The sequence below is a fragment of the Molothrus aeneus genome, chromosome Z (genome assembly GCF_037042795.1).
Source record: "Molothrus aeneus isolate 106 chromosome Z, BPBGC_Maene_1.0, whole genome shotgun sequence".
Lineage (NCBI taxonomy): Eukaryota > Metazoa > Chordata > Aves > Passeriformes > Icteridae > Molothrus > Molothrus aeneus.
Window position 1 is genome coordinate 73,541,364 of NC_089680.1, and position 144,179 is coordinate 73,685,542.

The 144,179-nt window shown below is 46.8% G+C and overlaps 1 pseudogene; it reads right to left on the minus strand.

The window, feature by feature from the left end:
- Positions 1 to 23,437: 23,437 nt before the first annotated feature.
- LOC136569417 (serine/threonine-protein kinase PAK 3-like) lies at positions 23,438 to 91,062 on the minus strand (annotated as a pseudogene).
- Between the last annotated feature and the right edge of the window lie 53,117 nt (positions 91,063 to 144,179).

Here is a 144,179-nt window from a genome sequence, read left to right on the forward strand (position 1 = left end):
TTTTTCACCTCTTGCTTTCCCCCCGGTGCCCCCTGTGTCCCCCGTCCCTGTGCTGGGTCCCAGCTGGCGGCCGGGCCGGGCGGAGCAGCACTTCCAGCCCCGGCTGTCCCTGGAGTGGTGGGAGCTGCTGCTGGCCCCGGGCACTGTCCCCTGAGGAGCTGCGGAAGGACGGTGAGACAGAGGGGGCTGAGGGGGCTGAGGGGACGGTGACCCTGAGCTGCTGCTGGGGCTGAGGGCTGTGGGGCAGCCGAGCGCCATGGTGGCACTGAGGTGACAGGGAAGGGCACAGGCTGAGGGGCTGGTGGGTCTAAGGGGACGGGATGGCTCAGAAGGGACTGAGGGAGGTGAGAGGACTGTGAGGGGCTGAAGAAACTGAAGGGGGCTGGGGCTTCACCGAGACCATGGCGGGGCTGACGAGATGGAGGGGGCCAGCAGGGATCACAGCAGGGATTGCAGCTGTGCCAGGCCTTGCAAGCAATTCCAGAGCCTCCGTTTTTGCCACAGCTGCAAGGAAGATCTTGAGGAGAGCTGGAGACTGACGGGAGCCAGCAGGGAGGAGCTGAAGGCCGGCAGCAAGAGCAGTGAACGGGGACCTGCTGCTGCCAGCCTGGAGAGAGCCCGGCTGAGGCCACAGGCCCGGGGAGGCAGGCTGGGGCTGAGGCTGGCGTGGGCTGTGGCCGTGGGCACTGCCCGGCGGGGCAGGAGCGGGCCCTGCCCGTGCTGGGGCTGCTCAGCGCAGCTGCCCCGGCTGGCACAGGGGCTGTCCTTGGGCAAGGCAGCTGTGCCGGCAGGGCCTGGCAGCTGTGCCGGCTCTGCCGGGCTGCCGGGGCTGCGGGACAGTCCCGCCGCGGCTGCGCTCACCACAGCCTGGCCCGCTCGGCTGCTTTCTCTTTCCGACCGTCCTGGGGAGGCTCTGACATTTCCTCTTCCCTGATGGAAGTGCAGCTGCTGCCAAGGGAAACGTGCCCATACTCACTCTGTGTTCCCTTTGCTTGCCAGATGTCCCATCTGCTGTCGCTGTCCAGGAGAGCTGCTCTGCACGGGAGGAGGAGACCGAGGGAGAGGCTTTGAAGATGCGGCAGCTGGGATCCCTCTGCTTGGAGCTCTGTTTAAAGATACACGGACTTGCGTGTGACAGGGATTGTTACATGGATATATACATATGTAGCCTGCTATTTGTACAGGCATATTTCGATATATATGGCGTTATATTTATGAATGTACTATGTATATATGTCTGTACAGGTACCTGCATACATACGGGTTTGCACTTACATATTTGTATGTATATGTGACATTGCGTCCAGGTCGTGGGAGGCGTACGGCAAGCTCACCAGGAGAGGTCACATCCTGCCTTAGCCACCGGCAGGAAGGGTCGCGGTACGGCCACTGGCTGGGATCCTAAACCATCGGGCAACTGCTAAGCTTGTACCCAACGCAGAAGGAACAAGGTAGAGGAAAAAGGAAGGACTCTGTGCTGGAAGGACTTCTTCAAGCTGCTTTCTTTCTTTCCCACGCAGAAGCAGTGCCGGGGCAGTGCCGCTTGGAACCAGCAGCGTGGCACAGGAGTTATTCCTTCCTGCGGCGGGCACAGTGCTGAAGCGAGGCAGCTCTCTCTCTCTCTCTCTCGCTCTCTCTCTCTCGCTCTCTCTCTCTCTCTCTCGCTCTCTCTCTCTCTCGCTCTCTCTCTCTCTCTCAGCACCGGGGAGGGAGCGTGGGAGCGGTGGCGGCTTTCCCGTCGCTGGGACGGGGCAGCTGATGCCGCGTGGGCGATCTTCTCTCTCAGCAGAGAGCGGTGCTGGCTGCAGAGGGCTGCGCTGCGGCGGGTGCCGGTAGGCTGCGGGAGCAATGCAGCTCGAAGGGGGCAGCAGCAGAGAGTGGGGAAAAGAGGAAAACAGCGGCTTTTATGCAGGAGGGGGAGGAAATCCGAGAGGGAGCTGTCTGGCTAGCTGTAAACATAACCTGAAGAAGGAAGGACATAGACCGATGGCAAAAAGGAAAAATCCTAACTGACAGGGAACTCTCCAGACAAAGGGACAGGATCTTTTAGGATAGACAGGGAAGAATCTTGAATTATTAACTGCCACAGCAAGACTGGGGGAAAACAACTTCAGACAGAGACCAAACATCTTCAAACCACCAATGCCACAGGCAGGGAGAGACCGAACATCCCCAAACCAACACTGCCGCTGAGGCAGAGTGGAAATTTTGCGGAGTAGAAATCCATTTTGATTTAGGTGAAATGTACATCTTTAAGTCTGTAGCTTGCTGTTTAGTCTGACTGCCTGTTCTCACAAAGGGCCTGTGCTTGGAGGGACTGCTTCAGCCAAAGGACAAGAGACAAGGGGGGAGTGGGGGGGCAGACAGAGCAGGGCAACCTGACCCAGGAATTCTTCCTGATAAAGAAGAATTAGCGGCAAGCGTCATGCCACAAAATCAGTGGAATGAATTGGTATGAACCTATTGTGAAATAGCATGCATATGAATTTGAGAAGGAAATAAAAGGGGATCTGGAGTTCCCAGAGGTACGCATGTCATTTTAGGGGAATGATTCCCCCATGCATCCAGGGCTGTAATAAACATACCGGCTCTACAACTTCCACAAAAGTTCTGGAGTTTGTTTGCTTCTGCAAATCACCACAGGCAGGGCTTCAAACCCTCACTGCCACATATATGTATCTAGTTCTTTATGTATGATGTAAAATCTATGTTTAGATTTCCATATATTGTATATAGTTGTGTAGGTATCTATTTGTATTGATGTAGTTTTCTGCATATGTCTTTTTAAATAGCTATACTGGTATTTGTATCGGTATATATGTCTGGTTTTATATTTTTAGCTGTATCTTGATCTATTTCTAGAGATGTTCTATTTACATATATATCCACATGTAGAGCGGTATATTTGTATCAATGCAGTTGTACAGATATTTAGATTGGTAGTGCTTTTTGTCTCTTTATAGATAGGTTTGTTTTATGTATCTGTTTCTGGACTGTAATACATAACCTTTAATCTATATTCACATCTGTATATTGTGGTGGTTATATATGTATTCAGTTCTATGTAAATGTGTATGGAGTTGTATAGTGATGGAATTCTATTTGTTGAGTTCTTGGTATTGCAGAGATGAACTGATATTTTTTGAATTTCTATATGGGCTCTATGCTTGTCGAAATATGCAATAAATTAAGTTCTGAACTTTCCATTGATCTTTGTGTATAGTGAGTGTTTGTAGAGGTTCGCAATAATTTAGTTTTTGTGAACAGAAGTTGATGTTTGTATGTTTTTGAATAGTGTGGTGTAACAATGAAATAATTTTTTTTTTTAACTTTAACTGAGATCTGTAGAGTTCTATGTTGTCAGCACTGGTGTAGCAATTTGTAAGAAATGCCATTTGTCAACTGAGATGGGTGTCTTGCAATTTGTGCTATCCAAAGCCATGAGCAGATGTAAATGCTGGAGGATTTTGGCCATGAAAATCTCCAGCCATGCCCAGCACATGCCCCACCTGCACTCAGGCTGGGCAAGGGAAGCACAGATTTGGGCTGGCAGCAGAGCCACACACTGGCTCAGAACTCACTGCAAGGGCCTGCTGGCTTTGAAAAAGATCAAGGATACATTTTATATATTTTATTTATTACAGTATTATATAGTGCTGTAGTATCATCTATTCTATTTATTACACATATAAAAATTTGTATTATGTAGCATATTGTGGGAATCCTTAAAATCAGAGGGTTTTCAGAAAGCTTCTCCTCAGTTCTCAGAATCTCTGCTGGTCAGAATGACCCTGAGATGTGTTAGAAAGTCTCTTTTCCCAGCCCAGCAGTCGAAGAAGGAGTCAGGATTTTTTCTGTCCTCATTCTCGAGGTTGTTTATTGTTTCTTATCTATGAAATCCTTTCTCTGACCCACCGAGGTCTGTCTGGCAGGTTGGGTTGAGGCACACTGCCCACCTCAGAGGCGGTGTTATCTTTTTATACTAAAATCTACGTGTGTGCATTATTTACCCTCGCTTCCCAATACCTATCACCTATGTTAGACAGTGAGTTTCTACTCTAAACCAAACTAAAAGTGCCAGCACCACAGCAGAAAATGGAGGCCAAGAAGAAGAACAAGAAAGGCTGGACATGCCCAGATTCCCCAATCTTTCCTCCTGAAACCCCATTCTAAAAACCCCAAAAAATCTATTTTTCACCCTGTGATAAATTTATATCATTCTACTTAAAATTCCATGGCTTGTAAATCCTAAGATAAGGTTGGTAATTGTTTTTCCCATGGGTCAAGATCAAAGACACAGGGCTCTTGGGCTCTGTGCCAAGGTCTCCGAGCCCCCTGACAGGGTTTTGAGTCCTCCAGGGCAGTCAGAGGAATTTCTTGGGTTCCGACACTCAGTGGGGAGGATTTCCAGCCTAGAGGAATATAAAAATAAAAAAGACAACTATGGACAGTGCCATTGCCGGAGGTCCAGGCTGTTAAAACGAGGAATGGATCGTCCCCTTCATCGTCTGTAGCCGATACCCTTGTAAGTAATAAGTAGCTACTCCAGGGGCTCCTGGGCAACAAGATGGGAAACAGATTTGTAGAGAGTTCTCAGGGCGTGACAGGAGGCCCACAAAGAATGCATCTGTATGCAGACTTTGTGACAAGAAATGCTGACTTAGATATGCCATGGAATAGGACAGATATTGTTGAGAGAGAAATGGAGCTAGAAAAAAGTTTCAAAGGATGGCCTTGCAAACGAGACTAGATACTTTAGAAAAATAGAACTTTGAAAGATGCATTGTAGTGGGATCCACGAGGGAAGTTTTTGGTGATTGGCTTTAAGGCATGGTGTGGCAAAAAGCTGATAGGCCAAGAAATGCTTCTAATGTATTGGAATTAGGAAATGGTTGGCTTCTGATTGTGATGGCATCAATTTTAACATCTGTATTGTCTCACCTTTTTCATGAGACTAAAAATGGAATAGAAGTTTTTAAAACGCCTCTCAGTTGCCCCATCTCTGCGTCAGGAATAGGGTATTGTCCCACAGGGCTGGAGACAAATCTCTTGCCACAAATTATTGACAAATAGTGGGCAAGTTTTTCATTCCTTGCGTTAAAAAGACCCAGTGATACCTTTGCAGTGGTTCTACTCTATTGATGGCTGGAACCGAAAAGGCAAACGAAGGAATATCCTCTGGATGAAGTGGAATGTTGAAAAACCAATCTTTTTAAGTCAATGACAAGAAGAGTCCAGTCTCTTGAAATCACTGAAAGAGAGGGAAGTCCAGGTTGCAGAGGCCCCTTGTCCCCTATGATCTCATTGACCTTTCTCAGCTCATGGAGCAATCTCCAAGAATCGGAAGTCTTCTTATGAATGACAAAAACTGGGCAATTCCAGGACTGTTTGTAGGTTTGATGTGGCCTTTTTGTAGTATATATTTACTAATTTTTTGAGAATATTCAATTTTTTCTGCTCAAGAGACCATTGATCAATCCAAATTGGCTGATTGGTTTTCCATGGTAATTTCAGAGTGGCAGGCGTTGCTGTGGTTTTTGTCAAAAATCCACTTCTATCTTTGCTCCCCACTGGGACAACACGTCTCTCCCCCGTACTGTGATGGGCTTCTGCACCACGAAGGGACGGATGGTTGCCGTCCTTGCCTTGGGACCTGTAACAGTAATCATGAGTTCACTCTGCAGACACAAGATAGCTCCTCCAATTCCTGTGAGAGCACCCATGGCTGTCACCAAATTCCAATTGCGCATCCAAGATGCACGAGAAATCGCAGTGATGTCCGCCCCTGTGTCCAGCATACCTGCAATATGAACGGTTTGACCAAGGTGTGTTAGACTGCACGTCAGCTCTGGTCCTTCATCGCTGACATGTTTTATCCAAAGGACATTAGGCACCGGGCCAGAACTCTCAAAAGGCATTTCTCAGCATACAACTTGCTTATTTCTGTTCATTGGTAATGCAATAGCTATTGTCATTTTTGGTTCAATTACCATTGGAGCATTGTAAGCAAGAGTTGAAATCATCAGCTCTTCATTACACTTTGCTGAGATGATAACTGGAAAAACTGAAAGTCCAAGAATTTTATTACTGTCCTTGCCTATAATGAAAAAGTCTTGTCTTTGTTGTGAAGTAACAATAACTCCTGTGGGAATGCATTAATGGCAAAAGTTTTTAAAAAATACATTATTTTGGAATTTGCTAGGTCACATTGTGCCCCTGGAGGTAATAAGTTGGGGTCGCTTGGGAGATTGCTGGTGACTTCACAGATTGCATCTGGCCCAGGTTTTCCCCAGGTACCTTCAAGTTGTTTGAATGTACTTGTGATTGAGCTGCCATCATTTGTTTCTTCATGCGACGGCACTGCGCGCTCTTTTTTGGGTTTCCCATCTCTCTCAAATCTGGAGTGGCAAACATTGGCAAAACGCCTTCCTTTCCTGCACCGAGGGCAAACATTAGGTGTTTTTCTATTTTTTGTAGCCTCAGGACAGTCCTTTTTCAAATGTCCAAGCATATGACAGTGAAAACATGGGCCTTGAACTGAATCAATTTGCAAAGCAGTGAGGTTTTTCTCAGTAGCTTTTGTTTGCCTTTCAAGGGCTTTTGCAAGCTGTTACCCCAGCATATTAGCTTGCATCCTAGCTACATGTCAAGTTGTGCCAGCTTACTACAAGCAGACAGCATTTGGGGAACTGTGGGGAGTTGTTCTGGTAGAGCTAAAATTGTTAGCGTTCAGAAACACATAATCATGGAGTGATTATATGCAGCTGCTTTTATTGAAGAGCTCTGAGTGTCAGGGGTACAGACCCAAATCTGACTCTGACATGGGTTCAGGATGAACACGTTTTTATACCCTTATTTTTATATAACTACCTATTATTTGTTGTTGTTCTAGTATTTCTCTAGAGTCCCATGTTGTTATTAGATTTCTAAAGTCCATACCTCTTTGGCATGTTCTCATGGCTGCAGATCTTCACTGACTCCTTCTGCTGCATGCTGTTCTCTCGCAGGCCAGGGCTCCTCCAAGGCTCTCCCTGACTGGCTAACCCACCCCCTTTTGTCCCGGTCATCTTCATTGGTTACAGCTGAAGCCCAATTAAGGACATCACAGCTGCAGCCCATCAAGGGCAACCGGGACCTCTGGGGAAAAGCCTCTGTACAGATATTCTAATACATTTCCTCTACTATAATTATTATTGAACTTATATTGTGCTATTGTATACATTGATTTCATCCAAGCATGGATTTTGGAATTGCCATCAAACCAACCCCCAAACATCGTTTCTCATGATTCTTGTTATGATTCAACAATAATTATTCCAATTACCAAACAATCATCACATTAATCAATCATATCATTTATCATAGTCATTAAATGATTATACAGGTGCAGTTTCACATGATCCAGTAAAGCCTAACATTTTCCCAGGGCCTACTGTAACCAGGGCCTACCAGGCCCAACCTTTCTTTCCAAGCCCCCTGAATATCCCATGATTTTAGAAACATTTTATCCCTATACTATCAAAGCGACTTTTTTACAATCATCGTTTGCGTTTGCAAAAGCAAGGCTTTTAATTAAAACTGGATGGGCTGCCTCATCCAGACATTGCCTCTGAACAGCCTGGATTAAACAATCCAGAAAAGAGCCACAGGATTCAGTTTCTCCTTGCCAAATCAGAGAATAGGCATTCTCATCAGTTCCCACAGGCTGTACAGTTAAAAGGGCCCTCCAGGCTGCTTTCTTAATATCTCCGAGAACAGCCCAAGACAAAGCCTCAGCCTGGTCTTTGGCTCTGTCATTTGGAGCATCACCAGCTAATACACCAACTGTGAGCTGAGCATTAGGACCACCAGCGTAACTCTCCACCAATTTGTTAAGATGCTTTCACCATTCTAAATCCCATAAAATATACTACGAGTTTGTCAAAATCAACAGAGAAAATATCATTACAATCTGACGGTGTTAGGTCATAAGAGTCAAATCTACTTTTCACCACATAGTTAAAATACAGGGAACTCAAGCCACTATCTTTGATTTCTTTCCTTAACTCTTTGATATCATAATGTGAGACGGGCTCCTATCTGGGGTTAGCATTATTCCTTCCATACCTCACTGCATTACAAGCAAGTCTCCGTTAGGTGAATTGACATCTTATCTCAGCCCAATCAGCCAGTCTCTTTGAATTCTTTCCCAAATCAAAATCAGGTAGACCAAGCTCCCTTTCTGGTTTTGCAGGACCAGCAGCTAAAAGGTTAACGTCTTCTTCTGAAGACTCACTGGAATCACTAGAGTTACTGTTCTCCTTCTCCCCCATGACCTCATAAATCACAGACTGTCTCTGAGGAATTTCAAGGCGACCAGAGCTTTGTAATGTTACCAGAGAAATCATCCTCCCTTTTGCTAGCAGAGACACCGGTACTGAGAAATTTTCCCCTCTTTCTCTCCTCCTCCTTTTTCTCACAAGTGGCAAAGAGTTCTCGTTCTGGGGGGGCAAAGGGGGGACCCTGACACGGCTCGGAAAATGGTGAAAGTTGGGGGCACATTGCCGTGGTAGGGGTGGAGGCGTCACAGCCCCAGGCTGAATGTCAGGGTCTTGAGTTACAGCTGAAGCAGCGGGGGGCCTGGGGACTCAGCCTGAGTGTCAGGGGTAGGCGCAGACGCAGCTGAGGAAGTGGAGGGTTTAGTAGAATGTTTAAACATATCAGTCATGGTAGGATACACCAGATGCAACTTAGCAGCTGTTTGATCTCTGTTTATGGTAAAAGCATTGTATAGTTTCAGTCCTAATAGTTCTCAAAGAGGGAGTGAAAACACAGAAGCTTCATCCCAGCTGGAAACTGCTTCTGAATGCATAATAGTAAGTCATTTAACTCAGTTTTTGAAACGCTACAAGAATTAGATTTGACCAGATCTTTAAGGTTTTTATAAACATCTACATCTCTAGGCAAATTGGACATCTTGTGTTCTATCATGTTCCCTGAGGCTTATCTGATCTTGAACAACAGGCAAGTATTGTCAGATCTCTGTCCTGATCAAGCCAGCAATGAGAGTAGAAATCCAACTTCTCTCTTCTTGCAGGAATTATAATCTCAGGATTCGTGCTTCTTTCAGCAGCACTTTACAAAAAATACCTCAGGTCTTTCCTACAAGTCAGACACATTTGCCAATTTATCTGCCTCAGCTGGGGCACCAATTTCTTGGACAATACCCAACAAATTATGTGACTTTTTGAGAATGTTTAGTTTCCCCTGAATGATAAAGAGACCATCTTTCTGGTATTTAATCTGGTAAGCTTCCTCTATATGGCCTTCAGCTTCTCTAGAATAAGAGCTGAGATGTCCAGAGGAGCTGATGAGACCCATGACCCAGAAGGAGATGCAGGCATGGAAAATCCTGAGTGGTGTGGAGAATGAAAAAATATAGGCCCAACCCTGAAAGAATTTTCTGATCCTGTAGACTGAGATTTTCCATGTGAACAAATCCAGAACCCAGCTGAGGTGGGGAAATACCTGAAAGAGAAGTGCCGTGATGACTCTAAGGAGAAAAGGCTCATTGCAATAAGCTGAGCCCTGGCCTATGCTTATCGCACTCTGTTAGATACTGTAGGGCAGCAGACAAAGGCAGGAAGGCAGGGAGGTAAAGCAGCAGCTACCACAGTCACTCAGGTTGCAGCCAACAGCCCAGGCTCAAAGCCAGCAGCCAAACCAGATAGTGAGCCTAAGGCACTGGCAATTGCTGCAGGAAAGAAGCACACGAGCAAAACCAATCGGCCAGTGACCGACGATGCTGATCCAGAGGAAAGACCCTCAAAACCAATTACTGATACAAAAGTCAAAGTTAACACAATTGACACAGCATCAGAAGCCACTATCGAGTCCTATTCCCTGGAAGACCTTGGTGGCTAAGAAAGGATTACACTCGAAGACCTGATGAATCCATAATTAGTTGATTAGTCCATCTCTAAGATGCTGCAAGTGAAGCTACAGTTTTAGATGGTAGTGAAGTGAGGCATTTAAGATCCCTGTCACATGATCCTGTCGTTGACCAAAGAATGATGAGAGGGGCTAACCCTCACAGCCTCTGGGCACGGGTCCTGGGAAGTGTAGCACAAAGATACCTGTGTGCAGACCATCTCTATTTGCAGCAAACCCAGTAGAAAACCACAGAACAAGAGATTCAATGCTTGAAAGAAATGGCAGTGGCAGAGATTGTCTTCTCGGATGACGTAAACACTGTAAATCCAGACTTAGTACCATGCACCTCTGTGATATACGACTTAGGCCACAAGAATACGCTTCTGCTTTAGCAATAATGAAGCAAGATGACAGTTAGGAGACTGTGCTTGATATGGCAAAGAAACTCTGAGCATATGCAGATGCTGTACGTGGCCCAGAATCACAGCGGTGGAAACATGTCTGCACAAATTAGAAGACAACATGGAGAATCACAAGAAACTGAGGGAAGAGATTAAAGAGAGCTTTCTCCAAATCTTGGCAGTACAGATCAGAAGTTCTAGTACCCAATGCAGATGTTCCCAGCATGGAGAGAGAAGGTACACCCCATGAGCTGAGCTGTGCATCTTCCTGTGTGATTGTGGAGAAAACATGGGGAGATGGGATGGAAAACCTACTGCTGCTCTGGCACAACGAGTGCATCAACTGAAGACTCAGAGAAGTTCCAAAAGACAAACAGCTCCAGTAACCAGTAACTGAACTGTCATATATGATGATAATGACAATATTTTCCATTGTCTTGAAAGAACCTCCACGACATATGCCCAAGGAAAGAAGCATAACCAGGCTTAGAGGGGCCCTGCCTCTAGCCAGGTAGAGGCTAAGGAAAACCATGTTTTTTGGACTGTGTAGATTCGTTAGCCTGGCACATCTGAACCACAAGAATACAAAGCTTTGGTCGACACTAGTGCGCAGTGCACATTAATCCCATCGAGACATGTAGAGACAGAGTCTGTTTTTATTGCTGGTGTGACAGGGAGATCACAAGATTTTACTTTAGTAGAAGCTGAGATGAGCCTGACTAAAAATGAGTAGAAGAAACACCCTATTGTGACTGGCCCAGAGGCCCCATGCATTTTAGGCATAAACTTCCTCTGAAGTAAGTATTTCAAAGACCCAAAGAGACTCAGATGGGCATTTAGAATAGCTACTGTAGAAACAAAAGGCGTCAAGCAGTTGAACAGCTTGCCGGGACTGTCAGAAAATCCATCTGCAGTAAGACTCCTGAAAGCAGAAGAGCAACGAGTGCCAACTGCCACCTTGACAGTGCACCGCCGGGAGTACCGAACGAATCGAGATGCCGTGATCCCCATCCACAGAATGACCCGTAAGCTAGAGAGCCAAGGGGTGATCAGCAAAACCCACTCACCCTTCAACAGCCCCATTTGGCCTGTGTGTAAATCTGAAGGAGAATAGAGATTGGCAGTAGACTACCGAGCATTGAATGAAGTGACTCCACCACTGAGCACTGCCATGCTGGACATGCTGGAACTGCAGTATGAGCTGGAGTCCAAGGCAGCAAAGTAGTATGCCACTATTGACATTGCTAATGCATTTTTCTCCATTCCTCTGGCAGCAGAATGCAAGCCTCAGTTTGCTTTCACCTGGAGAAGTGTGCAGTACACCTGGAACCGACTGCCCCAAGAATGGAAGCACAGTCCTAACCATCTGCCATGGACTGATCCAGAGTGCACTAGAAAAGGATGAGGCTCCAGAACATCTGCAATATATTGATGACATCATTGTGTGAGAGAAGATGGCAGCAGAAGCGTTTGAGAAAGGAGAGAAAATCCTCCAGATTCTCCTGAAAGCCAGGTTCGCCATCAAGAAGAGCAAAGTCAAGAGACCTGCTCAAGAGATCCAGTTTCTGAGAGTGAAGTGGCAAGATGGATGGCGTCAGATTCCCACCGATGTCATCAACAAGATCACAGCAATGTCTCCACCATCCAGCAAGAAGGAAACACAAGCTTTCCTAAGCGGCATAAGTTTTTGGAAGATGCATATTCCTGAGTACAGTCAGATTGTGAGCCCTCTCTACCTAGTCACCTGTAAGAAGAACACTTTCCACTAGGGCCCTGAGCAGCAACAAGCCTTCACCCAGATCAAGCAAGAGATCACTCATGCAGTAGCCCTTGGCCCAGTCCAGATGAGACCAGAAGTGAAGAATGTGCTCCACTCTGCAGCCGAGAACCATGGTTTGTCCTGGAGCCTTTGACAGAAAGTGCCTGAGGAGTCACGGAGTCGACCACTAAGATTTTAGAGTTGAAGCTACAGAAAGTCTGAAGCCAACTATATTCCTACAGAGAAAGAAATTTTAGCAGCCTATGAAAGAGTCCAAGCTGCCTCAGAGGTAATAGGCACTGAAGCACAACTCCTCCTGGCACCCCGACTACCAGTACTGGAGTATGTTGCAGTGTGATGCGATTTCCTGTTTCAGCTAACCCAGTAGTTTCCCAGGTGTGGCAATGCCTTCTCCCTTCCCCTCCCCCTCGCCTCCTTGCTAAGTGCTGTCAGTCAATCTTATCATTCCAGCAGGGGCGTCCTGTGATTGGCAAAAGTTCAAAAGATGCCCCTCAGCCCTGGGGTCATTGGCTTGTCCAAGTGTCATTGTCCCCTGAGCCTTCCCCCCCTCCCACCTGGTTGGTGGCTCACCTGTCCCTTCCCTCCCCCTGCCCCCAAGCTTAAAAGACATGGAGACCATGCGGTCAGGTTTCTGTGGAGCTGTTACAAGATTCAGACATATGTGACTTTGGAATAAACTCTGGATTAAACCCCCTGCAGAATCTGTCTCCTTTTCCTCTTCACGTAGCCTGGAGCCTTTCCACCAGAGGTAAACTGAGTTTCTACCATGCCTGGACTTGTTCTGAGTGCCTAACTGCAACTTCCAGCCAGCCAAAGGTGTCTCTGAGGTGAAATACCACAGCTGCTGCCTTTGGCCCAGCAGCAAGGGTCAGACGAGCCCAGGCACGTTCCACCTGGTAATATTGGGATAATATTCCAATAGAGTAGGTGTTCAAAGCAAAGATTCCCTCTACACACCATGCCAACAGTGCTACATAGAGCAAATAGATTGCTCTTATCACACAGCGTGCCCGTATTGGAAAACTGAATCACCCTGAAATTCTGGAAATAATTACAAACTGTCCAGAAGGTGAAAACTTTGGTCTCGCTGATGAAGAGGAACAAGAAGTGACATGTGCTGAAGAAGCTCCACCATACAACCAACTGCCAGAGGAAGAAACACGATACGCTCTTTTTACTGATGGTTCTTGCCGCATTGTGGGAATGAAACAAAAATAGAAAGCAGCCGTATAGAGCCCCACACGACAAGTTGCAGAGGCCACTGAAAGAGAAGGTGAATCAAGTCAACTTGCTGAATTCAAAGCTGTTCAACTGGCCCTGGACATAGCTCAGAGAGAGAAGTAGCCAAAGCTCTACCTCTACACTGATTCATAGATAGTAGCCAATGCTCTGTAGAAATAGCTGGAGAAGTAGAAAGAGACTAACTAGCAGCATAGAAGAAAACCAGTTTAGGCTGCTGATGAGTGGAAAGCCATTGCTACCAGAGTAAAGAAGCTACCTGTGAAAGTCCGCCATGTAGATGCCCATATCCCCAAGAGTAGAGCCAATGAAGAGCACCAAAACACAATGAGCAGGTAGACCAGGCTGCAAAGATAGAAGTGTTCAAGATAGACCTAGACTGAGAAGACTAGAGAGAGTTATTCCTAGCTCGATGGGCCCATGATGCCTCAGGCCATCAGAGTAGAGATGCCACCTATAAGTGAGCACGAGACCGAGGGGTGGATTTAACCATGACAGTATTTCTCAAGTTATCCATGACTGTGAGATGTGTGCTGCCATCAAGCAGGCCAAGCACGTAAAGCCCCTATAGTATGGTGGGCAGTGGTCCAAGTACAAGTATGAAGAGGCCTAGCAGATTGACTACATCCCACTGCCCCAGACACACCAAAACAAGTGCTATATGCTGACCATAGTAGAAACCACCACAAAATAGTTAAAAACCTACCCTGTGCCTCATGCTACGGCCTGTAACACCATCCTGGGCCTTGAAAAGCAAGTCCTGTAGAGACATAGTACCCCTGAGAAGATTGAGTCAGACAACGGGACTCATTTCAAGAACAGCCTTATCAACACCTGGGCTAAGGAACATAGCATTCAGTGAGTGTACCATATCCCCTACCATGCACCAGCTGCAGGCAAAGTAGAGAGGTACAACAGACTGTTAAAAACAACCTTGAAAGCATTAAGTAGGAGATCTTTCAAAACTGGGAGCAGCATCTAGCAAAAGCCACCTAGTTAGTTAACACCCGAAGCTCTACTAACTGAGTAGACCCTGCCCAATCTGAGCCTTTACATAAAGTAGATAGAGACAAAGTCCCAGTAGTACACGTCAGAAGTTTGTTAGAGAAGACTGCGTAGATCAATTCTGCCTTGAGTACAGACAAACCCATTCGTGAAGTTGGTTTTGCTCAGAGACCAGGTTGCACATAGTAGATAATGCAAAGAGATAGAAGAACACGATGTGTACCTCAGAGAGATCTGATTGTTAGTCGAGACCTATGTGTAAATATCACTGTTTGCTGAATGTTACTACCATTGTCCGCGTATAGCTGTATATTAGAAGTATCATGTATGTGTTTGTAAAGTTAGAATATATATATACTAGTTTTAGTAGTAAGCTGACGATATAAGGATAAGGGGTGGAATGTCCTGGCTTGACTACATGATGCTTTTATCCCCAATCATCTGTTCTGTTTATGCTGAATAATAGGCTTTGCACCTTTAAAACTTGTTCCAGAGAATGAAGAGAGGAGAGAAAAAGCGCACAGTTTATTTTCAGACACGGCACTCATTCCTGCACGTTCCTGCTCCTAGACTGTGTTGTCTGTAGATAGACAGACAGCGAGACAGAGCTCTCCTTTGCTTTTAGTTTAGCTAGCTGAGGCAAAGAAGTTCCCTGAACTGTAGATGTTTTTTCCTTTTTCCCTTTCCTTTAGACCTGTTCAAACCTGCTCTGGACTGAACACCAGAAGAGCTCTGGTAGCTCGCACCTGTGGCCCACCGGGCCGGGCCTGGGCCACGGCATTTCCAGCACCGGAAAAACTGATAAGAGACTGAGTGAGCTGAGCTGCAGCCTAGGGAGGGGGCTTTCTGAGTTTGTCATCTCTTTTGGAGCAGCAAGGAGTTTTATTAATTAATATTGTTTAGGTTTTATTGCTTAATAAACAGGTTTTTCCACTTTTCTCCAAAGAGGTATTTTCTCCCAGACCAGTTGGGGAGAGAAGCCAATTGAATCTGCTTTCCTAGAAGAGCCCTTTTAGAAGTTCTTTTCCAAATTGCCCTGAGCCAAGACATCCCCCTATACTAAAAGATATGCTTCTAGTTTGTAACAGGAAAGTGCCTCTGACGAGTGTTGCTGAAGACACCAGACCAAAGCTGCTGCCAAGACCACCACAGAGAGTCGCCGTTGGCAGCCCTGCGCCCATTCCCTCAGCACAGCGGCACACTGGGCAGCAGCAAAGACCAGCAATGCTTGACCCCACAAGCCATGCCTGCTTTGCAACAACCTTGGGCACTGGAGTAACCAGTGCCCCCTGAAAACGCAGTTTGATGAATTTAGAAATAGCAAGGGAGGAGAACTACAAGCGCTCTCTGGGGGTCAACAACAACAAAAATCTGAATGTGGAGTGCCAGGCAGGCAGACACAAAAAGAGCAGCCCAAGGGAATAAGGGAAGCAAAAAAGACCAAATGTGCGGTAACATCCCTATGTCTCTGAGTGAAGCAGATTCTTCAAGGACCAAGTCTGCTGGTCCACTGCTGAAAGTGAAACCAAATAACCTTGGCTATGACTTAGGTGAACCTATGTTAACCACAACTTCTGTTACTGAGCCTTTCAGGTTGCAGCTGACAGAACCACTCCACCTGAAAGACACTGACTGGCATTTTGTCTCCATCAGCCCACAACAGCAGGGTACTTGGCACAGAATTTGCTCTAAGTACATCATAATCGGGGACACCAAATACACACCACAAGAGATCAAAATTGCTCCAGGAATGACAACATCAGATCCTGAGCAATTTGTTCTCGGCCTGCACTGTTTCCACCCACCCCTATTTCTTCCCAAAGGACAAATCCTTGCACAAGCTATCCCAGTGCCAAGTTTACCTGAGGGCACCGAAAAACAAGGGCCCACAGTCACCCTGGTCCAAGCTGTTGGGAAGGACAAACCCAAAATCTGGTGTAATGTCAGTGGGGGTGGAGAGTCAAAACGCTTTGAGATGCTCGTAGACATGGGTGCTGAGTGATCCCCTGCACAGTGATCCCACCACAGGACTGGCAGGCACACTGGCATTTGCAAAACATGGCTGGTCACATTTGAGGTGTAGGGGGCATGCAATTGGCGAGACAATCCAAAAGTGTCATCCAAATTGAGGGGCCAAATGGACAATTGGCAAATATACGTCTGTTTGTGTTAGATTATCCGGAACCCTTGTTAGGGAGAGGTTTAATGGCTCCGTGGAAAGTCACAATTGATATTCCAGACTCTCCACAGGATTTTTGGGCAGCGGTCACAGAAAAGCACCTTGCCCAAAAACTGAATTGGAAGACAGACACACCAGTTTGGGTAGAACAGTGGCCACTCAGTAAACAAAAACTGAAGGCGCTCAAGGAGCTAGTGGAAGAGCAACTAAAAAAGGGTCACATTGTGGAGACCACGTCTCCGTGGAACTCTCCAGTGTTTGTCATCCAGAAAGCTGACAAAAAGAGGTGGCAGCTCCTCCATGACCTCCAACAAATTAATAATGTCATTGAAGATATGGGCTCTCTCCATCTCTCCAACCTGCTATGACATCCCCAGCAACAAGATTGGAAATTGGCTGTTATTGATATAAAAGATTGTTTTTTCCAAATTCCCCTACACCCTGGCGATGCACTACATTTTGCATTCTTGGTCCCCACTATCAACAGGCAAGCCCCGATGAAAAGGTACCATTGGACAGTTCTTCCTCAGGACTCAAAGCCTCACCATCGATCTGCCAGTGGTATGTCTCTTCCTTGCTGTCCCCAGTGCATGCAGCCACAGAAAAGGCCACCATCTATCATTATATGGATGATATCCTTGTGTGTGCCCCCAGTGATGATTTACTCACCCATGTGCTTGACCTAACGATCGATGCATTGATTGTTGCAGGGTTTGAGTTCCAGGAAAGGAAAATTCAAAAGATGCCACCTTGGAAGTATTTGGGAATATTCCAGTTCCTTAGAAATTGGAAATAGGACCATTGTTCCTCAAAAATTAGAAATCAAAACGAAGATCGAGATCCTTGCAGATGTCCACAAGTTGTGTGGGTCTTTAAATTGGGTAAGGCCCTGGCTATGTCTGACCAACGAAGACCTTGCCCCTCTTTTCAATTTATTGAAAGGGGGAGAGGACCCGAGTTCTCCTATGGCTATTACCCCAGAGGCACAGAAAGATCTAGAAAAAGTTCAGACAGCAATGTCCACAAGACAGGCCAACCAATGTCGGCCTGACCTGCCATTCAAATTTATCATCTCAGATAAGCTGCCACACCTCCATGGAATCATTTTCCAGTGGGAGAAAAAACAAACCCCTAAGGCAATGGAAACACCTAAAAAGGGCCAGGACCAGAGGGACCCTCTCTTGATCATAGAGTGGGTTTTCCTCAGTCACCAAAGGTCCAAGAGAATGACAAAGCCCTAAGAGCTGGTAGCAGAACTAATCCGGAAAGCTAGGACCCGAGCTTTTCCACCAACATGCACCTGGCCTGGGTCGTCAGTCTCACATCACTCAAAAACAGGCCAAAGCAATTGTGGCCACATGCACCAATTGCCAACAACATGCACTCCCTACAATGAGTGCAGGAGCAAACCCAAGGGGGTTGAACAGTTGTGAACTGTGGCAAACAGATGTTACACACATACAGTCATTTGGACAACAGAAATACGTTCATGTTAGTGTAGATACCTTTTCTGGAGCGGTCTATGCCTCTGCCCACACAAGAGAATCATCTTCCGATGCCATAAAGCACCTCTTACAGGCTACTTACAAATCCAAGGAATTCAGGAGTTTCCTGCAGCAATGGGGAGCAGAGCACAAAACAGGCATCCCCTACTCCCCTACAGGTGAAGCCGTAGTAGAAAGGACTCACCATGATATCAAAAGAGTCCTGGACCAGCAACATCGGGTCCTGAAAGTAGAACCTCCCCACATCCGGTTGCCCAGGGCACTGTTCACAATCAATTTCTGAACTGTTCTTTTGACAGCCTGAATCCGCCCATCATACGCCACTTTGAGGGGAGCAGTCAGATGTCAGTGAAAGAAAAGCCTTCAGTCTTAGTAAAGGACCCTGAGACTTGGAAGACAGTGGGACCTTATAAATTAGTTACATGGGGACGTAGATACACCTGCGTGTCCACCCCCTCTGGTTCAAAGTGGGTCCCTTCCAAATGAGTAAGGCCCTATGTCCCCAAGGCCTCAGGGAAGTCTACAGAAGCGCCCCAGGTTGCTAATGCTGCCTGGAGAAGGAAACACCACGGGTGTTCCCTGGAAGAAATTTTATTTAAGCCTCCTATCTGGAATAGTTTGCAATATATGTTTGTCTTAAGTTCCTTGTACCAGTTTAGATCCCACTGTTTGTGTGCAGTCTCGAGACACCATGAGACCGAGTCTGCTCTTCTCGATCATTGCACCAGCGATCTCCTGGATAGTCCATCAGCCCAAAGCAAACGTATGGACCACCCTGAAATTATGACATCAAGAGAGAAACAGACAACTGGCTGATAGGACTGTTCAAGGGCTGGGGACTCTCAGGCTGGGTGGGATCTATTCTGAAAACTGTATTTTTAGTATTGTTTATTCTAGTTATTGTTATTGTAGTCGTTACCATTGTTTTCAGACTAATCAAGCGCATGGTTCACAAGTTAATTTCAAGCTCATGTTCCCCTCCTGAAGTCCACCATTTGGAAGCCCTTAGTGCTCCAGTAAATGACATGGAAGCCGCAGAAGAAAACACTGACCCTCCTGAAGAGGAGGAACCAATTTACCAACCATGGTTTGGCAAGAATTTTGCCCCCCAAACCCAGTCCTCTTCATTTTAAACAAAACAAGGGGGAGATATTGCGGCGTGATGTCATGGGTTGCCTCAGATACCTCAGGTTTCTCCCTGTAGATTTCTTCCCCAGGTGTGTCAATCACCTCTCCTTTCCCCCACCCTGACCCCTGCTGAGTGCCGTCTGTCAGTCCTGGCATTCCAGAAGGCCATTGAGTGATTGGTAGAGTTCAAAAGATGCCTTACACCCCTGGAGGACATTGGGCCATCCTGGTGTCATTTGACCCCTGAGACTTCTCCCCCTGCACCTGGTTGGTGGGAACCCTACCCCTTTCCTCCCCCTCTCCCCGAGGATAACAGGAACAGCAACCACGTGGTTTGAGAGGTTCTGTTAGAGCTGTTACTGCATTCAGAGGCCTGTGGGCCAGGAATAAAGCTCTGGATTGAAAACCTCTAGCAGAACCCGACTCCTTTCCTTCATCCTCGCCTTAGAGCTTCTCTGCCAAGCAAAACCTGAGCTCCTGCATGTCTGAACTTGTCTCTAGCGCCCAGCTGCAGCATCCAGCTTAGCCAAAGGTGTCAGTGAGGTGAAAACACCACAGTTGCCGCCTTTTAGTCAAGCAGAGAGAGTCGGACAAGCCCAGGCACGTCCCTTCTGGCTATATTGGTAATTCCAATACCCACAGATTGACCAATACACTGTTTCTCTTTCAAAGGTTAAGTTCCTACTCATTGAACAATACACTTTCATCATTTCTCATTGACCTGCTCAAACATGGATCAAATATGACAGGGCCCAACTCCAGTCCCTGCCACAGTTGTTTGCAAAATATCCCACTCCTCAAATTCTCCTTTGCTGGTCAAGAGCCTCCTAAAAGCACTTTCTTTCCCTTAAATGCATTCCAGCTACCTTCTTAGAAAGAACACTCTCTCCAATCTCGATGTTAAGATAGCCACTTGCACACATTAAGTACTGCAATGGGGGAATACAGGACTAAGCACTGCCTGCTAAAGCTCAAGGAATTCACAAGACTAAGTCCCATTTCTTACACTTAAATATTTTCCCAGCGCCTCTCCTTCCTATTCTGGGAATCAAACACAAACATTTTGTCATAAAGTCCTGCAAGTGCTACTGATGAGTGAAGACACATTACAACTTTCTTTCTGAAATTAATGAATAAAACATAGATTGCCTACTGAAATTATTCTGCTCCCTTCCAAATCACTACTCAAGCAAAATCCTCAGGCACATCCCTGATTCCCTCTCTCCCAGCAGCTCAGAGCTGCATTGCACAGCACTTGCTGTGTGCCAGACAGCAAAAAGCAGGCTGGCCTGGTGGCCCTGAATATTCCTGCAAAATCCCTACATCTCACACCTTTACTCTGGCTCAGTGCAGAACTGCAGGATTGCAGGCGCTTTCTCCCAGAGCTGTGTGAGGCGCTGGCTCCTGCAGATGTGCCCTGCCAAGCTGTCCCTGCCTCACGCTGGCCTCAGTTCAATGGTGGATCAAAACGCTGTGCATCTCATCCTTCTCACCCCTCCACCCCAGAACCAGGCCCTATATCTCCTGCTCAGGAGTGGAATTTTCCCAGTTACAGCATCAGCCCACACATGGTCAGCGTGTGAGATGAGGCCATGATGGCTCAGGATACCAACTCCCTGCCAGCAAGGGCTCCATTGCGCACTGTTCCCCTTTCAAAGCTTGACTGCCCACCGATTGACCAATACATTGTTTCTCTTTCAAGGGTGTCCTGGCTTGGCTATATCATGCTTGTATCTCCAGTCATCTGCTCTGGTTTTGATGAATAATAAGTTTTGCAGCTTTAAGACAAGTTCCAAGAGTGAAGGGAGGGAGAGAAGAAGCACGGAATTTCTTTGCAGAAACTGCACTCACTCCTCCACATTCCTGCTCCTGGACTGTGATGTCTGCGGATAGACAGAAGGCAAGACAGAGCTCTCCTTTGCTTTTAGTTAGTTTTAGCTAGCTGAGACAAAGAAGTTCCCTAGACTGTGGGGAGGTTTTTCCTCTTTTCTTTGGACCTGTTTAGACCTTCTCCAGACTGAATAACAGAAGAGCACTGGCAGCTCACACCTGTGACCCACCCGGCTGGGCCTGGGTAGCAGCATTTCCAGCACCACAGGACTGATAAGAGACTGAGTGAGCTGAGCCACAGCCCACGGAGGAGACTTTGTGAGTTTGTCTCTCTTTTGGAGCGGCAAGAGGTTTCATTGTTTAATATTGTTTAGGTTTTATTGCTTAATAAACAGGTTTTTCCACTTTTCTCCAAGGAGGTATTTTCTCCCAAACTGGTTGTGAGAGGGACCGATTGAATGTGCTTTCTAGAGGAGCTCATGTGGAGGGTGTCTCACAAATTTGCCCTAAACCAGGACAAAGGGTCAAGTTCCCATTCATTAAACAAGATATTTTTCTTCATTGCCTTGTCAACCTGGTCAAAAATGGATCAAATATAGCAGGGTCTTGGACACAGTTGCTTTAGAAATACTCCATTCCTCAAATTCTCCTTCACTAGTCAAGAGCATCCTAAAAACACTTTCTTCCCCTGAATGCAGGGAATTGAATTCCAGCTACCTTCTTAGAAGGACCATTCTCTTTATTCTCAAGGTTAAGATAGCCACTTGCACACATTAAGCACTGCAATGGGGGAATACAGGGTTCAGTACTGCCTGCTAAAGCTCAAGGAATCCACAAGATTAAGCCTCATTTGTTACGCCTTAGCATTTTCCCAGCGCCTCTCCTTCCTACTCTGGGATTCATACACAAGCATTTTGCCAAGGAGTCCTGCAAGCGCTTTTGATGAGTGAGGACACATTGCATCCGTCATTCAGAAATTAATGAAGAAAACACAAATTGCCTACTGCAACCCTTCTGCTCCCTTCCTAATCAGTTCACTACTCAAGAAAAACCCTCAGGCACATCCCCGACTCCCTCTCTCCCAGCAGCTCAGAGCTGCATTGCACAGCGCTTGCTTTGTGCCAGAGAACACAAAGCAGGCTGGCCTGGTGGGCCTGAATATTTCTGCCAAACACTCTGCATCTCACACCTTTGCTCTGGCTCAGTGCAGAACTGCAGGATTGCAGGCGCTTCCTCCCAGAGCTGTGTGAGGCGCTGGCTCCTGCAGACGTGCCCTGCCAAGCTGTCCCTGCCTCACGCTGGCCTCGCTTCCCCTGGCAGAAGTGCCGGGCCTGAAGGAGGCTGCCCTGTGCTCCAGCCTGCCGAGCAGCCCGGCTCCCTGCCCCGGTGCCCAGAGTGCTGCACACACTGCTGACCTTGGCCAGGAGTTGCAGGGCAGCCGGCAGAAGAGGAGGAATCCTCCTCAGCCAGCCCAGCGGCCCTTGGCTGCCCTTGGCCTTTCTCTGCTCCTGGGCACACTCCAGATGGCCAATGCCTCCACGCCGGGCTCTGCCCAGCACGGCTGCGCTTCCCCTCGGCAGCAGCCAGCTGCCACCTGGGCTCTGAGAGTGCAGGATTCGCCCACTCCCAGGAACAGGCACGCAGGGCCCGGCTGCTGCCTCTTGCAGCTCCAAGGGCCTCCTTCCAGCCTGCCTCTGCCGGGGCTCAGCCTGCTCCCGCCTCTGCTGGGGCTCTGCTGGGGCTCCAGCCCGGCCAAGGCCGGGCCCGCTCTCACCTCACAGGCGCTGACAGCTCTGCACCACAGGAGACCTTGCCGAGCACCCTCTCTGATCTTTCTGCTTTCTCACTTGAGCAAGGCAATCTCTTTGGCTCTTCTGCCAAGGAGATTGCACTTAGGGATACAAATCCAAGTGGCAGGAACTCAAATGCTCTTGAGTCATGACTGAAGGCCTGAATCCACACAGTGTGTCTTGGCTGCCTCTCCCCTCCTTTGGTTTTTCCTGCAAATGCCATTACCTTTTCTGCCTCAACTAGAAATATCACAGCTGTGCCAAAACCAGCCAGTGGGTCATATTCCAAAGGCAGTGTGGTCTGGAGAGGATGAATGAAGAAGAACCTTCTCCACTTACAAACCATACCAAAGAAGCCATAAGTGTGAGTTAGCACCAGTAAAAAACAACTGGTAATTCAGAAGAAAATGCCGAGCTCTCTGAAGGGGGTCCGAAGGAGGGGAATCTTCCAAATGAGTTGATGTTTGAGAAACTTTATTTAATAATAATCCTACTCTATAAACCTATACTATACTATACTATACTATATATATAGCTACTATACTATATATATAACCTATACTATACTATAAACCTACTCTATAGAGCAAAACTACTCAACAATCCTACTCTAGAGTCCTACTCTACAATCCTACTCTAAGTTGGTTATGGCGAAAACATCTTCATTATTACATTCTTCTTCTCCACTCCTCCTTCTTCTTCTTCATCTTGATTGAGTTGATGAGTGGGGCCAGGCTGGACGCTGGCTTGGCTGAAGTTACAAATGGATGCTGTCCACCGGAAAAAAAAAAAAAAAAAACAACAAAGAACATTGAACCATGACTTTCCAAGCTTAGTGCTTCAGAGAGTCAATCAGGATTCCTCTGGGTCCTAAAAAGACCCAGAAAGAGGAGCAATGGGACAATCTGCTCCCCAATCATCATATCATGACCTTGCCATCGCAGGCAAACCTGGCTCAGAATCCCACCCATCCATTTATTGTGATGTCTTCATCCTGCTGGGATTTTTGCCCTGCCAGTGCTCTGAAATGGTGCTTTCTGTCCCTGGCCTTTCTTCCTTGCAGGAAACTCCAATGGCTCACATAGGTCCCTGCCTTTGTAAGACAGGCACTGTGCAAATTTCCACAGGGACAGAAAGCAGTGTCTGCCTTTCCATGCCCTGCCCCTTGTGTGCTGGATGGCACCTTCCTTCCCAGCAGGGCCAGCCCAGTGGCACTGGGCCCTGCAGCTCCCTCTCTGCCACACAACCTGGCAGTAACCCTGGCACAGTTCCCGTCTGCTTGGGCGTGCCAGGCAGCAGATGGGGCTGGGACAAGTCCCTCCCAGCTGTCCCTGTTTGTGTGGCAGAAACCTCTAAGGGTGGGCTGGGGGGCACAAAGCAGGGCCCCTCAGAGGCTCACAGTGAGCCCCCCACAGCCCCTCCAGCCCACAGGCAAATCTCTGACTGCTCAGCTGGGACTGGCTTCCTTGGGTTCCACCACCACCATTTCATGTCTCTGTAGCCTGCATTGCTCTACTTCAATTCTTTTGCCATTAGATAAAACTCAAGACCCCACCAAATTACAAAAGAGGGCGACAGAAACAGAAAACAGAGCAGCTCTCCTCTCAGGAAATACGGAGGGAGGTGGAGTTATTCAGTTTTGTGAAGAACAGGCCCCAGGGAGACTTTATTGCCACTTCCCAAGACTTCAGAGTGGCTTTGAAGAAAGTGGGGACACCTTTTTTAACAGGTCCAGTTACAATAGAATGTGATGAATATTTTTAATCAAAATGGGGATCAAGTCAGAGTAGGTCTAAGGAAGAACTTTTTTACTCAGAGCATAGTGCAATACTGTCACAGGCTGTCCCATGAGCTTGTAGGTGCCCCGTCACAGGTCAAGTGGCAAAGGGCTCTGAGCAACCTGATCTCTTTAAAGATGTCCCTGATCATTGCAGGACACTTGCACCAGAGGACCTTTACAGGTCCCTGCCAGCCCAGCCCAGTCTAGGATTCCTCACCATTTTCATTTGAAGAGCAGCAAGAGCGGAGGGGGGGCTCATCTGATGCCTTGGACTTGAGTGGAGAAGGAGCCCATCCCTCAGAGCCTGTTTCACCTGCAGCCCCTTCACATTTTACCTTCAGGAGCTCCCTGGCAGACCAGCGACACATCACATCTGTCTGCAGGCAGCAGCTCAGGAAGTCACACAGGCAAGACGAGAATCGGTGTGGCTGCCGCAGCCGTGGTCTCTCTCCCCTGGCTGTCAGGAGTTGAGCCTGGATAAAAAGGAGACACCAGGCTCTACCTGCTTCTTTCCCATCTGTAACTGCTCTCCCGCATCCCATTGGTTAAGCTCCATTCTGCAGTGGCAGTTTCTGCCCTGGCAGAGACCCAGAGATGACTTTCCTTTACCAACCAAAAACCCAAATCCCGATGCAGCCACAGCTTTTCCAACATTCAGCAGATCTTGCCTTGGCAGCTGATTTCATTGACTGACCTAGCTAGTAGGAGCTACATCAGCAAAGTACGTTCCCTTCCCTAAGGATTCACACCAGCTTGAGAGGCTTTTTGGAAGAGGGACTGCTATACTAACGCTACAGTTTCCAAGGATTAGTACATGAAAGGCATCTCTGCAGTGCTTATTGGTCCCTGAAGCACAACTGCCATAAAACAAATCTCATTGAGCTTCTTTTCCTCTTCTAGAAAACTCTTCCAGTGGTAAGTGGAAGGAAAGAAAGGAAATCCACCAGCTAGTCCTCAGGAAAGGAAAGCAAACATTTGGGATCTCATATTCAACACAGACACATTAAGATGCACGCACAAATATATTGAGATGAAAATGCCTGCTTGGGTGCACAGGAGCCATTTGTAGCTCTGTCTCTCAGCTGCACGTTTTTGCTTCTTTATGTGGCAAAAGGAAACCTTTTCATGGTCAAATCAGAAGAAGTGCCATGCCTATGGTCACCCTCTGCTCATTTGGATACTCAATCGCAGAAAGTGTCGGGTAAGAAATGGGAGGTTTGGCAGGATCTCCATGACCCCAGGCTGTGGCCTGGTCTCCATAAAAGTGCCCATCACAATACTAACAGCTCTGTGCTGGTGGCACTGAAATAGATAGTGACCAAAGAGACTTTGTTATTATCCTCTTCAACCCAAAGGAAAATTTCCAAGCCTAAAACAACAAACACATTCCACTTGAGTATAAATAATTAGTACAGCTTTCTTTCCTTTTCCCACACCACCAGAGGTCACAAAGGGGGTTTTATCCTGTCCCTCTGCAGCTGTGCTCAGCCACTGGACATGGTGGGGAGCTGGTGTCCTCCCTGTCATTAGAACTGTGCAGGCCAGGGATGGCCCTGCTCCTGTGGTAAAGAAACACAGCACCTGTGTCAACTGCCCACGTTGGATCCCAGCCCAGGCACCTGGCTGCAAGCTCATCAACTTGTTAAAGTACCAAGAAATAGCCAAGGGTTTGGTGTACAATTCTAACTGCAGTCGGAGAAAAATGCATCCTGAACTTATCCAGGCCTCCCACACACATGACTGAACAATGTACAGATGACTTGAAAGCCTGAAAGTTTCAAAGACCCACAGGATTTGGAAAAGATGTTATAGTATGGAGGAAAATTGATGTGCTGTGGTTCAAAAGCAAAAAAGCAAGCAGAACTGCTTGGGCATTGCTTTGCTGGTTGTTTCTTTTTTGCTTTTTCTTTTTCTATAAAACTGAAACTGGGAAGACTCAACCTCCATTTTGAAGGATATTTATCACACATCCAACTGTTCCACTGAAAAATTCTTGTCCTTCAGAGCCAGAGCTCCAACAGGGTTCAAAAAGCAATGTCAGGCCTGGCTGGAGGCCAAAATGGCAACTTTCGGAACTGGTTAGGTTTCTGAACTGCCACTTCCCTTTCTGATGCAACCAAATCTACAGCGGATGCTGATGTGATGCAGGGACATTTTTAGAAGGAGACCTTGGTGGAAGTGGTGCCAGCAGATGGCAACGGGATTTTGTCCAATGGCACACAGAACATGGGACAGATGAGAAAGACAATGGGATCAGTGAGTATTTGCTCCTTACCGAAACAGGAGTTGCATTCCTGCAAGGAACTTCTCGTTCCACCATTTCGATGCCCACAATTCCAAAAGACCATATGTCCACTTTGGGGCCATATGGTTGACCTGTCACCACTTCAGGCGCCAGCCACCCAGAAGTGCCGGCCACGGAGCTCCGTCTGCTCTGCTCAGGGGTGAGCTGAACAAAGAGGCCAAAGTCAGCTGTGGAGAAAACAACAAACATGAAAGCCAGCTCCAGTTAGGAAACCAAGCAAAAGAATTCCCCACTCTCAGTCTAAGAATGTGCTCTTGAATCTCCCGGAGAACTGTCCACACTCAGTTTCCATGGGGCTTTAGCCAAGGTAGTACGGAATTGGCCACATCCAAAAAAACCCAGGTTTTTTAACGCTGCTCACAGCAGTGGACTTTATTCCCCTGAAACTTTAGATTGTAGCTCCCTCCCTCTGTAAGGGACACACACAGACCAAAGGCAGTCTTGACTTCTTGTAGTTCCCTCTCATACCTCTGTTCGCATTGCAACTGTGCCCTCAGCTTACAGTAGGGGTCCCTGTGCTGCCACCAGCACCATTTCTGGGGAGCTGGCAGTCACTCAAAGCAGCCTACACCCCACATCCCTGGCACACTGCACCTGACCAAGAATATACTGACCCAGCTTGACAGAACCATTGGTTCTGAGAAGGATGTTGCAGCTCTTCACATCTCGGTAGATCACATGGTTTGAGTGGAGAAAATCCAGTCCTCGCAGGCACTGAGAGAGAAACAGAAAGAGGAGGGCAAAAATAAGTGATGTGACTTCATCACACAAGAAAGGAAACAAAGAGGGGAGTAATGGCAGAACACAGTGCCACCAAGAGGAAGAGCTTGCTGCTCCAACACTTGCAGAGTGGGACCTTTCTGAGGAAAGGCGTGTCAGCTTTTAAAACAGCAACAGCACCTGCTCTTGTAGACTGCCCCCTGCAAACCAGCCAGAATGACTGCTGCTGCAGTGGACATGCTATCTCCATGCAGAAGACAAATGAGGGTCTTGCCAAGAAAGAAAAAGTCCCTCCCTTTGGTGTGAAGTGGATCACTTTTGGGTGGGAGGCTGCATGACAAAGGTTTTATTGCTGGCCTCAGCACAGACTTGGAAGTATCACATCAGTCACCTTCCTGAAGCAAAGAGCATTTTGGCTGCACTACTATCCTTTTCAGCTGAGGACTGTGAGAAATGAGTCTCTCTTTTTTCTTTGTTTTAAATCCTGCCACCAGCACCTCTGCTTTCACAGGCAAGGAACGCAGTGAAGACAGGCTCCAGGCAAATGTTTAGAGAGGCAAAATGGAGAACAGCAAATACAAATAAATACATGAGGCAGAGTGAGAATACAACAGCAGGAGATAAGAGTACTGGCACTGAGTACAGTGAGTGCAGGGGCACTGGTAGGCCTTTCACTTGGGATGCTTTTACTTGCCCATAGCATAGCAGCAACACAGAAACAAAGCTTGGCACATGAAACCTCTCCTGTTCTGAGCCCCTGCTCCCCAGACAATCCTGCCCAAGCCCTTGGAAACACAGATGGCATTGCTGACCTCCCGGCTGATGGCTGCCATCTGGTCTTCAGACAGGCAAGTCTTGCTGATGACATCGCTCAGAGTGCCTCCATCCATGTACTCTATAACTAGCCAGAGTTCCTCGCCCAGAAGGTAGCTGAAAGAAGGAAACAAGCGTGTGGAGATGAACGTGCATGGGTACCTTGATTTTTTACTTCTGGGTTTCTTGTTTCCAGGTTCCTCTGTGACTAGGACAGAATCAAAGGAATAGACATTCCCTCTCAGCTATGCATTGTTTGCAATCTGTGCAGTCTCAAGAAGAAAGGCACAGCTGTGAAAAAGGAGATGTCTTAAATGGCCAGCAAGTAAAAAATGGAGTTTAGTAACAGATAAAAAACCTATCACACTGTGTGTTTCTGGAAATAAGCACCTAGTCTTCCTAGCATGCAAAGCAATGGAAAAGGGGACATTTATGTTAGTTTATCTGGACATAAAAAGACACTTGAAAAGAATCAAGCCACAGAAAAAAGTGGTGGCTGTGAACTTACAGGCTATTGATTTAGTAAGATATGACTGGCCCAGGTTTTTGAGTAATTTTCAAACTATGTATGCCAGAGAAGACTCATGCAGACAAAATGCACTCTCTTCCCATCCATTAGAGATGAGCAGAGCAATAATAATTAGCCAATAATTGCAGCTCTATTTTCTGCCACTGACCAAAGTGGGATTTTAGCTGGCATGTTTGCTATATGTAAAGAAACATTGACAACAACTCACCTGTCTAAATAGTTGATCAGGTTGGGATTCCTATTAATTTTCATGACCATGAGTTCATTGACTTTTAATTTCTTCTTCCTCAGTCCTTTTAGATTTATTTTCTTTATGGCCACCTAAAATGGCATTGAAAATCAGTAACTTGAGAAGTTGGTGGCACAAGACCACAACGCACATGGAGCGAGTGATTTTGCAATGACCCAGCTGAGCTGTGCCAAACTTCCATGTGATTAGGCACTGCACTAATTAGGAACTGACATTCCAACAGCCCATTTCTCTGCTCCTTTGGGGGCCAGTTACAGGACACATGGGGCCACTGACATTTTGCCTTGTCCACTTGGTAACAGTGGTGTCTCAGCTATCACCAACAAACCTCTGACCACAATCTCTGCTGCTTTGGATGGGATTCAGAAGAAGTAATCCATGCCTTAATACTCTGTGGGTACATCTTGGGCTACAGGCAGGGCTTAGGGCTTTTAGGGACACCTTGCAGATCTCTCCCTACGTGCAGTTCCCAAGTGCAGCACTGCAGCTGGCTAAGGAACTACCAGGAACTTTCAGATGTATTTGCTGGCAGCCAGAAATGAGAATTCAGGACTCTGAAGCTGTAGCCCCAAAGAGCAGTGAGGTGCTCGAAGGCACCACCTTTGTTTTAGCGATGGAGAGCGAGCGAGCGCGTCCTTCTCTGAAAGGAACCGCTGCCCTCCGTGCCTTCCTTCCGGCAGCTGAGGAGGACAAAGTCCCAGATGTATTTTGCAGGCTGGCACCAGTCTGTGCTTCTTGTGCCTTTTCAGCACAGCTCTGCCCAAAGCTCCAGCCACAGCTCACACCAGAGGGGAAAGCCCCTCAAGAGCAGCGGAGACTGCAGATGCTGTTGACATTTACCTCTCTCCCTGTGGCATTGTCGAGTGCTCTGCAAACATCTCCAAAAGTCCTAGAAACAAAAAAGCAGCAAAGAAAGTAGAAGCCATTTAGATCTTGCAGTGAAAGCCAGCCCACACAAGAGATCTCTGCTGTGAGTGCAGAGATGCAGGAGAGCTCTGCCAAAAGGCAGATGGTGCTTTTTCCTCTCAAGTGCTTGGACACTGGGCCTGTTCCTGAAGTGCTCGGGTTTACTGCCTTAGCTCAAAAATAGAGATGCTTCTTTCACCTCAGGTTTCAGTTTCTAAACTGTTCAGTTTTTATCCTGACCACAGAGTATTTCCTTCAGCAAACTCTTGGAAAGAAATGTTCCTGAGAACTGTTATCTCACAGCTATCACGGAGCAGGTTGCTCTTTCAGGCAAGCAAGTTTCTTTCCTCTTTATTAGTGTGGCAGTATGATTTAGAAATATACAAAAATACTAAGGAAATTAACACAGAAGTGTCTCACACTTGAGAGATGAGATTTTCCAGATCCTGTTCCTTGCTGCAGGCAAGACCTCGGCAGCATGGAGGTGTCTCTGACAATGCCTTCTGAGCACACACACAAATTCTGAGCAGCACTGAGAGATGGGACAGTCTATCCCCAGTGTGTGAACATGGGGATAGATGTCTGTTTTCAGCTGGCCTGACTTCACGCTGGATAGACATTCCACCAGAAAAACACCTGGCCCATGCTTATGTAGCAGTAACTGTGGTTGGACTCACCCGCTGCCAATATCTTCCAGTTTGGTGTATTTCATCCTGGGATTTTCCTTGTTTACTATTCTCTCTGAGGGAAACAAAATGCAAGATGCTGACATTAAAGCAGAGATCCCAGCTTCCAGGAGATACAAAAGGCAGCCCCAGTGTCTGGAGCTCTGAACCCTTTGTGGTCAGCTGGGTAACAACAACAACAACCAGGCAGACAGCTCTGCAGCACAGGTGGCCAGCACAGAGATTGATTTTCTACAGCAGTTCCTGTGGGGCTCCTAAATGTCCCCGTGACACCAAACTCAGGAGAAACATTTGGTACAGCTATGCTGACACCTGCACACAATGCACTGTCCCTCAGACAAGAAATAGAGCAGACGTACTCAGCAGCTCCAGGGAGTCACCCTCGATCTCCTGTTGCTGAGCAGCAGCTGGGTCAGCGCGGGAGGTGAACAAACTGCCCCGGCTCCACTTCTCAGATCGGGGAGAAAAGGCTCCTTTAGATGATGCTGCTGCTGCTGCAGCAGGTTTGGTGACAGAGCTTGTGTAGATCTGGGACAAGAAATGAGTTGATGTCAGAAAGGTGGCTGGCAGAGATTACCCTGAGATCCCTTTTTGAAATGCAGGCCCTTAGAAAGGTGCTGTCAACCACATGCAGGGCTCTTCAATGGCTTTTTTCTGATGTTCACTTCTCAAACTGGATGGATCAAAACCAAAGGCAAGTTTTACTTGAGTTCATGGCCAGATTCATGTTCCATTTTCATGGATTTTCCAAAGGATGACTGCCACAATGATCATTCTACCTCCTCTCAAGGATTCCTTTCCACCTCCAAGGGCTGCAGACACACTTGCAGCTCCTTGTTCAAGTGTTCTGCCTCCTCCCACTGTGTCCTCTTTTCCTGCACCATCTTCAGGTCATGCTTAACCTGTAGCACTTCTGGTGGGGATGGTACCTGTGCCTGACTCCTAACTTGGGGCTCTTCATTGCCAGACATTCGCTGGTAGTCTTCGCAGGCTGCCCGGTGAGATGCCAACACTTGCACCTCAAATCAAACAGAACAAAGCAGTCAGAGACTCCAGCTTGTCCCTGTCAGCCAGGAGTCATCGACTGTGAGGAAAGGCAAAGAACAGATTGACAAGGGATACAGACAGCTTGTTTCAATCCTCCATCTGAGTCACCACGTTCCCCTTTAAAAACACCTCAAGAAACAAGGAGAGCAGGAATCAATTTGGATGACTGCTGGCCAAAAGGCCAAAGGACAAGTCCCACTACCCGTGGCAGCAGAGGCACTTCAGCACACCAGGAAATGTCCTTCAGAGTGACTGTGATACACACTACAGCAGGACGGCACTCCGAGGCATCACCCCACTCCATGCAGCTCTGAGTGGAAAGGCAAGAAAGACAGAAACCACCAGTTTGGTCACTGCACTGACTGCATCCCTCTTTCACTCACTTGCTTTTGTAGAGACTGAGGGAGGGGATTAAGTTTCTCTCTGATGATTTTCATTTCTTCCTCCAGCCTCTTCTCCCTTGCCTTCATCCTAGTGTGAGCTGTCTGAAGCTCTGCATTCAGCTGTTCCTTCATCTTCTCTAAAAAACAAGAGAGAGGATGTTTCATGAGTGGAGTGCCTGCCACTCTTTCACTTACCTGGTTTGGTTGATCGCCCCTCTGCTGATGGAGATTCTCCTCATGAATGCTTCTCAAGTCTTCCTTCTTCTTTCTCTTTACTGCCACGATGTCACTCTGAACTTCGGGCAGCTCTGCTTGTGGCTCTGCCTGGATCTTCTGTACACACAAATGCAGAGCAAGTGACTGGCAGCTGCCATCAGGCTCAGCTTTTTCCTCTTGCAGCCTCAAATCACATTTGTTCAGCCACTTCTTTCTGCTTCCCTACCCACATCTGCTTCCAATGTAAGCCTCCTGTCCTAGGGCTCATCTCTGCAGATTCCAAGGCTCTGTGCTTCCAGTGCCTGTGGGACTCCTGGCCTCCTCAGTCCCAAGAGCTCTGCTTTATGCCCCTCTTCCTGCCCTTCCCTCTGTCCCCTGGCCAGTCAGGCTTACCTGGCCATTCTCCTGTGGCTCTTCCACCTGCTGCCTGAGCTGCTCTTCCTGCTCTCGGCCTGGGAACAGCTCTCCCTGAGTCTGCCACGGCATCTCTGTTGAAGCAATCTGCTCCTGCTCTTTTTCTAGAAGGACCTGCACAGAAAGCAAGAGAAGATGGGTTTCAACTTCCCATATAACATTTGTGGGCCAAGACTCAAAGACTGCTGGGCTCACACGTTCCCAAAGCACTGTGCTGCTGCTCTGCTGGGTCATTCTCTGTTTGAGGGGAGGCACAGATTCCAAAGTGACCCTGGCCCTACAATCAGGGTCCATCTGGGGTTGAAGCTCCAACAGCCTCTCAGGCAGCTGACAGGGAAGGTGTGGCATTTCTCAAGGGTCTGCTGAGGGCCTCCCTCTGCTTCTGCCATGTCCTGTTTGTCTTTTAGTAGTGACTGACACCCTGCCCTGTCCCACTGCTTCATCCTGGCTCTGCAGGTGGCTTCCTGGGTGAGCTCACTCCTTGTGAGAGACACTTCTAGAATTCATGTTGTCTTCACCACCTAAAACATGGAATACTTCACCACTCTAGGACAGGCAGAAAATTAAAGAATTAACTGGGGACTTCAGGAAAGAACAGGGTGGAGGAGAAAAACAGCTCTGAGGGGAAAAACCACAATATCCGAACGGGGAAAACATCTAGGCCTGCTCTAGATGTTGGTTGACGGAACATGTCTCTAATCCACTCCTGAAAGGGATGCTTTAGGTGAGCTTTGCACCTCCAACTGCCTTGGACCAGAGTCAGGAATATTCAATTATGCAAATGTTACACAGCGTAGATAGATAGAGAGATAGATAGATAGATAGATAGATAGATAGATAGATAGATAGATAGATAGATAGACAGATAGATAGAAAAATAGACAGACAGATAGATCTCACCTCTATAATCTCTCTTTATTGCCCTTTCTGTTGTTACACATATCAACACTCGGTAGCAGTGCCCTGATCAGCAGCAATCCTGAGATTGCTTTCCTGTTGCTCAATAAACCACACTCTTGGGGAATCTGGAGTGTGTAGGTCCTTATGGAAAGGGATCAGACCCAGAGCATTGAACTGGGAACTTCACTCTTTGTGCATCCGTGCTCGGGCAAGTTCTTCTCTTGGACTCGACCACACACATGGTGCATAAGGAAGTGCAATCAGAAATACATCCCAGCCCCTCCTAGCTCCTCTGATCTCTGAGCACCAGCTGGAATGCAAGGGCATTGATTTCCTGACCAAATCCCAAACACAACAAAAACGGATTCCTTGGGTAGCAAAAAGACAGAGGTACTGTTAACCTGAATGGGAAGTGCAAGGTGTAAATAACAAGCCTGGCAAAAGAAAAGTTCCTTCTGCACCAAGATGCATGCCCCAAACTATGTGTTCTCATGCAAATATATTGCATCTTCAACTGCCAACGTGTACACTAAAATTCAAGCAAAATTTCTCATGGTGCTGCAAAAGGGCAGGAAGGATGCAGGAAAACCAACACAATCATCACCGTCCACCTTACCAAAAGCCAAGAGAAAGCTTGGCAAAAAGACTTTCTAGAACTGAAGAATTACTCAAGAAAACTGCAGACCAGACTCACAAGCCAAACAAACCTTGCCAAAACAGGAAAACAAAAAAACAAAACCCCGTGACCTCAAGCACTACCACGTGTGCCCTTGGGCACAGTGCTGCAGAAGCCGAGGGATAGAGCTTCCCTGAGCCAAGCAGCCAGATGCTCTCCCAGAGGCACCAGCCCTTTGGGGCCTCAACACCACAGGTCAAAGGCCAAGTTCTACTGACGCTGCCTGCAGGAAATCCCGAGCTCCTGGCAGGACTCCAGCACTCAGCATCCTCAGCCAGCAACAGGAAGCGCTGGCTGCTCTGAAAATTGCACCTCGGCCTTGCACTAAAGACAGCGCCACCCACAGCTTGCACTTACAGGCTCAGGATATCCAGGCTCTGGTGTGAGCACTGATGGAGGCTGGCGTTCATCCATCTCAATTTGCTCCTCTTTGGCTTCTTCTCCAGGAGCAGCGGGAGCCAGGGGAGAGACGGCTGTTGGTTCTGTCAGCTGTGGCAAGAGAGAAGCATGAGGAACATATGCCACTGTGGTGGTTTGACAGGAAATGTGTTTTTTTTGGGATGCTGTGTTTTTGGCCAATGGATATTCAGACTTTAATATTGGCATTTAACCTGACCATTGAGACATGGACACGCCTCTGAGAACACGGGGTTAAAAGCAGAGCTCTCCCCTGGGAGGGTTCTTTTGGGTTTCCGGCGGGAAAGAGTTCGGGTCTCTCCCCCGGCCCAGCTGCTGGCTGGGCAGGGGGAGGGGAAAGCCATGTGGCCGGGAGAGGTAGGCCTGAGCCCGGGGGTGGAAGGGTGGAAGAGAGAGAGACCGGGAGCCATCGGGCAGCCCCCCCTGAGAGACACAGAGAGAGAGAAAGAGAGAGCCACTGCCTGGGACTGTAACCTTGAAGCTTGATAAACATGGGCCTGTGCTGGCAGCACGGCTGGGACGGAGAAGAGGGGGGGGTTCAGCCGGCCGCTTGTAGGAGCTTTTAACCCCTTTTTGGAGAATGAGAACTTTACAGAACATTGACCTTTCCTAGAAGATAGAGTGGAAGATGAGGAAGGAAATGGGCCAGTGTGAGAGAGGTCTGGGCGAGTGAGAGATAGTAGAAGAATAGAGAAGAATCCTAGTGGGAAGAGATGATGGAGTGGCTTTTGCTGGACTCTTTTTGTATAGCCATGGACAGAACCATGTTCCTTGTGATACAGAGACTGCATTCTAGGGGGAGGCAATGGCCTCAGAACCAAGAGGGTTCAGTGTTGATGCCCCTCGGCCCCAGGGGGTGAAAATATGGGGGGGACAGGTGTCCCAAAGGAGAGATTGTTTGTGATACAGAGACTGCTCAGTGTTGATGCCCCTCGGCCCCAGGGGGTGAAAATATGGGGGGGACAGGTGTCACAAAGGAGAGATTGTGGGGACAGGTGTCCCAAAGGAGAGACTGTGCCTTTTTTTGGATCGGGACAGAGCATCCTTAAAAAGACAACCCTAGAAGCAGTTCTGCCCCGTGTTCAGTGGTGAGAGCACTGGACATGAAAAGGAAGAAGTCACAACGGCAGATGTACTCCGGGCGGTGCCACGAGTGACACAGAAACACACGAGGCTTCAGCTGTGTTTCCAGGGGAAGCCCATGGCACAAGAAGGACTCCTCTCCTCTTGATGAACTGAGGATTGATTGTCTAAAAGGTGGTGCTGGACCGAGAGTTGGTGATTTGAGGAACCAAATGTATTGTGTTGGAAATTTGGTGGGGGGAGGAGGAAATGCACTTGTGAAGTTTTCATTTTCCCTGTGTGTGTGTTCCTTTATATCTGTAGTTGTAGAGTAGTTAATAAAGTTCTGGTTCTTTTTCCCTAAGTAGGAGCCTGCTTTGCTTATTCCTGGTCACATCTCACAGCAGCTACCAGGGAGAATGTATCTTCATGGAGGCACTGGCATTGTGCCAGTGTCGAACCATGACAGCCACTTAAAAACAACACTAGATGGAGATAAGGTTGATATTCCTCCCTGGCTGCTATCATAAAGCAACGTTGTCTCTGTAAAACAGAATTTTAAGTATTGAAAGCTCTAAATTGGAAAAGTAGGAAAGAGACACCAACTCCTTTGCTACTGCAGCTGCAGACGCGGAAAATTCAAACTAGATCGCAATCTCATCTACTGTTGCAAAAGGGGAGGAAACCCTGTGCAGAGGCATCATTGCTTGCTGGAAAAAGAGAAAATGAAGAGAGTAATTCCCTCATAGCAAACCAACAATCTAACAAGGCACAATATGGAAGTGCCTCCCACTCCAGTGGCTAAAGCACTTGGATGTAGTTAGGGCATCTTTAGTAGAGAACTGGCCCATGTGCTGAGCACTGTCAGGCAGGGATTGATGGAAGTCTGCCTGAAGGTCCCTCAAGAGCTTCCCGTTGTCCAGGCTAAAGTTCCCCCAGCACCTCCTCACTGCCCTTGTGCTGCACACCCTTGCCCAGCTCCCCTGTCCTTCTGTGCACACGCTGCAGCCCCTCCATGACTTTCTGCTTCCCAGGGGCCCACAAGTGCACCTGGCACTGCAGCGGTGGCCGCAGCGCTGCCCAGCACAGGGCCACGCTCACTGCCCTGCTCCTGCTGCCCCACTGCTGCTGACACAGGCCACCATGCCCTGGGCATTCTTGGCCACCTGGTCCCAGGATGGCTCTTCTTCAGCTGATCATCTACGGCACTCCTGGGTCCTTTTGACCCGTGTAGCTCCCCTGGCACAGAGTTGCCCATTTGACTTCAAATACAGCATCCACCATTTCTAGATGGCCTTCATGTTCTGAGAAACACAAGACAGCTGTCAAGGACTGGCAGCTTCACCCCCACTCTGGCTCCAAGGCATTTGCCAAAGCAGCAGGCTTCATCACTAAATGCATCAACAGAATTTTGCCCCTTCTGATTTCCTGCCACACCAGGAGGCTTCATAACTACTCACTTTCATTCTTTGGCCTCACGGGAAAAGAATGGCCCGCAACAGCTTCATAGACAACACAACCATCTCCTTGAAGCTAATCAAAAGCCAAAAGTCACCTGGCCCAAAAGACTTTCTAGAACTGAAGAATTAATCAAGAAAACTGCAGACCAGACTCACAAGCCAAACACACCATTCCAAAAGAAGAAAACAAACAAACAAAGCCCCATGACTTCAAGCACTACTACGTGTGCCCTCGGCCACAGTGCTGCAGAAGGCCAGGGATAGAGCTCCCCTGAGCCAAGCAGCCAGATGCTCTCCCAGAGGCACCAGCCCTTTGAGGCCTCAACACCACAGGTCAAAGGCCAAGTTCTACTGACGCTGCCTGCAGGAAATCCCGAGCTCCTGGCAGGACTCCAGCACTCAGCATCCTCAGCCAGCAACAGGAAGCGCTGGCTGCTCTGAAACTTGCACCTCGGCCTTGCACTAAAAACAGCCCCACCCACAGCTCGCACTTACAGGCTCAGGATATCCAGGCTCTGGTGTGAGCACTGATGGAGGCTGGCGCTCATCCATCTCAATTTGCTCCTCTTTGGCTTCTTCTCCAGGAGCAGTGGGAGCCAGGGGAGAGATGGCTGTTGGTTCTGTCAGCTGTGGCAAGAGAGAAGCATGAAGGACAAACGGTTTAGAACCTCATTTCTTTTCAGATCTTCCACTGCATCTTCTATGGAGAATTCATAACAGTTCATAGCCATATAGGGATTCTAAGTCCCACTGACCAAATTAAAATATGCCACTTAAAAAGAACACTAGATGGAGATAAGGTTGATATTCCTCCCTGGCTGCTATCATAAAGCAACGTTGTCTCTGTAAAACAGCATTTTAAGTATTGAAAGCTCTGAATTGGAAAAGTAGGAAAGAGACACCAACTCCTTTGCTACTGCAGCTGCAGACGCGGAAAACTCAAACTAGATCGCAATCTCATCTACTGTTGCAAAAGGGGAGGAAACCCTGTGCAGAGGCATCATTGCTTGCTGGAAAAAGAGAAAATGAACAGAGAAATTCCCTCATAGCAAGCCAACAATCTAACAAGGCACAATATGGAAGTGCCTCCCACTCCAGTGGCTAAAGCACTTGGATGTAGTTAGGGCATCTTTAGTAGGGAAATGGCCCAAGTGCTGAGCACTGTCACGCAGGGATTGATGGAAATCTGCCTGAAGGTCCCTGAAGAGCCTCCCGTTGTCCAAGCTAAAGTTCCCCCAGCACCTCCTCACTGCCCTTGTGCTGCATACCCTTGCTCAGCTCCCCAGTCCTTCTGTGCACACGCTGCAGCCCCTCCATGACTTTCTGCTTCCCAGGGGCCCACAAGTGCACCCAGCACTGCAGCGGTGGCCGCAGCGCTGCCCAGCACAGGGCCACGCTCACTGCCCTGCTCCTGCTGCCCCACTGCTGCTGACACAGGCCACCATGCCCTGGGCCTTCTTGGACACCTGGTCCCAGGATGGCTCTCCTTCAGCTGATCTTCTACCACACCCCAAGTGTCTTTTCACCCACGCAGCTTCCCAGGCACAGAGGTGCCCATTTTACTTTCTGGAAGACATCCACCATTTCTAGATGGCCTTCATGTTCTGAGAAACACAAGACAGCTGTCAAGGACTGGCAGCTTCACCCCCACTCTGACTCCAAGGCATTTGCCAAAGCAGCAGGCTTCATCACTAAATGCATCAACAGAAATTTGCCCCTTCTGATTTCCTGCCTCACCACGAGGCTTCATAACTACTCACTTTCATTCTTTGGCCTCACGGGAAAAGAATGGCCCCCCACAGCTTCATAGACAACACAACCATCTCCTTGAAGCTTATCAAAAGCCAAAAGTCACCTGGCCCAAAAGACTTTCTAGAACTGAAGAATTACTCAAGAATTCTGAAGAGAAGACTCAAAAGCCAAACACACCATTCCAAAAGAAGAAAACAAACAAACAAAGCCCCATGACTTCAAGCACTACCACGTGTGCCCCCGGCCACAGTGCTGCAGAAGCCCAGGGATAGAGCTCCCCTGAGCCAAGCAGCCAGATGCTCTCCCAGAGGCACCAGCCCTTTGGGGCCTCAACACCACAGGTCAAAGGCCAAGGTCTACTGACGCTGCCTGCAGGATATCCCAAGCTCCTGGCAGGACTCCAGCACTCAGCATCCTCAGCCAGCAACAGGAAGCGCTGGCTGCTCTGAAACTTGCACCTCTGCCTTGCACTAAAGACAGCGCCACCCACAGCTTGCACTTACAGGCTCAGGATATCCAGGCTCTGGTGTGAGCACTGATGGAGGCTGGCGTTCATCCATCTCAATTTGCTCCTCTTTGGCTTCTTCTCCAGGAGCAGCGGGAGCCAGGGGAGAGACGGCTGTTGGTTCTGTCAGCTGTGGCAAGAGAGAAGCATGAAGGACAAACTGTTTAGAACCTCATTTCTTTTCAGATCTAGCACTGCACCTTTTAAGGAGAAATCAGAACATTTCATAGCGACAAAAGGGTTCTAAGACACAGACATCAAATTAAAATGGGCCAATTCAAGAGAACTCTAGATGGATATAAGGTTGATATTCCTCCCTGGCTGCTATCAAGAAGCAACGTTGTCTCTGTAAAGCAGAGTTCCTTTTCGTTCCTGAAAGTTCTGAAATGGAAATGCCGGAAAGCGACAGCAAGGCCTTGGCTACTGCAGCTGAAGACGTGGGAAACTCAAACTGAAACACAATCTCATCCAGGGCTGCAAAAGGGTAGGAAATGTTATGCAGAAGCACCTTTGCTTGCTAGGAAAGGAGAACAAGATCAGGGCAAACCTCTCCTAGCAAACCAACAAGCCAACAATCTACCAAGGCACAATATGGAAGTGCCACCCACTCCAGTGGCTAAAGCCCCTGGATGCAGTGAGGGTGTGTTTAGTAGGGAAATGGCCCTTGTGCTAAGCACTGTCATGTAGGGGGTGATGGAAGTCTGCCTAAAGGTCCCTCAAGAGCCCCCCATTGTGGAGACTACAGCTCCCTCAGCACCTCCTCATTGGCCTTGTGCTGCACCCCCTTGCCCAGCTCCCCTGTCCTTCTGTGCACACGCTGCAGCCCCTCAAGGGCTTTCTGCTTCCCAGGGGCCCACAAGTGCACCCAGCACTGCAGCGGTGGCCGCAGCGCTGCCCAGCACAGGGCCACGCTCACTGCCCTGCTCCTGCTGCCCCACTGCTGCTGACACAGGCCACCATGCCCTGGGCGTTCTTGGCCACCTGGTCCCAGGATGGCTCTTCTTCAGCTGATCATCTACGGCACTCCTGGGTCCTTTTGACCCGTGCAGCTCCCCAGGCACAGAGTTGCCCATTTGACTTCAAATACAGCATCCACCATTTCTAGATGGCCTTCATGTTCTGAGAAACACAAGACAGCTGTCAAGGACTGGCAGCTTCACCCCCACTCTGGCTCCAAGGCATTTGCCAAAGCAGCAGGCTTCATCACTAAATGCATCAACAGAAATTTGCCCCTTCTGATTTCCTGCCTCACCACGAGGCTTCATAACTACTCACTTTCATTCTTTGGCCTCACGGGAAAAGAATGGCCCCCCACAGCTTCATAGACAACACAACCATCCCCTTTGAAGCTTATCAAAAGCCAAAAGTCACCTGGCCCAAAAGACTTTCTAGAACTGAAGAATTAATCAAGAAAACTGCAGACCAGACTCACAAGCCAAACACACCATTCCAAAAGAAGAAAACAAACAAACAAAGCCCCATGACTTCAAGCACTACTACGTGTGCCCTCGGCCACAGTGCTGCAGAAGCCCAGGGATAGAGCTTCCCTGAGCCAAGCAGCCAGATGCTCTCCCAGGGGCACCAGCCCTTTGGGGCCTCAACACCACAGGTCAAAGGCCAAGTTCTACTGACGCTGCCTGCAGGAAATCCCGAGCTCCTGGCAGGACTCCAGCACTCAGCATCCTCAGCCAGCAACAGGAAGTGCTGGCTGCTCTGAAACTTGCACCTCTGCCTTGCACTAAAGACAGCCCCACCCACAGCTTGCACTTACAGGCTCAGGATATCCAGGCTCTGGTGTGAGCACTGATGGAGGCTGGCGCTCACGCATCTCAATTTGCTCCTCTTTGGCTTCTTCTCCAGGAGCAGCAGGAGCCAGGGGAGAGACGGCTGTTGGTTCTGTCAGCTGTGGCAAGAGAGAAGCATGAAGGACAGGCTGTCACCGATCATTCAGAACCTCATTTCTTTTCAGATCTTCCACTGCATCTTCTAAGGAGAATTCATAACAGTTCATAGCCATATAGGGATTCTAAGTCCCACTGACCAAATTAAAATATGCCACTTAAAAAGAACACTAGATGGAGATAAGGTTGATATGCCTCCCTGGCTGCTATCATAAAGCAACGTTGTCTCTGTAAAACAGAATTTTAAGTATTGAAAGCTCTGAATTGGAAAAGTAGGAAAGAGACACCAACTCCTTTGCTACTGCAGCTGCAGACGCGGAAAATTCAAACTAGATCGCAATCTCATCTACTGTTGCAAAAGGGGAGGAAACCCTGTGCAGAGGCATCATTGCTTGCTGGAAAAAGAGAAAATGAAGAGAGTAATTCCCTCATAGCAAACCAACAAGCCAACCAGGCACAATATGAAAGTGCCTCCCACTCCAGTGGCTAAAGCACTTGGATGTAGTTAGGGCATCTTTAGTAGAGAACTGGCCCATGTGCTGAGCACTGTCACGCAGGGATTGATGGAAGTCTGCCTGAAGGTCCCTCAAGAGCCTCCCGTTGTCCAGGCTAAAGTTTCCCCAGCACCTCCTCATTGGCCTTGTGCTGCACCCCCTTGCCCAGCTCCCCTGTCCTTCTGTGCACACGCTGCAGATCCTCCATGACTTTCTGCTTCCCAGGGGCCCACAAGTGCACCCAGCACTGCAGCGGTGGCCGCAGCGCTGCCCAGCACAGGGCCACGCTCACTGCCCTGCTCCTGCTGCCCCACTGCTGCTGACACAGGCCACCATGCCCTGGGCCTTCTTGGACACCTGGTCCCAGGATGGCTCTTCTTCAGCTGATCTTCTATGGCATTCCTGGGTCCTTTTGACCCATGCAGCTCCCCAAGCACAGAGTTGCCCATTTGACTTCAAATACAGCATCCACCATTTCTAGATGGCCTTCATGTTCTGAGAAACACAAGACAGCTGTCAAGGACTGGCAGCTTCACCCCCACTCTGGCTCCATGACATTTGCCAAAGCAGCAGACTTCACCAATAAATACATCAACAGAAACTGGCCCCTTCTGATTTCCTGCCTCACCACGAGGCTTCATAACTACTCACTTTCATCCTTTGGCAGCACGGGAAAAGAATGGCCCCCCACAGCTTCATAGACAACACAACCATCTCCTTGAAGCTTATCAAAAGCCAAAAGTCACCTGGCCCAAAAGACTTTCTAGAACTGAAGAATTAATCAAGAAAACTGCAGACCAGACTCACAAGCCAAACACACCATTCCAAAAGAAGAAAACAAACAAACAAAGCCCCATGACTTCAAGCACTACCACCTGTGCCCTCGACCACAGTGCTGCAGAAGCCCAGGGATAGAGCTTCCCTGAGCCAAGCAGCCAGATGCTCTCCCAGAGGCACCAGCCCTTTGGGGCCTCAACACCACAGGTCAAAGGCCAAGTTCTACTGACGCTGCCTGCAGGAAATCCCGAGCTCCTGGCAGGACTCCAGCACTCAGCATCCTCAGCCAGCAACAGGAAGCGCTGGCTGCTCTGAAACTTGCACCTCGGCCTTGCACTAAAGACAGCGCCACCCACAGCTTGCACTTACAGGCTCAGGATATCCAGGCTCTGGTGTGAGCACTGATGGAGGCTGGCGCTCATGCATCTCAATTTGCTCCTCTTTGGCTTCTTCTCCAGGAGCAGCGGGAGCCAGGGGAGAGACGGCTGTTGGTTCTGTCAGCTGTGGCAAGAGAGAAGCATGAGGGACAGGCTGTCACCAATCATTCAGAACCTCATTTCTTTTCAGATCTTCCACTGCATCTTCTATGGAGAATTCAAAACAGTTCATAGCCATATAGGGATTCTAAGTCCCACTGACCAAATTAAAATATGCCACTTAAAAAGAACACTAGATGGAGATAAGGTTGATATGCCTCCCTGGCTGCTATCATAAAGCAACGTTGTCTCTGTAAAACAGAATTTTAAGTATTGAAAGCTCTGAATTGGAAAAGTAGGAAAGAGACACCAACTCCTTTGCTACTGCAGCTGCAGACGCGGAAAACTCAAACTAGATCGCAATCTCATCTACTGTTGCAAAAGGGGAGGAAACCCTGTGCAGAGGCATCATTGCTTGCTGGAAAAAGAGAAAATGAAGAGAGTAATTCCCTCATAGCAAACCAACAAGCCAACCAGGCACAATATGAAAGTGCCTCCCACTCCAGTGGCTAAAGCACTTGGATGTAGTTAGGGCATCTTTAGTAGAGAACTGGCCCATGTGCTGAGCACTGTCACGAAGGGATTGATGGAAGTCTGCCTGAAGGTCCCTCAAGAGCCTCCCGTTGTCCAGGCTAAAGTTTCCCCAGCACCTCCTCATTGGCCTTGTGCTGCACCCCCTTGCCCAGCTCCCCAGTCCTTCTGTGCACACGCTGCAGATCCTCCATGACTTTCTGCTTCCCAGGGGCCCACAAGTGCACCCAGCACTGCAGCGGTGGCCGCAGCGCTGCCCAGCACAGGGCCACGCTCACTGCCCTGCTCCTGCTGCCCCACTGCTGCTGACACAGGCCACCATGCCCTGGGCGTTCTTGGCCACCTGGTCCCAGGATGGCTCTTCTTCAGCTGATCATCTACGGCACTCCTGGGTCCTTTTGACCCGTGCAGCTCCCCAGGCACAGAGTTGCCCATTTGACTTCAAATACAGCATCCACCATTTCTAGATGGCCTTCATGTTCTGAGAAACACAAGACAGCTGTCAAGGACTGGCAGCTTCACCCCCACTCTGGCTCCAAGGCATTTGCCAAAGCAGCAGGCTTCATCACTAAATGCATCAACAGAAATTTGCCCCTTCTGATTTCCTGCCTCACCACGAGGCTTCATAACTACTCACTTTCATTCTTTGGCCTCACGGGAAAAGAATGGCCCCCCACAGCTTCATAGACAACACAACCATCTCCTTGAAGCTTATCAAAAGCCAAAAGTCACCTGGCCCAAAAGACTTTCTAGAACTGAAGAATTACTCAAGAATTCTGAAGAGAAGACTCAAAAGCCAAACACACCATTCCAAAAGAAGAAAACAAACAAACAAAGCCCCATGACTTCAAGCACTACCACCTGTGCCCTTGACCACAGTGCTGCAGAAGCCCAGGGATAGAGTTTCCCTGAGCCAAGCAGCCAGATGCTCTCCCAGAGGCACCAGCCCTTTGGGGCCTCAACACCACAGGTCAAAGGCCAAGTTGTACTGCTGCTGCCTGCAGGAAATCCCGAGCTCCTGGCAGGACTCCAGCACTCAGCATCCTCAGCCAGCAACAGGAAGCGCTGGCTGCTCTGAAACTTGCACCTCTGCCTTGCACTAAAGACAGCGCCACCCACAGCTTGCACTTACAGGCTCAGGATATCCAGGCTCTGGTGTGAGCACTGATGGAGGCTGGCGTTCATCCATCTCAATTTGCTCCTCTTTGGCTTCTTCTCCAGGAGCAGCGGGAGCCAGGGGAGAGACGGCTGTTGGTTCTGTCAGCTGTGGCAAGAGAGAAGCATGAAGGACAAACTGTTTAGAACCTCATTTCTTTTCAGATCTAGCACTGCACCTTTTAAGGAGAAATCAGAACATTTCATAGCGACAAAAGGGTTCTAAGACACAGACATCAAATTAAAATGGGCCAATTCAAGAGAACTCTAGATGGATATAAGGTTGATATTCCTCCCTGGCTGCTATCAAGAAGCAACGTTGTCTCTGTAAAGCAGAGTTCCTTTTCGTTCCTGAAAGTTCTGAAATGGAAATGCCGGAAAGCGACAGCAAGGCCTTGGCTACTGCAGCTGAAGACGTGGGAAACTCAAACTGAAACACAATCTCATCCAGGGCTGCAAAAGGGCAGGAAATGTTATGCAGAAGCACCTTTGCTTGCTAGGAAAGGAGAACAAGATCAGGGCAAACCTCTCCTAGCAAACCAACAAGCCAACAATCTACCAAGGCACAATATGGAAGTGCCACCCACTCCAGTGGCTAAAGCCCCTGGATGCAGTGAGGGTGTGTTTAGTAGGGAAATGGCCCTTGTGCTAAGCACTGTCATGTAGGGGGTGATGGAAGTCTGCCTGAAGGTCCCTCGTGAGCCCCCCATTGTGGAGACTACAGCTCCCTCAGCACCTCCTCATTGGCCTTGTGCTGCACACCCTTGCCCAGCTCCCCTGTCCTTCTGTGCACACGCTGCAGCCCCTCAAGGACTTTCTGCTTCCCAGGGGCCCACAAGTGCACCCAGCACTGCAGCGGTGGCCGCAGCGCTGCCCAGCACAGGGCCACGCTCACTGCCCTGCTCCTGCTGCCCCACTGCTGCTGACACAGGCCACCATGCCCTGGGCCTTCTTGGACACCTGGTCCCAGGATGGCTCTTCTTCAGCTGATCTTCTATGGCATTCCTGGGTCCTTTTGACCCATGCAGCTCCCCAAGCACAGAGTTGCCCATTTGACTTCAAATACAGCATCCACCATTTCTAGATGGCCTTCATGTTCTGAGAAACACAAGACAGCTGTCAAGGACTGGCAGCTTCACCCCCACTCTGGCTCCATGACATTTGCCAAAGCAGCAGACTTCACCAATAAATGCATCAACAGAAACTGGCCCCTTCTGATTTCCTGCCTCACCACGAGGCTTCATAACTACTCACTTTCATCCTTTGGCAGCACGGGAAAAGAATGGCCCCCCACAGCTTCATAGACAACACAACCATCTCCTTGAAGCTTATCAAAAGCCAAAAGTCACCTGGCCCAAAAGACTTTCTAGAACTGAAGAATTAATCAAGAAAACTGCAGACCAGACTCACAAGCCAAACACACCATTCCAAAAGAAGAAAACAAACAAACAAAGCCCCATGACTTCAAGCACTACCACCTGTGCCCTCGACCACAGTGCTGCAGAAGCCCAGGGATAGAGCTCCCCTGAGCCAAGCAGCCAGATGCTCTCCCACAGGCACCAGCCCTTTGGGGCCTCAACACCACAGGTCAAAGGCCAAGTTCTACTGACGCTGCCTGCAGGAAATCCCGAGCTCCTGGCAGGACTCCAGCACTCAGCATCCTCAGCCAGCAACAGGAAGTGCTGGCTGCTCTGAAACTTGCACCTCTGCCTTGCACTAAAGACAGCCCCACCCACAGCTTGCACTTACGGGCTCAGGATATCCAGGCTCTGGTGTGAGCACTGACTGAGGCTGGAGCTCATCCATCTCAATTTGCTCCTCTTTGGCTTCTTCTCCAGGAGCAGCGGGAGCCAGGGGAGAGACGGCTGTTGGTTCTGTCAGCTGTGGCAAGAGAGAAGCATGAGGGACAGGCTGTCACCGATCATTCAGAACCTCATTTCTTTTCAGATCTTCCACTGCATCTTCTAAGGAGAATTCATAACAGTTCATAGCCATATAGGGATTCTAAGTCCCACTGACCAAATTAAAATATGCCACTTAAAAAGAACACTAGATGGAGATAAGGTTGATATTCCTCCCTGGCTGCTATCATAAAGCAACGTTGTCTCTGTAAAACAGAATTTTAAGTATTGAAAGCTCTGAATTGGAAAAGTAGGAAAGAGACACCAACTCCTTTGCTACTACAGCTGCAGACGCGGTGTGGTGGTTTGACAGGAAATGTGTTTTTTGGGATGCTGTGTTTTTGGCCAATGGATATTCAGACTTTAATATTGGCATTTAACCTGGCCATTGGGACATGGACACGCCTCTGAGAACACGGGGTTAAAAGCAGAGCTCTCCCCTGGGAGGGTTCTTTTGGGTTTCCGGCGGGAAAGAGTTCGGGTCTCTCCCCCGGCCCAGCTGCTGGCTGGGCAGGGGGAGGGGAAAGCCATGAGGCCGAGAGAGGTAGGCCTGAGCCCCGGGGTGGAAGGGTGGAAGAAAGAGAGAGAGAGACACCGGGAGCCATCGGGCAACCCCCCCTGAGAGACACAGAGAGAGAGAGAAAGAGCCGCTGCCTGGGACTGTAACCTTGAAGCTTGATAAACATGGGCCTGCGCCGGCAGCACGGCTGGGACGGAGAAGAGGGGGGGGTTCAGCCGGCCGCTTGTAGGAGCTTTTAACCCCTTTTTGGAGAATGAGAACTTTACAGAACATTGACCTCTCCTAGAAGATAGAGTGGAAGATGAGGAAAGAAATGGGCCAGTGTGAGAGAGGTCTGGGCGAGTGAGAGATAGTAGAAGAATAGAGAAGAATCCTAGTGGGAAGAGATGATGGAGTGGCTTTTGCTGGACTCTTTTTGTACAGCCATGGACAGAACCATGTTCCTTGTGATACAGAGACTGCATTCTAGGGGGAGGCAATGGCCTCAGAACCAAGAGGGTTCAGTGTTGATGCCCCTCGGCCCCAGGGGGTGAAAAAATATGGGGGGGACAGGTGTCCCAAAGGAGAGATTGTGGGGACAGGTGTCCCAAAGGAGAGACTATGCCTTTTTTTGGATCGGGACAGAGCATCCTTAAAAGACAACCCTAGAAGCAGTTCTGGTCCGTGTTCAGTGGTGAGAGCACTGGACATGAAAAGGAAGAGGTCACGACAGCAGATGTACTCCGGGCGGTGCCACGAGTGACACAGAAACACACGAGGCTTCAGCTGTGTTTCCAGGGGAAGCCCATGGCACAAGAAGGACTCCTCTCCTCTTGATGAACTGAGGATTGATTGTCTAAAAGGTGGTGCTGGACCGAGAGTTGGTGATTTGAGGAACCAAATGTATTGTGTTGGAAATTTGGTGGGGGGAGGAGGAAATGCACTTGTGAAGTTTTCATTTTCCCGGTGTGTGTGTGTGTTCCTTTTTATCTGTAGTTGTAGAGTAGTTAATAAAGTTCTGGTTCTTTTTCCCTAAGTAGGAGCCTGCTTTGCTTATTCCTGGTCACATCTCACAGCAGAAACCGGGGAGAAGGTATCTTCATGGAGGCACTGGCATTGTGCCAGTGTCAAACCATGACACGCGGAAAATTCAAACTAGATCGCAATCTCATCTACTGTTGCAAAAGGGGAGGAAACCCTGTGCAGAGCCATCATTGCTTGCTGGAAAAAGAGAAAATGAAGAGAGTAATTCCCTCATAGCAAACCAACAAGCCAACCAGGCACAATATGGAAGTGCCACCCACTCCAGTGGCTAAAGCACTTGGATGTAGTTAGGGCATCTTTAGTAGAGAACTGGCCCATGTGCTGAGCACTGTCACGCAGGGGTTGATGGAAGTCTGCCTGAAGGTCCCTCAAGAGCCTCCCGTTGTCCAGGCTAAAGTTCCCTCAGCACCTCCTCATTGGCCTTGTGCTGCACACCCTTGCCCAGCTCCCCTGTCCTTCTGTGCACACGCTGCAGCCCCTCCATGACTTTCTGCTTCCCAGGGGCCCACAAGTGCACCCAGCACTGCAGCGGTGGCCGCAGCGCTGCCCAGCACAGGGCCACGCTCACTGCCCTGCTCCTGCTGCCCCACTGCTGCTGACACAGGCCACCATGCCCTGGGCCTTCTTGGCCACCTGGTCCCAGGATGGCTCTTCTTCAGCTGATCATCTACGGCACTCCTGGGTCCTTTTGACCCGTGCAGCTCCCCTGGCACAGAGTTGCCCATTTGACTTCAAATACAGCATCCACCATTTCTAGATGGCCTTCATGTTCTGAGAAACACAAGACAGCTGACAAGGACTGGCAGCTTCACCCCCACTCTGGCTCCAAGGCATTTGCCAAAGCAGCAGGCTTCATCACTAAATGCATCAACAGAAATTTGCCCCTTCTGATTTCCTGCCTCACCACGAGGCTTCATAACTACTCACTTTCATCCTTTGGCCTCACGGGAAAAGAATGGCCCCCCACAGCTTCATAGACAACACAACCATCTCCTTGAAGCTTATCAAAAGCCAAAAGTCACCTGGCCCAAAAGACTTTCTAGAACTGAAGAATTACTCAAGAATTCTGCAGACCAGGCTCACAAGCCAAACACACCATTCCAAAAGAAGAAAACAAACAAACAAAGCCCCATGACTTCAAGCACTACCACCTGTGCCCTCGGCCACAGTGCTGCAGAAGCCCAGGGATAGAGTTTCCCTGAGCCAAGCAGCCAGATGCTCTCCCAGAGGCACCAGCCCTTTGGGGCCTCAACACCACAGGTCAAAGGCCAAGTTCTACTGACGCGGCCTGCAGGAAATCCCGAGCTCCTGGCAGGACTCCAGCACTCAGCATCCTCAGCCAGCAACAGGAAGCGCTGGCTGCTCTGAAACTTGCACCTCTGCCTTGCACTAAAGACAGCGCCACCCACAGCTTGCACTTACAGGCTCAGGATATCCAGGCTCTGGTGTGAGCACTGACTGAGGCTGGCGCTCATCCATCTCAATTTGCTCCTCTTTGGCTTCTTCTCCAGGAGCAGCGGGAGCCAGGGGAGAGACGGCTGTTGGTTCTGTCAGCTGTGGCAAGAGAGAAGCATGAGGGACAGGCTGTCACCGATCATTCAGAACCTCATTTCTTTTCAGATCTTCCACTGCATCTTCTAAGGAGAATTCATAACAGTTCATAGCCATATAGGGATTCTAAGTCCCACTGACCAAATTAAAATATGCCACTTAAAAAGAACACTAGATGGAGATAAGGTTGATATGCCTCCCTGGCTGCTATCATAAAGCAACGTTGTCTCTGTAAAACAGCATTTTAAGTATTGAAAGCTCTGAATTGGAAAAGTAGGAAAGAGACACCAACTCCTTTGCTACTGCAGCTGCAGACGCGGAAAATTCAAACTAGATCGCAATCTCATCTACTGTTGCAAAAGGGGAGGAAACCCTGTGCAGAGGCATCATTGCTTGCTGGAAAAAGAGAAAATGAAGAGAGTAATTCCCTCATAGCAAACCAACAAGCCAACCAGGCACAATATGAAAGTGCCTCCCACTCCAGTGGCTAAAGCACTTGGATGTAGTTAGGGCATCTTTAGTAGAGAACTGGCCCATGTGCTGAGCACTGTCACGCAGGGATTGATGGAAATCTGCCTGAAGGTCCCTCAAGAGCCTCCCGTTGTCCAAGCTAAAGTTCCCCCAGCACCTCCTCACTGCCCTTGTGCTGCACACCCTTGCCCAGCTCCCCTGTCCTTCTGTGCACACGCTGCAGATCCTCCATGACTTTCTGCTTCCCAGGGGCCCACAAGTGCACCTGGCACTGCAGCGGTGGCCGCAGCGCTGCCCAGCACAGGGCCACGCTCACTGCCCTGCTCCTGCTGCCCCACTGCTGCTGACACAGGCCACCATGCCCTGGGCCTTCTTGGCCACCTGGTCCCAGGATGGCTCTTCTTCAGCTGATCATCTACGGCACTCCTGGGTCCTTTTGACCCGTGCAGCTCCCCTGGCAAAGAGTTGCCCATTTGACTTCAAATACAGCATCCACCATTTCTAGATGGCCTTCATGTTCTGAGAAACACAAGACAGCTGTCAAGGACTGGCAGCTTCACCCCCACTCTGGCTCCAAGGCATTTGCCAAAGCAGCAGGCTTCATCACTAAATGCATCAACAGAAATTTGCCCCTTCTGATTTCCTGCCTCACCACGAGGCTTCATAACTACTCACTTTCATTCTTTGGCCTCACGGGAAAAGAATGGCCCCCCACAGCTTCATAGACAACACAACCATCCCCTTTGAAGCTTATCAAAAGCCAAAAGTCACCTGGCCCAAAAGGCTTTCTAGAACTGAAGAATTAATCAAGAAAACTGCAGACCAGACTCACAAGCCAAACACACCATTCCAAAAGAAGAAAACAAACAAACAAAGCCCCATGACTTCAAGCACTACTACGTGTACCCTCGGCCACAGTGCTGCAGAAGCCCAGGGATAGAGCTTCCCTGAACCAAGCAGCCAGATGCTCTCCCAGGGGCACCAGCCCTTTGGGGCCTCAACACCACAGGTCAAAGGCCAAGTTCTACTGACGCTGCCTGCAGGAAATCCCGAGCTCCTGGCAGGACTCCAGCACTCAGCATCCTCAGCCAGCAACAGGAAGTGCTGGCTGCTCTGAAACTTGCACCTCTGCCTTGCACTAAAGACAGCCCCACCCACAGCTTGCACTTACGGGCTCAGGATATCCAGGCTCTGGTGTGAGCACTGACTGAGGCTGGCGCTCATCCATCTCAATTTGCTCCTCTTTGGCTTCTTCTCCAGGAGCAGCGGGAGCCAGGGGAGAGACGGCTGTTGGTTCTGTCAGCTGTGGCAAGAGAGAAGCATGAGGGACAGGCTGTCACCGATCATTCAGAACCTCATTTCTTTTCAGATCTTCCACTGCATCTTCTAAGGAGAATTCATAACAGTTCATAGCCATATAGGGATTCTAAGTCCCACTGACCAAATTAAAATATGCCACTTAAAAAGAACACTAGATGGAGATAAGGTTGATATGCCTCCCTGGCTGCTATCATAAAGCAACGTTGTCTCTGTAAAACAGCATTTTAAGTATTGAAAGCTCTGAATTGGAAAAGTAGGAAAGAGACACCAACTCCTTTGCTACTGCAGCTGCAGACGCGGAAAATTCAAACTAGATCGCAATCTCATCTACTGTTGCAAAAGGGGAGGAAACCCTGTGCAGAGGCATCATTGCTTGCTGGAAAAAGAGAAAATGAAGAGAGTAATTCCCTCATAGCAAACCAACAAGCCAACCAGGCACAATATGAAAGTGCCTCCCACTCCAGTGGCTAAAGCACTTGGATGTAGTTAGGGCATCTTTGGTAGAGAACTGGCCCATGTGCTGAGCACTGTCACGAAGGGATTGATGGAAGTCTGCCTGAAGGTCCCTCAAGAGCCTCCCGCTGTCCAGGCTAAAGTTTCCCCAGCACCTCCTCATTGGCCTTGTGCTGCACCCCCTTGCCCAGCTCCCCAGTCCTTCTGTGCACACGCTGCAGATCCTCCATGACTTTCTGCTTCCCAGGGGCCCACAAGTGCACCCAGCACTGCAGCGGTGGCCGCAGCGCTGCCCAGCACAGGGCCACGCTCACTGCCCTGCTCCTGCTGCCCCACTGCTGCTGACACAGGCCACCATGCCCTGGGCCTTCTTGGCCACCTGGTCCCAGGATGGCTCTTCTTCAGCTGATCTTCTATGGCATTCCTGGGTCCTTTTGACCCATGCAGCTCCCCAAGCACAGAGTTGCCCATTTGACTTCAAATACAGCATCCACCATTTCGAGATGGCCTTCATGTTCTGAGAAACACAAGACAGCTGTCAAGGACTGGCAGCTTCACCCCCACTCTGGCTCCATGACATTTGCCAAAGCAGCAGACTTCACCAATAAATGCATCAACAGAAACTGGCCCCTTCTGATTTCCTGCCTCACCAGGAGGCTTCATAACTACTCACTTTCATCCTTTGGCCTCACGGGAAAAGAATGGCCCCCCACAGCTTCATAGACAACACAACCATCTCCTTGAAGCTTATCAAAAGCCAAAAGTCACCTGGCCCAAAAGACTTTCTAGAACTGAAGAATTAATCAAGAAAACTGCAGACCAGACTCACAAGCCAAACACACCATTCCAAAAGAAGAAAACAAACAAACAAAGCCCCATGACTTCAAGCACTACCACCTGTGCCCTCGACCACAGTGCTGCAGAAGCCCAGGGATAGAGCTTCCCTGAGCCAAGCAGCCAGATGCTCTCCCAGAGGCACCAGCCCTTTGGGGCCTCAACACCACAGGTCAAAGGCCAAGTTCTACTGCTGCTGCCTGCAGGAAATCCCGAGCTCCTGGCAAGACTCCAGCACTCAGCATCCTCAGCCAGCAACAGGAAGCGCTGGCTGCTCTGAAACTTGCACCTCTGCCTTGCACTAAAGACAGCGCCACCCACAGCTTGCACTTACAGGATCAGGATATCCAGGCTCTGGTGTGAGCACTGATGGAGGCTGGCGCTCACGCATCTCAATTTGCTCCTCTTTGGCTTCTTCTCCAGGAGCAGCAGGAGCCAGGGGAGAGACGGCTGTTGGTTCTGTCAGCTGTGGCAAGAGAGAAGCATGAAGGACAAACTGTTTAGAACCTCATTTCTTTTCAGATCTAGCACTGCACATTTTAAGTAGAAATCAGAACATTTCATAGCGACAAAAGGGTTCTAAGACACAGACATCAAATTAAAATGGGCCAATTCAAGAGAACTCTAGATGGATATAAGGTTGATATTCCTCCCTGGCCTCCCTGGCTGCTATCAAGAAGCAACGTTGTCTCTGTAAAGCAGAGTTCCTTTTCGTTCCTGAAAGTTCTGAAATGGAAATGCCGGAAAGCGACAGCAAGGCCTTGGCTACTGCAGCTGAAGACGTGGGAAACTCAAACTGAAACACAATCTCATCCAGGGCTGCAAAAGGGCAGGAAATGTTATGCAGAAGCACCTTTGCTTGCTAGGAAAGGAGAACAAGATCAGGGCAAACCTCTCCTAGCAAACCAACAAGCCAACAATCTACCAAGGCACAATATGGAAGTGCCACCCACTCCAGTGGCTAAAGCCCCTGGATGCAGTGAGGGTGTGTTTAGTAGGGAAATGGCCCTTGTGCTAAGCACTGTCATGTAGGGGGTGATAGAAGTCTGCCTAAAGGTCCCTCAAGAGCCCCCCATTGTGGAGACTACAGCTCCCTCAGCACCTCCTCATTGGCCTTGTGCTGCACCCCCTTGCCCAGCTCCCCTGTCCTTCTCTGCACACGCTGCAGCCCCTCAAGGGCTTTCTGCTTATCAGGGGCCCACAAGTGCACCCAGCACTGCAGCGGTGGCCGCAGCGCCGCCCAGCACAGGGCCACGCTCACTGCCCTGCTCCTGCTGCCCCACTGCTGCTGACACAGGCCACCATGCCCTGGGCCTTCTTGGCCACCTGGTCCCAGGATGGCTCTTCTTCAGCTGATCATCTACGGCACTCCTGGGTCCTTTTGACCCGTGCAGCTCCCCTGGCAAAGAGTTGCCCATTTGACTTCAAATACAGCATCCACCATTTCTAGATGGCCTTCATGTTCTGAGAAACACAAGACAGCTGTCAAGGACTGGCAGCTTCACCCCCACTCTGGCTCCAAGGCATTTGCCAAAGCAGCAGGCTTCATCACTAAATGCATCAACAGAAATTTGCCCCTTCTGATTTCCTGCCTCACCACGAGGCTTCATAACTACTCACTTTCATTCTTTGGCCTCACGGGAAAAGAATGGCCCCCCACAGCTTCATAGACAACACAACCATCCCCTTTGAAGCTTATCAAAAGCCAAAAGTCACCTGGCCCAAAAGGCTTTCTAGAACTGAAGAATTAATCAAGAAAACTGCAGACCAGACTCACAAGCCAAACACACCATTCCAAAAGAAGAAAACAAACAAACAAAGCCCCATGACTTCAAGCACTACTACGTGTGCCCTCGACCACAGTGCTGCAGAAGCCCAGGGATAGAGCTTCCCTGAGCCAAGCAGCCAGATGCTCTCCCAGGGGCACCAGCCCTTTGGGGCCTCAACACCACAGGTCAAAGGCCAAGTTCTACTGACGCTGCCTGCAGGAAATCCCGAGCTCCTGGCAGGACTCCAGCACTCAGCATCCTCAGCCAGCAACAGGAAGTGCTGGCTGCTCTGAAACTTGCACCTCTGCCTTGCACTAAAGACAGCCCCACCCACAGCTTGCACTTACGGGCTCAGGATATCCAGGCTCTGGTGTGAGCACTGACTGAGGCTGGCGCTCATCCATCTCAATTTGCTCCTCTTTGGCTTCTTCTCCAGGAGCAGCGGGAGCCAGGGGAGAGACGGCTGTTGGTTCTGTCAGCTGTGGCAAGAGAGAAGCATGAGGGACAGGCTGTCACCGATCATTCAGAACCTCATTTCTTTTCAGATCTTCCACTGCATCTTCTAAGGAGAATTCATAACAGTTCATAGCCATATAGGGATTCTAAGTCCCACTGACCAAATTAAAATATGCCACTTAAAAAGAACACTAGATGGAGATAAGGTTGATATGCCTCCCTGGCTGCTATCATAAAGCAACGTTGTCTCTGTAAAACAGAATTTTAAGTATTGAAAGCTCTGAATTGGAAAAGTAGGAAAGAGACACCAACTCCTTTGCTACTACAGCTGCAGACGCGGTGTGGTGGTTTGACTGGAAATGTGTTTTTTGGGATGCTGTGTTTTTGGCCAATGGATATTCAGACTTTAATATTGGCATTTAACCTGGCCATTGGGACATGGACACGCCTCTGAGAACACGGGGTTAAAAGCAGAGCTCTCCCCTGGGAGGGTTCTTTTGGGTTTCCGGCGGGAAAGAGTTCGGGTCTCTCCCCCGGCCCAGCTGCTGGCTGGGCAGGGGGAGGGGAAAGCCATGAGGCCGAGAGAGGTAGGCCTGAGCCCCGGGGTGGAAGGGTGGAAGAAAGAGTGAGAGAGACACCGGGAGCCATCGGGCAACCCCCCCTGAGAGACACAGAGAGAGAGAGAAAGAGCCGCTGCCTGGGACTGTAACCTTGAAGCTTGATAAACATGGGCCTGCGCCGGCAGCACGGCTGGGACGGAGAAGAGGGGGGGGTTCAGCCGGCCGCTTGTAGGAGCTTTTAACCCCTTTTTGGAGAATGAGAACTTTACAGAACATTGACCTCTCCTAGAAGATAGAGTGGAAGATGAGGAAAGAAATGGGCCAGTGTGAGAGAGGTCTGGGCGAGTGAGAGATAGTAGAAGAATAGAGAAGAATCCTAGTGGGAAGAGATGATGGAGTGGCTTTTGCTGGACTCTTTTTGTACAGCCATGGACAGAACCATGTTCCTTGTGATACAGAGACTGCATTCTAGGGGGAGGCAATGGCCTCAGAACCAAGAGGGTTCAGTGTTGATGCCCCTCGGCCCCAGGGGGTGAAAAAATATGGGGGGGACAGGTGTCCCAAAGGAGAGATTGTGGGGACAGGTGTCCCAAAGGAGAGACTGTGCCTTTTTTTGGATCGGGACAGAGCATCCTTAAAAGACAACCCTAGAAGCAGTTCTGGTCCATGTTCAGTGGTGAGAGCACTGGACATGAAAAGGAAGAGGTCACGACAGCAGATGTACTCCGGGCGGTGCCACGAGTGACACAGAAACACACGAGGCTTCAGCTGTGTTTCCAGGGGAAGCCCATGGCACAAGAAGGACTCCTCTCCTCTTGATGAACTGAGGATTGATTGTCTAAAAGGTGGTGCTGGACCGAGAGTTGGTGATTTGAGGAACCAAATGTATTGTGTTGGAAATTTGGTGGGGGGAGGAGGAAATGCACTTGTGAAGTTTTCATTTTCCCGGTGTGTGTGTGTGTTCCTTTTTATCTGTAGTTGTAGAGTAGTTAATAAAGTTCTGGTTCTTTTTCCCTAAGTAGGAGCCTGCTTTGCTTATTCCTGGTCACATCTCACAGCAGAAACCAGGGAGAAGGTATCTTCATGGAGGCACTGGCATTGTGCCAGTGTCAAACCATGACACGCGGAAAACTCAAACTAGATCGCAATCTCATCTACTGTTGCAAAAGGGGAGGAAACCCTGTGCAGAGCCATCATTGCTTGCTGGAAAAAGAGAAAATGAAGAGAGTAATTCCCTCATAGCAAACCAACAAGCCAACCAGGCACAATATGGAAGTGCCACCCACTCCAGTGGCTAAAGCACTTGGATGTAGTTAGGGCATCTTTAGTAGAGAACTGGCCCATGTGCTGAGCACTGTCACGCAGGGATTGATGGAAGTCTGCCTGAAGGTCCCTCAAGAGCCTCCCGTTGTCCAGGCTAAAGTTCCCTCAGCACCTCCTCATTGGCCTTGTGCTGCACACCCTTGCCCAGCTCCCCTGTCCTTCTGTGCACACGCTGCAGCCCCTCCATGACTTTCTGCTTCCCAGGGGCCCACAAGTGCACCCAGCACTGCAGCGGTGGCCCCAGCGCTGCCCAGCACAGGGCCACACTCACTGCCCTGCTCCTGCTGCCCCACTGCTGCTGACACAGGCCACCATGCCCTGGGCCTTCTTGGACACCTGGTCCCAGGATGGCTCTCCTTCAGCTGATCTTCTACCACACCCCAAGTGTCTTTTCACCCACGCAGCTTCCCAGGCACAGAGGTGCCCATTTTACTTTCTGGAAGACATCCACCATTTCTAGATGGCCTTCATGTTCTGAGAAACACAAGACAGCTGTCAAGGACTGGCAGCTTCACCCCCACTCTGACTCCAAGGCATTTGCCAAAGCAGCAGGCTTCATCACTAAATGCATCAACAGAAATTTGCCCCTTCTGATTTCCTGCCTCACCACGAGGCTTCATAACTACTCACTTTCATCCTTTGGCCTCACGGGAAAAGAATGGCCCCCCACAGCTTCATAGACAACACAACCATCTCCTTGAAGCTTATCAAAAGCCAAAAGTCACCTGGCCCAAAAGACTTTCTAGAACTGAAGAATTACTCAAGAATTCTGAAGAGAAGACTCAAAAGCCAAACACACCATTCCAAAAGAAGAAAACAAACAAACAAAGCCCCATGACTTCAAGCACTACTACGTGTGCCCCCGGCCACAGTGCTGCAGAAGGCCAGGGATAGAGCTTCCCTGAGCCAAGCAGCCAGATGCTCTCCCAGAGGCACCAGCCCTTTGGGGCCTCAACACCACAGGGCAAAGGCCAAGGTCTACTGACGCTGCCTGCAGGATATCCCAAGCTCCTGGCAGGACTCCAGCACTCAGCATCCTCAGCCAGCAACAGGAAGCGCTGGCTGCTCTGAAACTTGCACCTCGGCCGTGCACTAAAGACAGCCCCACCCACAGCTTGCACTTACGGGCTCAGGATATCCAGGCTCTGGTGTGAGCACTGATGGAGGCTGGCGTTCATCCATCTCAATTTGCTCCTCTTTGGCTTCTTCTCCAGGAGCAGCGGGAGCCAGGGGAGAGACGGCTGTTGGTTCTGTCAGCTGTGGCAAGAGAGAAGCATGAGGGACAGGCCGTCACCGATCATTTAGAACCTCATTTCTTTTCAAATTTACCAACACATCTTTTTAGGAGAAATCAGGTACTTTGACAGCAATGGGATGCCAATTGAAATGCATTGTATATTGCTCTTATTTATATATTCCACCCTGCCAATTATCAGGTAGAAATATTCTTTTTGTAAAACAATGCTTCTAGTTCTTGAAAGTTTTGAAGTGGAAAAGGAGGAATCAGGCAGTGATGCTCTTTTTTTTGATGATGCAGTCATCAAATGGATTTTTTTCTGGCCTTCGTAGCTGGTCTTCTACACTCTACTGCTACTGGCCAAGCTCACCACTTGCTCTTCGATTCTTCATCACCCGGAACATGAAATGTTTCTTTCTCACTCACCTCATGATCAGCACCGCTGAATACACGCCCGAGGTGACCTGTAGTGGGGAAGGGAAAACGAACAAGATGCTGTGAGAAAACTGCTTGGGCTACTGAATCCCACAGAACAAGTCAACCCAAACAGAGATGATTTCCCATTTCACAAAATCCCTCCAAAAGACACATTTCATTCACACAGCCAGCAAGAGATCAGGACAATATTCTTGCTTGCGCCTACTCTTTGGCCTGTTTTGCCAGTAAATGAATAAAAACATGATCAAGAAAATGCAAATTGTTTTTTAACACTCAGTGCTCCTGTTCTACCAAACACATCAAGCAGCATTTTTATCCTCTCTCTCCAGTACATTTTTTTAAAAATCAGTTGCATGCATTAATTCTCATTAATTCTCTTGCTGGAAACAGTTGCCCAGAAAAGCTTCCCCAAAATCCCCCTGAGCTTTGGCAGTTCTATTGTGAAACAGCACAGCAGCAGCTCCAGGGTTCTGGAGCAGACATTTACTGCTTTGGAGATTGCACTTCCTTGCAAAGTGAATCGCTGTTTTAGCACTCAGTAAAAGATCAAGTTAGGCAGTCAAATCCTTTCAGGAGAAAATTTAGAAAGAAAGAAGCTTTCCCTGAATTCTGGGAACAACTGCAGAGTTTTTTTCCAAGAAGGTCTCCCGGTCTACATTTTCAAAGGTGTCTTGCTATCCCAGTAAACTGAGGAAATGACAGACTCTGCTGCCACAGACTCTCCCATGGAGGGAACGGAAGCCCTGCAGGTTCCCTTGCAAATGCTGCCCCTGTGGCTACTGACACCCACTTTTTAGCTGAACTACTTGAAAGGATGTTTACCAAACCAGTGGCATTCTAATGTTCTTTCTGTTTCAAAATCAGAAACTCAGTCACTAAGAAAGAGCAGGAAGACATACAAAAGCCAGGTTAAGTTACACCAGGGAAAACCTCTACTTACTTGCCAGCTGAGTCAGATAATAGCCGGAATAATAAACCGTGTAAGCAGCGAAAATTGCAGCCCTGAGTTCCTCCATCCCTGTGGCGCTGCTCTACAAGTGTGCAGGCAGTGCTCACACAGTAGAAAAAAAAAGGCTCTCGTCAGTGCACAGCTACCCCCTGACAAATGCCTTAACCAGGAGGATGCGCCTGCTCTCAGCAAGACCTACGGCTGCTCTGACACTCAGGCCTTCCTTGCACCAAGGCAACCTTCTGATGTCACCACGACGACGTGGAAACCATGCCCTGACATCACAAAGGAAACGTTCTACGTTTGTCTGTGAATTATGCCAAGCAATAACCAACCTCCCCTACAGCAAACACAAAATAGCCTGCAAAGTTCTCCTCTGTCACAAAGCAGCACAAATTCCCCTCATGGGCCAAAGCCTGTTGTTCAAGGGATCCAAGATTAACTCCAAGAGTGCACAAAGCACCTACAGCCTGGACCCCAAATAAGCACTCAGATGGGACCCAAGCAAAGGAAACCAGACCAGGAAAATGGCCCACAGCATTGCACAGAACCAGGAGAGAAGCCACTGTTAGCATAACAGCTGAAATCATTCCTAAAAAATCTCCCCACCTATCTGCACATTTATTGGACATGCCCAGGGCTCCGGTGCATGTACATCTCTGCCTTTATTCCCCTTTGGAAGCAGTCCAACTGGCAGCATCTGCCCGCCCGCAGGAGCTGCTCCAGGCTGGGAATGCGACTGGCGGTGCTGATTTCCAGAGGCTTCTGTGTCCCAGGGGAAGCCAAGGCAGGAGCGGGTTGAACAGTGCTGCTGCTGCTGCTGCTGCTCTGTGCCGGAGAGCCCCGGCTGGGCAGGGCACAGTGCCCCCTGCACTGCGGGCTCCTTCTCCTGCCACAGCTGGGTGCACCTGGGAACAAGGTATGACAACTTGTGGGGAAACCAAGGGGTTTCTGGGGCTGCACTGCTCTGCATATACCCAGGCCAGCCTTGGCTCCCAAAAAGGTCAACCAGAGGAAAACAGCTGGAAAATGTTTCATTTTGATCTTTCTTACCTGCTGACAGAAGTTGCCAAAATGAAAGTTACCAAGCAGGGCCCAATCCCTGCTGCCAGCTCAGGGTTAGAAAGGAGGCATTACTGTATTTTAGTACTCAGTGCATAGGGAATCACTTCTCTGACATATGCACACCCAGTAATCACACCTACTACTTTGTATCCATGGAATTAAGACATATTCAATAAGTTGTGGAAACTCACAGGCTAAACATTACCCCAATTTATCTGACACATATCAATCACTTCTCAGAATTTATTGACATCAGAGTAGGAGTGTCCTGTAGGTCCCTGGTGGTCACTGTCACAGGTTCAGGAGGAGACCCATGCACAAAAGAACCTAAGACACAACCAGGCCGGCAAAGCAAATAATACATACCAACCCCTGGATTCCCAAAAATCTGCTGAGCAGGAGAAGGATGTGGAGCATGGTGCTCGGTGCCAGGGGCAGGTAGGCAGTGCACTTCCAGGACATCCCCTGGATCAAAGCGCTGTGCATCTCATCCTTCTCACCCCTCCACCCCAGAACCAGGCCCTATATCTCCTGCTCAGGAGTGGAATTTTCCCAGTTACAGCATCAGCCCACACATGGTCAGCGTGTGAGATGAGGCCATGATGGCTCAGGATACCAACTCCCTGCCAGCAAGGGCTCCATTGCGCACTGTTCCCCTTTCAAAGCTTGACTGCCCACCAATTGACCAATACATTGTTTCTCTTTCAAGGGTGTCCTGGCTTGGCTATATCATGCTTGTATCTCCAGTCATCTGCTCTGGTTTTGATGAATAATAAGTTTTGCAGCTTTAAGACAAGTTCCAAGAGTGAAGGGAGGGAGAGAAGAAGCACGGAGTTTCTTTGCAGAAACTGCACTCACTCCTCCACATTCCTGCTCCTGGACTGTGATGTCTGCGGATAGACAGAAGGCAAGACAGAGCTCTCCTTTGCTTTTAGTTAGTTTTAGCTAGCTGAGACAAAGAAGTTCCCTAGACTGTAGGGAGGTTTTTCCTCTTTTCTTTGGACCTGTTTAGACCTTCTCCAGACTGAATAACAGAAGAGCACTGGCAGCTCACACCTGTGACCCACCGGGCTGGGCCTGGGTAGCAGCATTTCCAGCACCACAGGACTGATAAGAGACTGAGTGAGCTGAGCCACAGCCCACGGAGGAGACTTTGTGAGTTTGTCTCTCTTTTGGAGCGGCAAGAGGTTTCATTGTTTAATATTGTTTAGGTTTTATTGCTTAATAAACAGGTTTTTCCACTTTTCTCCAAGGAGGTATTTTCTCCCAAACTGGTTGTGAGAGGGACCGATTGAATGTGCTTTCTAGAGGAGCTCATGTGGAGGGTGTCTCACAAATTTGCCCTAAACCAGGACAAAGGGTCAAGTTCCCATTCATTAAACAAGATATTTTTCTTCATTGCCTTGTCAACCTGGTCAAAAATGGATCAAATATAGCAGGGTCTTGGACACAGTTGCTTTAGAAATACTCCATTCCTCAAATTCTCCTTCACTAGTCAAGAGCATCCTAAAAACACTTTCTTCCCCTGAATGCAGGGAATTGAATTCCAGCTACCTTCTTAGAAGGACCATTCTCTTTATTCTCAAGGTTAAGATAGCCACTTGCACACATTAAGCACTGCAATGGGGGAATACAGGGTTCAGTACTGCCTGCTAAAGCTCAAGGAATCCACAAGATTAAGCCTCATTTGTTACGCCTTAGCATTTTCCCAGCGCCTCTCCCTTCTACTCTGGGATTCATACACAAGCATTTTGCCAAGAAGTCCTGCAAGTGCTTTTGATGAGTGAAGACACATTGCATCCTTCCTTCAGAAATTAATGAAGAAAACACAAATTGCCTACTGCAACCCTTCTGCTCCCTTCCTCATCAGTTCACTACTCAAGCAAAACCCTCAGGCACATCCCTGATTCCCTCTCTCCCAGCAGCTCAGAGCTGCATTGCACAGCGCTTGCTGTGTGCCAGAGAACACAAAGCAGGCTGGCCTGGTGGGCCTGAATATTTCTGCCAAACACTCTGCATCTCACACCTTTGCTCTGGCTCAGTGCAGAACTGCAGGATTGCAGGCGCTTCCTCCCAGAGCTGTGTGAGGCGCTGGCTCCTGCAGACGTGCCCTGCCAAGCTGTCCCTGCCTCACGCTGGCCTCGCTTCCCCTGGCAGAAGTGCCGGGCCTGAAGGAGGCTGCCCTGTGCTCCAGCCTGCCGAGCAGCCCAGCTCCCTGCCCCTGTGCCCAGAGTGCTGCACACACTGCTGACCTTGGCCAGGAGTTGCAGGGCAGCCGGCAGAAGAGGAGGAATCCTCAGCCAGCCCAGCGGCCCTCGGCTGCCCTTGGCCTTTCTCTGCTCCTGGGCACACTCCAGACAGCCAATGCCTCCAGGCCAGGCTGTGCCCAGCACGGCTGCGCTTCTCCTCGGCAGCAGCCAGCTGCCACCTGGGCTCTGAGAGTGCAGGATTCGCCCACTCCCAGGAACAGGCACCCAGGGCCCGGCTGCTGCCTCTCGCAGCTCCAAGGGCCTCCTTCCAGCCTGCCTTTGCCGGGGCTCAGCCTGCTCCCGCCTCTGCTGGGGCTCTGCTGGGGCTCCAGCCCGGCCAAGGCCGGGCCCGCTCTCAGCTCACAGGCGCTCACAGCTCTGCACCTCAGGAGACTTTGCCGAGCACCCTCTCTGATCTTTCTTTTCTCACTTGAGCAAGGCTCTCCTTCTGCCAAGGAGATTGCACTTAGGGACACAAATCTAAGTGGCAGGAACTCAAATGCTCTTAAGTCACAGCTCAATGCCTGAATCCACACAGGATGTTTGGGCTGCCTAATTCTTCCTTTGCTTTTTCCTGCAAATGCCATTGCCCTTTCTGCCTCAACTAGACATATCACAGATGTGCCAAAAGCAGCCAGTATTCCAAAGGCAGTGTGGTCTGGAGATGATGAATGAAGAAGATCCTTCCCCACTTTCAAGGCACACCAAAGAAGCCATAAATGTCACTTTGCACCTTTAAGAGACAACTGGTAACTCAGAAAGAAATGCTGAGCTTATTCACAAGGTGAGAAAGAATGGAATCTTGCAGATGAGTTGAAGTTTCTGAAACTTCATTGATTTACAATCCTCCTCTATAATCCTACCCTACAGTCCTATTCTAAGCTAGTTATGGAGTAAATGGTCCTGATGTCATTATCACAGTGTTAACGTCTCCTTCCTCCTCTTCACTGAAATGATGAGTGGCACCAGGAATGAAGCAGGCTTGGCTGATGTTACAAATGTATGCTGCTCACAAATAAAACCCAAAACAATAAAGAACAGTGAAGCATGACTTTCCAAGCTCAAGTGCTTCACAGGCTCCATCGGGATTCCTCTAGTTCCTAGAAAGATGCAGAATAAGGAGCGCCGGGACAATCTGCACCTCCATCTTCATATGCAGGACCTTGCCATCACAGGCAAACCTGGCCCAGAAACCCACTCATCCATTTATTCTGGTTGCTTCATCTTGCTGGGATTTTTGCCCTGCCAGTGCTCTAGAAATGGTGCTTTCTGTCCCTGGGGTTTTTTCCTTTCAGGACACTCAGGGTGACAAAAACAAAACAAGGCAACAGAAACAGTCAGAAAACAGAGTACCTCTCTGTGGGAATCCTCAAAACAGGGTTTTGGGAAAGCTGCAAAAGGCAGGCCTCAGAGACAGCAAAACTTTGATTAGAGTGGCAGGGTGCTATTTACAAATCCCAAACAGAAGGGGACTGCTTTGGAACATGCCTTGAGCTGTTCTATTTTTCAGGATCAGTCTCATTCCATGGTTATGACAATGGGAAGATGCCAGCAGCTCACATCCCAGGCAGCAGACCAAGAACTTAATGGTACAACTTACTTTTTAAGTTTCTTGACCAATCACACAAAGCAAAAGCATATTGACGGTAGTTCTAGCCAATCACCATAAGCACACGTACTTTTGGTTAAAACAATGCTTGCTTATTTCAAATACAATACCTACTTGTAAGCCTTAAAACACAATGTACAGAGCTCCATTATTAAGCTTCAACCTTCCTAATATCTTGCTAGATAAACTTTTCTGTAGTTTAGAGAGTTAGTCTAGACAAGCGGTAATACAGAGACCATTGTTCTATTTGTCCTTGCTTTTCTACAGTTTAAACAATTTTTCTGCTGACCTATCTCATGGCTGCTGCTTAACTCTAATCACAGTTCTACTGTATCTGAGGCCTGCCTTTTGCAGCTTTCCCAAAACCCTCTAATTTTGTGGATACCCACAAAGCAGTAGCCATCAGATTTGGCAGCAGAAAAATTATATAAGAAGTAGAAAAGAAAGGACAAATAAAACAATGGTTGGTGTATTAATGCTTGGCTAGAATAATTCCCTAAGTTTCAGAAAAGTATCTCTAGCAAGATATGAGGAAGTTCTAAGCTTAATAATGGAGCTCTGTGCATTGTGTTTTAAGGCTTACAAGCAGGTATTGTATTCAAAGATGTGGAAACCCAGGGCACCAGAACTATTTCTCTGTCTGCTCTGGGGTGCCCTGACCCCCAGGGGAGCACTGACTTTGACCCTCATTCATGAAGAAAGTTTCCTAGACTTCAAGATAGACTGGAATCCACAAAAGTGTGGAATAGATTCTAGAGAGCAGTCTAGGTGTATCACTTGGGGAGAAATTTAGATTTGGGATTTTTAGTATGTTGTGGATGGAAGCAAGATGGAGGGCACAGGGCATCATCCTGGGTTTCTTCTTCATGCTTCTTCTTCCTTCTTCTTTATGGGTTTGAGTGGCATTTCGTAATTGGGCAGAAAAGTCTGCATTGCAGGCTCTTTGGGATCAGTTCTTGGGTTGAAAGGGAAAATAATCTAGGTGTCAGTTCTTAATTGGATAGTTTAGTCTTAAAAGACCTTATAACAAGAGATTGTTAGCCATTTTTGCCTTCTAAAGAAAAGCTGCTGAACTCACAGTAGTGAGACTGTTTTACTGATTAAGAAATAATAAACACTTGAGTGCGAACATGAACTACAGTCTCAAGTGCCTTCAATCCAGACCCAGAGAAACGAACAACTGGAACCGCCACAGAAATAAGCAAGCATTGTTTTAACAAAAGGGATGTGTGCTTGTAGTGGTTGGATAGAAATATTGTTAATATGCTTTTGCTTTATGTGATTGGTCAAAAAACTTTTAAAGTAAGTTATAACATTAAGTTCTTTGTCTGCTGCTGGGGATAAGAGCTGCTGGCATCTTCCCATTGTCATAACCATGGAATGAGACTGATGCTGGAAAACAAACAGCTCGAGGCGCGTTCCTCAGCACTCCCGTCCCGTTCCTGATTTGTACACAGACCCCTGGCAGCAATAGTACATGGATGTTAAATTACATCTATGATAAGTCAATATGTATTATTTCATTCATTTTGATATCTTTTCATTTCATATTGATTTATATCTTTTCATTTCATATAGATTTGCTAAATTCCTCCAACTTGGGAGAGTGAAGATGTACAGCAGTCCAAAACCACCTGCCCACACAGCAGTCAGCCCCCAGGTGTGTGCATGCACACCCACCCACTGTGCTTGCTCTTCTCAGCATCTCAGGGCTGCTGTTTGCACAGAATTGGGATCAATTGAACTCGACAGAGCCTCAAGTGGGGTGTCCAGCTTGTCATGAACACTCACATGGCAATGAACAAAACAGAGCTGAGCACTGCAAAACAGAGCTGAGCACTGAGGAACTCTTAAAAGCACCAAAGACACGCAAAAGTAGTGGGAAAAATTGGCATCATGCTACTGCTGGTATCCTGGAGGAAAATCTCTTGGGTTTCTTAAGTCATAGCTATCCAAAAACTAGGGAAAAAACCTACTGCTCAGCACCAGCAACCCAATTGTGAATGATTCCCTGGAATGGTTTCCTTGACTTGGCAAAAACTGGGGTGTTCACAGTGGACTCCGTCCTTGGTCAAATCACCTACACTCAACTGCAGACAAAAGCATCACCACCAGCAGCAGAAGCTACATCAGTCAATGTTCTCAAAAAGCTGTGTTAAATTTGGGAGAGGAAAGGAAAACACATCAGAAACCGCGGATTATTGACAAGACTCTGAGGAACAGTTCCAAAGCAAAGGGCAGCAGCTTCTCTCTGGGGCACTCCTTGTGCTCCAAGGCAGCCGGGCTGCCCTGGCTGCCCAGGACCCTGCGCTCTGCGGGCTCTGCAGAGCTGCACAGCGGGGAGGCAGCTCCGGGCACCTCAGCCCCTGGGCAGGGGTGGCTTCTTGCTCTGGAGGGCTGCCTGTGGGCACAAGCAGGCTGCTGGCCTTCTGCTCTTGGCCCTAGCCTGGCCTTGCAGGGATAATCCTTTTCCCTGTCTCAAATGTTCTAAAGACAGACTTGTTTGTTTCCAGCTCTGCAGGGGTGTGATTTGCACCACAAAATACCGAAGGACTAAGGCCTGAACAACAGACCCTGACTGAAGCCTCAACAACAGGACCTGAGCAAAAGCTGCCCTCTAGATGACCTTTCCAACCCAATGTTCTATGTATCTGCTCCTTAACCAAGTATTACTATCACAAGGATTGTTGCATGCATTCAATGGTGAAACACGTCTTCACCTTTCTGCATGAGGAACATGGACAAGGCCACACCTGGCCTTGCTTCCTCCTTGAGTCCTGGGCAGGCTCGGGGAGAAAACCAAGAGGAGAATGAAACCAGCTGTCCCCCCAGCAGAAGCTCTGGCACATTGCTCGTCCAGCACTGTCAGAGCCGGGCTACTCTCACAGCGCACTCGGAAGCCTCGTGGCCGGCAAAGGTGGAGGCACCGCAGGATTTCCTGGTTCCCAGCCGTGGCTCTGCAGGGCTTGGCTGGGACAGCTTCCCCCAGCTGATGTGCAGCTCTGGATGAAGGGGAAAGCATTGGGGTATCTGGTGACGTATCTTACCTAATCACCAGAGGCAGCCTTTTGTAATAATGCTGAGGTGCATTGCTTAGCTCATCCTTTCCTGACTCTTTTTTGCACTTTTGCATTACAGCAAATGATGCTGTTCCTTTAGCTGGTGTCTGTGTCTGCATCTCTGAGCCTCCCCACCATCAAAACAAACACAGCCAGTTTAGCATGAGACCTGCCTCTCTGCCAGCCCATCTCTTGGCAAACACCCTTGGTGGCCATCTCCGCAAATGAAATTCCCATTTTGCAACTTCCTTTTCTGCAGGCAGGTGAGAAAAGGAGCCACTCCCAGTTCTGGACACCTCTGGAAACCAGCTGCTTTCAGCAGTGACAACCCTGAAATATCAACCTCTTTCCTTAACCTGCCACAGAGAGCTCCCACCAAGAGGCCTTTTGTCCAAGGATACCCACAGAAGAGCTTGAGAAGGGAGCAGTTTGAAACACAACTGCTTCAGAGTTTAAAGCTGCCTTTATCACATGAGCACACACCAATCTGTCCCAAAGGGAAAGCAGGCAGGAAAGAGAAGCTTCCCTCCCACAACAGCAAACTCTGTGCTTCCTTCTCTTCCAGCTGGAGAATGGAGGCCATGGACTACATCTCACTTTGGGAAGGAGCCCTGGGAATTGGCCAGATCTGGGAGGGGAGCAAAAAGAATTGCCCAAAAAGTAGAAAAAGATTCTCTGGAAGCAAAAGATGATGACAATATTTCTGCAGAAAAACAAAACTAAGAATAATTGAAGCATTTCAAAAGGTGCCCAGACTGAAATTTGTTTGCCAATACAACAACCCCAAAGTCTCTGTGGTGTGTCAGGAAGCTCAGCAATGAACCTGCAAGGCTTGGATAAACATCGCTGGTGTCCGTCCCCCAGAGCACAAGCAGCTCCCCAACAAGACATCAAGACCAAGGGACAAAGCTTCCCCCTTCAGCAGCTTCCCTCCACAGCAGCTCTAGGGAGTCTCTCTCCACTGCAAGATCTCCTTTGTCAGTCTGCAGTGACAAGAGTTGGCTGCAGGAGGCATTTGCATTGGAGCTCTCCCCAGATGGGGAGAAAAAAAAAGGAGAGGTGATTCCTGAGGAAAGAAAAAGGCAATGCTGTTTGGGAAGACACCAGTGTGAGTTGGCTACAACTCTAGGCCAGAAATCCCTTGAAGAAAGCAACATCCATCCATGGGGCAGCACTTTGGCTTTCATATCAATGCTGACAAAATTGCTGCCCCTTCCTGCTGCTGTAGCTGACTCCAAATCACGAGAAATGTACTAATTCTTCCAAAGACAGGCAGACATGGTGAGATAGAACCAGCTAGTCTGCTGAAAAGGAGTCCAAATGAATGTTTTCTAACCCCCCCCTTTTCATCCTTTCCGCAGCCAAGCCAGAGAAATGTTCATCCTCTCTGTCCCCAATGGTTAGCCAGGCACGGGATGCAGCGTGGGGACAGAGCCTGTCACTGTTCCCAGTGCCCTGCCCTGCCCTTCCCTGCCTGCCTTGCCCTTCCCTGTCCTGCCGGAACCTGCTGTGCTGTGCCGTGCCGAGCCGAGCCTGGCCAGTGGTCATGCATTTCGGGAATGACCCTCCCCTGTGCCGCCTGCCGGCTTAATGAACATACCACTTTCTAACTTTGACTAGTTAGAAAGTCTTTGTCCATGATTTTCAGTTTTACCAATTCAGGGAGCTTTTGTTTTCCCCGACAGAAGTACAGTTGCTGCCAAGGGAAACACACCCAAAGACCAAGAGTGACCCAGCCATCCCTTTGCTTCCCTTTTCCTTCCCTCACTGCTACACAGCGCTCTCATACCAGGACCTCAGTGCTGCCTCCCCTGAGGATTCAGAGCTGCCTCCAGGCCCTTCCAGGCTAAGTGCAGGTGCTCAGGACTCTGAGGTGTTCCTAGCTTCTTGGGAGAAGGTGTTTGCTTCATCTGGACTTCTTGGAGTTTCATTGGAGGAGCCAGGAACAGGCAAATTTCATTTCCACCATGAGTTCTTCATTCTGCTTGTTCCCAGGAAGCTTAAATGCCAACCTGACCTCATCGTTCCTCTGGTTCCCGTAGACCATCACAGCCCTTCCATGGCCTCTCCAGAGAGGAGCAGCTGCACATCTTCAGAGCAGCAGCCCGCAGCCCATCAGGGAGGGAAAGAGCTTCTACCCTTGCTTTCCAAGCAGGTCCTGGTTAATGATCCTTTCAAGTGTTTTCCTACAGTGCTCTATCATGGGTAGATCTCAAGTGAGAATCAGGTAGAAAGTGTCAAATTGCCTAGGAAGGGAGACCTTGAAAACAGAAAGATTCTCTGCCTGCTTTTCCTGTCCTTGCTGCAGATTTGGAGGCTGTTTTGGGCATTTTGCCTCTGTGTAGGGCTACAAGGGCAAGGTGAAAGATACTGCCTAACAAAGTGGTCAGTGTAAGGTGCACTCTCCTCTTTCTTTGAACGAAGCCAAACTAGGAAGGACTCTGATAGGATATTGCGGATGTTTAAGATTGTCTGCCCTGCAAATCAAGCCATGCCATTGAAATGAGCTCTGTGTGCCCCACAACAGCTGCAGCTGCAGAATATGGCCTCACCCTCAAGGTTGTTTTTAGAATAAACTCACAGTACAAGTTTAGCACGCATGTCTGCAGTTCCTGGCTCTTCCTGAGTGAATCCATTTTCTGTGGTCTTTTGTGATGAGAAACCAAATGTAGCCAAATCCCAAAGCTGCTGGGAAAATGCAAAAGGCTGTGATTAGAAGGTGTTTGTGTGTGTCTGTGTCTGTGTGTGTGTCTTTATCAGATTTCCAGTCCATCCTTTAATCCATGTGCATGTCAATTAGGATGAATATTTTTAAGAGGAAGAACTCACTCCTCCAATCCCCTGGGAAGTCTGAATACATTTCCGGAACGGAGGTTGCTGTGTGCTTCCTGTGATGTTTGATGCAAGGCAGCACTAGAAAATGCAAAAGGCTGTCATTATAAGGTGTCCGCGTCCCAAAGACACATCATGGAGCCTGACCAATGTGTTTGGATTCTTGCAGCCACCTCAGGCACTTCATCCCCCAGCACTCCAGCTGGCAGTGCAGGTTCTGCAGCATGGACAGGCCCCCACTGGCTGTGGAACACTCCTGGGGAAGAGGAATTGCCACCCCTGGATGTGGACATGGTGCTTGACACGCTGGAGGAGATGTTTTCTCCCTCTGCTCAGGTAACTGCATTGGGCAGGGAAGCAGGGAAGAAAGGGGCGGGACTGAGAGCTTGTGAATGCTGTTGCATGGCTGAGAAGGAAAAGCTTCTTGAGTTCAGCTGTGAATGGACAGGGAAGGCTTTGTTTGGTAAAGCAAGACTTCCTGAAGAAGAGGGAATGAAAATGTCATCCCTGAGTAAGGATGAAAAGGTGTCAGCCTGTGTTGGCCAAGTTTGGGTGCTCCTTTTCCTGGGAAGACTCCCTGGTGCAGGGGCATTTGTGGTGAGGAAGTGGAAGCTTGGTAGGTTCTAAGAGGCTTTGTTTGATGGGAAAGAAGAGAAGAGTGTTTGGAGAAGTGGCACTGAAGGCCAAGTGTCCCGTGCAGGGAGGGGCATGCCAGAGGTGCCTCTGTTGCAGCAGCAGATGTGGGCTGTGCCTCTTTTGGCTGGGAAGGCCAAGGCAAAGCAAGGGCTGGGCTGCAGCTGCTGCTGCTGCTGTGTGAGCCCTGCCGTGCGTGTAGGCGCTCCCAGAGCCGTGGCTGGGGCTGGCCTGGAGCTGCAGCTTTCTTGTCCTCTCAGTAAGCTGCTGCCTGCAGTCCAGTTTCCATCTGGGAAATCCTCAGCTGGGCAAACTGGCCAGTCTTGCTGTCCATGTTGCAGAGCTCAGTCCCCTTGCTCTTGGGCATCTCTGTGGGAAGAGATGTGTGTTCCCATGCTGTCCCTGCCCAGCTGCAGCCTGGATGAGACTGCTGTGCTCAGGGCTGTGGAGGGAGGAACACATCCCTGTGCCAGGAGCTGGCAGGACTCCTTCCTTAGCAGCCATTCCATGTGTTCAGTATCACCCCCATGTTCAACACTGTCACTGTCAGCTTTGACAGCTTTTGGACTGTGTCTGAGAAGTCAAATTTTTTTGACTTTTGAAGGCCTTTGGGGCCCAGAGTTCTTGTTAGGAACAAGGGATGAGGTGTGTGAGCCATGGAGGTGTTGGACCAGGTGTTTTGTGTAACTGGTGAGAAGGGTTTCTTTCTCTTTCTCTCTTTCTCTTTCTCTTCTCTTTCTCTTTCTCTCTTTCTCTTTCAAGGGGAATATTACTGTTGCCCCTGAGTCTTCAGGAGGGAAGCCTGTGGACAGAGCTGCAGCAGAGGGAGCTTTGCCTGGCACCAAGAGCTGCAGGAACAATTCCCAGGAGCCTGAGGAGCTTGGGAAGGACAGAGCCCCCATTGGTTTAGAGAGGTGTGAGATGGCTGCTCTGAGCCTGCCTCTGGCAGGGAGGGAGATGAGAAGGGTTGAGTTCTTGTCTGCAGGCTTGCTGCTTCCTGGTGCCTTGAGTTCAAATCCTGCACTGGTACAACCTGCCTGAGCCCTGCCCTCCACGCTTCTCCAGAGGCTCTGACACTGAGTCCTCTGCTGGGGCAAGAGAGCAGGGAATAAACCTGACCTTGCGGGACTTGTGTCACCAAGCCGGGTGTCCCAGTTTTGTGCTCATGTCCATGGATAAGTTTGCTGCAGGGTGTCAGTGCTCTGAAGGCAACACTGAGTGACTCTTGAAGCAAGAGAGGAAAAGCCCAGCAAAAAATGAATGTAGAAGTCTGAGCTTTTTGTTTCCAAGCATTAAATCATTGTAGTACCAGTCTGCTGATAGCTGTAGTGAGATACAATAAAAATACAAGGAGCAGAAGCTCTGAGGCCAACAAAATCATTAGTCACAAATCCAGCAGCTCAAGGAAAAACTGAAATTACACCTTTAAATTAGAGAGAACTAAAGGAGAGATAGAGCACTTTGGATCTGCATTCTTGAGCAAGGCTGGGCTTCTTTGTGGCAGCTGGGACTGTCTGTGTTTCAAGCTCTCGTGGGGGCCCTTTGCACTGTCAGGGCTTTGAGTTTATTGAGATACTTCAAAACTTCACAAGTTTTGAATACTTGGAGTCTGGCTCTTTGAAGAGCAGGCTTGAAACTGCAAGTGAGAGTCTGCCTTTCTGGCCATCTTTTACAGACTTTGATAGAAGGACAGTTACTTCCAAAGGGAAAGATGCACAGAGTCCAATATTGACCCAGTGTTCCCTTTGCTTCCCAGACTTCTAGCTGATCTGCCTTGCCGGGACAGCTGCCCTGCATGAGAAGAAGAATCAGAGGGAGAGCCTGTGACCATTGGGCAGGTGGAATCCCTTAGTGCATACATAGATTGATGGATTTCTACAATTCTATTTCTATATGCATATGGTTGCATTTATAGATTTATAGAGATGTGTCTGTATGTGTATATATATACATCTATACAGTTAAATTGATTTTTATTGTTATAGATGGGAAAGAATCAGTTACATTTATAGATTTTGATTTACATTTATATATTTATAGAGTTACATTTAGACGTCTACATTTAGATGCCTACATTTAGACGCTTACATTTAGATGCTTACATTTAGATGCTTAGATATAGATTTAGTGATGCGCATACTTATTTAGTTAGAGTTATGTGGAAGTTTAGATTCCTGGATTGAGCTGTGTAGGCCTAGGCTGCATTTTTACCTCTTTCCCCCCTGGGCTGCCTTTTTCACCTCTTGCTTTTCCCCCGGTGCCCCCTGTGTCCCCTGTCCCTGTGCTGGGTCCCAGCTGGCGGCCGGGCTGGGCAGAGCAGCACTTCCAGCCCCGGCTGTCCCTGGCGCGTTTCTAAATAGTGGGGACGTCAGAGATACAGAAGCTATACTCTGTCTGAAACCGACTCAGGCTACAGTAGCATGACACCCAACAGAACCTATACTGTGTCTGGGAGCGACTCTGTCTTCACTTCGTCACCCAGCAGATCCTATACTTTATCTGGAACCGACTCAGGCCTCCTTAGTATGACACCCGGCAGAACCTATTCTGTGTCTGGAAGCGGCTCAGCCTTCAGTACGTCACCCAGCAGATACTATACTGCGTCTGAAGGCCACTCACCCAGCAGATACTATACTGCGACTGAAGGCCACTCAGCCAGCAGATACTATACTGCGTCTGGAAGCAACGTATTTGCCGGTGCGTCATCCTACAGAATTTTTACTGTGGTTGGAACCTACATTGCTTTTCCTTCCAACTAGAACCATTTCCATTCCATACATCTCCTTGCTTTTTCAAATTTACCATCTCTGAAGTAAATTCACTTTCTCTGGACAGACTCCTCACAGTGTCCCCAAGGACCCATTTCACCTAATGGTCTTGCTCCTGCTATTGATTATAAGTCTGCTGGTGAAAAAATTATTGTCATTTGGATGTGGGTTCAGAGCCCACATCCATGGGGAGTGGTTGATGTGGATGTGTGGGTGTTTGCATTTTCATTTTTTTTATTACTTCTTTTAATTGCATGCTTCTTTCCTTCTGGTTTTTGGTTTTTTTTTAAATAGCAAAATTGGTGTTCCTTTATTTCTGTTACAAACCTATCATATTCTGCAATAGGCTTTTTTTTTGAACCATAACCATTTCCAATCGGTGCATTTCCTTGCTTTGTAAATCCTATTTTTCCTCAAGAGATAATATTGAGCCTCATGTTTCACCCCAAGCAGCTCGTACACCTCCTGTTTGTCCTGCTCCTTCTCCTTCTTTTAAGTCACTTTTTCAAGCAATTTTAGTCACTGGGATGTGAGTTCCTAGCCAGCATCTCCCTTCATGCTGCACAGCTTCTGCAGGCCAATCCCGCAACACTTAATTATAAACACAATGGAGCGTGAAAACTAATGCAAACAGAAATGGTCTAATACTTTTTAAAGATGAGAAAGGGGATGTTGGAGGCTAACCCAGGGATTAAAAGTAACGCTGGAGGATTTTTTTTCCCCTATGGGTCCTTTATTTGCTTAGATAGTTACTCTGGGTTTAGCTGCTTGGTTGGTTGGATTCTTTTTGGTTTTTCAAAGTGGTCCTTGTGGCTGGGTGGTGTTTTAGTTTGGATTTTTTTTCTTTTATGACTTCTTTGAATTGCATTGTTTTTCACCAAATCCTTTTTCCTTTCTTTCTGTTAGAAATCATTAACATTTTTCTAATAGCCTTTCCTTTCAACCATAAGCATTTCAGTTCTGACTATTTCCTGGTTTTTTCAAACTTACTTTTATTCAACAGGTAATTTTCAGCCTCCAATTTCATCCCAAGCAGCCAGTACACCTGCTGCTCCTACTTCTCCTGATGCTAAGTCTGCTTTTCAAGAAATGATAGTTTCTTGGATGTGGCTTTCTAGGCAGCATCTCCCTTCATGCTCAACAGATCCTGTAGGTAAATACAACAATCCTTGATTTTAAACACAGTGGAGCAGTAAAACGAGTGCTAACAGAAATGTGAGATTTTTTAAAGGAGAGAATGGGGATGGTGAAACCTAGCACAGGGATGAAAATTGGTGCTTTGGGGTTAGGTTGTAATTTTTTTCTTTTTTAAAATTATCTCCACTTTCAACTTTTTATTTTTACTGAAGGCATTTATTTTCTTGATGTGATAAATCATTGTAATAGCCTGCCCTTGCAAACATAACCATTTCAGCTCCATGCATGTCCATATTTTTAAAATGCACCTTCCCTGAAGTACATTTACTTGCTCTACACAGAATCATTTCAGCTTGTCTTCGTACCCCAAGGACCCATTTCACCTCGTACTCCTGATCCTGATGGGAAGTCTGGTGTCAAGAAATTATAGTCTCTTGGATGTAGGTTCTTTGCCAGCATCTTCCTTCATGCTGCACAACTTCTGCAGACAAATACAACAATACTTGATTGTAAGCATCATGGAGCAATAACACTATTGCAGACATTTTGAAAGAGCCATTTCTTGCAACAATAACCATTTCAATTCTGTACATTTCCTTGCTTTTAAAAATCTACCTCCTCCGAAGTAATTTTATTTTCTCTGAACAGCCTCTTTTCAGTTTCCTCTTTCAGCCCAAGCTGCTCGTACACCTCCTGCACCAGCACAAGCTCATGATGCTAAGTCTGCTTGTCAAACACTTGTAGTCCCTGGGCTGTGGCTTCCTAGCCAGCATCTCCCTTCATGCTGCACAGCTTCTGCAGGCAAATACAACAATCCTTAATTGGAAACATAATGGAGCATTAAAACTCTTGCTAACAGAAATATTCTGAGACATTTCTCAGAAGAGAAAGGGGTGGTGAAAGCTAACACAGGAATTAAAATTACTACCGTGCTTCCTCCTATTGGTGACCAATTGCTTGCCTATTTTTGGTTTGGGGGTTTTTTTTCAGTTGTTTGCTTGTTACGATTTTTTTGCTTTTGCAGAGTAGCAGTAGTGGGTGGGTGGTTTTTTGACTTTTTACATTTTTCTTTCTTATTTTCTCTTTTTTTTTTTTGCCAAATGCTTCTTCCTTTCATTCTATTATATACCAATAACATGTTTTAATCATCTTCTCTTGCAAACACAACCATTTCAGTTCTGTGCATTTCCTTGCTTTTAAAAATTTACCTTCTCTGGAGTAAATTTATTCTCTCTGAACAGATATAGATTTCAGGTGAGCTTTGGACCCAGAGCACCCCGTACATCTGCTACTTCTGCTCCTGCTGCTAAGTCTTCTTTTTGAATTTTTTCTTTCTCACTTATTTTAATTGCTTTCTTTCTTGCTTGTTTTCTTGCTTTCTTGCCTTCTTGCTTTCTTGCTTGCTTTCTTGCTTTCTTTTTAAGAGCCAAAGGCTTTTTCCTTTCTTTCTGTTATAAACCATTAACATGCAGAATAAGTTTGTTTCCTTGAATAAAAAACACAGCTTTGGAGTGAATATGATGAGAGGTAAAAGATGTCTTCAAGTGAGTACTTGTAGCACTTGACTTAAAGTGCTATACCACCAATTTATGGGGCAGGATACTTGTGCTAATGTCCTTTGGCCATTAAATATTTCTATCTCATCATCAGGTGCCATGTGTTTCAAAGAAGCATTTAAGGAGCAAACATTTCTAAGTACTTCACATACGTGCCCTTGTGAGCAGCATTTGACAGCAAACATAGATTCTCTCTTGATTTGTTTTTTATCCTTTTCTTAACTCCAGCACAGCGGAGAGTGCCTGGACACAGAGTCCATACTGTGTCTGACACCAACGTACCTCCCGTTGTGCTACCGGCCAGACCCTAGAGCGCATCTGATACCAACATTGCCTCCGCTGCGATGCCACAAAGAACAGGTTTTGTGTCAGCAATGGAACCATCCTTTAGTTTCAGACCACGCAGAACCAGTTCTTTACCTTCAGTGCTCCTTTCAGCCGGGATGTCTTACCCAGCAGTAGAAGAAAGAAGGACATTTAATTATCAGATGTGAGACACTTCTTCATTGAAATACTAGCTTCTCCTCAGAAGGAAAATACACCAGCAGTACAAGAAGATCTAAATAAAGTACACTCTTCCCTACCTTTGTATTGTAGTTCACTGTATATATTGGTTTGTAATTTCATATTTTTAGGAAAATGTCATTCATATCTCCACTTTTCTGTGTTTCTAAGTCAAAAGCACTTCTTTGTACAACTCTTTTTATTGCCGTTTTTCATTTTGATGTAGTATATTTTAAAACGTTAGAAAACAACACCTTTTGGGTACTTTTCCCATTCCTAAAGAAAAAATCAATCACAAGCCATTTTAGTCTCTGTCTCTCAAAGTTGTTTCATCCCTGTCTATTCTAAACCAGGATTTCAATACTTTAATAGGATTGGGAGAGGTCCATGAGATCTACACCAGTGATTCCTCTTGTGGAATGTCATGGCCTTGTCTTTTGGTTTGAAAAGACAGGTGTCTGCTAAGGAAGGAAGGAGCCTCCCTTGAAATGGAAAATGCAAACTCCCTCTCTCTGAATTATCAGTTTGAAATTAAGGGGCTCTCAGGCCAAGACATGCGAGCAGGAATAGTAGTTCTTTATTAGGAAAATTAAAATACAAATGCACTAGTAGGAAAACAAGCTACTGACAGAGTCAGCATATGCCCTGCCACTCTGCTGGTTGGGGTGTTGGGAGCAGTCCAAAGATACATGGTGGCTGGAGCTTTCTTGGAGTGGCAGATGTGCTTCTTTTCAAGCAGTGATCCTGGAGAAGGCTGGAGTCTTCCTCTGAAGATCCAGTGGTGGTGTAGATGCGCTTGGTCTTCTTCTGGAAATCTGGTGGAAAAGAAAGCTGCAGGCCTGCCTGTCCTGTTGTTCTTGTGCTTGTTGTTCCCCAGCTGATCACAGAGGGCTCAGAGCCCCAGCGAGTGGGGCTGCCTTTTCTATCTCCTGCAAGCTGGGATCTCTGCTTTCAAGTAGGCATCTTGCATTTTGTTTGCCTCCGGGAAAATAGTCAAGCAGGAAAATGCCAACATGAAATTCACTGAACTGGAAGATATTGACAGTGGCTGTGCCAGCTCTTCTTCTCAATGGCACCGTGTTCTGCCATTACTGCCCATTGCCCTGGAGAGGCAATCTTTCAGGGTCTTTCTTTCCTTTCTTGTGTGATGAACTCGCTTCATCAATTTCTTGTCCTCCTCTTTCTGTTTTCTCTCGCTGGGCCTGCGAGGACTGCATTTTCTGCACTCAAACCTCCTGATCCACCAAGATGTCTACAGCGCCAACATCCTTCTCAGAATTGACAGCTCTGTCAAGCTGGCTCAGTAGATTCTTGGTCAGCTGCAGTCTTCCGGGCATGTGGCTGTGGGGCTGCTTGGAGTGACAGCCAGCTCCCCAAAAATGGTGCTGGTGGCAGTGCAGGGACACCCGCTGGCAGCTGCTGACACGCTTGCAAGCGTGTACAGAGGCTATGACAAGGAACAAGCAGTCAAGAGTGCCCTTGATCCCAAGCAAGAGCCTGACCCCGCCCCATCCGGCCACATCCAAGTATTGACCTCTCGCCAGGTGACTTTGGCAACAAAAGGTGACCTCTTCGTCTGGCCAAGCTGTGCTCACTTCCCCCAAGTGGAGCCATGGAGCTGTGGCACCCTGAGGGAGGGAGGGCGTCCCCTGGGCAGGCAAGGGAACCAAGTGGACTGTGGGCACTGCAGGTGGTTGTGCAGAGACAGTCTGCACGTCTGCCACAGCTTGGAGAGGCCAGGGCCAGGCCTGGGGCAGCTTTTCCCAGTTACATGCCAGCTCTCAGGAGCCTCCGAGCCACAGGCACACGCCAGCTGCTGCTCCTTGCCCACGATGCCACATGCCTCTGGCAGGGCACTGAAGGCTGGGCAGGGCAGGACAGGCTGCGGCAGTGCTGGCCTGGTGTTCTCCACTGATGGCCTTTGCTTCTCTTTCCCTCAGCAGCAGCAGCAGCAGCAGGAAGCAGTGGCAGGGTCAGGACGAGGAGGAGATGGCTGCCCTGCCCCTTTGCTGCCGGGCCCCAGGCCAGGAGGGCTCTGGCTGCAGCAGGGCGCTCTTCGCGCAGCCCCTGGCTGCCTCTGTACGGAGCACGGCTCGCTGCCCCGTCCTGCTTGTCTCACTTTTCTTCAGCAATACCCTAGCTCCTCTTCACAAGGAAGAAACTCCAGCAATGGAAAAAGAGATCATTCAAGTCCAGTTCTACCTGCCTTTGCATTGTACTTCAGGGCATCTATTTTTCTCCCTATCATTTCATCATTTGTATCAAAACACCCATTCCTATCTTGACAGGTTTTGTCTTTCTAATTATTCCTATACCAAAAGACTTCTTTTTTAACTCTTGATTTATTGCAGTTGCTCATTCTCAACTAGTCTCTTTTTCAAATGTCACAAAACAACACCCGTACTTTTCCTCACTCTTAAAAAAATTCCTAAAAGCCATTTGAGTCTCTGTCTCTCCAAGTTGCTTCATACCAGTCTATTTAAAGCAGGGCTACAATACTTTTGAGAGCATTGAGACAGGTCCACAAAATGCACACCACTGATTCCTCTTGTGGAATATCATGGCCCTGTCACAAACCTCTTCTTTCTCTGTTTTTTCTCTCACTAGCTCAACTGCAAACACACCTTCAGTTGCAAACTTCCACAAGATGAGCAAAACAACCCCTTATGTCATGGGCCTTTGGGAAATCCTTGCTCATCTTTCTGCTTCTTCAGTTGAGCAAGGCAAAAAGATCTGCACTTAGAACCATTGGGCTGGAACTCTGCTCATTTCTAGCAACAGCTGGAGGCCTCTATCTCCCCAGGATGTTTTGGCTGAGCCAAGCTTTGCTGCCTTTTGGCTGCAAATACCCTTTGCCCTTGCTTTCTTCTAGCCACAAGTAGCATGGCTGGGCAAAAACTGCCACGTGGCTCATATTGCAAAGGCACTTTGGTATGCAGTTGGTCAATGAAGGAGACCATGATCCACTTGCAAAGCACATGAAAAAATTCCTCAAAGACAACTTCCCATCCTTAACAAACAACTGACCATTGACAGGTGGATCTAGAGCTTCTTTACCCAATGAAAAGGAAGGCAATCTTCCAATGCAGTTGTGCTTTCTCCAGTTTTTCTTCTGACTCCCATTCCCAGCTGGCACTGGAAAAGGCACTTCTCTGCAAGTGTCAGTGTCTTCAGTCTGCCTGTCGGGTTCGGTTGTCTGTCTTTGCTTCGACACGGGTAGTGTGGTTCTTGGGTGGCACGCGTTTTAAAGGACGAGTCTGGACTCTTCAGCTTTTCGGTCTTCAGGTTGTTTATTATTTCTTATCTACAAAATTTTCTGTCTGCCCAACAGAGGTCTGATTTGCAAGCAGTCACAGGCACTTTCTGACTACTTACGGGGCGGTCATGTCTTTTTATACTAATATCTACGTACACAATATTTACTTTTATTTCTCAATGCTTTTCACTCATGTTGGCAAGTGCACTTTCACTATAAACTAATCTTCAAATGCCAACATCACTACAGGAGATGGAGGACAAGAAGAAGGAAGAAGAAGGACAAGACACGCTTTGATCTCTCTATCTTGTCTCTATAACTTTTTTGTACTTAAAAACTTTAAAGTCTATATTTCACTTTCTAAATGTGTCTATTTTACACCTTTTACTCTAGAGTGATTCTCTTGTCTTCAAACTCTTGTTATTTCTGTGGATGGATCAAAATCAAGCTACTAGACACTCTTGGCAACATTCTAGGATTTTCGAGACCCCCAAGGGTTCTCTTGGCATCTCTGGACATTGGGAACAATGTGCTGAGATCTCACATCTCCCCCTTCTGTTTGCACTAAGAAGACTTCTTTGGCAACTTGATTTATGACACGTCTCACACACAAAAAGATGCATGGGACGATGAGCATGAGGACTAAGAGAATTATTAAAATATAAAATCTCATTTTTAAAAACTTTCTCTATAAGGGAGAAAGATCAAAAAATCTCGCTAAATCATCAATCTATGATCTAGTGACTTCGCTTAGTTTCTTTATACTGTCTTTTATATTTTGAATACTTTCATGAATTGATCTTGAATGATCTGAGAGATTCATGCAGTACATTCTTTCAAACTCTTCACATCTATGTCTATGAGCAAGCAATAGATAATCGGTTGCTGCTCTATTTTGCAGAGTTGCTTCTCTCACATTGCTTACGTCTTTTAACATATCACTCAAAGCGAGAGAGATTGATTGAGCATGCTTGCTCAACTAACAACTCATGTGGTCTAGTTGAGTCAAGGCTACTCTCGACGCTGTCTGAGGTGAGAAAATTGCTGCTGCAATTCTCTTTGCTTTGTCTTAAGTGTACACTTCATCATCACAGTTTACACTGTAATGTTGCAAGGACTTTTTTTCTTTGTGTTTTTGCTCTCTTAACACTTTCAAATTTGGTGACAACATTGAAATTCTCTTAATGCTGCATGGACTTCTTTTGGTATTTGTAGGAATGCTGTGCTAAATTTTGTCTCTACAAATTAAAAACAACTTACGTGGTAATTGCACTGGAACTTGGATTGATCTTTTGGCTGTCGTCACAGTGTGATTGCACTAAGCTGATGCATTTTTATAATATTCGTGATTTGGTGTGACATCAACACTTTTGTTTGTCTTTGACACATTCGAAATTTCGAATTTCATGCATAGCTCCATTGTTGTGGACTCAAAAATTTCTAGTTTTTGCGGTTCGGTAGAAGCTACAGGTAAAAGATGTGTTTAAGCACACTATTCATTCACAGGATCTTTGATGACTTGCGAAATCTCCATTGGAGAATGTCTTGGAATTGGCTATTTGCCTACTGGCAACCTAACTATGCATGCTGTGAATGGTTTCTCTGGTTTCGAATGTGTCAGGCAGATACTTTCTAAATTTGCTGCTTGGGCTAACGTTTCTCAAACATTTTGTTTTGGCTGACTGACAGGTAGATTTGCTCTATTGCTTAAAGCAACAGATGAAAGCATGAGCATCATGAAGCTCACGACTTCACTCTTATAAAATTTCATTGTCATGCTCCCACTCAAAGCTACAAAGGAAAAAACTTCTTAAAGTTTTTATTCTTTTCGTTTTTTTTCTGAGTTGCTGTTCACAACTTGAGTTTCTTTTTCTGTCTGCGTACTTGTTTCTCTGCTTCTGGGATCTGTGCTCTCTTGCTCTCTTCTCCGAAATGGTTTCACGTGCTGCGCTGACACCTACTTCAGCTCTCGCCTTGTGGAAACACAAGCGAAACTCTTGCTTCAAGTGATTAGTTTGAAAGGACCCTCTATTTGTCTTGTCTCTGGGTTTTTGATCAAAACTAAAGGATTCTCTCTTAGTTTTGCTTGAGAGCTGTTTGAAAAATGCTTCACGATTGGCGGATTGGGTTCAGAAGACGAGCTGTTAAGAAAATTCAACACATACAATGCTTTGTTTAATTTCATGTGTGGTGTCGCTTCTGGCTCTCCCTTTTTCTGCCTATCTAAAAGGGATTTCAGGGTGTGATGTGTTCTTTCAATGATTGCTTGACTTGTGGGTGAATGTGGAATGCCAAATGTGTGTTTGACACTCCATTTTTTCAGGAATCTGTCAAGCACCCTGCCTGTATATGTTGGACTATTATCTGTTTTTATTTCTTGAGGCACACTTAACGATGCAAATGCTTGTAAAAAATGTCGACAAGCATGTTTTGCTGTTTCTCTTGCATGTGCTGAAGCAAAGATTGCTTCCGAGAATGTATTTATTGACACATGAACATTTTTGAGTCTCCCAAATGATGGATATTTTGTGACATTTGTTTGCTACAGCTGAAGACTTTGCAGTCTTCGTGGATTGACTGCTTTTGTTGAAGCAGGTGGTTGCACGAGTTGACAATCTGGACAAGCACTAATGATTTCTCTCGCTTGAGTTTTTGTGAGACGAAAGGATTCTATCAACGCTTGTGCATTCTGATGAAAAAATGCATGACTTAGTTGTGCTTGCTCAAAAATGTCCGGAAGTGTTTGTGAAATGGGCATTGTCAATCTGTTTGCTTGAGCATTCTCTTCTCCTAGAAATTTTGGAAGTGTTGTGTGCGCTCTGATGTGAGTGATGAAATATTCTTCTTTTTTGCTTTCTAGCACTGTTTTCATGCTCACTAGATAGGAATGTAAAACTTCATTGCTGACTTCTTTCAAGAGCGAACTTTCTAATCGCTTGACTACACTTGCAACGTATGCAGAGTCTGTGACTAAATTGAGTGGTTGTTGGAACAACTGAAATGTTCGGACAACAGCTGCCAACTCTACAATTTGCGGAGAGCTTTGAACTGTCTTCACGTTTGATTCTCATTCTCTTGTCGTTGAGTTCATCTATGTGATCACTGACTTGTGTGTCTTCTCTGAGCTATCAGTGAACACTGTGATCTTGTCTAGAGGTTCTTCACTTATTTTTGGCTTTGCTCTGTAGCATATTTGCGATTGCAACATTTTATGTTGTGGAAAATTGATTGTGCAAGCTCTTGGAAAAGCTAACAATGCAATTAACAAATTTTTTGATTTCTGCATCGCCCAATCAAAATAATTTTTTTTCAAAGGTAGATAAATCTTTGAAAATTCTCGTCTCGCTATTGTCAGCAATCTTGTTCTTTCTTTTATGATGATTTGTGCTGCTATCTCTAAATCTGTCAGAATTGTCTTTGAAGGCTTATACGGTAGGAAAATCTACTCTATGATTATTAAAGGATCTCTCTGAGATGCGTCTCATTGGAAGATCAAACTATGGAATTGTGCTTTCTTTCTTATCACTGCTAACTGGAAAGGCAACGATTCAACGAATCGATGTGCCTGTCTCTTCTGAATGGCATCTGTAACTTTCTCTAACTCTCTCTTTGCTTCTTTTGTGAGCGTCTTGGGAGATCGAATGTCTGCATTTCTTCTCAAAAGATCAAGTAACGCTGGAATGTCACTGTTTGTGATTCTCAAAATCGACTTCATCTAGTTGATTTCTCTTAGAAGTTGTTGTAAATCATGCAGATTGTTGATTCTTGTGCTGATTTCTATTTTTTGAGGCTTTATTGTTTTCTCTGAGATTTTCCACTCTAGATATTTCTAAGGCACGACTTCTTGAATCTTCGAAACACTGATTTCTAGACTTGCCTTTTGCACGTCTGCAATGACACAGTCACGAGCTTTTTGCAGCTCTTGTTGTGTTGACGCTGCAATGAGCAAATCATCTATATAATGAATGATCTTCACTTTCGGGAACTTCTTCTGCGCTGGCAACAAAGCTCGTGCCACGTACTATTGGCAGATTGTCGGCGAGTTTTTCAGGTTTTGAGGAAGGACTACTCAATGGTACTGTTGCAGAGGCGTTTCTTTGTTGATATTTGGAACTGAAAAGGCAAGCTTCGGAGCATCATCTGGATGAAGTGGAATGTTGAAGAAACAGTCTTTGAGGTCAATGACTACAAGCGGCCAATCTCTGGGAATCATCGAAACAGATGGAAGACTTAGCTGAAGTGGTCTCATGTTTTTGAGGACTTCATTGATCTTCTTGAGATCGTGCAACAGCTTCTATTTGCCTGACAGCTTCTTCTTGATGACGAACACTGGAGAATTCTAAGGGCTGTTTGTCGGCTTGATGTGTCTTTTCTGCAACTGTTCTTGGACTAGGGTTTTCAATGCACTCAACTTTTTTTTCTCTAGGGGCCACTGATCTACTTAGATTGGATCATCTGTTTTCTAAGTCAACTTCAATGTGGAGAGTGTTGCAGTGACTCTTACTAAAAATCTACTTCGATCTTCGTGCTTCATTGTGTTAAGAGATCTCGTCTCCAAACTGTGATTGGCTTCTGCACAACGAAAGGACGAATGATCGCTGTCTTGTTTCTTGGTCTTGTGACAACGATGGCATTCTCACTCTGCAGACACAGAGAAACTCTCTCTATGCTTGAGAGCGATCTCAAGGGCGCAATCAAGTTCTAGTTGCGAGGCCAAAAGATGTAGGATATTACTGTGACCTTTGCTCTTGTGTCGAGCATGTTTTTGACTTCTATTGTTCTGTCTCCACAAGTTAATTGGCATGTGAGCGTGGGTCGATCTCGACTTATGTGTTTTACTCATGTGGTATGTATTTCGACATGTTCTCTCAAAGGAAGCTCTTTTTCATCGAAGATTGACATGACTTCAATGGCGTGTGGTGGCAGAGCAAAAGCTCTCGCGATTTGAGTGTTCTCTGCCACGGTCAATGGTGGACGAAGTGCTTTTGCTAGAACTGTCAGTTCTGTATTTTTATCTGCGGAAACAACTGACGGATAAACAATAAGTCTAAGGATTCTGCTCTTGTCTTGTCTTATTATTAAGAAATCTTGTTTTTTGTATGAATCTCTGCGGATTTCTGTTGGAACTTTTGCATGACTTTCATCTAGAAAGCAAATTAATTTGGAAGTTGCTAGTGTGCACTGTGCTTCTGGTGGAAGGAGTTCTGGGTCGCTTGAGAATCGGCTGAGGAGTTTGCTGAGGGCGTCTGCTTGACGATTTCCGATGACTGTCTTGTTGGTAGTTGTGTCACTGCTATCACTTGTGTCGACGCGCGCTGACGGTTTGTGGGCGCGCTCCTTCTCTCGTTTTTCGGAAGCGGTAGAGGATTCTCTTCTACGTCTGTCTGGGAAAAACATTCTTTCACAGAGTGTCTTCTTCTTCTACACTGTGCACAAAGTGGCTTTGCAGGCTTTTGTGTTTGCACTTGTGTGTGTGCATGTGGACAATTCTTTTTCAAGTGTCTAAACGCTCTACATTTGTAACATTGTCTTCTTGATGGAGTGCTCTTCTTCTGGATAGTTGCAAGAACTTTATTTATGTTTTCACTCTGTTGTTGGAGTACTTTTTTTAGCATCTTTTCAACTTTATTTTGATCTTTTGACTGCTTCTCTGGGTTTCTTCTTATCTGTTTTCCCTATTCTCTTCTCAGTTTATTTCTCACGATCAACGCAACGTGCTGAGGTGTCTCCACTCTGCTGCATGCTTTTACTATCTCTGCTAAGGATGGCCGTCTTGGCATTGCGCTGATGACTCGTTGACAATCTGGGTTGGCATTGCTGAAAGCTAGACTTTCTATGAGAGGTTGCTTCGCCTCATCAATCGTCACTTGTCGATCTACAGCTTGCGTGAGCTGGTCTATGAAAGATGAGAATGGTTCTGTGGGACTTTGCTTGACGCATGAGAATGGGATGTTTGGAACTCTTGCTGGAGCAATCTGCAAGATTGCTTTGCGTGCTGCTTCTTTGATGTCATTCAACACTCGTCGTGGAAGCTGTGCTGCTTGTTCTACCGGATTGTCATCTGGAGGATCTCTTGCTAGCTGTGCTTCTGTGAGGTTTGCGTTTGGCTTACTTTGATAGCTGGCTCTCAACTCTGTGAGATATCTTCTCTATCTTTTGTCTCAGATAAGGCTTTGTGTGTCAGTGAGAATCATCGACACAAGACATCGAATGTCGAATGGCGTGAAATCATACGTATTGAATGTCTTCTTCAGGAGCTGTTTGAAGTACTGCGAATTCAGACCATTGTTCTGAATGGCCTTTGATAAGTCTTTGATCACTTTATGACTTAACTTTTCTCACTTTGGATTTTGGCTTTGTGCATCATACGTCACTGGTATTATTATGTCTCTTGATCTTCTGATCAAACTTTTTTCTTTTGATAATTCATTTCTAATTTCTTTTCAGTCTATCGGTTCTATTGGCTGTTTTTCTTCTTCTTCTGGAAACTCTATTGGCCATTGCTTGCACAATGGAATCGTGGAGGCTCTTGGTGATTTTTCGCTCTATGTTCTTCGACTTGAGGTCTTTGGTTTTGCTCTTAAATCTGGAAATGAAACTTGAGGCTCTCTTGAATGTGTTCTTTTTGCTGCATCAAAAGACTGCAGGAGATTCTTTGCTGCTTTTGCTGCTGAAAGCATCTATGCTGGAATTTTCTCTCTTGCTGTAATGTGTATCATTTCTTCTTCTTGAGGCTGTGCTTCATTGGAGCTGTCTTTAACTTCATATGATCTTGAAGTTGATGGAATATTATCTTTTTGCTGTGTTGTTTTTTTTGTTTTTGTTTTCTTTAATGTAGCTTTCTTTTTATAAATTGTTGGAAAAAATTGCTGCATTGTCGCAGTTTGGCTAGCAGGTGATGTGGTGGCGCTGTCGAGCAGTTTTGACATGTCTTGCAATGTGGTCGTCTCTCTACGAGGTGGCGCTGTCGCCTGCTTGGACAACTTTGATGACGACACGAACTCTGTCGCTTCTTGCTCGGCAGACTGCAACGCTCGCAGCTGTGTTTGAGACTGAGTTTGCATGGCTGTTAACTGAGCTGGCATTGAGGGCTGAATACTTGAATGCTTTTGAGTGGAAGGGGTTTGAACTATGGGATTTGAAACTAAAGGCATCGGTCTCGGAGAGGGGGTGGAGCCCCGGGATGTCGAACTTTGAACGTGGCCCCTCCTTTTCGCCTCAGACGTCACAGAGGATCGGATTTGCCCTTGACTTCGCTCTGCCGGCACTTCTCGCGCATGCGTGCTTTCGGGGACGCTTCTTGCTTCTCTTGTACTGACGTCACTGTTTCTGTCTCGCTCTACTTCTGAAGTCTCTTCTTTATTGTCTGTTTTTGTTCTTCTTTCTTCTTCTTCTGACGCTGTATCTACACCTCCCGCTGAAGCGCGCAGCCCCCCCCCCCGCGGGTGCCCCCCTTCGCGCTGCAATTCGAGCTGATCTCTTGGTCTAGATTTCTGGGTCTGACGTCACTACTGCGCGTCTCTTGCGTCCCTCCGTGGCAGCTCGCTGGAGTTCTGCAGCTGCTCTGCTTTTGCTGCTTGTGTTTGACGCTGCCGCATCGGTTTGAAAGTCTTCTCTGGCTGTCTTTTGAGTCTTGCTCGACTCGCGCATTTTTGACACTGCGCTAAATGGAGCTGCCGCTGCTTTCGGCGTTGTGCTCGCAAAAGCTGCACTAGAACTCGTGTCTCTTATTGCTTCTACGCTCTCTCTGCCGGCCGCCGCCGCTTCTGCGCCGCCGCGCATGCTGCGAGAGCGCATCTCTCTTCTTTGCTTGTTCTTTTTGAACTCCTTTCTCTGACTCTGCTACTTTTTCTACTTCTTCTCTCTCTGCTTCTTCGATATCGCTAGGAGAAAACTTTATTTCATTAGGGAGTAGAATGGCATCATCTGTGTCTGAGTCAGAGTCTGAAGCTCTTGCACTCTCTGGAGTTTCGGGGCGCTTTGGGGTTCTCTTGGGTTTTTGGGATGGTGGGACTGAAGGCAATGACATTTTTCTTGGTTCCCTTTTCTCGGGCACTTTTCTCTCCGGGTTAATTGAGATCAGAGCTAATCTTTGCTTGGAGCCTTGCTCTGGTCTCTCTGTCTTTTTGGGACTTGCAACAACTTGTTGCTTGGCTGACTTTCTTAACTGAGTCGAGGTCGCCTCTAACATGATTCTTGCTGAAGACAGCAATTTCAAGGCTGTCTTATCATCATTGGTGGCTAGAAAATATAGGTGTCTGTTAACTTCTTGCTAAAAGTTTACTTCAAATAACAACTGTGTTTCTGAGTACGGGTAATTACACCGCACCCACAGCAATAATTCTCTAAGCTTTTTCTTTGGGATCTTCTTTGTGTGTGTGTCTGCTACGCTCTGTAGGTCGGACAGAATTTCTATTTGTTCTTGGGAAAGTGTACTCTCCATGTTCTTAATTCTTGACTTTCTTACCGAATTCTTGTCGTCAGAGCAGTCTGAAGGCTCTTGGTCTCTGGCCTGCAGGTCACAGGAGATGGATTCGGAGGCGCCTTTTCTGATTCTGATCTGGGCTGTCTTGCTACGAACTTTCTTCGGTGGAGGTGGAGTGCGGTGTTCTCTGCGGTCGCTGCTTCTGCAGATTCTGCTGGCTGCTTTCTGGCTGTTTTCTCAAGGAGTTATCAGTGCTCTCTTGGGAATGAGTCTAGTTCGGGAACTGCCTACTCGGAGCTTCAAGGTTGCCTTTGTGCAAGAGGTGCACAACAGAGCTCACTGTGGCTCAGCAAATGCTGCTGGATGCTGCTGGATCGATGGTTGCTGCTGAGTAGCTCACTGGGTCGTTTGCTGGCTGCCCACCGGGTGCTCACTGGGTGCCCACCCAGGGACGCCAAATGTCGGGTTCGGCTGTCTGTCTTTGCTTCGACACGGGTAGTGTGGTTCTTGGGTGGCACGCGTTTTAAAGGATGAGTCTGGACTCTTCAGCTTTTCGGTCTTCAGGTTGTTTATTATTTCTTATCTACAAAATTTTCTGTCTGCCCAACAGAGGTCTGATTTGCAAGCAGTCACAGGCACTTTCTGACTACTTACGGGGCGGTCATGTCTTTTTATACTAATATCTACGTACACAATATTTACTTTTATTTCTCAATGCTTTTCACTCATGTTGGCAAGTGCACTTTCACTATAAACTAATCTTCAAATGCCAACATCACTACAGGAGATGGAGGACAAGAAGAAGGAAGAAGAAGGACAAGACACGCTTTGATCTCTCTATCTTGTCTCTATAACTTTTTTGTACTTAAAAACTTTAAAGTCTATATTTCACTTTCTAAATGTGTCTATTTTACACCTTTTACTCTAGAGTGATTCTCTTGTCTTCAAACTCTTGTTATTTCTGTGGATGGATCAAAATCAAGCTACTAGACACTCTTGGCAACATTCTAGGATTTTCGAGACCCCCAAGGGTTCTCTTGGCATCTCTGGACATTGGGAACAATGTGCTGAGATCTCACATCTGCCATCAATTGTTTTGCTGCAACAATCACAACAGGCATCAGGCTGGAGAGAGGCTCAGTTGACATTAGGAAAAGGAGCTGCCCCAAGGAGAAAAAAGAAGTCACTTTTACCTCCCAAACCCATCTCCCCAGAGGCTCAAGCAGGATTCCTTTGCTTCCCAGAAATACAAAGAAAGAGGGCTGACAAGACCATCTGCAGCTCGTTGTTTATGCACAAGACTTTGCTGATGCCATTTAGCTTTTACCCTTTTTTTTTTATTGTTGGGTTTCTGTATTCTTTGCACATCTCTTTAGAGCTCTGTAGGCCAATCTATTTGTGACTACTTTTCCCAGTACTTTTCCATGGCCTTTGCCTAAGCAGAAAGACAAACTTGCAGAGCTCCAAGCGCTGGGGGGTAGAAGGCCCCATTGTTAGCTAGGGTCTCCCTGGACAGAGCCCTGCAGGGAGCTGGTGGACTCCCCATCCCTGCAAGCCTTTCAAAGAAGACTGGATGTGGCACTCGGTGCCGTGCTTTAGTTGAAGTGTTAGGGCATGGGTTGGACTCCATCATCTCAAAGGTGCCTGTCTTCCAAGGCAGTGATTCTGTGCATCAGTGACTGAGGCAGCTTTTCCTGCAGCCCTGGGAAGAGCTGCAGGGGCCCTTGGCCAAGGACGGCCATCAGGGCTCATGGAAAAGAAGCAAAGGGCTCAAGGCGAAGGCCGAGAGGCCCAAGCTGCCCCAGCGCGGCCCAGAGCGAGCCTCATGTCCTCCTCCTCCTCCTCCTCAACCTGCACCCTCTGCGCTGCCCTTTGCGGCGCAGGCGGCTCCTCTCGCTGCGGGGCTCCAGGGCGCGCCGGGGGCCGGGCCCCTCATCTTCGGCAACCACCGGAGCCTCGGAGGCGAGCGGCTGCTGCTGTGGCCGGCAGGGGAGAGCTGCAGCTGCGGCCCTGGGCACGGCCAGCTGCTGCTATGGCCGGCCCCGCCACGCTGCCACCAGCCTCTGCCGCAGCCGGGCCCACACGGGAGGCAGCACATTGCGGCCAGCTCGGAAAAGCCCTGCCCGCAAAGCGCCCACCACGGCCTCGGCCTCAGTGCACGGGCTGCCGCCGTCCTCGCAGCTGCGAGCCGGCCCGGGCCGCCTGCCGGCCTCGGCCACAGCTCCCGCCTGTGTCTCCATGGCCGCGGCTGCTCGGCCCAGCTGGCTGAGCACAGCGAGCGCCAGCAGCAGCAGCTCCTGACGGGCCCAGCCTCCGCGCGCTCTGAGCCCGCCCTCCCCCGAATTCCAGCCCTGAGGGCCTTGGCGTCCCAATGCATCCCCTGTGGACAGCAGAGTCGGCTGCTGAGCTCAGCCCAGTGTGACACCACCAAGTGACCAATGGAAAATTCACCAAATCCTCAGCAGAGACAAGACAAAACTCCCATGCTGCCTGACAGCCTGAAGCAACTGCCAATTCCACCACATTCCATCCATGTGAGAAAAGAGACTTCTGCATTAAAGCAGAAAAGAGTCGTCTAAAAGGAGGCCAGGAACAACCAACAAAGTTCTTTGGACTCACGTTTCTTCTGGCTGTTAGGAAGACCAAGAAAATGCAATCTTTGCTCTTCTGACACAGCTCTCTCTTCATCATGTGGGATAGCGAGTGCTGATGTGCAGGAGAGTTCCAGCGAATATGGGTGAAAGGTATGGGAAATAAAAGTAAATATGATATAGGTAGTTTTTAGTATAAAAAGACACGACTGCCCCGTGGGTGGTCAGAGTGCCCTTGGCTGCCTTGCAGGTCAGACCTCTGCTGGGCAGAAACAAAATTCTGTAGATAATTAATAATAAACAATCTGAAGACTGAAAAAGTGAAGAGTCCAGATTCATCCTTTGAAGCGCGGGCCACCCCAGAACCACCCTACCCATGTCCGGACAGAGACAGACAGCTGAACCAGAAACCTACCAGCAGACAAAAGGAAAAAAAAACAAAAAAAAACCAAAAAGGGGACCCAAGATGCCCATGATAAATGCTCTTTTTAAACTTACACTACTTCAGCTGGGTGTGAGTCAAGGGTCTGCTGGAAGCGGTCTGCTGTTGTCAGTCTCCTCGAACACTCGTTCAGATGTCAGCTGTGAGGGTCGACTGACCCCCCCCCCCTGCAGAAGAGGCCTGCTATAATGGAGGCTTTTCTTCGGGGGTCCTAGCAATCTGAAGGCAATAAGGATTTCAAAAGAAATGCTGTTCCAGAGTTCCTTCTATTCGGTGCGCCATTTATTGCGGCCTTTTGCTGGGTTTCGGGGTGTCTCCAGCAGGCTGCAGCGGCCCAGGTAGCGCAGTCCGGGTCAGGACAGACTGTCCGAGCTCCCAAGCAATTCTTAGCTGCAGGCCACCTTAGCAAGTTTAAGTGATATCAGCTCTTTAGTGACTATCAGCTCATTGTGATTGCAGCCCTTCAGCTTGCTAGGTGCCTAGGCAGGCAGACACAGGGAGAGAGAGGAGAAGTCTCTGTGGGGTTCCACAGGAGAGTCTTTATTGATTCACCTGTGAAGTTCCCAGTAACAGCTGTTCTGCCCGAGCTGGGCAAAAGCAGCTCTTTATCTAGGGTACAGGGGTATGAGAAATTGTCCAGTAGAAAGGGTTCAAGGAAAGTGACCTATAGTCTTACAGAGAGATAAGCAGGGGTCCGAGGGCAGAAGAGAGGGGCTTCTAGCCCAATTACCATGACTTGGCATTTCCTGTCTTAGGCTTCTGCATGCCAAGGAGCCCTTGCAGGCCCTATGCCTGCTACATTGCTTATCATCTGCCCAGTCACAAGTTACTGCAGCTGGCAAAAGCAATCAGTCGGTCCTTACGGCCAAATAATAGTTGAGTGCCAGTGCAGGGACCCACCGTCTTCACTGACAGCTCAGGAAAAACAGGGAAGGCTATTGTTACCTGGAAGGATGAGTCCGGATGGCAAGTGCTGGAAGGCCACGTGTCCGGCTCGGCCCAATTGGTTGAACTAAAGGCTGTTTCTATGGCATTCCAGAAATTTTCTCAGGTGCCTCTGAATTTGGTCACTGACTCTGCCTATGTGGCAGACATAACCAAGCATTTGGATTGCTCACTTCTGAGAGAGATCAAGAAGGCAGCTTTTTTTCAGTATTGAAAGCCTTGTGGTGTGCAATTGAAAGCCAGGTTCATTTGTATTCCATCCTGCACATGCGGAGTCTCACCACTTTACCAGGTTTCATAGCAGAAGGTAATGCAGGGCTGACAGGTTGGCTAACCCTGCATGGGTAGCGCTTCAGCCTGACAAGATTGCGCAAGCCAAAGCATCGCATGATTTTTTTCCTCAAAGTGCACCTACTCTGCAAAAGCAATTTCAGTTAATGTTGACTGAAGCTCATGACACTGTCAGTTCTTGTGCTGACTGTCATGGACTTGCTGCACCTTTACCAGCAGGGCTGAACCCCAGAGGCTTAAGGGGCTTGGAGCTTTGGCAAATAGATGTTACTCACATTGCCGAGTTTCCTATGTGCATGTGTCTATTGACACCTTCTCCTCTGCTGTGACCGTGCTCACAGGGGTTTTCAGGTGAAGGAAGAGATGAGAATGTTGACTCCATGATCAGAAGGCTCGATTTCTTATTTGATTATATATATATATATTACATTATAACTATACTAAAAAGAAAAAGAAGGACAGGTTTTCTCAGAAGCTAGCTAAGCTAAGAAAAGAAAAGAAAAGAATAATAACAAAGGCAGCTCTCTTGGACTCTGTCCGAGATAGCTCGGTCCTTGATTGGCCATTAATTATAAACAGCCAAGATGGGCCAATCTCAGGTGAACCTGTTGCATTCCACAGCAGCAGATCAGCATTGTTTACATTCTGTCTCTGAGGCCTCTCAGCTTCTCAGAAGGAAAAATCCTAAAGAAAGGATTTTTAGGGAAAAGATGTCTGCGACACTCTGCCACGTGGGCATCTGCTCAAAGGGGTTGCAACGTGATTGCCCATTGGAGGATGGCTTTTGCAGTTTTGGGGCTACCTTCTTCTGTGGAAACTGACAATGGCCCTGCCTTGTCTCACAAGAAAACACGTCATTCTGTATGCTTATGGGGAGTCTCACATAAACTTGGCATTCTGCATTCCCCAATGGGTCAAGCTATTGTTGAACGCGCTCATGCACTTGAAGCATGTTCTGGAAAAATGTAAAAGGGGAATGCCGGGAGAGACTTCACACAGTCGACTAGAAAAAGCTTTATATCCAATTAATCACCTTACAGTGCCAAAGAATTCAGAGATTCCTGTAATTCTGAATCATTTTCTCTCGTTGAATTCAGCAGGTGAGACGCACCTGCCTGGAGCCAAGGTCTGGATATGGGACCTTGCCACCAAGAAGTGGGAGGGCCCGTGCCACCTTATGGCCTGAGGCCGCGGGTATGCATATGTCTCCGCAGGTACTGGGGTACGATGGATACCTGCAAGGAGTGTTCACCCTGACTGTCAACATCAGAAACAGAATGTGGCCAGCAGGCAACCTTCAAGCAGTGGCCAAAGTGCTGACCATCAGTCATCAGTCTTTGAATGATGATCAAGACACCGACCATCAACAAGCTGAGCCCTCTACAAGTGGGGAATGAACATTTTCTCTTTTCTTTGTTTCCAGAAAGAGATTGTTGACAAGTTAGACTCCAGTGTTACCAGCAGATTAACAATGTTACTATACTAAAAGTTGGTAACTGACTTTTACAATTAAGAGTTAAAGTTTATGGAATGTAATAGAATAAGTATGAGATCTCTTTGACCATTCTGAGCCAATGTCTGATTGAGGTTTTGATTGGTAACTGATAAACTCTGGAGCTGTGTTTATTCTCTTTCCTGCAAGGGATCGCACAGGATCAAACAAACACTGCCTCCTCCTCTAAGCAAAAAGGGGGAATTGTGAATATCCTCAGTTCAGTCGAAGCAAGAACAGAGAGAATTTCTCCCAGGCCAAGCCTGGGAAAAGAATTAAAACAATTATTATCTCTCCTTCTGTAACCCTTGTTTATAGATATGGTTCTCCAGAGTGTGCTATTCATAGTTCACCAATAGTGTGAGAGGTTTTTACTTTGAGACCAACCAAGTCCCGCCTTAGCAAGTCACATTATAAAAGACACACTCCCTTGATTCAATTGCCTTCTGATTCAGCTTCTGAAGACTGGAGTCTTTCATTCCATCTCTGACTCAACAGCATCAGTGAATTAGTCTACTCATTCATCTGGAGGCTGCTGAGGCAGCAGCAATGCAGTTCAATATCAAAGATTTGTTATTGTTTAGGCCACATTATGAAATCTCTTGATTATCTGTGTGCAGCATGATTTATTCCTTTGGCTAATATCTCTGCTCTTGGTAAGCAGCTATGGATTGTAGGAGACATTTTAGATCACAGACTCTATGGTTTCCATCTAGGAAAAGTAATACTAAAAAAGCTTTGATATTCTCCACATTTAACCAAGAATCACTTTTGCCTAAGTTTTTGTCTTTGCTCTTCTTGGCTGCTCCAGGATTGTATCTGAAGGTTCATCAAGTCTGTGATAACCAGGTATCTAGAATTTAGAGATCTATAGTTTAGAATATCTAAATATTCTATAATTTAGAACCAGATATCTAGAATTTATCTGTAGTCTCAGCACAGCTGTCTAATATTGTTTTAAATGCAAAATGTCCACAATATGACCCAAGACGTGCAGAACATGCCCTTTGGGACATGCAAAGAAAAAAATTTCATATACCATTAAAATTGATAACAAACACTCTTAGGCAGCTACAGAAAGTCTCTATAGTACGACTGCATCTTCTTTGCATTCCTTATTGCCCTCCATTCCTTATTTCCACAGGTGTATTGTAGTTAGAGATTTAATCATTTTGGGCTGTACTTTAGTCTCCCATGTACCTGTGCCTCTTTTAGCGTTCAAAAACACATAATCACATAAGCGATTGTATGCGGTGCTGTTTATTTTAGAGCTCTGGGAATCGGGGTAGTTTCCACCCAAATCTGATTCCAACCATACATTCGAGGTGAACGTGTTTTATACTCTATCATTATGTAACTTTCATGTTAATTATCAAACTTATATTGTTCTATTGTATACACAGATTTCATCTAAACATAGCCCCCTTTAAATTTCCAACATAGTGTCTCACTATTCTTCTTATGGTTATATCATAATTATATTTAATTACTAAATAATCATCACATCCAACAATTATATTTTTATCATACTGCTTACGCAGGTGTGGTGATCTGAGAAAACACAAAGCCTAATATTTTCAAAGACTATTTTTAACATTTTCCAGGGCTTCAGTATCATTCTCCCCCCTTTGAAAGCATTTTCACTTTACTATAGGTGTAAATGTTTTCACTTGATACAGTCCTTTAGTCCTCAATTTATACTTGGGGTTCTTCAAATCCAGGGTTGATGTGGATGCTATCACAAACTGGAGAACCAGAAGATGGTGGGCGTGGATCTCATGTCAGTGCCTTTATTATTTTCTGGTTCCAGGATGTTTTCTTCTGTATCTCTCCCTTTAAGATGCTGTAAACTAACCAAATTGCTAAGAATACAATTAGTAAGATTATCACACTCTCAATGATAGATTTAATCCATGAACTCATATTCCACCCTAACCCTTTAAAGATTTTTTCCTAACCAGCTTGTAGTCAAGTCCTTTTGCTCTTTTTTTGCTTCATGCTCTATTTGTTTCAACTGATTGATGTCATATTCTACATCTGCAGTTACATTTGGGATATGAACGCAGCAATGATCAACTTGTCCCTTTAAAATCCACATACTCCATGCTCTTTCAGGAGTAACAAATCTAAGGCTAATCGATTTTGTAAAGTCATTTTTGTGGTGGCTTGTAATCGTACGTTTAATTCTTTAAATCCCTCCCAGGTGACGCTTGCCAGTCTATCTACCTGACCTGTAAGTTTGTACAGCATCTCCCTACTCTGATAGTTTGCTATAGGACCAAGTAAGGACTCTAGGTCTCACCCAAATTTCACTCCGCTAGAGGGTTCTTGCCAAGTGTCATCTGGATTTTCACTGTCTAGGACTTCCCATCTTGCTCTTCTCTGCAGAAGTTTATGTTTTCTGTTAACTGGGGACTTTTTCCAAATTGGACAGGAGGTTGGAAGGCCTAAAGAATTCTCCTTTACTTTCCCATCTACAGGCAGATGCGTTGTCCAGGTGCCATTGCTTGCTGCCCATACAAATTGTCCCGGACCTTGGACTGTGATTCTGGTACATCCTATGACTGCTTTATAATTCACTCTGCCTTGTTTATGTTTGATCCCTCTGCAAGCACAACCAATTTGTAGGGCTATTGCCAGGGGTGGCATCTGTTTTATCTCTGCATCATCAGAAGTGCAGTCCTAAGTTTTATTACATGGCCACCAACTTACTTTGTCTGCCCTCCTTCTGCTCCTAGTGGCAGTGTTTGTTACTGTTAGATCTGTTTCATTCTTGGAGCCTTCCCACTTAATACACCAAGGGGTGTTTGCCATATATTGGAATTTTTGAAGAATACTCATAGACCACGCACTGTCCCAAGGCTCTATCTGATCTTTCTGATCCTTGGCCTCACACTTCCATACCAGAGTGGTTTCTGTAGCATTTTCTATAATCTTTTGATAGTGTGGCAAATAGCATTGCCATTGTGTGATGCCTCCTGATTCTCCCATAGGGGTTCCCAGTATGCCATCACTTAGAATACAGTCTTTCTGGCCCATGGATCTCATCCATGTTCCTATTTTCTCCCAAGTTTCCTTGATTACTTGCCTCGATTCGGGTACCTGTTTACATGTAATTGTTTTGTTCTTTTGTATTTCAGGTAGTTTTGATGTTATGATTCCCCAATTTACTGAGTCTCTTGCTGCCTTTGGTATTGGCAAACAGGCAGTTATTCTACTGGTGTTTGCATTTTGGCAAAGTCTTTGACTAATCCAATCATTACATTCTCAGCCTGAACTGCATTAGAAACCTTTATCACCTGTGTTTCTGTTTGTATCTCTCTTCATTCTAGAATGAAGAGTAGTTGATCATTTTGCATTCCACATCCCAAAGACATTAATGACCATAACATTGGCACAATTACTGATAGCATTCTCAAAGTAATTAAAGACATCTTATCTGCAGCCTTGTTGGTTCCACAGTTTACACAGTCCGTGATTCAGGATGGATTTTCTTCACTCAGGTGTAATGAATCCAGGGGTCCACGCCGGCTCCTTTGACTGCTGTAAAGGTGGTCAGCAGTACCTGATGGGGTCCACTCCACTTTTCTTTCAGCGGTTCTTCGTTCCAGTTCTTGATGTACACCTCGTCTCCTGGATGTGTGTTATGAACTGGGTTCTCGAGAGTCAGTGGTCTATTCCACACGAGGATGCTCCGGAGCCGAGCTAAAGTTTTCCTGAGAGACAGAACATAATTATTCACTTCCTGCTTTCCTGTGACGTGTACATTAGGGTTAGGCTCAGGAGATTCATATGGTTTCCCATACAATATCTCATAAGGACTGCCTGACATCCCACTCCTAGGCTTTATCCGAATCCTCAGTAGTGCTATTGGCAAAGCCTGGGGCCACTGCAATTTGGCTTCTTGGCTTATTTTACTGATTTGCCTTTTTAGTGTCTGATTCATCCTCTCTACCTGTCCACTCGACTGGGGTCTCCATGGTGTGTGGAGGTCCCAGGTTATCCCCAGCAATCTACTTACATCTCTTACTACTGTAGCTATGAAATGGGGCCCCCTATCTGATGATACCCCTAGGGGTACCCCGAACCTGGGAATAATCTCCTGTAGTAACCACTTAACTGTTTCCTTTGCTTGGTTCGTGCGACAGGAGAGGGCTTCTGGCCACCCAGAGAATGTGTCAACCCCCAGTAACGGGTATTTGTATCCTCGAATTCTTGGCAGTTCTACAAAATCTACCTGCCAATAGTCTCCTGGCTCTATTCCTATCCAAATTCTTCCTAGCTGTGCTTGTCGCCGAGCCACTGGGGTTTTTTTCCAGCAGATATCACATTTTGACAATACTGATTTTGCCATTGTTAACATCCGTACCGAAATTAAACTCTTCTTTAGCAATTGCCTCTGCTCCCCAGTGACATTGATTATGTTTAATTTGTAGAACTTCTCTCATTATCAAGGGGGGTACCACTATTTGTCCTTGTGCAGTCACATACCATCCCTCTGAATTCTTTTGTGCATTTAGCAAACGTGCCAGTCTCTCATCTTCTACTGAATATTTTGGTTCTGGAGGCAAATTGAATTGGGATACATTAAGCTTTAAAGGTATCAATGCATTGTTGTTTGCACCCTTCAAGCAACCTGTCGGGCTGCCCAGTCTGCCGTTCGATTTCCCTCACAGATTTTGGAGTTCCCTGATTAGTGTGCTTTACAGTGTATGATTGCCACTTGTTCAGATTTTTGTACTGCTTTTATCAATTGCAGGACTGCATCCTGATGTTTAATGTGCATACCTCAAGAAGATAGTAATCCTCTTTCTTTCCATAGTGCTCTGTGTACATGCACCACTCCAAAAGCATATTTTGAGTCAGTCCAGATATTTACCTTTTTCCCTTCACTTAATTCTAGTGCCCTGGTTAAAGCAACCAGTTCTGCCTTCTGGGCAGATGTATTTGGTGGTAATGCCTTTGCCTCCACTACTGTACTGACTGTTGCTACCGCATATCCAGCGTATCTGGTTCCGTTTTCCACCAAGCTGCTCCCATCTGTAAACAGCTCCCACTCTGGCTGTTCTAGCGGGACATCTTTCAGGTCTTCTTTTGCTGAATAGGTGTACTCTCTTACCTCTCCACAGTCATGCTCTAATGGGCCTTCTTCAGTTGTGGTACTTAGGAACAAAGCTGGATTCAAAAGGTTAGTTGTTTTTAGTGTGACATCATCCTGCTCAGTCAGGACTACCTGGAATTTCATCATGCTGCTTGGGGATAGCCAATGGCCCCCCTTCTGCTCTAAGACAGTGGTGGTACATAGACATCTATGTGTGGTACATAGACATCTATGTGCCTTCCTATGGTAAGCTTCCTGGCTTCTTGTATCAGCATCACAGTGGCTGCAACTGCCTGCAGACATGGAGGCCACCCGGCACTTATGTTGTCAGGTTGTTTGAAAAAGTAGCCCACCGGCCTTTTCCAGCTTCCCAGACGTTGGATCAGGACTCCTAGTGCAAGGCGCAGCCTTTCCTGTATAAAGAGCTGAAAATCTTTAGACAAATCAGGTAACCCGAATGCTGGAGCAGTTGTCAGTGCATCCTTTAATTTTAGGAAGGCTTCTTTCTATGGTTTGCCCCAGGTGAATGGCTACGTCTGCTGAGCTTCATACAGGGGCTTTGCAATCAGTCCACCAGGCTGGGCCCTGGGTGACCTCAACGGAGAGCCCGGCCGATACGTGCTGCCAAGACCTTGTGGGGCTGCAACAGCACTGACGTTTTTAAAATGGATGGAGAAAGGCAAGCAACATATGATTTATTTACTTGCTTTTTACAAAAGCGTCAGGTTAAGGGCATAGATTTGCAGAAAGAGCTTCCTGGGTTGTTAGCTTATGGGTATGAACAGGGAGTTTTTCAAAATCCTCATACAGTTCATGAATTAACAGAGTGGCGTAAATCTGGGGACAAGCTGTGGCAGGCAGTCATAGATGATGATAAAACTGCAAAAAAGTTGGGAAAGCTGTGGCGAGTTGTGCATGATGAGTTATTCCAATATCAGGCAAAAGAAAAGGCTGCTAAGCAAGCTAGCGTGGCGCATGAAAAGAATAAGGGTTATGGGGGCTGGTTTAATTGTCTGTTACCCCCTGCCACATCTACAGTCATTTTGCCACCAACATCGGCTCCTGCTTCAAGCAGCAGCTCACCCCCCACGTGTGCTACAACAGCACCATCCGCACCGCCTGTGTCAAACCCTCCATCTCCTCCTCCTGGTAATGGCGCCGATCCCTGGGTCAGAGAGTGACCTAGCGAAGGGCATTGCATGGGGGCGAAGGGAGGCATGGGCAGCGGTAGCAAAAGATATCATGGATACGGGGGATGAGGAGGCTATAAAAGCAGCTATGGATGTTGCTTGTCCGGTGATATATTCTCCTGTGGCAGGGGGCGGGTTTCAAGCAACAATAACTGCTTTAGACTGGAAGTTGTTGTCGCAATTACGGTCCACAGTTAGTCAATTTGGGGTAACCGGTGAGCCCACAAAACAAATGCTTGATTCTATCTGGGGGACTCAGGTTTTGCTGCCAGCTGATTGCAGAGGAATAGCGAAGCTTATCTTCACTCAGCATCAGCAGCTCTTGTTTAATGCACACTGGCAATCACTCTGCCAGGAATGAGTAGCAATAATACGGCAGCCAAGCGACCCGTTACACGGAATAACCCTAGAAGAGCTAATGGGTCTAGGGCCTTTTCTTCGAACAGAAGCACAAGCGTTACTTGGTCCTGATAAGTGTCGGGAGGCTATGCATCTGGTGTGGTTGGCTATAGAAGGATAAAAGAGCCAGGGGGGATTCCTTCTTATATGGGAATAAAGCAAGGAAGAGATGAATCATTTGGATCTTTTATAGATAAGGTAGCCAATGCTATTGAGTGGGCAGGAGTCCCTGATTTCATGAAGGGTACTTTGTTAAAGCAATGTGCACTCCAGAACAATAATCAGGCTACAAACAACGTATTAAATGAACGTATTAAATACCCTAGGAGCTAATTGGTCTATAGAAGAAGCTTTAGAACGATTGGCAAATGTGCCCGTAGGGAATCAAGCAATGGTAGTAGATGCTATTAAGGAATTAGGAACAGCATTACAAAAACAGGCAGCAGCCTCACAGAGTCAGGTGTTAGCTGCTCTTGCCCCCCTACAAGCAGCGGCAATAAATACTCCACGGGCTCCATCTACTGGCCGATTCAAATGTTACCGGTGTGGAGGCATGGGACATACGCCACAGGCCTGTCAAGCAGTCAACGTCTGGTGCCAAAATTGTCGCTTGGACACCCACAACACCGGAGCTTGCCAACACCGCTCGGGAAATGGGAAAGCCAGCGCGTCCACCAGCAGCCGCGCCCAGACACAAGTAGCTGCCGTCAACACCTCAGCCCAGCTTCCCTTCAACCAGCCACCGCCGGGAGGCTCGGATTGGACGTGGCAGCTGCAGCAGCAGTAACCTTGATGACCACCCAACTGCAAAAGGTTCCGACTGGAATAATGGGTCCAATCATCATTGATGGATTACCTATGGGAGCTTTACTTCTGGGTCATTCATCGGCTACCATGATGGGATTATTTGTTTTACCTGGGGTAATAGACACTGATTATACAGGGGAAATTTGTGTTATGGTGCATACTCTTTTTCTACCTATACAAATCGAGAAATGACAAAGATAGCTCAATTGATTCCTTTGGAACAAATGGCTAAAACTTTACCCCCTCGTCAATCACAGTGGAGAAGGGATCGAGGATTTGGTTCCACTGGAGGACTTACTTTATTAACAATGACCCTGAATGATCGACCAAAGCCCACTGTAATACTGGTTTATCAGGATGAAAGGCAAACCTTGGAAGGATTATTGGATACTGGCGCGGACTCCAGCATTGTTAGTCCGGATTTCTTGCCCCACAACTGGCCATTACAGCCAACCACAGTGACAATTACCGGGGTTGGAGGCCTAACACTTGCAAGAAAATCACCCATGTTATCTGTAACTATTGATGGAAAAACTTTGTGGAGTGTTTTCTCAAGTGTACCTTTGCTCCCTACCGTACAGTGCCTTATTGGTTGGGATATTTTGGCTCAAATAGGGGTGGTGCTGAGAAATGAGCACCCTTTAGGCTAATGGCCATTGCGTGGACTTTCCCAATCCCATTAACTTGGACCACAGATGTTCCAGTGTGGGTTAAGCAGTGGCCGTTAAAAAGGGAAAGTCTGGAACAAGTTCATATACTAGTACATGAACAATATAAGCAAGGTCATTTACAGCTGTCAACAAGTCCATGGAATACCCCTATCTTTATTATTAAAAAGAAGTCAGGGAAGTATTGCTTACTACATGATTTGTGGGCTGTAAATGAACAAATGGAGCTTATGGGAGCCTTACAACCAGGATTACCTAACCCGGCTATGTTGCCAAGGGACTGGCCACTTTTGATTGTAGATCTTTAGGACTGCTTTTTTACTATTGCTCTTCACCCTCGAGACACTCGGAGGTTTGCCTTTACCTTACCGGCTTTAAATAGGAAGAGCCAGACCAGAGGTTTGAATGGCTTACTCTTCCGCAGGGGATGCGCAACCGCGCCACCTTGTGTCAACTGTATGTTGGCAATGCTTTACAACCTTTGCGACCAGCCTGGCCTGAAACAATCATTTATGATTATATGGATGATATTTTATTTGCGCAGCCACAACCTTTTACAGGTCAACAAATTCAAAAAATACACGATGCCCTGAAACTGCATGGATTGGCTGTAGCTCCTGAAAAAATTCAATTATTTGCGCCTTGGAAATATCTAGGATGGATACTTAGTGATCAAATTGTTACCCCCTAGAAATTGCAATTAAATATTAAAATACATACATTGCATGATGTTCAAAAGTTACTTGGTGATCTGCAATGGCTGCGCCCTATTGTAGGCATCCCTAATGAACTATTAGATGAACTTTGACCTTTACTGAAAGGATCTGATCTGGCACAGCCTGTTCATATAACCTCTGAGCAGGTTAAGACACTGCAACAGATACTGGACTGTGTGGCACAAGGCAGTGTTCGGAGACGCGATCTTAACCTCCCCATACAGCTGACAGTTTGGTGTGGAACTAAATTTTTACTGGGTGCACTTACTCAGCAAGACAGAAAAACGGGGGAGGTGTGGGCCTTGGAATGGACATCTCCTCCACCTCAACAGCATAAAACCCTTCTTCAAAAAGTTGAAATTTTGGCTGATTTGCTTAAAAAGGGTTGTGAACGGGTGTTACAGATCACGGGAAAGGAACCTGATCAGATACGTGTGATACCAATGAAGAAAGACACATTGACCTGGTACCTGACAAACAGTATGGCATTACAAGAGGCTCTGTTGGGAGCTGGTAGCGTGATTGCCACTGATGATATTCCCAATATACCGTTGAATTGGATAGGGCAATGGGGTTGGATTCAATGCCCACAAAGATCACAGAAGCCCCTGTTGGATGCTATAACAGTCTATACGGACGCAGGAAGAAAATCCAGAACTGCTGCAGTGACCTGGCAGGAAAAGGGACAATGGCACCATCAGATTCTCCAGGCTTCCGAGTTGGATACTTTCAAATGATGGAGCTGTTGGTTGTTGTATGGGCCATGATGCATTTTTCTGGGCCTCTCAACATAGTGACAGATTCTTTGTATGTTGCAGGGGTGTGTGAGCAAATAGAAGATGCCTCTATAAAAGAGGTTCAAAACTGGAGGTTACATGAGCTGTTTATACAGTTGCAGAGGGTAATTAAGTTGAGGAAGCATTCTTTCTCTGTTATCCATATCAGAAGTCACAAGTGGGATATTGGTCTAGGAGAGGGTAACACGCGAGCAGATAAACTAGTCTCAATCCCACAAGCAACTCCAATTCCCAGGCAGACTATGGCCAGAGAGGCACATTCCATGTTTCACCAAAATGCAAAAGGCCTCCATAGAGAATTTCAGATATCTATGGAGGAGGCACAGGCAATAGTCAAAGCCTGTCCTATATGTAGTCATCATAATGGGGGCTGCGGGTTAGGTCTGGGAGTTAACCCAAGAGGGCTGAACACAAATGAGACCTGGCAAATGGATGTCACACATGTTGCTGAGTTTGGAAGGATGAAGTATGTGCATGTTACTATAGATACTTACAGTCATTTTATATGGGCCACAGCACAGACTGGTGAGAAAGCAGGGCAGGTGGAGAGACATCTCAGTAGTTGTTTTGCAGTAATGGGAGTGCCACAGCAGATCAAGACAGATAACGGACCTGCTTACTGCAGCAAAAGAATAAAACAGTTCATGCAAATGTGGGGGATAGAACACATGACAGGCATCCCTAATTCTCCTACAGGGCAAGCAATCGTAGAAAGAGCAAATGGTACCTTGAAAAGATATCTGGGTAAATACACAGGTATCAGAGAGCCACAAGAAAGATTGTTAAAGTGTTTATTTGTTTTAAATCACTTGTGTGTTTTTGGAGAAAGTAAAGTTCCTGCTGCAATTTGCCACTATGTACAGGAAAAAGATGATGTGAAGCAAGATGTATGGGTAAGATACAGAGATCCTAAAACAGGACAATGGCAAGGTCCTGCTAAGGTGTTATTTTGGGGCCCCGGATGTCTTTGTTTCTACCCCTACAGGATCTTTGTGGGTACCTGCTAAATAGACCCGAGCAGCTGTGTTAGATGGAACACCTCAATCAACTGAGCGAAGAGGATCGTCAGTGAGTGGAGACGAGGCTGTTGATCATCCTTCGACCAATACTTCTTAAACTGAAAGGACAGTGTAATTTTGCCATTGACCAAGCGGTTGATCAGTGCAAATCTGTTGATAATATATTAAGCTTGCTTTCGGTGCTTTCTACATTTGAATTTAGAGGACCTAGGATTTTAACTTGTATTCAGTGTCAAAATAGACATTGTGCTGCATGGATACTGCTTTTTTGCGGGGGTTGGCAGGAAACTAAGTGGGTGCATCAGTCCCAATTACCTGAGTTGTGGTGCAGGAGCTGTGATTTCTATTGGCAGTTCAACTCCTGGCAAAGAGAACTTGAAGCGTTTACAGGGCTACCTGGCCTCCAAGGGTTACAATTGTATGAATCCCCAGAACAGAAAATTCTTGCACGGTTTAGGTGGGAAACCCAGCACTTAGTCAAACGTGCTTTAGGGCAATCTCAGTCATGTATTTTACAGTCTAAGTGTGGTCGGGGTATTCCCCTGTCACAGTCAAGTATAATAGGTCCGATTTCAGGAGATCAAGATCCCAACCGAGCGTGGGATGATTGTTTGAGAGACCTAAAGAGGTTAAATCTGGGCAGATCAAGGGGGAAAAAGAGAAAGGGAAAGAAGAGATATTCTTAATAATTTGTGAGAAACATGCTTATTTCCCAAATGTCTGAGTGGTTCAAAGTAGTGCCTGGAAAAATTAGGGTGATGTGGCAGTCTTATGCTATTACTTTACTAATCTTTGCCCTTTTTCTGGACAGTGCAGACCATCAAGTATAGGTCCCACTTCAGCCCAAGACTAACATCTGGGTCACCCTGGCAAACTTAACTAACCAGGAGGCTATTTGCCTGTCATTATCTTCTCCTGGTACAACCTGTTTGGTTGGGTTACCAGCAGATCCCTGACCATGCCCCTCACATGTACCCACCTGTAGGACCAACAATGCTAGGGCAAGTGTGGATAATTGGGACCAATGGGTTTCCTTTTTTCCCATAGCACCGCAGGAACCCCAAGAATTGGTGCCGTTAGGCTCAGTGATGGCAGATGCGTGTCTTAATTTCAACCATAGAAGCCAGCTGCCAGCCAAGAACCATTCCAATATTGTAACTTCCAGCCTGGCTGTCTACCGTAATGCAACAGCCTGGTGCAATTATACCACAAAGAAAGTGTCAATCTCATCAAATGACCCTATTCAATTGCCAGCAGGATACTTCCTGATATGTGGGGACCGTGCTTGGCCCGGTACCCCATCAATGCTGCACGGGGGACCACGTACAATTGGACGGCTGTCTCTACTCACACCCAACACGTCCATGATACTGAACATGAGCCGCTGCCATCATCGAAATAAATGAATGGCTCATGCATTTGCTGCAGACTGCAGGGACGATGTAAAATTCTGGTCCCCAGGGGCCATAGTTGCAGCATCTTTCTTGACTCCAGGGGTATCAGCAGCAGGTGCTCATGCTATTTTAAACAAGTTGGGATGTTGGCTGGCTAAGCAAACCAATGCCACCTCTTTAGCGATTTCTAGTCTTTTGCTTGATGTTGATTCTATTCGCCATGCAACGCTTCAAAATAGAGCTGCAATTGATTTTCTTTTACTTGCACAAGGCCATGGTCGTGAAGAATTTGAGGGCATGTGTTGCATGAATCTTTCTGACCATTCACAGTCCATTCACTCCCAATTCTCTGAGTTGTGGAGTTTAACTGGAAACCTACAGGTAGAATCAGGCTTTGGTATTGATGAATGGCTCAAATCTTTAGGCCTGGGATCATGGTTACGCTCTATTGTTAAGGCCAGCATTATAGTGGGCATTATAGCTTTGTTAGTAGTATTAATTTTGCCATGCTTTTGCATATGCCTACAGAACATGGTGCAAAAGATGATATCTGCTGCATTTAATCAGACCATGCTTGTTCAGCAGAAAAACAGGGAAAATGTGGAGTGCCTTGTGGAGAGTTGGCTAGCTGAGAAAGGTCACGTTGACATTATACCACTGGTTAAGTTAGAAGGAGACAAGTCTAGGATTCAGCAGTCAGTGTGCAACCACTGAAAAGGACATTATGCCTTTGGTGCAACAACTGGATAGAGGAGAGGATCTTTTGCCAAAACTATGAGGATAGTTTCAGCAGAATAACCACAAGAATGTAGAAGTAGTAACAAAATAACCATAAGAATATAGAAGTAGGCGTGGTTGACTGAGAAGTTATTAACCAATAATGAGCTCAGCTTTGCAATATGTATAAGCTTCATTAACACCAATAAAAATATGTGTGAACTATCAATAAAGTTCAAGACTTGCTGATCACTCAGATTGAGTGATGCATTTCTTCTGCCGATTTCCCACAGCCACCCACTCAAGAAACCTCCCAATAAGAAGAAGGGACAGACTGAGCATGCAGCCTAAGGAGCATGAGAAGTGAGAGGATCGTTACAAACGGCAGGCAGAATACTCATTATGGAGAGAACTAGGGAACTTGCATAAAATAAACACTAATTCCTTTCTTTGCTCAAATGTATAAATACTCAAACGCTCTGGGTTCTTGTGCTGCTGGCTTTGTGAATTTGTCCCTGAGTCCCCCTTTCTGCACAGAACTGTAAATAATTACCTCCACTCACTGGGTGGATCGGCCTCTTGAACAGCGGGTGCTGGAACCAGCCAAGCTGGAGCAACACTCGCTGTGGCTCTGACACCTCCGCTCTCGCTGCAGCCGCCGAAGGCTCTGAGCGGTCCTGCCCTGTGCCGGTGACAATGGCCACGTGTCCTTGGAAACGGGGAGTTCCATGTGCCAGGCTGGCTGGGATGTCACTGAGGAGCGGGACGTGACACAGTGGGGACAGAGGGATTTCACAATGGGCACAGGTAGGGAATGCCCTGCCCTGTCCCATCACTGACTCTGCTCATTCCCAAGTGCAGAAAGGGGCACCCCACCAAGCCCAGTAGCTGCAGCTGTGCAAACCAGGGCTAATGAAGTGTTTCTGCACAAAAGTGCTGCACTTGGCTCTCTCTGAGGCCAAGGAGCCGCTGAACACCTCTCACCAGGGCAGCAAGGTGCACCCCTGACAGCTCTGGGCAATCCTGTCGTGGGCCCCTCAGTCTGTGAGGCTTCCAGCACGTACACGGGCACTCAAATATCATCTCTTTGACACAACCCCCCGGCCTTTCCTCATCCCAGCCTCCTCAAAGGAAACAAGCCTGCAGCATGCCCAGGCCCCCTGGCTGCTCTGCAGCAGGAGCTGATATGGAAAGGCCAGGGAGGACCATGAACACAATTCCAGGCTGACAGTTGTGCTGACTGCACGTGACCATTGAAATTACTGACACATCTGGAAAAATATTTTACATTCAGCTTATGATCATTTGATTTTCATTTTCTCCACTCCCAACCTTAGTCCTGATCTCAGTCAGCTGGCACCAACAAAACCCTTGTCCAGTCATTCCAGGGTGAGGTGATAAAGTAGGTAATTGAAAATAGGTTGAATATTGCTATCCAAAGATAATTTCCCATTAAATCTTGTCTTTGTTTTCAAGACCATGTCCATATCTGCCTATGTCTGATCTCTTGGCTGCCACACTCACAAGGACAGTGTAGTTTGAGGAGGGCAAGGAAGGAAACAAATTCTAAAACACCAGAAGCAACATGTATAGAAGAACTGTGCCTCTTTTGGGGAATGACTGGATGGTATTGATTATGGATGCCCAGTTATGAACTATTGGAAAAGCCTTTGTATGAACCATGAAAGGAATCCCATCAGGTGTTACACTGGACTCCAAAATGTCCAACAGCCGTTCCGTATCTTAAAAGGCATTGATGACAGCCCCTGCCCTGGAGTTACCAGATTTGACTGAACCCTTTGTACTGTTGATGCACGAGTGCCTTTGCCTTGCACAGTAACTCCACAGTTAGCTCAAGGGCTGGGAATCTATGAGAGAAGCAAGTTGAAAAGAGTGTATTTCTTAAAAAAGAACTAAACATTGTACTTGAGGGATGACCAGTACACCTCAGAGCAGGAGCCACCACAGGTGAGGCTATTCATTTGATAGAATCGGCTTGAAAATAAATGGGGAGAAAAAAGCAATTGATGTCCTGCACATGGGTATGTCTGGTGTGGAGCAGAAAGGAGCTCACTGGTTTTCCTAAAGTAACAGCTGGCATTCCTGGAACAAAAGACATGGTGCTAAGAACAGCCATTGTCTTGAATCCTGCTGTGCTCCTCAACCCTTCTACAAGGAATCAGCATCTCCAATCAAACAGGGACAGCTTTGGGAGCATCCAGTTCCCTGCTGAAGTAGCAATAATGCACTGCAAAGCTCAGCAGTTCAGACAAGCCCAGAAGACTGATGAGCAGACCAAACTGCTGGAGAGGTGGCAGAACAAAGCATCTGCTTGGCAATTCTTTCCAAAGCTGTGAACCCTTCCAAATCAGACCCAGAACAGCATGATGAAAATAATCATTCCACAAAATCCTTAAATATCTGATTTAGTCCTAAAGCGTGGTAGGTATCAAAAAATCAACAAGTTAGAGTGCCTCAAGCAATGACTCAAACTAGAGAAGACAGACATAAAGAAACCCATTGGGGTGTTGAAGGTACAGTAGACAATTTGGAAAGGCAGCTACTTAGTGCTAGGCTGATAGGGACTCTGACAACTGAAATGTAAAATTGGCTTACAGATCAATGCACAGTTTTACAAAAGACTGCCCTTAGGGATCCCAGAAAATAAGCTTGTAGTGCCAGAGATTAATGCCAAAGACATGTTTCTGAGTTAGCTCAGCAAGAAGGACAAAAGTACTTCTTAGGTTTAGTAGACCCATTTTCTGCATGGCCAGAGGCTTTTTCTTGTCACACCAAATAAAGCTAAAGTACCTCAAGTAACAATAAAAGAAATACTACTAAGACTAGGGATTCCTTTTGGAATGTCATCAGATAGGGATTCTCATTTCATAAACAAACAAATTTATGTGAAACACTCCCAGTTAAATGGGACCTACTTAGCCCATGGAGGTCAATCCCCAGCAGCGAGGCTGAGAGACCAAATCAGAGTCTAATAACAGAAAGGAGTAAAAGTTGCCAGGAAAACTCACTGAAGTGGCCACAAGTGCTTCCTTCCCCTTGGACTACTGAGGATCAGAATTCCAGTGGCTTCTAAAGAAAAATGTGAGCCCTTAGGAAATACTCTATGGAAGACAATACCAAATGACAATCCTTTCTAGAGAAAGTCATATGATAAGAAATTATAATTTAAGTCAGTTTTTACCATCTCTGCGGAAAGTGCTCTCAATTTTGCCCAGGTTTCTGGTGTAAGCATCCATGATTGCTTTGGATGCTCAGGTACATCCTCATCAGCCAGGCGACTGTGTCTTATGTCAGAAAGTACAGCAACAAGGCACTTAAGTGGAGAGGAACCATTTCAAGTGTTCCCAAGCACTCCTGCAGCAATTAAAGGGGATGGGACCAGTACATTGATAGACCTTCCCCCAAGAAATGCCAGCCCCAAGACTAAAGGAACTGGATGGGAAAATATAGACAGGAATTTGAAGCCTCAATTTGTTAAAGCATGAAAATAAAACCTTTTTATGCAGTGTAGAATTAGTTAGAAGAAATGTCATAAAAGGAAAGATGAGCCATGAAGGGGTAACTATGAAAAATCCTCAGTCTCTGCCCACCCTCACCAGCAGCACTCCTGCATGCTCTGTCAACCAGCAGCAGCCCCCAGGCCAAGGGGAGGCTCCCCAGCACAATTCACCCCATGTCCCCCACAGCAGCGTTCCTGGGGCTGCTGCACTGCAGAGCTGTAGGAGCAACCCCTGCCCCAGGCAAAAAAGCACCCAAGTCTCAGGGTTTAGGAGGTGACATTTTGTGGAACTTCCCTTGAAGGAGAACAGAAGGGCAACGATGGCTCAGCTGTTCAATCACAAAACACCCCAAGATCTCTCAGGACTGGGGACTCAACATCACTGGCTTGGAGGCCATTGAGAAATTTGCAGAATACTCTCTAAGGAAGAAAAGGGCATTCACAGCCACCTTTGAGTGTTCCCAAATATTGGCCTCCCTCCTTCAATTTCATATCCTTTCCCAAAAGAAAGTTATGACCTTGTTAGTAACGTCTTCCTTTTCAGCTAAATAAATAAATGGCAGGAAATTTAGGAAAAGGACTAGACTTTAAAGTCCCCATAGGTGTGTGCAGGAATCAGCATCTCGAACTCTCTAGAAAGGCTGGTTGTGACAGACTAGTTTGGACAAAGCTACAAAACTCATAGAGGTCCTTTGGGGACACTTGAACCCCATTTCTCTTTAAAACCCATTGAAATATCTTGCCTCCAACACTTCTCCATGTGTTTTAGAAAACTCTTGCAGGGGGAAAAGACATTTCTGTGCTGTTCTTCTGAGCCAGCAAAGGCTTCTTGAAGATAAGGAAGCCTCATATCTCTCTTGAGGAATCACCAAAGCTATCACCATGACAATGTGAAGAAAGAGAGAGAAAAAAGTGTAGGCAAAATGATCTGGACTGTGATTGCCTTACACTGTGGCGTGGCGCCTGTCACCTGCAGAAAGCTTTGTATCTCTTTTCTGACCACTGGGCAGTGTCTGTGTTGGTTAAGTAAATGTAAACACCTTGTAAAACTGTAAAAGCAACTTCTTCCTTAGATAAATAAATCTAAACAGCCTTCTGAGTGAGTCCTGCTGCTTTGCGCCATGTCGGGCTCAATAGCGACACTTGCAAAGATCTGATATTCCTTGGATCACTGACAAGGTGAGGCCATGATTTACAAGCAGTCCTGAGAGCTGCTTCAGCTGACAGCTTAGAGCAGCCCATGTGCACTCCTCTGTAACCCTCCAGAACAAAGTGATTTGAGGACGGTGTTGTACAAACTTCTAAGCCTTTGACCACTCAGGTAAAGAGTTTGCATTAACAAGAAAGGTCAAAAACCATCCCTAGACTTATCTTAACAATTTCCATTTACTGCAATATTTTCTTTAAATGTGCACAACTTCATCGTACAGGTAGTGGGCTTCCAGCCTCTACTGATAACTTTATTTCAGTGGACAAACTTAGGACTTGAAGGACAGAATTGACCAGAAGAAACCCACTCCAAATATGATACAAGCAACAATGAGAGAAGGAATTACAAATAGTGAGATTTCTTTATTGTTAACGTTCAATACTATCATCTTTCAACTTCTTAAACTTATTAAACTTCTTTGAACTAATCCTATATTTTAAAGAAATATTCTATGGCTCAGTGCTAACATAACCTACTGTTCAACACTAACTTAAGAAATCCTAAAAACCGAATCTTCTAGTTGAAATAAAAAATCCAGGGTTCGCAGATTTCACCAGGCTGAAGCAGATGTCTGGTGCCAGGACTCCACTCACTGCTGGTCATATTCAGAAATGCGGCTCTGAATATGGGCCAGCTTGTTGTGGAGGTACAGGCACCTGCTCTTCATTTCAGAGTAGCTGGGGCTACCCTGGGAAGGAGAAAGCAAAAGAAAATTAGGGCATGCAAACACTTCTGCAGAGGCTGGAGTCTGATGTCCTTTGCTTTAAAAAAGCCTTGAGGCAGACTCAGCAGTTACCATGGCCCTGCAGCTCTGGTGTCACACGTACCTGTTGTAACTGCTGATACTCTGCTAGGATTCGATGATGCAGCACCTTCAAGAAAAAAAAACATGAGGAATGTTTCACCATCATCATAAAATGCAAATTTTGGTAAAACACAAAAAGTTCACTCAGTCTTACTCTAGACATTTTCTTCTCTGTCATCTTCCATGCCCAGAAGAATGGTCTCTTCTGGGATGTTTGCAAAAACAAATCTCCATCTCCCAGCATCACCCAAGAGATGCAATTAGGCCTCTCAATAGGCAACAGAAAAAGCCCATGCTCTAACCCTCTGCTTGGGACTCCTCTCCCCTTACTGTTTCTTCATAGAAAGCTCAAACAGGGGCTTTTGGGCAGGGTCTGGAAAAAAACAGACCCAGCCCAAGCAGTGTCTGAGCATATATGCCAATTCTGCAGGTTCCGTCCTGACTCACTAAGCAGTGACATTCCCGGCAATCCAAAACACTGCAGTGACGATGAAGCACAGTCTTCATGGTTTTATCCTTCTTTACCTGATAGGCTTCAGAGCTGGGAGTCAGAGACTTCCATTGCTCCTGAAACTGTCTGTACTTCTTTGTGGTCTTGTCAATCAGAGAATGTAAATTCCGGTATTCCTCATACTCTGCATTGAAGTCATCCTTGTAGCGCTGCCGTTGCTCCAAGGAGACAATGGCTACATATTTTCTAATGGAAAAAATGAGGCCATTTTTCCATGAGTGAACTCTAAGAGAACATTCCAGTATGTTTCTAGTCCATAAAACACAGGTGTAATTTTACACCAAGCAGAGGGTAATGTCAAACACAGGCACCCAAGCTTTGAGTCAGTTGCTCTGGCACTGACAGTTTCTGCTTTCAAGCTCATGTGCTTCAAGAGAATACAGTCGGTAACTCTAGGAATCTGCCACATTTCTAGGTGCCTGATTCCTAGTTACTATTAGCTTACATTGTAGAGGTTTTGTTCATTAGCAAGTAGAGAACATTTAGAAAAGATTTGCCCTCATTTCAAATGTCAAATGACAAACACAGCAGCTTCAGGAAGAGGAGATACATTACTAAATTATAATCTCTTCTTATGTAGGAAAAGCTTAAATTAGTTACATTTACCTGTGAAACTATATCTGTGAAACATTTTTGTAATGGAATGCATTTATGCAGTTGAGAGTTGCAAAGAGCTGGACTTTTGAGCCACATTTTTGTATAATGCAAACAGAGTTAATAACAATATCTGATTCTTCAAGCAGACAGCAATTACATCACTGACCATGGAACTGAGGCATTTGGAAAACAGCCACAAAAGCAAACTCTAAATCAGCCTAAAACTACACTTACTACCCAAACAGCATCTGCTCCTAAAAGGGGCAAGACTCATTAATGCTTAAACCTACTGATGATGCGAGTCAAATCTTCTTCATTCCCTTCTCCCTCAAATCAACAGGCCTGAGGTTTATCAAGCTCATGATACAAATCCAAGATGAAGTGGCAATGAGAACAATAGATACCACTTCCCAGAACTCTCACACCATTGCTTCTGCTCCTCTGGGCCTGAAGACCTGGTTCTTTTTGGATCACAAAAACACTTTCCACGTGGGAATAAACAATTCAAACCATCCTGAGATTAATATTTACAAGCAGTAAATCCTCAACAAGTTGAAGTTCAGCCCCAGAACAGACAACAGTTTGTGCCAAGGATGCATTCCAGGCCAGATACACCTGACTAGCGTGCAGGTTAAGTTTGAAAAGAAAATTGCAGATGCCTTGCAACATTTTGGGAGGCACCGGACTGAAGGCCCATCCGGGCCTAACCCACCTCGGTGTTCATCTCTGCTCTGAGCCTTCCAGGCCCAACTAAACCTGCTCAAACTCATCCTTTCAGCACAGGAAAGAGCTTGACACTGCACCCCACTGACAGGGACAAGGCTGAATTGTTCTTTTACTCACCTCAAATAGTCAGGTTCGTTGCTTGTTGCAGAGCATGCAGAGGCAATGGAAGTATCTTTTCTTGTTCCTACAGAAAAGTAGAATTTTGACACTCTTCATCAGGAGATCATTAAAAGGCCAAAAGATCCCCATTGGACAGTCTTGAAAAAGTCCTTCAGAGCATTCTTCTCACAGTAAATTACTGACAAGAAGCAACATCATTTAATAATACAATAGACACGACCTCCACACTATACAGTCCTGGGAATTAGAGAGAGGGAGTGGCCACATTATTCTACAGACTGTGCATTCCCACAGTGTTAGCCCCAGCTCAGCTTTTCTTATTTGAAGGCATGAGGTGGCATCTGCACAGCCATTCAAGTCATGCAGCAACAGATGCAGCTTCCAAAGACAACGGCTGGAGAGAAATCAACATCAAGGTTCCAAAAAGAAATATAGAAGAAAGCTGAAGTTCTTCTCATGCCATGCTTTTATCCCCACTTCCCTGCAAATTCCAGAGGCCCAAAGTTCCAATGAGTGCCTGCACTCTTGTCAGCAGGAAAGCCAATTCCATTCTCTAGGGCTTACTGGCACTGAGGCTCCAATACCCTGCAGCCAAAACCCAGTGCTCCTCACTGACGTGGCAGGATGGGGTTGGAAACAGCTCTGCACTTGGGAATTGCCCTTTGCCTCTTGGCAAAGGGATTTGGAAATGCCTTTTTCAAAGGCGTTTGTGAAGCATAACCTCGCAGCCCTCTTTCCAAAGAAATATTCAAGAATTATGATGATATTAAAAAGAGCTGCCATAAGGAAAAGTCAGCTGATACAGGAAGGAACAATCAAGATCATGGTAGTCTCTCTCTGCTTTCCATTTCAGGTTTTGTTTCAAGCATAAAAAGCCCATCCTTGTCAATTTTTAAGCTACCTGAACTTCAATTCTTGAGAAAAGAGCTGTTCTTTGATATTCCACTTGCTTTTGTTGATTTTAGTTGTATAGCAGAAGTATAAAAATTAGTGTAATTGTGGTAATGAAACTGGACAGAAATATGAATTGTCACAGTATGTTCAATACAACTTGGAAGAACAGCTTTGCTGTGAGCATTTCATTTCCAAAAGTGCATTTGCTCTCTCTCAATCCACATGAAAGCTTCAGCCTAAGTCCCAAACTTCAAACAAAGAACAGATTTTTCCTTCTGCAGCTGGGCAGAATTTGGGAACTGGCTCCTGAAGAAAGCTGCTGATGTGTTTATGGATTCAAGCAGGAATCCTTCCAAAGACATCCCAAGGTTAGCAGGTACCGTGTGTATGTCTAGAAGAAATGTGGAAAGACCATCTCAAAGCCCCTGTCTCTACAAGCACACCACCACTTGCAAGAGGCATCTGCACACTCCAAACCTGCCTCCAGGCTGAGCCCAGCTTGTCATTTGCAAGGTCAACCTCCAAAAGAGACAACCCACAGATTTAACCAAGCAACTGAACTCTGCCCTGCTGGGTGTATCTCTGTCATCAGAAATCAAGTGTTCTTTATGCATTTCGTTTAGCTTTTCAATGTTGTTTCCAGTCTGTACCATTCCCACAGCTTTGGAAGAATGAAATTCTGCAGCTAGGATGGAGAGGAAACTCCCAGTCCAGTTGAAAGTAGAACTCCAGGAAACCACAGCCCAGGTTTTGTAGCTTTTGCAGTTTCCATGAAAAGGCTGAGTTCAATGAACAACCATGGAATCACTGAGATTTGATCCACAGGTTTCAGTAAACTAGTCTGCAATAAATGTGTGACAGATTTCTGCCTTCAGCATGCAGTCCTGAAAATCTGCTGATGGAAAAAGTGCTGTCTCAGTCAATGCATGTCATTTTACTAGAAATCAGAGGGAAAGGAAAACATCCATTCCCTTGGGCTTCTAGTGTCTGGCTCTTTCTTTGAACCAGATTCTCCCAAGAGCAATCTATTTCACATCTCTTTGTTCTTGATTGGTTTTGCACTACTTAGAGGGAGAATTTCTAAAAATCAATGTACTTTTAGACAAGGTTCCAGCAGCACAGATTCTGGGCTTTGCTGTTGTCTTTTAAACCAAGAGTTACAATCTAATGTAATGGCAGAAAAAAAAAAGTCTTTATTTATCATGACCATACAGCAGGGATAATGGTAGAGCAGTCATGTAGAGCAGTGCCTTCGTGTATCCAGTGCCCACTTTCAAAGCTCCCTTTTCACAAGGTGCAAGAGCACAATTAACTATATCAGAACACAGTCAAAGAAGGATTTTCCCGTAAGATAAGCCACCACAACTGGAATTTGAGAGAAGTACAATTGGCAAGAAGAAAAGCACAAAGCCTTTGCATAACAGAGCTGAAGGTTTGGAATTTTGACACCAGACAAAAACCTCCACTGTAGAGACTATGAGTAAGGAAAATCAGTGCTTGCATGGTTTCTAGCCTGGGATGTGGGGACAGCTGTGACCACCCCGTGGATACTCCAATCTTGGAGAGTATAAAGGTGGTACTTCCAGACAGTCTTGGGGATCCCCACCACTGAGAAGACCAAGGGTTTGGTAGGACTGGCTGGACAGCAGAGAGTCCATGTGGTGATGATATCTCCCCACTTAAAGTCTCTCTCTTCCCCTCACCCTGCCTCTCTTCCCTTATTTCTTCCTATCTCCTTAGTTTGCATTTCCTCTTCAATAACATTTTTACTATTGACTGTGGAGAAGAGTTATGCTTGCACCTTAATTTGGGCAGAAGCTTCTCTTAATAAGGAAATCTTTACACCACAGTTATCCACACAGGAGTCAGGAAAACCAGCACATCAATACCTTCATCGAAATCCAAGCGGTGCCACTGCTTCAGCCTCCCCAATTCATTTTTCTCCCCGTTTGAACTGGGGATCTCCTTCTGCTCCCTGGCAGGTGCTGGGACCCTGGAACTCTGAAATTTCTCTGTCGCTTGCACCACATGGGTGCAGGGGGAAAGGGAGCCGGCACTTGGAGCCATGTCCAAAGGGAAAAGAGATGTGGAAGGCAGAAGGAAGGAAGAAAAGTGGCCACCAGCTGCTGGCTGGACATGACTGGTCTGGTTGCCAATTCTCCTCTTCTTGCTCGTCACAGGACTGGTAAAGTCAGAAGCCAGAGGCCGTTTCTGCATCAATAACAAAATAATTCATTCATTAACCTATGATCAGGATCAGCTTTTGCTCCCATTCTGAAAAAGCAGCATTTCTGAACTGGGCCAGCTTGAACACATATCTTTCTCTTCTTTACTAAAAAGAGCATTCAAACCAGGAAGTACTGCAGGTGAATACAGGCTCTGTCTCATTCCTACTTTCCCATCTTAGCACTCAGCAAGTCCTACTTCAAGTCTGTAGCTAAAATGCTTTGGGAGAAAGACATTCCCTTCAGGAGCTCCAGCAAAGGCTTCCCCAAAAGGGAAGGTTCTGCAATTTCACATGACAATTTTACACCACCAGCAAATCAGCTAAAATTTACCAGAGAGTCCAGAATGTTAAAAATGCACAAAATACCTGAGCAGGTCTTGCTGGAGCATCTCTCTCAGAAGATCCCAGAAATGTCGCTTGACTGATGTTGGAGGTGTTCTGAGATGGAGTTGATTTTCTGTATGGATGGTCCAACATTTCATGTTACAAAGCCTAAATATCAACTGTCAAAATTCGTTCCTTGCAGGGAAGATAGACCTCCAGCGACAGGACACAAGGAGACAGCATGAAGCTGAGTTGGGGGAGCTTTAGGCAACATATCAGGAAAATGTTCTGCCCCAGAGGGTGATGGAGCCCTGCAACAGGCTGCCAAGGCCTGTGGTCACTGCAAGAGGCTTCAAGAAGTGTTTGGACAACACTCTTGGGCATCTACTGTGATTCTCGTGGTGACCTGTGCAAGGCCAGGATCCTGGCAGGTCCCTGCTACCTCAGCATGTTCTAACAATCTAAGCTTCTTTTCCCAGGGATTTTTTTTTCCTTTCTCTGAAAGACTGAACTTACCCAGAAAGTATTAGCTTCAAATTCTGTCTGTCTATTTCAGTGTAGCCAGGCCAATCAGTCTGAAGGGTTTGAAACAGATGTTCCTTCAGACTGAAGGAATTATCCTTTGCATTCCACTTGGCTACCTACAGGCAGACATGTAGGAAAACAAATCTTTATTATGCTTGCTGCATGCAAACTACAGAAATACGATTGGTCCTGCACAGCTGCTTGTGAGCACCCAGCTTCAACTAATTAATGTCTTTTTGTTCAGAGCTTGATTATTCCTCTATCACATGAGTTTTCAGCCATATTAATGTTTCACCAATTGGAAACAACCCAGTAGCTCCATTCATATCTAGCAAGAGTTCCTTTGAAAACAACATTGAGAGCTACAATGTGTAAGGAGAGGGGGTCAGGCCCAGAGTCCCTCTTTATGTGGCAGATCCAGGGTTCATTCCAGCAAAGTTCTGCCATGAGAAGGCTGTGCACATGCCTTGCTGTACCCCTTTGCAAAGAAATGAGGTTCATATCTTCCACAAGACAAATACAGAGTCTACTCACAAAGGTAAATTGAGGTAGTAAAACCTCAAGACCACTGATATCTAAAGTGCAGGTTTAGACTTCATCACCTGACACCTGCTCAGAGTTCCACAGAAAAGCCCATTGGGAAAGTCTCCATCAATTTGACCCCTGCAACACACTGAAAAACTCATCTAACACACCACCAACAGCAGCCACAACTTTGACTTTTCTCCTTGAAAACATGATAAACATTTATAATATGGGTCTCTGTTGATGCCTGTCTGCCCGCAGTTGAATAAGAAATGTAAAAGTGACAATGATACCCAGAATCAGGGATTCACTCCTTGGAAACAGAACTCAGGTTGTGTTGGAAGGGAAGCCCGTGTGTGTGAACCAGATCTCAGCAAGCTCACACTGCCCATTTGAGATTTATACAAAAGAAACACCCACTTGCTCTGATGTCCACAAAAGCCTGAGCAAGGCATTTCAGGCTGCAGGGCTGCTCACACAGAATTTTCAGAATGCAAACCTGGACCCTGAGGCATTTCACACCTCCTCCAGCACCTTGACTCCAAGGAAATCTCAAAGATTGCAATGGAACAGGAGAAAATGTTTACATCCATTACCTTCTAAGGAGCTGAGCTTTGAAAATTTATAATCAACTTGAAATCTAAATGGGCTAATTCAGCTGGGATGGCAGAACATGGCTCTCATTATATTGTGAATGTTTTCAGGGTGAAAAAGCCCTGCCACTGCCCTGGGCAAACCCAGCAAGAAACTTCCCAAGTTCAGGGAATGAGTTTTTAAAAGTCACTGTGGGATCAACTGAAAATGTATCCATATTTCATTTTCCTCCCTTGAATAGGTTCCAAGACACTGTTTTCCTAGCTAAAGAGGAAATGTTCCTACTTGATGTATTAATGCTGGCATAATTCAGCAACAGCCATGGGGAACAGGGAAGATTGAAAAAGGAAGGAAAGAACCACTGCATCTTTCAATGCATGTGCATCCTATGGCTGGCTATAATAAGGAAATACCAGTGGAATTGAGAGGAGCACTGGAGAAGTTACCGAATAAAAGAGTTCCAAGGAAGATGGAGATTTAATTCACATGACAGTAAAGAAACACTCCGCTCAAATTTGGCTACCATCTTTATCAAGGAGGATTTGCCTGGAACATCCTGGGAAGGCAATCCCCACAGATCCCAGAGAAGCCAAGTACCATTGGGAGGCCACCAACACTGTTCAAATGAAATACTGCCCCTCTGCAGTTCCTGATCTCCTCTGCTCTGGAATTTCTCCCAGGAAATTTTAAGTGCCATGACAAACCATTTCACACAATCAAGGAAGCCCTGTGAAGTTACTCCATGAAGCAGTTAAACATTGCACAGAAAAGAAAGAGAATGGAATTAGGCATGAGGAGCAGAACATTACAAAGTGTTACTCATTGCCAGCCATTCTAGCAAAACAACAATGATCCAAAAGTTTTGAAGTTTTCTTTCTTTTTGTCACATTGACCTGCAGCTTGAGACCTCTGGATGAAGTTGATGGAAAAAATTAACAGGGAGCATTTGCTAACTTGTTCATCTGTATCTAAAATTTAAACAGTAATTTAAAAAGTAGAGGGACAAGTGACAATTAGGAACAAAAGACTAGTCTGGTGGAATTAATGCTGGCACAAACTCCACAATCTCACCTGCTGGAGGATCTTTGCAAGGGTGCCCTTGTCTTTTTGCATGATTCCATCTCTCTGCAAGCGAGCAAGTAACTCTGGCTTCTTGTATGTCCTCAGAGCAAGTAAATGAATCACCCTGTCCCTGTAGGGTCGCCGATAAACAGCACTGCAAGGATTCTGTTCCCTCTCTGCAGGCTTCATGGGCTTTGTTCTCTTGTCCTCAGGGGCAGGACATGAAGGATTTGGTTTGGCTCTTCTTCTCACATCTGCTTGTTTTCCCAAAGGAAAGGAAAGGAGAGAAAGAAGTGTCAAATGGGAAGTTGGCAGAAGGCAAAAGAGTTGATTTAAAATGATGATGGGTATTCTTGGGGACAGAGCTGATTTTGAATATCCTGGTGGATCCCTTAGGATCTATGTAGACCACCACCAAGAATCACACAAATCATCACTCACATTTGAAACAAAACATCCCAAATGAGAAATTCAGAAGTTGAGTTTTGTCTCTCCAAAAGCCACCATGATGCTTCCTTAAAATGCTGTGCACTAGGCTAAGGCAGAGCAAGAGCTGCACTTGCAGGGGCAGGGATGTCCCTGCAGGCAGGTGACTGCAGCCACAGCCAGGTGAGAGCCTGTTTTGCTCAGGGCAGCTGGCAGGACCTGGCTCAGCTCACTGCTGCAGGCAGCACCACTGAGTGCCTGGAAGGGGAATGTGCACCTCGTGTCTGCCTGGAGCCAGGCTCCTGGGGGAAACAGCACTCAGAACAGATTAATACAAATGGCACCTCCTAAGCACATTGTGCTTTGAGGGGAATGTTGGAATCCGTGGGCAAGATGACATCAATATCTTCCTTTCAATTTCCTTGAAAAAACCCAACACGGAATTTTGGGAAACTTATTAATGACCCAGACAAAATATTAAATCAGGCATGGTTTTCCATATTGACCTTATGAAATTCTCTAAGCCACTTCCTCAAGGTCATTTTCTTTCAATTTCCCATTTAGATTTAATGGATAATGGCAGTGCCTAGGTGTTGCAAACCCAAAATCTTAGCTACCAAGACTGTGAATGTAAGTGCATAAGCTGGTCCAAACCTTGACCTCCATGCTCCAAATTCCAACCCATCAAGCAGTATGGGAACAAGGAAGAACTGGCAGGCTTTCTCAGGGGAAAACAAACCAGTGGCTGAATGCAGTGACAAGAGACTGCAAGGCTGACCTGAGGCCAAACAGCCTCCAGGTTGAGATTGTTAGCGTTCAAAAACACATAATCACAGAAGCGATTATATGCGGTGCTTTTTATTGAAGGGCTCTGGGAATCGGGGTGATTTCCACCCAAATCTGATTCCAACCATACATTCAAGGTGAACGTGTTTTATACTCTATCGTTATATAACTTTCATGATAATTATCAAACTTATATTTTTCTATTGTATACACAGATTTCGGCTAAACATAGCCCCCTTAAAATTTCCAACATAGCTTCTCACGATTCTTCTTATGGTTATATAATAATTACAATTAACTACTAAACAATCATCACATCTAACAATTATATCATTTATCATACTGCTTACGCACGTGCAGTGATCTGAGAAAATACAAGGCCTAATATTTTCAAAGACTATTTTTAACATTTTCCAGGACTCCACTATCAAGATCTCTGAACACAAGTGATCCCCTGTACTGAGAATATGCTTCCAAAATTTATTACCAAGTTGACAATCTTACAGGCATTGAGCAAAATATGAAAGGCAGCCATACCTCCAAGTGTGTTATACAATTTGACATTCTTTGCACTTCCATTGTGCGATCCCTCACGGGCGTTTGACTAAAAAGGAAATTAAATTTTCTGTAAAATCTTCAGCCGACTCTCCATTAATGCTGATTAACTAGGCCCGCCATTTTCAACAAGAGCTCCATTTGCAAAGGTTTCCTGTCACATCACCAAAAAGGGCTGCTTTGACACAGTTCTCCCTCTGAAAGCAGCCAGCTGCAAAAGTGCCCTGAGAGAGCCACCCTCATTTAGCCTCTAATGCAGCCAAGCCTTCAAGTAGCAAGTCGTCCTTTCCCAGTTGCTGGAATTTCTAGGCACAGGCTTCCCTTGAAATCAAGTGCCTGAGTACAATGGACCTGGCCAGCTTGACTCAGCTAACACTCCTGGTGAGAGTGGTTCACAAAACGATCAAGAACTCAGGGCAGGACCCAGCACTGGGATGTATTTGGCACTATGGAAGCACAACACAGGGTCAGCTCTGAGAAGAATTTCATCTGCACAATCTGAATTGCAACTCTCAACACACATGAAATCCCTTTCTCTTTTCCTCAGCTCTAGATGCAATTTTTTTGCATAGATGTGAAATGGAAACAGTTTATCAGATGTAACAAAATTTGGGTTGCTTGGCTGAACTCATCATTTAGTACACAATGTGCCACATTCCGGTAGAGGTTAAAAATCACTAAAATGTTTGTCAGCCTAAGTACATTTTAAACAAAAACAGCTACTGCCATGCAACTGCCTCATTCAGAAGGCAAAAGTGGCTGAGATAAAATCTAAAAGGCTATGATAAATGGACTGAAAAATGTGAATTAATTAGCATGAGTAGGGAGACATCAATACCAAAAGAATACAGAATATTACTTAATGGAACTCTAAATTAAAACTAATGAGGGTTAATTTCTTTGTTTGATAAAAATGTATCAATAAGGGGAAAAGCTTTGAAAATGGTGTGCATGTGTTTGGAGTTTTCCACTATGCATCACAGCCAGAAATACAGTTATATATCCTCCTAATAGTAGAAAATACTGTTAGAGAATTTCATTTATCTGGACCCTTTCCGTGAGTGCAGTACAAACTTGGAACCATGAGAAATCCATGCATTTTGGCCAGGACTCATGACCAGAGCATGAATTCCCTGTGTCACCATTTGGAGAATATCTGACTTTCACTGGCACCTCCTCAGTGTCATCCGTGAGAGCCACTTGCATCCGTGAGAGGAACCTCCCATTTCCACTGGCACCTCCTCCGTGTCATCCCTGTGAGTCGCTTCCCCCGGGCAGCTGCCTCAGAGGGGCCCTTGGAGCACCAGTGGGGCCCCAGCCCTGCCCAACAGGTCCCGCGGGCTCAGCAGCACCTGACACCAACACCATGGCCAAGCCCCCACCTGCTGCCAACCCGCAGAGCCCCACACCTGCCCCTCACCTGTTGCTCCTGGCACCCCTGGGTCACCCTGACGGGCATCGCAGTGCTGGTGGGGGCCCTGCGGGACGCAGTGTGGATTGGGGCCCTGCGGAACTCCCTGGATCCTGCCCAGGCCTTCAGCTCCGCCATCCCGCTCTGCCTCGGCTGCTCCCGCTCCCTCACAGACACTGATCCTGCTGAAAAATCGGCACAATGCAAAATACTTGTTTGGAAAATGTGTTTTTGGATGTTTGGCTATTGCAGCTTTCAAGGCTCATCAACAAGAAGGGAGATGACTCCCATGAAAGAGGAAGTAGCCAGCAAGCTGGAAGTGATGGCCAGGCCTTGGAAAGGCAGGTGTCTTCTTGGCTGAATTGCCTTGTTGATGTGCAGAGCTTGAAAGGCTTCAGTGGCCTCAGACAGAGGAAAGGTCAGCAATGCTTGGGAAGAAGGGTGTACCACTGATGGTGGACACAAAGAATGCAGAATTTACGGGCACAAGGACATTTGGCAGAACCCCCGAGAAAAGGAACAAACTGATAAAGGCAATGCAGCATCAGCTCTGGCAGGGTAAAAGGCCATTCCAGCAGGGCCAGACCATGGCCACCCACTCAAGAAACCTCTCCCTAAGAAGAAGCAAGAGACTGAGCATGCAGGCTAATGAGCATGAGAAGTGAGAGGCTCATTATGGAGAGAACTAGGGAACTTGCAGGCAATGAACACTAATTGCTTTCTTTGCTCAAATGTATAAATACTCAAACACTCTGGGTTCTCATGCTGCTGGCTTTGTGAATTTGTCCCTGAGTCCACCTTTCTGCACAGAACTGTAAGTAATTACCTCCACTCACTGGGTGGATCGGCCTCTTGAACAATAGGTGCTGGAACCAGCCAAGCTGGAACAACACTCACTGTGGCTCTGACACCTCCACTCTCACTGCAGCCGCCGAAGGCTCTGAGCAGTCCTGCCCTGTGCCGGTGACAATGGCCACGTGTCCTTGGAAACGGGGAGTTCCATGTGCCAGGCTGGCCAGGATGTCACTGAGGAGCAGGATGTGACACAGTGGGGGGGCAGAGGGATTTCACAATGGGCACAAGTAGGGAATGCCCTGCCTTGTCCCATCACTGACTCTGCTCATTCCCAAGTGCAGAAAGGGGCAGCCCACCAAGCCCAGTAGCTGCAGCTGTGCAAACCAGGCTAATGAAGTGTTTCTGCACAAAAGCGCAGCACTTGGCTCTCTCTGAGGCAAAGGAGCAGCTGAACACCTCTCACCAGGGCAGCAAGGCGCAGCCCTGACAGCTCTGGGCAATCCTGTCATGGGCCCCTCAGTCTGTGAGGATTCCAGCACGTACACGGGCACTCAAATATCATCTCTTTGACACAACCCCCCGGCCTTTCCTCATCCCAGTCTCCTCAAAGGAAACAAGCCTGCAGCATGCCCAGGCCCCCTGGCTGCTCTGCAGCAGGAGCTGACATGGAAAGACCAGGGAGGACCATGAACACAATTCCAGGCTGACAGTTGTGCTGACTGCAAGTGACCATTGAAATTACTGATGCATCTGGAAAAATATTTTATACTCAGCTTTTGATCATTTTACTTTCCCTTTTCCCCATACCCAAGCTTACTCCTGATTTCAGGCAGCTGGCATCAAAGAACCCATTACAGGCAGAGGGAATAAAAGCATGGCATTGAAAATGGCTTGAATATTACCATCCAAAGCTCATTTCCCTTGTCACCAAGTCTTGTCTTTGTCTTCAAGACCATGTCCATATCTGCCCATGTTTGCTTTCCTGGCTGCCACACTCACAAGGACAGTTCATTTTAGGGACAGAAAGGAAGGAAGCTCTTTCTCAAACATCAGAGCCGACATCTGTAAAACAACTGTGTCCCTTTTTGGGAATGACTGGATTGTGATGGTTATGGATCCCCAGTTAGGGACTGTTGGAAAAGCCTTTGTATGAACCATGAAAGGAATCCCATCAGGTGTTATAGCGGACTCCAATATGTCCAACAGCCTTTCCATATCTTAAAAAGACATTGATAACAGCCTCTGCAGTGGAGATACCAGATTTGACTGATCCCTTTGCCCTGTTCACACATGAGTGCCTTGGCCTTGCACAGTAACTCCATATTTATCTCAAAGTTTGGGAATGCAGGAAAGAACCCTGTGGAAAAGAGAATTATTCTTAGAAGAACAGCTAAGAAAACATGGTCTCCAAGGGGTGGCCAGTGCACCTGAGAGCAGGAGCCACCACAGTCCTGATTGATAGAATAGGAGTGAAAGTAAACGGGAAAAAAATGTCAGTTTATGTGCCACACATGGGTATGTCTGGTGTAGAGCAAAAAGGAGCTCACTGGTTTTCCTAAAGTAACGGGGGCTACTCCTGGAACAAAAGATGTGGTGCTAAGGACAGCCACTGTCTTGAACCCTGCTGTACTCCTCAATCTTTCTGCAAGGAATCAGCATCTCCAATCAAACAGGGACAGCTTTGGGAGCATCCAGTTCCCTGCTGAAGCAGCAATAATGCACTGCAAAGCTCAGCAGTTCAGACAAGCCAAGGAGACTGATGAGCAGACCAAACTGCTAAAGAGGTGGCAGAACAAAGCATCTGCTTGGCAATTCTTTCCAAAGCTGTGAGCCTTTCCAAATCAGACACAGAACACCACAATGAAAACAATCATTCAGCAAAATCCTTAAATGTCTGATTTAGTCTTTAAGTGTCATGCATATCAACAAATCAACAAGTTAGAGTGCCTCAAGCAATAATGACATAAAGTAGAGAAGACAAAGAAACCCATTGGGGTATTGAAGGTACAGGAGACAATTTGGAAAGGCAGCTCCTTAGTGTTAGGCTGACAAGGACGGTGACAGCTGAAATGTAAACTCTGCTTATAGATCAATGCACAGTTTTACAAAAGACTGCCCTTCGGGATCCCAAAACAGGGAAGTACTGCCAGATATTAATGACAAGGACAATTTTCTGTGTTAATAAAAAGTACATATAAATACTTATTGGGTTTAGGGGACACATTTTCTGCATGGCCAGAGGCTTTTCCTTGTCACATCAACAAAGCTAGAGAAATACCTCCAGTCAAAAATCAGTAGTACTCTGATTAAGGATTCCTTTTGGAATGCCAGCAGATTAGGATTCTCATTTCATAGCTGAAAGTGTACAAAATGTATGCAAAACACTCCCAGTTAAATGAGACCTACTCTGCCCATGGAGGTCTTATCCCAGCATCAAGACTTAGAGAACAAATCAGAGTCAAAAGAGAGAAATTAGTAAAATTTTCCAGGAAACTTCAATAAGGTGGGCAAAAGTGCTTCCCCTGCCACTGCTGAGGATCAGAATTCCAGTGGCTTTTAAAGAAAAAGTCATCCCATGTGAAACGCTCTATGGAAGACCTTACCAAGTTCCTATCCCTTCTAGATAGAGGCAGTCATGTGATAGGAAATGATAATTGAAGTCCTTTTTTACCATCTTGGTGAAAAGTGCTCTCATCTCTGCTGAAACTTTGGGTATGAGCATCCCTGATGACTTTGGATGCCCTGGTACATCCTCATCAACCAGGGGACAGTGTCTATGTCAGAAAGCACAGCAACAAGGCACTTAAAGAAAAGTGGAAAGGACCATTTGAAGTGTTCCCAAGCACTCCTGCAGCAATAAAAGGGGATGGGACCAGGACATTGATACACCTGCCCCCTAGGGAAGCCAGCCCCAACACACAGGGAACTGGAGGGGAAAATAGAAACAGCCGAGAACATGAAGATTAGACTTGTAAAAGCATGGAAATATAACTTTTTTATGATGTGTAGAATTAGTTAGAAGAAATTCCATAAAAGGAAAGATCAATCATGAAGGGGTCACCATGAAAAATCCTCATTCTCAGCTCACCCTTTGGCCAGCAGCACTCTTGCTTGCTCTGTCAACCAGCAGCAGCCCCCAGGCCAACTGGAGGCTCCCTCTCGGGGTCTCTCGCTGGTCAGAGTGACCCCAAGAAGAGTTAGAAAGTCTCTTTTCCCTGCCCGGCGGTCGAAGAAGGAGTCAGAGCTCCTCATTTCTCATTCTCAAGGTTGTTTATTGTATCTTATCTATAAAATTCTTTCTCCTGTCCTGCTGAGGTCCACTCAGCAAGACAGTCCAAGGCACTCTGCCTGCACCTGGGCGGTGTTATCTTTTTATACTAAAAACTACGTGTACAATATTTACAATTACTTTCCAATATTGATCATCTAGGTTAGACAGTGAGCTTCTACTCTAAACCGATCTAAAAGTGCCAACATCACAGCAGAAGTTGGAGGCCAAGAAGAAGGAGAAAGGCTAGACACGCCCAGATTCCTCCATCTTGCCCCCTGAACCCCCATTCTAAAAACCCCAAAAATCCATTTTTCTACCCTGTGATAAATTCACTCTCCTTCTACTTTAACTTTGGTGGCTTGTAATTCTTCATACAAGGTTGGTAATGGTTTTTTCCAAGAGCTAAATGAAAGGCACAGGGGTCTTGGGCTCTGGGCCAAGGTCTCTGAGCCCCCTGACAGGGTCTCCAGTCCTCCAGAGCAGCCAGAGGAATTTCCTGGGTTCCCACAGTTCCCCAGCACAATTCACCCCATGTCCCCCATGGCAGCATTCCTGGGACTGCTGCACTGCAGAGCTGTAGGAGCAACCCCTGCCCCAGGCAAAAATGGACCCAAATTTCCACGTTTAAGAGGTGACATTTTGTTGAACTTCACTTGAAGGAGAACAGAAGGGCAACGATGGCTCAGCTGTTCAATCACAAAACACCTCAAGGTCTCTCACGTATGAGGGCTCAACACCATTGCATGGAAACAATTCAGGAATTGGTAGCATACTCTCCAAGGAAGAAAGAAGCATTCACAGTCCTAATGAGTCTTCCCAAATGTTATCCTCCTTCAATTTCCTGTTTTTTCCCAAAAGAGGTTATGGCTTTGCTGATAACTGGTCTACCATTTCAGCTAAATAAATAAATGGCAGGAAACTTAGGAAAAGGACTTGACTTCAAAGTCCCTGTGGGAATCCACAAAATCAGAAGGTTTTGGGGAAAGCTGCAAAAGGCAGGCCTCAGATACAGCAGAACTGTGAGTAGAGCTAAAGCAGCAGTCATGAGATGGGTCAGCAGAAAAATTATTTAAACTGTAGAAAAAGCAAGGGCAAATACAACAATGGCCTGTGTATTAATGCTTGTCTGAAAAGCTCTCCAAGTTGCAGAAAGCTTATCTAGCAAGATATTAGGAAGATTAAAGCTTAATAAAGGAGCTCTGTGCGTTGTGTTTTAAGGCTTACAAGTGGGTATTGTATTCCAAATAAGCAAGCATTGTTTTAACCAAAGGCACGTGTGCTTATGGTGATTGGCTAGAACTACTGTCAATATGCTTTTGCTTTGTGTGATTGGTCAAGAAGCTTATAAAGTAAGTTGTAACATTAAGTATTCTGGCCTGCTGCCTGGAATGTGAGCTGCCAGCATCTTCCCATTGTCATAATCCTGTAATGAGATTGATACTGAAAAATAAAACAGCTGGAGGCACTTTCCACAGCAGCCCCGTCCTGTTCGTGTCTGTGAACAGGCCTCCTTGCCGGCGTCAGTCCCCATAGGTCTGTGCAGGAACCAACATCTGTGTCTCTCTAGAAAGGCTGGTTGAGACAGAGCAGTTTAAAATATGTAAAGAAATGGACAGCATTTCCATAGGGACACTTGAACCTAATTTTTCTTTTAAAACCCATTGAAGCACCTTGTCTCCAACACTTCTCCAACTGTTTTACAAAACTCTTGCAAAGATCTGAATATTCCTTGGCTCACTGACAAGGTGAGGTTATGATTTACAAGCAGTCCTGAGAGCTACTTCAGCTGAGACCTTAGAGCAGCCCATGTGCACTCGTCTGTAACCCTCCGGAACAAGGTGATTGTGGGAGGGAGTTGTACAAACCTCTACACCTTCCACCACTTCAGGCAAAGAAATTAACAAGAAAGGTCGGAAAACAGGCTTCTTCTAATCATAAAGAATTTCCATTTGCTGCAAGCTTTTCTTAAAATGTGCACCACTTCACAGTAGAGGCAGCGGGCTAACACCCTCTACTGACAAAACTCTTTCAGTGGGCAAACCTAAGTCTTGAAGAGAAGAATTGACCAGAAGAACGACACTCTGAATATGACATGAGTGACAACAAGAGAAGGAGTTAAAAATAAAGCAACTTCTTTATTACTACAGTTCAATGCTAACTTCTATAATCCTAGAGGAACTAACCCTATGTTTTTAACAAATAATTATCTCCTCATTGATAAGTTGAAGAATCCTAAAACAACTAATCTTCTTCTTTTAAAATAAAAAAGCCGGAGTTCAGAGATTTTCCCTTGCTGATGCAGACGACCGGTGCCAGCACTCCTCTTGCTGCTGGCCAAATTCAGACACTCATTGCTCAATGTGGATCAGCTTCTTGTGGAGGTACTGGCACCTGCTCTTCATCTCAGAGTAGCTGGGACTACCCTGGGAAGGAGAAATCAAAAGAAAATTAGGGCATGCCAACATTTCTGCAGAGTTTAGAATTTCATGATCTTTGCTTTAAAAGAGCCTGGAGGCACACTCAGAGGTTACCAAGCCTGGCCAGTTTGTTTTATTCATGTAAAACAGTACAAATACTCTCAGTTTGACATTTGAGCTATTTTTCTCCGTGAGCCACCACCCTTCTGGGAAGTTTGCAAAACTGAGGCTGTTGTAATACAGACCTAAACCAAACGCTAGACAAGTCTGAAACCACAACAAAAACAGCAACAACCCAAGACACATCTGCTCCTAAGGAGGCCAAAACACATTAATGCCTAAAGCCACTGACAGAAGTCAAACCTTCTTCAATCCTTTCTCCCTCAAATCAACAAAGTGTGGTTTATCAAGCTTATGATACAAATCCAAGATGAAGTGCCAATGAGAATAATAGATGCCACTTCCCAACACTCTCACACCAATGCTTCAGTTCCACTGGGCCTGAAGACCTGGTTCTTTTTGGATCACAAAATCTCCCTCCCCAAGGGAATAAACAATTTAAACCATCCTGATATTAATATTTACAAGCAGTAAATCTTTAACAAGTTGGAATTCAGTACCAGGACTGAAAACAACTTGTGCCAAAGATGCATCCCAGGCTACATGCACATGACTGGCGTGCAGGATAAGTTTGAAAAGAAAACTACAGATGCCTTTCAACATTTTGCGAGTCACCTGAGAAGCAGTAGCCTGCACTGCTGCCTTCTGCCCAGTGACATTTGCTGGCAAGAGCCCCAGCACAGGCCTGACTGCACTGCTCCCCTGCAGGGCCAGCCTTGCCCTCAGCCTTGCACGGAGCATCCCTGGCTGTATCCAGTGTGACCCAGGGCCCTGCCGCGCCTGCTCCAAAGGCCGCAGCTGCCCCAGAGCCCAGAGCTGCAGGAGGCCTGACTGCCCTTGCCAACATCCCTGCTCTGACACAGGCTGGGAGCAATTTCCAGTCTTTTGTACCACACACACACACACTTCTCCCTCCCCTCCTGCACTGCACATTTGATGAGGGGATGCAGCACCACTGCTGCAGCTGAGCCTGTGCAACTGCACTGCAGGAAGGGAGGGCCCGTCCGGGCCTAACCCACCTCGGTGTCCATCTCAGCACTTCCCCCCACCTGGCCCACCTCCTCCTTTATTCTTTCTATCTCCCTAGTTCACATTTACTTCTAAATAACATCTGTAGTATTAACTCTGAAATATGGTCTTGCTTGCACCTTAATTCATACAGAGGCTTCTCTTAAAAATCAAGTTTTACTCCACTGGTATCCACACTGGAGTTAGGAAAAGCAGCACATTAATACCTTCATTGAAATCCAAGGGACACTACAGCTTCAGCCTCCCCAGCTCTCTTCACATCTTTTTGTACATGGTAGTCGTCTGCACACAAGGGCTGGCATTCTAGAACTCCAAATTTGTCTTTTTCTTGAAACCTTAAGGGTGCAGGGGAAATGGAGCCCAGACTTGGAGACAGGTCAGAAGTAGAATGGGATGTCAAAGGCAGCAGCCAGGAAGAAGAGTGGCCACCAGCTGCTGCCTGGACGTAACTGGGCTACTGCTCCATCCTTTGCTTCTTGCTCCTCACAGGACTGGTCAAGCCAGAAGCCTGAGGCCGTTTCTGCAACAACAGCAAAATAATTCATTCATCTATGATCAGGATCAGCTTTGGCTCCCATTCTGGAGAAGCAGCATTTGGGAACTGGCAAAGGATGAAAATACATCATTTTTAATTCAAACTAGCTGTCAAACGTGGATGACCTGCAGGAAAATATCTGCTCTGCTACATTCCTACTGTCTCATCTTAGGACTTAGCAAGTCCTTCTCCACGTCTACTGCTAAAAGGCTTTGGGAAGTAGACACTGCCTTCAGCAGCTCCAGCAAAGCCTCCCCAAAATGGGGATGCCCAGTAAGTTTTGTCTACGTCCCAACTACTGCTTGCACACACCAGAAAAAGACTCAGCTTTTGCTGTCTCACACCCACATGATTTATTAAAGAGGAACCTGGCTGTTTTAGAGTTTTATGTGTTAAAAAGAAGATTATTGCATCACTATTATAACCCAGCAGTACAGGGTGTGATGATTGATTGTGAATTCTCATCAGGATGAACACAGACGGCAGCCACATGTCAAGAAACCCTTGTGCTTTTAGGTACAGCTGTCTTAAATCCAGCAGGCTCCCCATTCTGCAGACTCAAAAGCTGTTGGCTAACAAGCCCTTCCATTTGTACAAGAGAGTTTCACAAGTGGTTCCCAACAAGCCCTTACTGTTGCTCAGGGCCCTTTACTCATCTCTCAGCTCCTCCCAAGGAGCTTCTCAAAGGTGCTGCCTCACAAGGCACAGCACACGGCCACAAGCTCCCCACAAGCACAGCAAAGCTCAGGGCCAAGGATGGAGCAGAACAGGACAGCCATGCTGTGCCCAGGCACAGGGAGGGAGGAGAGAAATTAAGGCAGAGCAGGGAGGGAGGGAATATCACCATTCTGTAGATCCTGTGCTTTGTCCAGCCATGTGGATAGTGCAGAGCTGGGGTCAACAATGAGAGGGACAAAGAAACAGAGGGAGAAGGGAGAAGGGAGTGAGAGGGCCCCATCTGCCTCAGCCTCGTGCAGCCTCCAATGCACAGGAGATTTTTTTTATGCAGTTCTGTCACACATGAAGAGCCAGCCCTTGGAGCCCTTCTCCAGGGAATGAGTTGAGGCTGGGGACTGAGCTCAAGTCTCCAGGCAGAGCAGAAAGTTGGCTCAGAACAATGCTGCTCCACTCCTGCAGGATCCTCTCTTCTTGTCACACCCTCCCTGTCACAGCACTCAGAATGTCTGAGGCAAAAGATGCTTAGGCCTGCTCCTGCACATTCCATCACAGCTTTTACACCACCAGCAAGTCTGATGAAATTTACTCTACAGTCCAGAATGTTAAAAATGCACAAAATACCTGAGCAGGTCTTACTGGAGCATCTCTCTCAGAAGGCCCTGGTGATGTTGCTTGGCTGCGGCTGGTGAGGTTGTGAGATGGAGCTGATTTTCTGTATGGATGGTCCAATATTTCATGTTACAAGGCCTAAATATCAACTGTCATAGTTGTTTCCTTGTATAGAAAACAGAGTCCTTCAGTGTCAGGTCTCAAGGAAACAGCATGAAGCTGCGTTGAGGGAGCTTTAGGCAGGATATCAGGAAAATATTTGTGCCCCAGAGGGTGCTTGAGCCCTGCAACAGGCTCTCCAGGCCAGTGGCCACTGCACCAAGAGCTCAAGAAGAGTTTGGACAACACTCTTGGGCACAGGGTGTGATGCCTCTGGTGTCCTGTGCAGGGCCAGGAGTTGGATTCCATCACCCTGATGGGCCTCTGCTGGGGCAGCATATTCTAAGAATCCCGGCTTCATTCCCCTGGGCTTTTTCTGAAAAGGCTCTTTTCCTTCCCCAAAAGACTGAACTTACCTAGAAAGTATCAACTTCAAATTCTCTCTATCGATTTTACTGTAGCCAGGCCAATCAGTCTGAAGGGTTTGGAACAGATGTTCCTTCAGACTGAAGGAATTATCCCTTGCATTCAGGTTGCCTACCTACAGGCTGACATTCAGGAAAACAAATGTTCATTCCACCTCTATGCAAACTACAGCAATCTAAAGGAGCTACTTCAGCTGGGATGGCAGAACATGGCTCTCATTATATTGGGAATGTCTTCAGGGTGAAAAAGCCCTGCCACTGCCTGGGCAAACCCAGCAACAAACTGCCCAGGTTCAGGGAATGAGTTCTCAAAAGTCACTGTGGGATCAACTGAATCTGCATCCACATTGAATTTGAGTTCTTTGACTAGGTTCCACAATGCTTTTTCTTAGCCATGGAGGAAATAATCCTATTTAATATAATAATGCTTGCATAATTCACAAACCGCCTAAGTCTATGGGGCTTTTTTAAATAGGAAAGAAGGAGTTACTGCATCTTTCCATGGTTATTCCTCTTACGAAAGCCTATCAGAAAGAAAAAGCAGTGGAACTTAACTCGAAGGAGAATTGGAAAAGCCTCTAATTTGAACAGGTGAGGAAGTAGTACAATTATGAACAGCAGAACAGCATGATGGAAGAATTGCTGGCACAGGCTCCAAGATCTCACCTGCTGAAGGATCTTTCCAAGGGAATCCTTGTCCTTTGGCCTGACTCCATCTCTCTGCAGCCGAGCAAGCAACTCTGGCTCCTTGTAATCCCTCAGGGCAAGTAAATGAATCACCCTGTCCCTGTAGGGCCGGCCGTAAACAGCAGCACAGCCGCTCCAGTCGATGTCTGCAAGCCTCACAGGCATCATCCTCTTCTTCTCAGGCACAGGCCCTGAATTGTTTTCTTGGGCTCCTCTCACCTCTGCTTTTTCTCCTAAAGGGAGGGAAAACCAGAAACAAACAGTTCAAACTGGACGTCTGGAGAAGACAAAGATGTTGGGACAAAACGATGTACCAAGGCTGTTGAACCTCTGATGGTTTGGCATTCACAGGTCTATAAGAATCCAAATAGTAAAGAAATAAAAAGAAACAGTCATTACAAGCTGGTAAAGGAGTGATACTGGATGGGAGCTTTTTGTGAAAAATTCCTTTTATGCATGTTGCTTTTATACAATTTCCCCAGTTTGTAAGCTCAAGCATGGAGCTGTGTCAACAATGACATGGACAGTGGGATTAAATGCACTCTCAGCAAGTTTGCCAACACCAGAGTCCTGGGATGCCATCCAGAGAGACGAGGACAAGCTTGGGAACTGGGACCCTGGGAACCTCATCAGATTCAGGCAGGGCAAGTGCAAAGTGCTGCATCTTTGAGTTTGTGACATGCCCTGGCACCAGAGACAGGCTTGGGGATGAAGGTGGGGAGGACTTGGAGGTGCCGGTGGATGAGAGGCTGGATAAGACTAAAGAATCATACAAATATCCAGTAAAAATTAAATGGAAGCATACGTAAAAGTGGTCCCTCTCTTTAATCCCCTTGGCACTTGGATTGTGTGACTCCTTTTCTGCCTGTGCTCTCTGCTCATCTCTTTGGCTTTGATCATGGCAAGCATTTTATAAAAGCGTGGGATGTTTGACAGCCTGTTTAATCCTCTTTTCTCACCTTTGGATTTGGGAGTCTTCCCCTGCACCCTGGCAGACACTGGGAATCCAGAATGTGTCTGAATTCCACTTTTTTGTTTTTCTTCAGGGGTGGAGGTTGAAAAGGAGCTGACACTTGGAGGCAGGTTCAAAGTTGAGCAGGATGTGGAAGGCAGGTCCAAGGAAGAAGGAGCATGGCCACCAGCTGCTGGCTGGACATCACTGGGCTCTTGGTCAATCCTCTGCTTCTTGCTCATCACAGGATGGAGAAAGTCAAAAGCCAGAGGTCGTTTCTGCAAAGATGATCCCAATTAGTTTTGCTCCCATTCTGAAAACACAGCATTTCTGAACTGGCAATGGCTGGAAAAATACCTTTCTTACCTAAAAAGACCTGCAATATGAGGAGCTGCTGCAGCTAAAAATGTTCTCTATTTCATTCCTACTTCCTCCCCTGAGTATTCAGTAAGTCTTTCTCCTGCTCTGTGGCTCACAGGCTTTGGGAGAAACACACTCCCTTCAGCACTCTGTCAAAGGCTTCCCCAAAACGGGGAGCTCAGGTTGGTTTTATCTTGCTCCCTGTTTCTGCCTAGACTCGCGAGGAACACACTCAGCTCTTGCTGTCACACACCCACACCATTCCCTAAAGCTGCCCCAAGAAGCCGCCAGTGGCTGCCGGTCACAGCGTGTCCAGAGCAGAGATGATAACAACAGAGAGAAGGGGAAGGCAGAGCTGTGTCCTCCCTCCTCTGTTTAAAGGGAATTCTTTAAGGTATAGAAAATAAATCTTTTATGCAGCATTTTCCAAGATACTTTCAAAGGGTTTGCCTTGCCCTCTTGTGTTGCTAAGAAAACAGGCCATGTCTTGATTTTAAGCCTGACAAGTCCAAGGCATTCCCTCATGACTCAAGAGTTCCCTCCTCAGCCATGGAACAAAAATGGGGGCCTAAGTGCTGCTTAGGAGAGAAAAACAAGTTTCCTACAAAAGCCTCACTCCTGGAATTTGTCCTTATTCCTGACTTCCCTAAGATTTCTCTTCAAACAGTAGCACTGGCGTGTCCATGCATGTTTCAAGTACTAGAGCTGCCATATCATCAAGAAACCCGCACAGACACGGCCAGGAACCAAAACCATGTCCACATCTTGTCCTTAGCAGAGTTCCCTATGCACCATGAGAAACAAGGCATGTGTGCAAGCTTGTTGCAGGCTTTGACATTGCAACCATCTTGAAAAGCATAGAGGAATCCCATTAGAAGTGCATGCTCCAGGTTCATATGATATAAAGACAACAGTACTGCTTCACATCACAGCTTGGACATCAAGAGCAAGTGGGATAAAACAGCAGACATGGGGGAGAAGGTTTAAAATATTCACAAAATACCTGAGCAGTTCTGGGTGGAGGATCTCTTTCAGAAGGTCCCAGAGATGGTGTCGGGCTGGTACTGGTGGCATTCTGAGACGCAGCTGGTTTTCTGTAAGCATGGTCCAATATTTCACATTACAAGGAAAAAATATCAACTGTCATGGCTCTTCCCTCATAGGTAAAACAGACCTTCATTTCCCCAGAGGGTTTTCTGAAATGCTTGTTGTCCTGAATGAACTTACTGAGAAAGGGTCACCTCCAATGTCTGACTATCCCTTTCACTGTAGCCAGGCCAATCTTCCTGAATGTCTTTAAAGAAATGTTCCTTCAGACTGAAAGAATCCTCATTTGCATCCAGGTTGGCTACCTAAGGACAGACATTTCAAACATACATGTTCATTACACCTGAAGGCAGACTACACATGTAAGACTGGTACTGCAAAGCTACAGCAAAGCTGAAAAGGAAATCACACACCAGATTTCCAGGACTTTTGTTCAATGTGAAGAACAGAGCAGCTGACATGTAAGAGGCAACAAGATTTAACAGGCGTGGTCCATTTGGGCTGTAGAAATTTGGATGTAAGTAAATGCCTAACTGCTGTAAGCAAGGAGGAAATGGACACTGTGAAAACCTCTCCCTGCACCAGGGATCCAGGAGTTTTGGTCTTTAACACAGCTTTGAGAGTCAAAGTACACTATGCCAGAAGTCTCAGTCTTCCCCATTTGAAATACAGGGAGAGGCCATGTTTTTCCTTTCTGTTTCCTTTTCTTTTGAGTAGGACATGAAGAACATCATCTCCACAGGCAAATCCCTATTTTTCCACCCTCAGGAGGACTCCGGCTGCCCTCTTGTTTCACCCAGCTGCATTGCCATGGCAGAGCACAGCCTGGGCCTCGAACAGGGCACGTTTTCACCATCCCATGTCACACCACAGGATGCTGGCATTTGTCTCTGCAAACAGAAGTGCTTCTCTTTCTCAAGGGCTTGCTCAGAGGAAGCTTCAGCTTTCTATGGAACACTTGTATGAGATAATCTGCCTAGAGCTACACTTCAACAGTTTAAAAGTAACCAAGATACCCAGAATCACAAATTCACTTCCTAAAAGCAGAGCTAAGGCTTTGTTGGAAGAAGGAAGGCTGGGAGTATAAGAGCTCAGCAAATTCACCCAACTGGTTTTTCATCTATAGCCAAAACCAACACCACCTCCCTTTGAAGTTGAGAAAAAGGTGAATAACAGTTTTCAGGATGAAGTGCTGTTCACACAGGCCTTTCAGAATGCAAACCAGTACCTTGAGGCAGTTCACACTGCAAACAAGAAAATACTCCTTCAAAATCTCCTTAAACATTGACATAAAGAAAGAGAAAGGTAAAATTTTTTTCACCTCTTACCCTCTAAGGAGCTGAGCTTTGAAATCCTAGCATCACTTCTTTCATAGCTAAAAAGGCAATATTGCCACTTTAGATGCTACTTAAGGCTTGCATAATTCAGCAACAGCCTACAGGGATGGGGAGTATTGAAAAAGGAAGGAAACAGCCACTGCATCCTGCAATCAATGTCAATTGTGTGAATGATAAAGAAATAAGGACATCAAGTGATAAAGAAAACCATCAGAACTAAAAGGACAACAGGAAAAGTCACTGAATAATAATAGGGTTCCAAGGAAGCTGAAGACTCGATCCACACAACAGCAAAGAACCCCTGTGCTCAAAGCTGGGCCACCACCTCTATCATGGGGGATTTGCCTGGAACACCCTTCCCTGGAAGGCAATCCCCACGGATCCCAGCAGAAGCCAGGTACCATTGAGAGGCCACCAACTCCATTCAAGTGAAATGCTGCCCTATGCAGCTACCAAAATTCTCTCCTCTGAAACTTGTCCCAGGATATTTTAAGGAGCTCAGCTAAGTGTTTCACCCAGTTGAGAGTTTCACCCTGTCAAGTTACTCCATGAAGCAGTTAAACAGTGCAAGGAGAAGCGTGAGGATTAAAAAAAGGCATGAGAAGCAACAGCATTACAAGAATGTATCATTGCCAGCCATTCTAGAAAAACAACAACAATGCCTCCGAAGTTTGGAAGGTTTCTTTCTTTCCTCACATGGACTTGCCGTAGGGGAGAAACTGGGTCAAGCTGATGGAAAAATGTAAACAGGGAGCATTTCCTAAGCATCTCCTTAATTTCTGATTGAAACCCTGAAGTAAGACAGCTAAGAGGTAGCATTGCCAGCATCAACTCCAGGATCTCACCTCCTGAAGGATTTTTCCAAGGGATTCCTTGTCCTTTTCCACAATTCCCTCTCTCTCTAAGTGAGAAAGTAGCTCTGCCTTCTTGTAATTCTTCAGAGCCAGTAAATGAATCAGCCGGTCTCTGATGGGATGTTGAGAAACAGTCCTGAAAGGTCTCTGGAAGAATTTGGCAGGGTTCATGGGCATCGTTCTCTTCCTCTCAGGAGCAAGGTCTGGAGAGCTGTGTGGGGCTCTCCTGAGCTCGGGAATTTTCACTTCAGTAAAGGAAAAACAGAGGAACAATTGTCAAATGGGGGGTTGGGAAACGGCAAGGAAGTTGATTCAAAAGGATGTACTGAGACTCTTGAAACTCTGTTTGTTCAGCATTTATGGATCAGCAAAGATCCAAACAGTAAAGCATTAGGAAGCAACAGTCATTAAAAATACCTGTAAAGGAATAATATTGGAGGGGTGGTATTTATGAAGAATTACTTTTATGCATGCTGCTTTGATATGATTTCCCAATTTGTAAGCCCAAGCATTGGCTATGTCAAGAATGACATGGACAGTGGGATTAAATGCACCCTCAGCAAATTTGCCAACACCAGAGGCCTGGGATGCCATCCAGAGGGACGTGGAAAACCTTGGCCAGTAGGGCCCTGGGAACCTCATCAGGTTCAACCAGGGCAAGAGCAAAGTGCTGCGTCTTTGGGGCTGGGACATGCCCTGGCACCCAGGCACGCTTGGGGATGAAGGTGGGGAGGACTTGGAGGTGCTGCTGGATCAGAGGCTGGGCATGAGCTGGCAAGGTGTGCTGGCAGCCCAGAAAGGCAACCGTGTCCTGGCTGCATCAGGGGAAGCATGGCCAGCAGGTTGAGGGAGGGGATATGACACACCAGGCACTGTTCTGAAACAGGAACTCATGCTCCATGGCTGATGGAGACTTCATGAGTACTGCTGAGAAATCCAGGAGCTTTGTCTCTTCCATGCCACACACAGAGACTGACCTTTCTTGACACGCTCCTTCAATCTGTCAATGTAGGTCCAACTTTTAATGCCTTTCTCCACTTGCTGTTCCTTGGACCATGCCTCTCTCAGTTTGGCCTGCAAACCTAATTGCACAAATATCACACACTTCAATTCCATAGAACAGTGTAAACGTGCCAGTTCTAGAGTGAAGGCACTACTAATGTTTTGAGAAGTTCAATCCCATGGAGATACAGAAACTTCCCACAGCATTCAAGCAAAACACCTCCTAAAATCATACCCCTGAATGACTGCTAACAAAAAGTACCTGAAACCATGACCAAAGATGAAGATGAAAATGAGGTAAGAGTTCTTCACCCAGAGAGTGGTCAGGCATTGGGAAAGGCTCCCCACAACTTAGTGGGCTCACGGCACCAAGTCCAGCAGAGCTCAGGAAGCATTTGGACAAGGACCACAGGTACCTGGTGGGATTCTTGGGGACAGAGCTGCACTTGCATATCCTTGTGGATCCCTTTCAAACTCCCATATTCTCTGATTCTGTGTAAAAGCTCAGTCCCTAACTGGTCCTTTATGGAGCATGTTGCAAAGGCACCCTGTACCCTACCAGCAACCAGACCTGTCTCACCTGAATTTCTCTGTGCCAGCCCAAAGCAGATGTGGTACCAAATTCCACAACTGACTCTCTAATGCCAGTCCTCACACCCCAGGTATTCAATCTTAAATATTCCCTTAGGATCCATGTAGACCACCACCAAGAATCACACAAATCATCACTCACATGTGAACCCAATGAATGTCCCCAATGAGAAATTCAGAAGTTGAGTTTTGTCTCTCCAAAAGCCACCATGATGCTGCCTTAAAATGCTGTGCACTAGGCTAAGGCAGAGCAAGAGCTGCACTTGCAGGGGCAGGGATGTCCCTGCAGGCAGGTGACTGCAGCCACAGCCAGGTGAGAGCCTGTTTTGCTCAGGGCAGCTGGCAGGACCTGGCTCAGCTCACTGCTGCAGGCAGCACCACTGAGTGCCTGGAAGGGGAATGTGCACCTCGTGTCTGCCTGGAGCCAGGCTCCTGGGGGAAACAGCACTCAGAACAGATTAATACAAATGGCACCTCCTAAGCACATTGTGCTTTGAGGGGAATGTTGGAATCCGTGGGCAAGATGACATCAATATCTTCCTTTCAATTTCCTTGAAAAAACCCAACACGGAATTTTGGGAAACTTATTAATGACCCAGACAAAATATTAAATCAGGCATGGTTTTCCATATTGACCTTATGAAATTCTCTAAGCCACTTCCTCAAGGTCATTTTCTTTCAATTTCCCAATTAGATTTAATGGGTAATGACAGTGCCTAGGTGTTGCAAACCCAAAATCTTAGCTACCAAGACTGTGAATGTAAGTGCATAAGGTGGTCCAAACCTTGACCTCCATGCTCCAAATTCCAACCCATCAAGCAGTATGGGAACAAGGAAGGACTGGCAAGCTTTCTCAGGGGAAAACAAACCAGGGGCTAAGTACTGGGACAAGAGACTGCAAGGCTGACCGAGGCCAAACCACCTCCAGCTGAGAGCCCTGAACACAAGAGATCCCCTTTCCAATGAAAATGCTGCAAAAATGAATTACCAAGTTGAAAATCTTACAGGCATTGAGCAAAATATGAAAGGCAGCCATACCTCCAAGTGGGTTGTACAACTTGACAACCTGCACATTTCCATCGTGTGACTCCCCGCTGGCATTTTGCTAAAATGAGAAAGAAATTTTCTGTAAAATCTTCAGCTGACTCTCCATTACTGCTGATTAACTAGGCCCGCCATTTTCAACAAGAGCTGCATTTGCAAAGGTTTGCTGACACATCACCAAAAAGGGCTGCTTTGACACAGTTCTGCCTTTGAAAGCAGCCAGCTACAAAATGGCCCTGAGAGAGCCACCCTCACTTAGCTTCTAATGCAGCCAGGCCTTCAAGTAGCAAGTCCTCCTTTCCCAATTGCTGGAAATTTATAAGCACAAGCTCCCCTTGAAATCAAGTGCCTGAGTACAAGTGAAATGGCCAATGCTAAGGAAAAAATTCAGAGAGGCTCAGAAAGAGATCTGAAATTCAGGGCAGCACCTGACACTGGGATTTATTTGCTACTAAGGAGGCACATCCAGGAGTCAGCTCCAGGAACAACTTCAACTGCAAAAAGATGAATTTCAACAGTCACAGACAACAAAACCCTTTATCTTTTCCTCAGCTCTCGATGCAGTTATTTCAATAGATGTATAATAGTTTATCCTAAGTTATAGGAAATAATTCATCCTAAGTTAGTCAGAGGTTACAAAATTTGGGTGCCTGGCTGAACTCATCAGATAGTACAGTATGTGACATATTCCATTGGAACTCAAAAATCACAAATGTCTGTTGGCATAAGCATATCTTTAAGCAAAAGCAACTACTGCCATCTAACTACTTCATTCTGAAGGCAAAATTGGCGGAGATAACATCTAAAATGCTATGATAAATGGACTGAAAATTGTGGACTAATTACCATGAGAAGGGAGCCATCACTATCCAATAGAAGATAGAATATTAAACTTTGGAAGGAATTCTGTAATTTAGAACCAATGAAAATTAATTTCTTTGTTTGCTACAAGTGTATCATAACTAGAAAAGCTTTGAAATGGTGTGCATGTGGCTGGAGATCTCCACTATGCATCACAGCCAGGAATAAAGTAATGGCTACTCCTAATACTAAAAAAAAAATTTAGAGAGTTTCCTTTATCCTGACATATTCGGTGAGTGCAGTACAACCATATAACCACAAGAAATCCACACATTTTGGCCATGCGCCATGCCCAGAACATGAATTTCCCGAGTGTCAAAGTACAGAGAACATGTGACTTCCACTGGCACCTCCTCAGTGTCATCCCTGAGAGTCACTTGCATCAGAGAAGCTCCCAGTTCCACTGGCACCTCCTCCGTGTCATCCCTGTGAGTCGCTTCCCCCGGGCAGCTGCCTCAGAGGGGCCCTTGGAGCACCAGTGGGGCCCCAGCCCTGCCCAACAGGTCCCGCGGGCTCAGCAGCACCTGACACCAACACCATGGCCAAGCCCCCACCCGCTGCCAACCCGCAGAGCCCCACACCTGCCCCTCACCTGTTGCTCCTGGCACCCCTGGGTCACCCTGACGGGCATCGCAGTGCTGGTGGGGGCCCTGCGGGACGCAGTGCGGATTGGGGCCCTGCGGAACTCCCTGGATCCTGCCCAGGCCTTCAGCTCCGCCATCCCGCTCTGCCTCGGCTGCTCCTGCTCCCTCACAGACACTGATCCAGCTGAAAAATCTGCACAATGCAAAATACTTGTTAGGAAACTGTCTTCCTGGATGTTTGGCTATTGTGGCTTTCAAGGCTCATCAACACGAAAGGAGATGATTCCCATGAAACAAGAGGTAGCCAGCAAGCTGGAAGTGATGGCCAGGCCTTGGAAAGGCAGGTGACTTCTTGGCTGAATTGCCTTGTTGAGATGCAGGCTTGACAGGCTTCAGTGTCCTTAGACAGAGGAAAGGTCAGCAACGCTTGGGAAGAAGGGTGTACCACTGATGGTGGACACAAAGAACGCAGAATTTATGGGCACAAGAACATTTGGCAGGAACCCTGAGAAAAGGAACAAACTGATAAAGGCAATGCAGCAACTGTGCTGAATCAGCTCCACCAGGGTAAAAGGCCATTCCAGCAGGGCCAGACCATGGCCACCCACTCAAGAAACCTCTCACTAAGAAGAAGCAAGAGACTGAGCATGCAAACTAATGAGCATGAGAAGTG